At 48.3% G+C, this 138,411-nt stretch overlaps 3 protein-coding genes across 5 annotated transcripts in view; 2 read left to right on the plus strand and 1 right to left on the minus strand.

Annotated features, from left to right (window-relative positions):
* Window positions 1-9,977: 9,977 nt before the first annotated feature.
* On the plus strand, window positions 9,978-48,193 carry ANTXRL (ANTXR like). Of its 3 annotated transcripts, none has more exons than XM_073878673.1 (16): window positions 9,978-10,527; window positions 22,645-22,716; window positions 24,031-24,102; window positions 27,870-27,951; window positions 28,054-28,087; window positions 29,127-29,206; window positions 29,283-29,351; window positions 29,685-29,765; window positions 29,860-29,920; window positions 35,609-35,707; window positions 36,966-37,035; window positions 37,595-37,685; window positions 39,292-39,471; window positions 41,795-41,878; window positions 42,797-42,874; window positions 47,718-48,193. In XM_073878673.1, exons 1-16 carry the CDS (start codon window positions 10,187-10,189, stop codon window positions 47,943-47,945), a joined length of 1,722 nt encoding a protein of 573 aa, XP_073734774.1. In that variant the 5' UTR covers window positions 9,978-10,186; the 3' UTR covers window positions 47,946-48,193. The 3 variants fall into 3 exon arrangements, with proteins under 3 accessions (XP_073734774.1, XP_073734775.1, XP_073734776.1); XM_073878674.1 differs by having other exon boundaries at window positions 37,595-37,673; XM_073878675.1 differs by lacking the exon at window positions 24,031-24,102.
* A 10,248-nt stretch (window positions 48,194-58,441) lies between these two features.
* On the plus strand, window positions 58,442-75,276 carry ANXA8L1 (annexin A8 like 1). The gene is made up of 12 exons (XM_025881129.2): window positions 58,442-58,613; window positions 63,260-63,350; window positions 64,210-64,304; window positions 65,624-65,737; window positions 66,465-66,555; window positions 67,310-67,389; window positions 67,890-67,949; window positions 68,482-68,575; window positions 68,793-68,888; window positions 70,624-70,682; window positions 71,821-71,943; window positions 74,487-75,276. Exons 1-12 carry the CDS (start codon window positions 58,593-58,595, stop codon window positions 74,544-74,546), a joined length of 984 nt encoding a protein of 327 aa, XP_025736914.1. The 5' UTR covers window positions 58,442-58,592; the 3' UTR covers window positions 74,547-75,276.
* Window positions 75,277-121,191: 45,915 nt separating this feature from the next.
* The window catches only part of LOC112830541 (neuropeptide Y receptor type 4-2), a 22,849-nt gene continuing 5,629 nt past the window's right edge, over window positions 121,192-138,411 (minus strand). Inside the window, exon 2 of the mRNA XM_025880421.2 lies at window positions 121,192-122,359. Within this exon, the coding sequence (XP_025736206.1) occupies window positions 121,192-122,319 (1,128 nt within the window). The 5' untranslated portion in view covers window positions 122,320-122,359. The remainder of the gene's footprint in view (window positions 122,360-138,411) is intronic.

Genomic DNA, 138,411 nt, shown 5'->3' on the forward strand with positions numbered 1-138,411 from the left:
AGAGCAATCTACACATTCAATGCAATCCCCATCAAAATACCATCCACTTTTTTCAAAGAAATGGAACAAATAATCCTAAAATTTGTATGGAACCAGAAGAGACCCCGAATAGCCAGAGGAATACTGAAAAAGAAAAGCAAAGCTGGCGGCATCACAATTCCGGACTTCCAGCTCTATTACAAAGCTGTCATCATCAAGACAGTATGGTACTGGCACAAAAACAGACACATAGATCAATGGAACAGAATCGAGAGCCCAGAAATGGACCCTCAACTCTATGGTCAACTTATTTTTGACAAAGCGGGAAAGAATGTCCAATGGCAAAAAGACAGTCTCTTCAACAAATGGTGTTGGGAAAATTGGACAGCCACATGCAGAAGAATGAAACTGGACCATTTCCTTACACCTCACACAAAAATAGACTCCAAATGGTTGAAAGACCTAAACGTGAGACAGGAGTCCATCCAAATCCTAAAGGAGAACACAGGTAGCAACCTTTTCGACCTTAGCCGCAGCAACTTCTTCCTAGAAACATCGCCAAAGGCACGGGAAGCCAGGGCAAAAATGAACTATTGGGATTTCATCAAGATAAAAAGCTTTTGCACAGCAAAAAAACAGTCCACAAAACCAAAAGACAACCGACAGAATGGGAGAAAATATTTGCAAACGACATATCAGATAAAGGGCTAGTATCCAAAATCTATAAAGAACTTATCAAACTCAACACCCAAAGAACAAATAATCCAATCAAGAAATGGGCAGAAGACATGAACAGACATTTCTCCAAAGAAGACATCCAAATGGCCAACAGGCACATGAAAAAGTGCTCAACATCACTCGGCATCAGGGAAATCCAAATCAAAACCTCAATGAGATACCACCTCACACCCGTCAGAATGGCTAAAATTAACAAGTCAGGGAACGACAGATGTTGGCGGGGATGTGGAGAAAGGGGAACCCTCCTACACTGTTGGTGGGAATGCAAGCTGGTGCAACCCCTCTGGAAAACAGTATGGAGGTTCCTCAAACAGTTGAAATTAGAGCTACTGTTCGATCCAGCAATTGCACTACTGGGTATTTACCACAAAGATACAAATATAGGGACCCGAAGGGGTACGTGTACCCCAATGTTTATAGCAGCAATGTCTACAATAGCCAAACTGTGGAAAGAGCCAAGATGCCCATCGACAGATGAATGGATAAAGAAGAGGTGGTATATATACACAATGGAATATTATGCAGCCATCAAAAGGAATGAGATCTTGCCATTTGCAACGACGTGGATGGAACTGGAGGGTGTTATGCTGAGTGAAATAAGTCAATCAGAGAAAGACATGTATCACATGACCTCACTGATATGAGGAATTCTTAATCTCAGGAAACAAACTGAGTGTTACTGGAGTGGTTGGGGGTGGGAGGGATGGGATGGCTGGGTGATAGACATTGGGGAGGGTATGTGCTACGGTGAGCGGTGTGAATTGTGCAAGACTGTTGAATCACAGATCTGTACTTCTGAAACAAATAACGCAACATATTTTAAGAAAAAAGGAAAAGAAGAAGATAACAGGAGAGGAAGAAAAGGGGAGTATGTCAGAGGGGGAGACGAACCATGAGAGATGATGGACTCTGAAAAACAAACTGAGGGTTCTAGAGGGTAGGGGGGTGGGGGGATGGGTTAGCCTGGTGATGGGTATTGAGGAGGGCACGTTCTGCATGGAGCACTGGGTGTTATGAACAAACAATGAATCATGGAACACTGCATCAAAAACTAATGATGTAATATATGGTGATTAACATAACAATAAAAAAAATTCAAAAAAAAATAAAAAAAAGAAATCAATGTGCAGAAATCTGTTGCATTTCTATACACTAATAATGAAGCAACAGAAAGAGAAATTAAGAAAACACTCCCCATTTACAATTGCACCAAAAATATAAGATACCTAGGAATAAACCAAAGATGTGAAAGAACTGTACTCTGAAAACTATAAAACACTGATGAAAGAAATTCAAGACAACACAAAAAATGGAAAGACATTCCATGCTCATGGATTGGAAGAACAAATATTGTTAAAATGTCTATACTACCCAAAACAATCTACAGATTTAAAGCAATCCTTATCAAAATACCAACAGCATTCTTCACAGAACTAGAATAAACAATTCTAAAATAAATATGGAACCAGAAAAGACCCTGAATAGCCAAAACAATCATCAAAAAGAAAAGCAAAGCTGGAAACGTCACAATTCTGGACTTCAAGTTTTATTACAAAACTCTAGTAATGAAAACAGTATGGTACTGGCACAGAAATAGACACATAGATCAATAGAACAGAATAGAAAACCCAGAAATGAACCCATAATGATATGGTCAATTACGACAAAGCAGGAAAGAATATCCAATGAGAAAAAAACCGTCTCTTCAACAAATGATGTTGAAAAAACTGGTCAGCTACATGCAAAATAATGAAACTGGACCACTTTCTTACACCATACACAGAACTAAACTCAAAGTGGATTAAAGACCTAAATGTGAAACCTGAAAGCATAAAAATCCTTGAAGAAAGCTCAGGCAGTAATGTCTCTGACATCAGTCATAGCAACATTTTTCTAGATATGTCTCCTGAGGCAAGGGAAATAAAAGCAAAAATAAACTATAGAGACTACATCAAAATAGAAACCTTCTGCACAGCAAAGGAAACAACAAAATTAAAAGGCAACTTATGGGATAGGAAAAGATATTCGCAAATGACATATTCAACAAAAGGTTAGTATCCAAAATATATAAAGAACTTATAAACTCAATACCAAAAAAACAAATAATCCAGTTAAAAAATGGGCAGAAGATATGAACAGACATTTATCCAAAGAAGGCACACAGATGGCCAACAGACACATGAAAAGATGTTCAATAGCACTCACTACAAATGCAAATGCAAATCAAAACTACAGTGATAGCTCACCTTATACCTATCAGAATGGCTAAAATCAAAAACACAAGAATCAAGTGTTGATGAGGATGTGGAGAGACAGCAACCCTCTTGCACTGCTAGTGGGAATGCAAACTACTGTAGTGGCCTCAAAAGGTTAACCTTTTAACCTCAAAAGGTTAAAAATAGAGCTATCCTATGACCCACAATTGCACTACTGGGTATTTACCCCAAAGATACAAAAAAGTGATCCAAAGGGGTACCTGCACCCCAATGTTCATAGCAGCAATGTCCACAATAGTCAAACTATGGAAAGAGCCCAGATGTCCATCAACAGATGAATGGCTAAAGAAGATGTGGTATATATACACAATGGAATACTACTCAACCATCAAAAAAATGAAATCTTTCCATTTGCAATGAAGTGGATGGAACTAGAGGGTATTATGCTAAGCAAAATAAGTCAATCAGAGAAAGACAATTATATGATCTCACTAGTATGTGGAATTTAAGAAAAAAACAGAGGATCATAGGGGAAGAGAGGGAAAAGTAAAACAAGATGAAATCAGAGAGAAAGACAAACCATAAGAGACTCTTAATCATAGGAAACAAATGAGGGTTGCTGGAGGGGAGAGGTGTGGGGGGATGGGGTAGATGGGAAATGGACATTAAGGAGGGCACATGATATATAATGAGCACTGGGTGTTATATAAGACTGATGAATCACTGACCTCTACCTCTGAAATCAATAATACATTATATGTTAATTAACTGGATTTAAATTTTAAAAAACTACAGTGAGATATCACCTTGCACCTGTCAGAATGGCTAAAATCAAAAACACAAGAATCAAGTACTGATGAGGATGTGGAGAGACAGGAACCGTCTTGCACTGTTAGTAGGAATGCAAACCAGTAACCACTGTGGAAAACAGTATGGAGTTTCCTCAAAATGTCAAAAATAGAACTAGCCTACAATCCAGTAATTCCACTACTAGGTATTTACCTAAAAAAAATACAAAAAAAAACTAATTCAAAGGGATACATACACCCCTATGTTTAGGAGCATTATTTACAATAGCCAAGATATGGAAGCAGCCCAAGTGCCCATCAATAGATGAATGGATAAAGAAGATGTGGTGTAAGTATACAATGGAGAATTATTCAGCCACTAAAAATAATGAAATCTGGCCATTTGCAATAACATGGATGGATTTAAAGAGCATAATGCTAAGCAAAATAAATCAGTCAGAGAAAGACAAATACCCTATGATTTCACTCATGTATGTAATTTAAGAAACAAACAACATTAGAATAATTGGGATCCCAGAAGAAGAAGAAAGAGAGAGGGGGACAGAAGGCATATTGGAGCAAATTATAGCAGAGAACTTCCCTAATGTAGGGAAGGAAACAGGCATCAAAATCCAGGAGGCACAGAGAAGCCCTCTCAAAATCAATAAAAATAGGTCAACACCCCGCCATCTAATAGTAAAACTTACGAGTCTCAGAGACAAAGAGAAAATCTTGAAAGCAGCTCGGGAGAAGAGATATGTAACCTATAATGGTGGAAATATTAGATTGGCAACAGACCTATCCACAGAGACCTGGCAGGCCAGAAAGGACTGGCATGATCTATTCAGAGCAATAAATGAGAAAAAATATGCAGCCAAGAATACTATATCCAGCTAGGCTCTCATTGAAAATAGAAGGAGAGATAAAAAGCTTCCAGAACAAACAAAAACTAAAGGAATTTGCAAACACGAAACCAGCCCTCCAAGAAATATTGAAAGGAGTCCTCTAAGCAAAGAGAGAGCCTAAAAGCAGCATAGATCAGAAAGGAACACAGACAATATACAGTAACAGTCACCTTACAGGCAATACAATGGCACTAAATTCATATCTTTCAATAGTTACCCTGAATGTACATGGGCTCAATGTCCCAATCAAAAGACACAGGCTATCAGATTGGATAAAAAAACAAGACCCATCGATATGCTGTCTGCAAGAGACTCATTTTAGACCCAAAGACACCTGCACATTGAAAGTGAGGGGGTGGAAAACCATTTACCATGCTAATGGACACCAAAAGAAAACTGGGGTGGCAATCCTTATATCAGACAAATTAGATTTTAAAACAAAGAGTAATAAGAGATGAGGAAGGACACTATATCCTACTGAAAGGGTCTATCCAACAAGAAGATCTAACAATTGTAAATACCTATGCCCCTAACATGGGAGCAGCCAATTATATAAGGCAATTAATAACAAAAGCAAAGAAACACATTGACAACAATACAATAATAGTGGGGGACTTTAACACCCCCCTGACTGAAATGGACAGATCATCGAAGCAAAAAATCAACAAGGAAATAAAGACTTTAAATGAAACACTGGACCAAATGGACTTCACAGACATATGCAGAACATTCCATCCCAAAGCAACGGAATACACATTCTTCTCTAGTGCCCATGGAACATTCTCCAGAATTGATCACATCCTAGGTCACAAATCAGGTCTCAACCGGTAGCAAAAGACTGGGATTACTCCCTGCATATTTTCAGACCACAATGCTTTGAAACTAGAACTCAATCACAAGAGGAACATCGGAAAGAACTCAAATACATGGAGGCTAAAGAGCATCGTACTAAAGAATGAATGGGTCAACCAGGAAATTAAAGAAGAATTTAAAAAATTCATGGAACCCAATGAAAATGAAAACACAACTGTTCAAAATCTTTGGAATGCAGCAAAGGCAGTCCTAAGAGGAAAGTAGATAGCAATACAAGCCTTTCTCAAGAAACAAGAGAGGTCTCAAATACACAACCTCACCCGACACTTAAAGGAGCTAGAGAAAAAACAGCAAATAAAGCCTAAATCCAGCAAGAGAAGAGAAATAATAAAGATCAGAGCAGAAATCAATGAAATAGAAACCAAAAGAACAGTAGAACAGATCAACGAAACTAGGAGCTGGTTCTTTGAAAGAATTAACAAGATTGAGAAACCCCTGGCCAGATTTATCGAAAAGAAAAGAGAAATGACCCAAATCAACAAAATCATGAATGAAAGAGGAGAGATCACAACCAACACCAAAGAAATACAAACAATTATAAGAACATGTTATGAGCAACTCTATGCCAGCAAATTAGATAACCTGGAAGAAATGGGTGCATTCCTAGAGATGTATCAACTACCAAAATTGAACCAGGAAGAAATAGAAAACCTGAACAGACCTATAACCACTAAGGAAACTGAAGCAGTCATCAAAAATCTCCCAACAAACAAAAGTCCAGGGCCAGATGGCTTCCCAGGGGAATTCTACCAAACATTTCAAGAAGAATTAATACCTATTCTCCTGAAACTGTTCCAAAAAATAGAAATGGAAGGAAAACTTCCAAACTCATTTTATGAGGCCACCATTACCTTGATCTCCAAACCAAAGACCCCATCAAAAAGGAGAATTACAGACCAATATCCTTGATGAACATGGATGCAAAAATTCTCACCAAAATACTAGCCAATAGGATCCAACAGGAACATTAAAAGGATTATTTACCATGACCAAGTGGGATTTATCCCTGGGCTGCAAGGTTGGTTCAACATCCACAAATCAATCAATGTGATACAATATATTAACAAAAGAAAGAACAAGAATCATATGATCCACTCAATAGATGCAGAAAAAGCATTTGACAAATACAGCATCCTTCGTGATCAAAACTCTTCAGAGTATAGGGATAGAGGGTACATATCTCAATATCATAAAAGCCATCTATGAAAAACCTACAGCAAATATCATTCTCAATGGGGAAAAGCTGAGAGCTTTCCCCCTAAGGTCAGGAACGCGGCAGGGATGTCCACTATCACCACTGTTATTCAACATAGTATTAGAAGTCCTAGCCACAGCAATCAGACAAGAAAAAGAAATCAAAGACATCCAAGTCGACAAAGAGGAAGTCAAACTCACTCTTTGCAGACGATATGATACTTTATGTGGAAAACTCAAAAGACTCCACTCCAAAACTGCTAGAACTCATACAGGAATTCAGTAAAGTGGCAGGATAGAAAATCAATGCATAGAAATCAGTGGCATTCCTATACACCAACAACAAGACAGAAGAGAGAGAAATTAAGGAGTCAATCCCATTTACAATTGCACCCAAAACCATAAGATACCTAGGAATAAATCTAACCAAAGAGGCAAAGGATCTGTATTCAGAAAACTAGAAAATACTCATGAAAGAAATTGAGGAAGACACAAAGAAATTGCACTACTGGGTATTTACCCCAAAGATACAAATGTAGGGATCCGAAGGGGTATGTGCACCCCAATGTTTGTAGCAGCAATGTCCACAATAGCCAAACTGTGGAAAGAGCCAAGATGTCCATTGACAGATGAATGGATAAAGAAGAAGTGGTATATATACACAATGGAATATTATGCAGCCATCAAAAGGAATGAGATCTTGCCATTTGCAAGGACGTGGATGGAACTGCAGGGTGGTATGCTGAGTAAAATAAGTCAATCAGAGAAAGACATGTATCATATGACCTCACTGGTATGAGGAATTCTTAATCTCAGGAAACAACCTGAGGGTTGCTGGAGTGGTGGGTGGTGGGAGGGATGGGGTGGCTGGGTGATAGGCATTGAGGAGGGTATGTGCTACGGTGAGCGCTGTGAATTGTGCATGTCTGTTGAGCACAGATCTGTACCTCTGAAATAATGCAATATATGTTAAGAAAAAAAGAAGAAGAAGAAGATAGCAGGAGGGGAAGAATGAAAGGGAGTAAATTGGAGGGGGAGATGAACCATGAGAGACGATGGACTCTGAAAAACAAACTGAGGGTTCTAGAGGGGAGGGGGGGAGGGGGATGGGTTGGCCTGGTGATGGATGTAAAGAGGGCACGTTCTACGTGGAGCACTGGGTGTTATGCACAAACAATGAATCATGGAACACTACATCAAAAACTAATGATGTAGTGTATGGTTATTAACATAACAATAAAAAATTTAAAAACTAATGATGTAATGTATGGTGATTAATATAACAATAAAAAATTTAACGAAGTAAAAAAAAATTCTGATTCAAAGGTGTACAAGCACCGTGATGTTTATAGCAGCATTATCAACAATAGCCATACTATGGAGAGAGTCCCAAAGTCCGTGTGCTGATGAATGGATAAAGGTGATGTGGGAGATATATATACAATGGAATAAGAATGCAATCTTACCATTGGCAAGGTTGTGAATGAATCCACGGTGGATTAAGCTAAGCAAAATCAGTAAGGAAAGACAAATACCCTATGACTTCACCATATGTGGAATTTCAGAAAGAAAACAGATGAACATAGTGCGGGGGTGGGGGACAGACTCAATCTTAGAGCACAAACCAAGGCCCAGGTGGAGAGATGGCAGATCACTTTCTTCTGTGCCACTGGCCTCACCCAACACACTCACTCACTCATCGTCTGTCCCTGTCCCTCCAGTTCACACTCCTCAGAGTAGCCAGGCTGAGACATTTCTTCGTGCTTCTTTCTTTGCATGTGTGTGAAGTTGCAAAACTTAGATGATGGAAATGACGGGTCATCAGAACATCTGTTACTCTTTTATTTCCTGCTCTCCTTTCAATCAGTGAAGTGAATCGGATCTGCTACTGGAAAGGGTTATCTGTGTGTTTTTCTTTCCTCTTTTAATTAAACAATGGGAAAACAATCTTCCAAAATATTAAAAGAATCCCTTGTGGGTGTTCAAAAAAAATGCCATTTACATTAACAGCAAAAATGTAAGGTATTTAGGGAAGGCACTTGACAAAAAACATCAAGATCTTCATAGGGAAATTTATATGCAAGGCACTGGAAAAGGTATAAATAAATGGAAACATTGCCAGGTTTGCTGATATTGGGAGTCCAGATAGCAGATTCAAATTGACCAAAGTGTATCTATGCATTTAATGTTACTGTAATCAAGTATTAAGAAGTTTGGGAAACTTTTCATAAGTTCAGGCAACTAAAACAAATGGCCAATGGCCAAACTGAATTTGAAATTGGACAAGTTGAAAGTATAGCCCATAGCAGTACTGTTCTCAGAGGCTGCAATGTGTAGTTATCTAGAATCAATTTAGAAAAATCACAAGCCTGGGGCACCTGGGTGGCTCAGTCGGTTAACCGTCTGCCTTGGGCTCAGGTCATGATCTCAGGGTCCTGGGATCGAGCCCCATGTCGGGCTCCCTGCTCAGCGGGGAGCCTGCTTCTCCCCTCCCCCTCTACTGCTCCCCCTATTTGTGCTTGCACTCTCTCTCTCTCTCTCTCTCTCTCTCTCAAGTAAATAAAAAAAAAAATCACAAGCCTGTGATCTACATGAAAAGTAAGAGGTCCAAAGAAAAAGAACAAGAAGAAGATCTAAAATTTATATGAAATTTATATAGTAGTGCTTCTCAAATTTATATGAAAGAACAAATGGGTTTTCCATGTTCTTCCATGAAGCACAGACAAGCCATCCCCAGTCAGGCCTCTCTGCATTTCTGATCCACAGAACCTGTTCATGTAGGAAATGGTTTTTGTTTTATGTCACTAATTTTGGGGTGGTTTGTTACACAGCAGTAGATAACCAGAATGTCCTCATTCATAAAGGACTTTGGAATGCTTATACAAACCTTCTAGACCTTCTAGATCTTTCCATGTCCATGGGTGGCCTCAGTGTTCACACCAATGACCATTATTGTACTCTAGTCTCCCAGTTCCTGGACCTCCTCACCCACAGGGATGTCCTCATCTAAGCCACCTCAGCTGCCTGCTTTGAGTTATAAAAAAGCAGGATCTTGAGGATTTTAACGGCCACCTGTGAGGGTTTAAGATAAGGGACAGTGGCAGCCAAAGGGATAATGGTAGCCTCATCTTACCACTCCCCCGACCCCGGCCAAAGATCCCAGGACTCCTGCCTGGGGTTGTCCACAGGCAGGACACTGAGCAGAGCTGCAGGTCACAAAGTCACCATGCCAACCCTCCTGTCCATCATAACAAGGCCTTCTGCCCCGGGGGTGCGGGGGAAGGGCCACGCAGGTAGTAGGGCCATCGCCCCAGAGCCAGCCACTTGCTTCTTCCGCCCAAAGGGCAGGTAGCAGGTGGAGGCTTGAAGTGCGTCTTCGGAAAGGGCTGGAGAGGCGGAGGCCTCCTTGGCACGGGAGGAGTCCAAGGAGGCAGCTGCTTGAGTTTACCTGAAGTGACCAGCATCCAGCAGCGCCGCAAGGGCGGCCCAGAAAATGGGGAGCCGCAGCCTGGGCTTGCCATGCCCCGCACTTTTCCTGCTGCTGGTGCTGCGGCCTCCACTGCTGAGAGCCGGAAGCTTCCTGCAGACCGTCCAGAGCTCAGAAATGTATGACTTTGATCTGGACACTGACCTGGACCCAGAAATATATGACACCGGTCTGCAGACCGTCCAGAATCCAGGCAATCAGAACACGAATAACCAACACCACCACCTCCGCCCACCTGAGAAAGTCCCCCAGCCCAACAGCAACACGAGCCACAATTCCCAGGAGACCCTGGCAGAAGAGTCGAAAAACTGCAGAGGCGAATTTGATCTTTACTTCCTCTTGGACAAGTGAGTGGCCCTCCTGCCCTACCCAGCCCCCCAAGGGCAGAGTGGTCCCTGAGGTCAATATGGGCAAGACGCGCCCAAAGGGGATTCCAGCTTCCGAGAGGGGAGGGGAGGGGGGAGTCTTGGTCCGACCCAAGGAACCTCGGCAGCTTCCTTGTTCCTGAGACAGAAGGAATGACCCCAAAATTTGTTCTCTGGGACTTTTCCTTTTGGAAAGGAGAAAAGGCCACTATAGGGTTTCTGGCTGGCTCTCAGTCCCTCCTCTGACATGGCCCAGATCTGTGACCTGCATGCCTCTTAAACAGCTGGAGGGGCAAGTGATTGCTAGAAGCTCCTTCTCAGCAGTTGTTAGAAGCTCGCTGGGTTTCAATTTCTGTCTGTGTGGTTTTTTGCTTGTGTTGCTTTTCACCTACGTGGATTCTGTTTTTACTGGGCACCAGAGAGATTTCCCTGTTGTTTCTGTTGGGCATTCCTGGAGTGTCACTGCTTAGAAAGTCCTTTGCTTTCCTGCCAAGACTTTTGCTTCTTTCTTCAACCACTTGGAGACCACATTCCGGATTGTGTTCACTTCCAGAACAGCTAGGTCTGACTGGGTATTGTTCTGGGAAGCTGGGCTGTGAATTAGGCACCCTGTGGCCCTCAGAGAAAGAAAGGGGGTGGATCTTCATGCTCGGAGAAATTGGAGACATTGCCTTGTTTGCATTTCCAACTTATGGGGTTGAGAATAAACTTTACTGGGTCAATAATATCAGTGGTATGACTCAATAGTATCACTGAAGCACGTTTTGGTTTCCAAAACCCTTCCACTGCACTTCCATCATCCTCAAAACCACCCTGGGATGTAGAGTAGGGAAGACATTTGCACTTGCTATCTCCTGGGAAAGGGGTGGGATCTGGAGGTTGGATGAAGTAGCCCCCAGTCTGGTGGGGTTGACAGGACTCAGGCTTCCTCTGTGCCCAGATTATAGCATCCCAGGCTGTACTGCCTCTGATTCCTCTCATTCTCCATGGATGCTGATGACTGGGGGAGCGTTGGGGGGGGGAGGTGTGCCCAGTCACCAGCTTCTAAACAAAGCCAACAGAGCTGAGAGGCACTCTAACCACTCTGCCCACTGGAATAAGTCCCTCCTCACTGTCTGGTGGAGGGACTTCTGAATTGCCCTGAGCAGGTCTTGTCTCAATGATATTGGCACAGCCCAGGGGGATGGTGATTTCTCTCTTAGGCATTAGGGTTGGGGGGTAGGAAGACTCTTTGTTGGGAGATTTTTTATTATTGATTCAATTTCTTTGCTAGTTATGGGTTTGTTCAGGTTTTCTATTTCTTCCTGTTTCAGTTTGGGTAGTTTATATGTTTCTAGGAATTTATCCATTTCTTCCAGATTGTCTAATTTGTTGGCATATAAATGCTCATAATATTCTCTTACAATTGTTTGTATTTCTTCGGTGTTGGTTGTGATCCCTCCTCTTTCATTCATGATTTTTTTTTAATTTTTTATTGTTATGTTAATCACCATATATTACATACATTCATGATTTTATTTATGTTGGTCCTTTTCTTTTTCCTAAGTCCGGCTAGGGGTTTATCGATCTTGTTAATTCTTTCAAAGAACCAGCTCCTAGTTTCGTTGATCTGTTCTTTTATATATATTTCTATATCATTGATTTCTGCTCTAATCTTTATTATTTCTATTATTTCTCTTCTCCTGCTGGATTTAGGCTTTATATGCTCTTCTTTTTCCATCTTCTAGGTGTAAGGTTAGGTCTTGTATTTGAGACTTCTCTTGCCATGTTGCTATATACTACCCTCTTAGGACCACCTTTGCTGTATCCCAAAGGTTTTAAACTGTCGTGTTTTCATTGTCATTTGCTTCTGTGTATTTTTTTTTAATTTCTTGGTTGAACCATTTATTCTACAGTAGAACATTCTTTAACCTCCATGTATTTGTGATCCTTCCAAATTTTTTCTGGTGGTTGACTTCAAGTTTATAGCATTGTGATTTGAAAATATGCAGGAATTAATCCCAGTCTCTTGGTACTGGCTGACACCTGATTTGTGACCTAGTATGTGATCTCTTCTGGAGAATGTGCACTCGAGAAGAATGTGTATTCTGCTGCTTTAGGATGAAATGCTCTGAATACATCTGTGAAGCCCATCTAGTCCAGTGTATTCTGCTTTGACGATCTGTCCATTTCTGTGGGTGGGGTGTTAAAGTCCTCTAATATTATTGTATTATTATCAATAAGTTTCTTTAATTTTGTTATTAACTGGTTTGTATATTTGGCTGCTCCCAAGTTAGGGGCATAAATATTTACAACTGTTAGATCTTCTTATTAGATAGACCCCTTTATTATGATATAGTGTCCTTCTTCATCTCTTATTACAGTCTTTGTTTTAAAATCTAGTTTATCTGATGTAAGGATGGCTATCCCAGCTTTCTTTTCATGTCCATTAGCATGATAAATTGTTCTCCACCTCCTCACTTTCAATCTGGAGGTATCCTTGGGTCTAAAATGAGTCTCTTGTAAGCAGCATATCAATGTGTCTGTTGTGTTTTTTTTTTAATCCATTCTGATACCCTTTGTCTTTTGATTGGAGCATTTAGCCCATTTATATTCAGAGTAATTATTGAAAGATATGAATTTAGTGCCATTGCTGTTCCTGGTAATTGTCTCTGTTCCTTTCTGGTCTTTGCTACTTTTGGGCTCTCTCTCTCTCTTTGTTATTTTTGGGCTCATAGGATCCCTTTTATATTTCTTGCAGGGCTGGTTTAGTGTTCACACATTCCTTTAGTTTTTATTTTGGTTTTATTTGTCCTGGAAACTCATTATCTCTCCATCTATTCTGAATGACAGCCTTGCTGGATAAAGTATTCTTGGCTGCATACTTTTCAATTTAGCATGTTGAATATATCATGCCAGTCCTTTCTGGCCTGCCAGGTCTCTGTGGACAGGTCTGCTGCCAACCTTATGTGTCTGCCCTTGTAGGCTCAGGATCTCTTTTCCCCAGCTGTTTTCAGGATTTTCTCTTTATCTTTGAAATTTGCAAGTTTGACCTGTTTTTATTGATTTTGAGAGAGGTTCTCTGTGCCTCCTAGACCTGAATGCCTGTTTCCTTCCCCAGATTAGAGAATTTCTCAGCTATAACATGTTCAAATAAACCTTCTGTCCCTTTCTCCCTCTCCTCATCTTCTGTGACCCCTATTATCCAGATATTATTTTGCTTTATGTAATCACTGAGTTCTCTAAGTCTCTCTTTGTGATCTAATAGGTTTTTTCCTCTCTTTTTTTTCAGTTTCCTTGTTTCCCATCATGTTATGTTATCTATCTATATCACTGATTCTTTCTTCTGCTTCATTCATCCTCGTTTTTATATTCTCCACTTGGGACTGCATTTTGGTAATAGCATTTTTAATTTTGGCCTGACCAGATTTTAGTTCTTTTATTTCTACAGTAAGGGATTCCTTAGGGTCTTCTATGCTTTTTTCAAGCCTAGCTAGTATCTTTAGAATCGTTTTAAATTCTAGTTCAGACATCTTACTTATATCTGTATTGATTAAATCCCTGACAGTGAGTACTACCTCCTGTTCTTACTTTTGGGGTGAATGTCTCCAAAAGAAAGAAAGAGAAAAAACAACAACAACAATTTAAAAAGACAAAACAAACAAACAAAAGACAAAAACAAAACAAACAAAAAAACAAACCTGATCCCCCCTGTGTTTTAGTCTGCTTGTTAAAGGAAACTAGATCCATTTACATTGACATGGATGGAACTGGAGGGTATTATGCTAAGTGAAATAAGTCAATCAAAGAAACACAATTATATGGTTTCACTCATATATGGAATATAAGGAATAGTGCAGAGGACAATAGGGGTTGAGGGGGGTGGAAACTGAATGGGAAGAAATCAGAGAGGGAGACAAACCGTATGAGACTCTTGACTCTGGGAAACAAACTGAGGGTTGCAGAAAGGGAGGTGGGTAGGGGGATGGGGTAACTGGGTGATGGGCATTAAGGAGGGCATGTGATGTGATGAGCACTGGGTGTTATACTGAACTGATGAATCATTGAATATTATATCAAAACCCAATGATGTACTATATCTTGGTTAATTGAATTTAAATTAAAGAAAATAAAAATAAAAATAAAAAATAGAAAAAAACAAAAAATGGGTAGAAGGCATAAACAGACACTTTTCAAAAGGAGACATACAAATGGCTAACAGACACATGAAAAAATGTTCATCATCATTAGCCATCAGGGCAATTCAAATCAAAACCACTTTAAGATACCACCTTACACCAGTCAGAATGGCAAAAATTGACAAGGCAAGAAAAAACAAATGTTGGAGAGGTTGTGGAGAAAGGGGAACCCTCTTACACTGTAGATGGGAATGCAAGTTGGTACAGCCACTTTGGAAAACAGTGTGGAGGTGCCTCAAAAAATTAAAAATAGAGCTACGCTATGACCCAGCAATTGTACTCCTGGGTATTTGCCCCAAAGACACAGATGGAGTGAAAAGAAGGGGCCCCTGCACCCCAATGTTCATAGCAGCAATGTCTGCAATAGCCAAACTGTGGAAAGAGCCAACATGCCCTTCAACAGATGAATGGATAAAGAAGATGTGGTCCATATATACAATGGAATATTACTCAGCCATCAGAAAGGATGAATACCCAACTTTTACATCAACATGGTTGGGACTGGAGGAGATTATGCTAAGTGAAATAAGTCAAGCAGAGAAAGTCAATTATCCTGTGGTTTCACTTTTTGTGGAACATAAGGAATAGCATAGAGGACATTAGGAGAAGGAAGGGAAAAAGGAAGGGGGGGAAATCGGAGGGGGAGATGAACCATGAGAGACTATGGACTCTGAGAAACAAACTGAGGGCTTTAGAGGGGAAGGGGATGAGGGGATGGATTAGCCCAGTGATGGGTATTAAGGAGGACACATATTGTATGGAGCACTGGGTGTTATACACAAACAATGAATCATGGAACACTACATCAATAACTAATGATTTACTGTATGGTGACTAACATAACATAATAAAATAAAATTTAAATAAAAGTAAAAGAAACTAGATCCAAAAATAAGAGAGAAAGACTTCACTTTATATTTAAAGTAAAATACAATGAAAGGAAACAAAAAATAAATATGTATACAACATAAACATATAAATAAAAAATTTTAAACAATTTAAAAAATCAGAAAATAACTGAAAAAAATAATACTGAAAGACTAAAGAATAAAAATACCAGGAATGTTGTATACTGTTTTCCCCAAGAGCTGAAGTTTTGCAGCCCTCTATGATCAGTAAACTTGGTGCAAGACAGTTGTTTGTGCTGGTCTTCTAGGGGAGAGGCCCGTTGTACTGATTCTCAGGGGCACTTGCCCTGGTGGAAATGCACCTCCAGTGTGCAGGGAGTTAGGGCTTGGTGTAAGCAGCTCTGGACTCCACTCTGTGGTGCTGTTTTCCTCCCAGAAGGCTTTCAGCACTGATTGGCCCTGCTCTCTAGCCCCAGAGCTGAAACTTCGCTGCCCACACTCTTCAGTGAACCCTCAAAGAAAAGTAGTCAATCACTCTAGTCTCCCTGGTTTCCTTCACAACTCTGTTCACCCAGCCTGTGACTGAGCATTTTTATTTCAGGCACATGACTGAGTTTCAAAACTCCAAATTTTTCGGACTTCTCTAGCTCAGATTCATGCTATTCCTCTCCAAGGGGGGAGGGAGGGTCTTGTCTCACTTTTGCCTTTTGCTGGACCCCTCCCAGGAAAGCAGTCACACTGTGCAATGGTTTGCAGTTTAAGGCATCACAGAGCAGAAACCCAGAACCTAGACTCGCTGTTCTCAGCCAGCTTCCTCGCTCCAATGCCTGGGAACTCTGCCACACTCAGGCACCCTTGTTCTTCCTGTGACCCTGGGAATCCTGAGATCACATTGTCACACCTGGGATTCCACCCCACTTTGCAAACTGAGCACCTTTAAGCCAGGGACATACCCCTCTGTAACACGCTTCTAGAAGTTCTGATTTTACACTCCACTGCTTATAAGACTTTGCGGTAGCCTCCTTAAACAGGCTCCTCCCCATGCAGTATCCTCAGCTATTTCACCCTGGATTCAAGTCTCTGCACCTCCTACCTTCCAAAAGATGGTCACTCTTCTTGTAGATTTGCAGCATTTCTTTTCTCAGATCTTCGATTGACTTTTCAGATGTTTAGAATGATTAGACAAGGTGTATTTGAGGAACCAGACAAACTTAGGATCGCCTACTCTGCCACCATCTTCTTTTTGTATATTTTCTTTGGAGAAATGCCTATTGAAGTTCTTTGCCAATTTTTGAATTGAGTTAGTTAGTTTTTATTGTTGAGTTGTAGGAATTCCTTATGTGCTCTAGATATCAATCCCTTTTCAGATATATGATTTGCCAATATTCTCTCTCAATCTGTGGGTTATCTTTTCCTTTTTTTATAGTATCCTTTGCATAAAAGTTTTTAATTTTGATGTTCGGTTTATCTATTTTTTTCTTTTATTGCTTGTGTTTTGGGTGTGATATCCAAAATACCATTACCAAATCCAACATCATGAAGCTTTTCCTCTGTATTTTCTTCTAAAAGTTTAATATTTTTAGCTCTTACATTTAGGTTTTTTATTCATTTGAATTAATTTTTGTATATGGCATAAGGTAAGAGCCCAACTACATTATTTTGCATGTAAACATCCAGTTTTCCCAACACTATTTGTGGAAAATAGTGTTCTTGCCCACATTGAATGTTTTTGGCATCCTTGTTAAAAAATTAATTGAAATATACGAGGGTTTATTTCTGTGCTCATTATTCTATTCCATTAGTCTATATGTCTGTCTTTATGCCAGTACTATACTATTTTGGTTATTGTAGCTTTGTAATAAATTTTGAAACCAGAAAATATGAGTCCACAAACTTTGTTTTTATTCAAGACTTTTTTTAAGATTTATTTATTTAAGAATGAGAGAGAGGGCATGTACGTGGATGCACACAAGCTCAAACAGGGGAAGGGAAGTGGAATAGAATCTCAAACAGACTCCCTGCTAAGGGCAGTGCCTGCAGGGCTTGATCCCACAACCCTGAGATCATGACCTGAGCCGAAATCAAGAGCTAGGCATTTAACAACCCAAGCCACCCAGTCACCCCAAGATTATTTTTAACTATTTTAGGTCTCTTAAGAGTCTATATGAATTTTAGGATGGAATGTTCAGTTTCTGCAAAAAAAAAATTGTTGAGATTTTGAGAAAGATTGCATTGAACCTATAGATAGCCTTGGCTACTATTGCCAGCTTTAGGATATTAAGTCTTCCAGTCCATGAATATGTGATGTCCTTCCAATGATTTGTGTCTTTAAATTTCTTTCAGCCATGTATTGTAGTTTTCAATGTACTAGTCTTCTGCCTCTTTGGTTAAATTTATTCATAAGTATTTTCTTCTGTTTGATAATACTGTAAATGGATTTGTTTTCATAATTTCCTTTTTGTAATCTTCATTGTTAGTGTATATCAAAATGTAACTGATTTTATAAGTTAATTCTGTATTCTGCACCTTGCTGATTTCTTTTATTAGTCAAATTTTTTTGTGTGTGGAATCTATGGAGTTTTTTACATGTAAGATCATATCGTCCAAGAACAGAGACAGTTTTACATCTTCCTTTTCAATTTGGATGCCTTTATTTCTTTTCCTTGACTAATTGATCTGGCTAGAACTTCCAATACTCCATCAAACTGAAATGATGAAACTGGGCATTTTTGTATTACTTTTGATCTTAGGAAAGCTTTTAGTCTTTCACCATTGATATGTTAGCTGTGGGTTTTTCATATATGGCCCTTTTTATGTTTATCAATAGAACTTTTCTCTATTCCTAAGGGGAACCCTCCCACACTGTTGGTGGGAATGCAAGCTGGTGCAACCCCTCTGGAAAACAGTATGGAGGTTCCTCAAACAGTTGAAAATAGAGCTACCATATGATCCAGCAATTGCACTACTGGGTATTTACCACAAGGATACGGGTGTGGGGATCTGAAGGGGTACGTGCACCCCAATGTTTATAGCAGCAATGTCCACAATAGCCAAACTGTGGAAAGAGCCAAGATGCCCATCGACAGATGAATGGATAAAGAAGATGTGGTCTATATACACAATGGAATATTATGCAGCCATCCAAAGGAATGAGATCTTACCATTTGCAATGACGTGGCTGGAACTGGAGGGTGTTATGCTGAGTGAAATAAGTCAATCAGAGAAAGACATGTATCATATGACCTCACTGATATGAGGAATTCTTAATCTCAGGAAACAAACTGAGGGTTGCTGGAGTGGTGGGGGGTGGGAGGGATTGGGTGGCTGGGTGATAGACATTGGGGAGGGTATGTGCTATGGTGAGCGCTGTGAATTGTGCAAGACTGTTGAATCACAGATCTGTACTTCTGAAACAAATAATATAACATATGTTAAGAAACAAAAGAAGAAGAAGATAGCAGGAGGGGAAGAATGAAGGGAGGGAAATCGGAGGGGGAGACGAACCATGAGAGACAATGGACTCTGAAAGACAAACTGAGGGTTCTAGAGGGGAGGGGGGTGGGGGGATGGGTTAGCCTGGTGATGGGTATTAAAGAGGGCACATTCTGCATGGAGCACTGGGTGTTATGCACAAACAATGAATCATGGAACACTACATCAAAAACGAATGATGTAATATATGGTGATTAACATAACAATAAAAAAATTTTTTAATTAAAAAAAGAGATAACTGAAAAAAAAGAACTTTTCTCTATTCTTAAAAAGAGTGTTTTTATAAAGGAAGTATGTTGATTTTATCAAATGCTTTTTCTACATCAATTGGAATGATCATGTAGTTTGTTTTTTTGATCTATTGTCTATTCTATTCTATTCTGTTAATTACATTGTTTGATTTTTGCATTGAACCCTGTTTCCATTGTGGAAATAAATCCTATTTGGCCATAGAATATAAATCTTTTAATATGCTGCTAAATTCAGTTTGCTAGATTTTTTTGTTGAGGATTTTTGCATCCATATCCATATGGGATATTGATCTGTACTTGTAGTATTAGTCTGGCTTTGATATCGGAGTAATGCAGGTCTCATAGAACGAGTTTGGAAGTGTTCTTCAATTTTTTGGAAGAGTTTGGGAGGGATTGGTATTAACTCTTCATTAAATGTTTGGTCACATTAACCTATGAAACCATCCGGTCCCAGGATTTTCTCTTTTGGGAAATTTGTGATTACTGATTCAATCTCTTTACTAGGTATATTCAGGTCCATAGGTCTATTCAGGTTTTATGCTTCTTCATGCTTCAGTTTTGACAGCTTGTATGTTTCTAGGAATTTATCCATTTGCTCTAGGTTATCTAATTTTTTGATATGTAATTATTCAGAGTAGTTTCTTATGATTCTATGTATTTCTATAGTACCAGTTGCAATATCTCCTCTTTCTTTTTAATTTAAATTAAATTAATTTATTTCAGCATTAATTTATTTTGTTTCTTCTGCTAACTTTGGGCTTCATCTCATCTTTTTTTTCTAGTTCCTTGACATGTAAAGTAAGATATTTTATTTGATATTTTGCTAATTCCTTAATATTTGCATTTCTCATTATACACTTTTCTCAGAACTGCTTCTACAGCATTCTGTAGGTTTTGCTATTTGTTTCCATTTCCATTAGTTTTAAGGGTTTTTTCTCCCATTTGGTTCTTTTTCCCATTCTCATCTTCTTTGACCCATTAGTCATGCAAAAGTATGTTTAATTTCCACATATATGTGGATTTTCCAGATTTCCTCTTGTTTTTTTTATTCCATATTGTTGGAAAAGATAGCTGCTATGGTTTAAATTTTCTTAAATTTGATAAGACTTGTTTTGTGTCCCATCATAGGATCTATCCTGGAGAATAATCTATGTGGACTTGAAAAGGATGTGCATTCTGCAACAGTTGGACAAAATGTTCTATATATGTCTTTTAAGTCCACTTGGCCATAGTATGGCTCAATTCCAAAGTTTCCTTGTTGCTTTTCTGTCTAGATGATCTATCCATTACTGGAATTAGGGTATTGAAGTTGCCTGCTATTATTGTGTTGTTATCTTTTTTCCCTTCAGATCTGTTAGTATTGCTTAATATATTTAGGTGCTCAGATGTTGGGTATGTATATATTTATGATTTTTGTATTGTCTTGATGTATTGACCCTTTTATCATTATATACTAACTTTCTTTTTTTAAGATTTTATTTATTTGACAGAGACACAGCGAGAGAGGGAACACAAGCAGGGGGAGTGGGAGAGGGAGAAGCAGGCTCCCCGCTGAGGAGGGAGCCCAATGAGGGGCTTGATCTCAGGACCCTGGGATCACGACTTGAGCTGAAGGCAGACACTTGATGACTGAGCCACCCAGGCACCCCTATATAATAACTTTCTTTGATTCTGTTACTGTTTTTGGCTTAAAGTCTATTTTGTCTGATATAACTATAATTTTTTTAGTTTCCACTTGCATGGAATATCTTCAGTCCCTTCACATTGAACCTACATGTGTCTTTAAAGCTGAATGAGTCTCTGGTAGGCAGCAATTAGCTGGGTCTTGTTTTTTGTTTTTTTTTTTAATCTGTCATTTTGCAGAGTTTTCTTCTGGTATTATGATGCTGTTTCTAATACCATGCTAGTACTGATGCTGTTTTTTGCTGTTTGAGATTTCCTCATTTTCTATTGACTTCTTATTATGAGGGAAGAAAATTTAGCTTTCTTACAGCTCAGGTTCCCTACATGATTTTCCCCATTCTTTCCACTCTCCCAGCATAGTTATATCACTAGGGGGTTTTGGCCTCAAGCTTCAATGATGGAGATGTCTTCAAATGTCTGTTGATCATCTTCATTCTTATTAAGAGTGAGACACTAGAACATGATTGGAGCCCTGTGTACTGGAAGCCCACATAGTTGCTCTTCCATATTGCCTCCTTCCTAGGGACCTGTAGTCCCTGCAGTATTTTCCACTGCCCAGGAGCACTCATGTTGGTCTAAAGGTTTCTAGAGTCTAAACCTTTCTTCAAACTCATCACAAACTGGAAACTTCCCCAGAGCAAGTGCATGAGTTGAAGATTCTTGTTTCCTGTAAATCTTCTTTGGAAGATCCTCTTCACTCAGGGGAAAAACAAGAGAGAAAAGTAATGAGAAGGAGAGTGGATAGGGTTTCCATTAATTAAGGAAGTTGTCTTGCACTTTAGCATGGAAGCTTCTGAAAGAAAGTCTGCATTGTGGGTTGGTTGTCAGAGTCTTGTACTTTCCTATTCAACAGTTGTCTTACTCAGCCAGAGTCACCCTGATCTGCCTAGTGCAATGGGTAGAACATGGGTTTTGAAGCTAGATCTGGGTTCAGATCCATATTCACTACTGATATTGTGGCAAATGCCATGACCTGTGAGTCTCATCTGTAAAATGGGAATATGGTTGATATCATATAGGGTTGTTCTGGAATTGGAAATTATGCATGTAAAGTGCCTGGTATATACTTGCTCCATGAATGATAATCCTGACATCATTAGAAACCACCCACTGATAGTTTTAGATATAGTCTAGAGGAGGCAGAAGGAATGATATAAAGGAAAAGCCAGGAGCATTTTGTTGAGATGTGGTGCCAGAGAGCTCTGCCTCCCCACCCAATCACACACACCTTCAAGGGGCAGGGGAGGAGCAGACATCTGGGAGACAATGGGCAACTAGGAGAGCCAATAAATCAGAATCACCGGAAGCTTTACCAACCAATGCATCTTCCCTCATTTCTTGTCCAACAGCCCCACCTAGCATGACCAAACATCCTGGTTTGCCACCAGAAGTCCCTCATCCTTGGAAGTTCCTCAGTCCCAAGCACAGAGGTCTCATTAGACAACCTTCCCACAACTCACACTGATGAATGTCACCACCAGGGTGACCTACTGAGGTCACTGAGGGTGTGTGGCAGGCTTTGGCTATGTTGAGGAGAATAAGGGTGAGGAGCTTGCTAAAGGGCCTGCAGGAAGGCAGATAAGGCAGTAACTATTCCTACACAACAGATGTGACTCATCTCTCTGACTCATGTTTCTTCATTTTCAGGTCGGGCAGTGTGAACAACAACTGGATGGACATTCACAACATGGTGGAAGATTTGGTCAATAAGTTTGATAAGTATGGCTTCTCTGTGTTAGTAGGGTGTTTTCTTTTGCCAGACACAGTACAGAGCTGTTTAGACTCAGTGGGCATGGAAGTCCCTCCAGTCAGGAACACAGAGCCCAGAGTGAAGTTCTGAAGCAAGAAAGGACAGATCACAGTGATTCCAAGGTTCTCAGCAACTTCACTTGGCTCCTGCCTAAGAGTCAGGCCATATTGTTGGGGACACAGTAATATGCCCTGAGGACCCAATAGATTAGGAAACAGGCAAACCAGTAACACAGTAATTAAACACCTGATTAAAAGGTGTAAGGGGCCAAAAGAAAAAGACAAAGGACTTATGTGACAAGCTTAAGAAAAGGGGAAGAATTTTAATTCAAGGATAGCTTCCCAGAAGATGTGGCAATATTAACTAGGCTCTGATAGATGAGAAAGACAGGGTAACAGGAACCATCAAGGAAACTTCTTATGGAGTGAGTGGTCTGTTTGGCTGCAGAGTAGGATTACCTCAAGGGAGGGCTAGGTGATGAGGCTGGACATGTCAGCTTGGAGCCAAGGCCATAATAACTCATAGTGCCAGGGCATGGGGCCTAGATTCTGTGCTGTGAAAAATAGGGAGCTACAGATGATTCTTGTTTAAGGGTCTGACATGATCAAGGTTCTGTGTCAAGAAGAAAAGTCTGACAGAAATGGGTAAAATGAGTGGAAACAAGAGCCAAGAGCAGTAGGGAGCTCAGCTAGGAACAGATGGTACCAATTTAGCCAAGGATAATGAGGGTCAGCGGACCAGAAGACCATGGTCAGGAGCAGGAAAGGGAGGGATATAGATGAATGGCTGCCAAGAGGGAAAATAATTTCTTTGAGAAGAGGAGAGATGAGGTGGGGAAGACAGGTAAGGAAAGAAGGGCAATGAAGTTCCAAAGAATGTTAAAGAAGAGAGGCCAGGTGGGAGACCCTCCTGCAGGAGTGTGCAGATGTTTCTCTATCTCCTTGTGCATGCAGCTGTCTGTGTGAGTGTCTGTGTGTGTGTGCACCCACATGCACATGCACATAAGAGAGAGAGACAGAGAGACAGACAAACACTACTGGGGTGTTGTGAGTGTAAGGATGGATCGAGATGCCATTCTGACACACTCTTCCAGAAAGGCCAGGCATCTTACAGCCCTCTGAATTCCTTACTAAAGTTATGGGAAGTTCTGGGGTTTGGGAAATGGGCCCCAAAGGAGAAGAATTGGGGTGGGGGCAGGGAAACTGTCATGTACCCACTCCCTGGCTGCTCAATGGCATCATTTTGAGCCTGAGACTTCTCACAAGCACATGCTTCCTCTCCAGCCCAAATCTGCGGGTGTCCTTCATCACCTTCTCCACAGATGGCCACACCCTCATGAAACTCACATCAGACAGGTAAGTGACATTTTGGCCTCCAAGGCAGGCCCAGTAGGTGAGACTGCAGAAAGAGCCAGGGAGCAACGGGTTCCCTGAGACCACAGTGGGAAGCCCACTAGAGTGCAGGCTGGGCAGGCCTGGGCTCCCCTCATTGCACTCTGACTCCCAGCTCTGGCCACCCAACCCTCTCCTACCCCTGGCTGCCCTGACATTGGCCGCCCTATGCTACTAGATCTTCTCCCCCCACCCACCCCCAGCCCAAGACCTGCCTTTCACCTGTCCTGAGTCCTTGTTTCGGCATTCTTCCCTGTTCTTAGAACAGGCTGGCTGTGAGGACTCCCAAGACTGTAGGGAACAGGTGTGTGGTTCCTTTTACAAACAGTGACCTGCATTAAGGATCTGTTATCACGTGTCACTCTCAGCCCTGGGTCAGTGGGGATGCCAGTGAAACTAAGCCATAACCAGGGAGGAAAGGATGAGTAGCACCAAATTATTGATGGTCTCAGCCAAGGGGATCCTGCTCCCATGGTGGGTCTGAGACAGGGGAGCCCATAAGTGGGATCCTGAACATTGGGCCTGAGGAAGGCATGACATGCCCAAATCCTAGGTGGGCCATGGTGGGCCCAACAATTTGCCCAAAAGCCTGAAAGTAGGCAGTTATGGAGCTTCTGAGTAGCTGGCTAAGGAAATTAAGATTCTTGAAGGCAAAAATGACTAGAACTCAACTCAGAGAGAGTTAAGCAGCGAAGAGAGGTTGAACATCCTTAGGACTGGATGGGCCCCGGAATTTGAGACATAGAGCTGCCATTCAGGACCATGGAGAGAAGCCAGGAGCGGCAGAGTGAGCAAGAACGGCCAGCCTGCAGGGGAGGGGTGTCATGGTGTCAGTGCATGGAGACAGCACTCTCATGCCTGACTCCAGGACAAGCAGGGAGGGGGCTGGTTGCTCCAAGCACTAGTGGAGGCACGGATTTGTGCATATGTGTGGTTATGTGTTTAGGACAGAGAGACCTGAGTGCATATGAGGTGGAAGGAAGCAAGTCCATTGGGGGTGACGCTGGCAGGTGGCAGAGAGATGCAAGGCTGCTGGGCAGGGGGCTCTGGTGGAGGAGCTCCCCTTGGGGAGGGGAAGACCTCTGCCTTCTCCAAGGTGGGAGTCTCGGGGCCCAGTTGTGAGAAGCTGTGTGGGGGCTCAGGGAGGGCCTCCCGGGTGTCTCTGGACAGGGAACATAATGACATCTTCCACAAGCGAGGGTTCAGGAGTGGGAGTGGTACCCAGGGGAGTGGAAAAGATGTGGAATTGGGGATGGGGCAAGATGTGCAGCCGGGAAGAGAGCTCATACTCATATCAGGGCCCTAAGGCTACCAGCTCCTGAGAAACCCACAGTATCTTGATTGGAGCTGGGCTCAGCCCAGGCCTGGGCGTTCCCAAACGTGCCCCACTGCCTAGGAGTTGAGGAGGCCTCTGGCCAAGAGCCCAGGTGGGCCCTGGCATGCAGAGAGAATCAAGGAGGAGACAGTGTTATCTGATACACATGTGACTCTGGAGGGTCTACAGAGAATGTGGGACCAAGGCTAGGACCTTACTTGGTGCTTTCTGAGCCCTTTCTGCTAAGATCGAGTAGGCTGAGGAGACACAGTCCAAGAGGGGTTTGTTCTGGATGCTGGAGAAGCCAGATGGCACAGGGGCTAGGAACACCCCAGGGGTGTTGGCCAGGAGGGTGACAACAGGGAAGAGATGGAGGACTCCAAGGAGTTGAGACGGGTATTAAAGAGGAAGAGAGACTGCTAGGGGACAAGGAGTCTGTTGTCCCTTCCATGGACAGAGCTGGGAGTAGGACTGGAGGGGCAGCACTCCCTGGAGGGAGCCTATCGGGCCAGAACAATGCCTGGCCTGGGGGCTCCTGGGCCAGACACTGGGAAGAGCTGAGAGATCCCCCATACTTGGGGTGCCATCGCAAAATACAAATCTTCCAGTGTGTGATGAGAGAGGAGGAGACAGTGCTTCTTGGACGAGCAGTGCCTGGTTTGGCCTCCACTGGCCACGGGTCCCAGGCCTCTCCTCCTGGGCTGGGCTGGGCTGGGTTGAGCTGGACTGAACCCGGGGCTCTCAGGTCTCCCCCACAGCAACATCTCCACTACCCACAGTGAAAAGCCTTCTCAGAGTCCACGCTTTCCTAGCTTGACTGTGCCAGCTCAGCTCGTCACATGGGATTGGCCTGAACCTAAGCCCCCAGCCCCTCTTGTGTCCCAGTCCCACCCCTGAAATCTGCCTTCACAGCGGCTGTCTGGCCACATACCCGTGGTAGCCAGAGGATCACTGCTCGTCCACCTGCATGAACAGTCCTCAGGGTCACTTCCCCAGCCTTTGGCCTTTTTCTTCAGGAGCACATGAACTCAGGAGCCCTAGCGCTCTCATGAAGCAGCTTGCTAGTTCCTTTAGCACCAGTCCAGAAGGGGAATAAGTTTGGGGGGACCGAGTCAACCTCAGGGGTCTGTGGCAGGGGAGGATGGGACAGGGCAGGAGTATCAATCAGCAGGATGACCTTTTCCAAACTCAGCTTCACCTGTTGGAGGATAGTGTGCCTTCCCAGGGGATGCGTTAGCTTCTAGCAGCCCTGCCAGTCACATTGTGAGTGGGGATTCACAGTGGTACATCCATGGGTGTGCCCCATGTTCACCGTGGATGGTCAAGGCAGGGCCTTGGGGCCCTGAGACAGTGACGAGTGCAGAGAAAGCCGAGCCATACCCATGGGACCAGCAAAGCAGCATCTCCCACCCTATGCTCACCCGATGGGGGACAGAGGAAGCCTGAGCAAGGCCTGTCAATATCAAGGACAGTGGGCAGAAGGTCATGACCAGACTACTTGACTTGTGTCCTGTCTCAGCCAGACAGGTCTACACAGTGCACAGTGGTTCCAGGATGGCTTGGGGCTGCTTTATTTTGCTTTTCTTTCTTTTTTTTTTTTTCTATTTTTTTTTGAAGTGTAGCTGACACACAAAGTTGTATTGGTTTTAGATGTATAACATAGTGATTTGACTATTCTATATGTTATGCTATGCCTACCACAAGGGTAGCTACCATTTATCACCATACAACATTATTACAATATCATTGACTATATTCCTTATACTGTGCCTTTCAGCCCTGTGACTTTTTCATTCCATAACTGGAAGCTTGTATCTCTCACTCCCCTTCACCCATTTCACCCCTCCCTCCAAGCCCCTCCCCTCAGACAACCATCGGATAGTCCTCTGTATTTATGAATCTATTCCTGTTCTTTCTTTATTTGCATCTTTGTTTTGTTTTTTGACTTCACATATAAGTAAAATCATGTAGTGTTTATCTTTCTATCTGACTTAATCATTTAGTATAATATCTTCTAGTTCCATCCATGTTCTTGGAAACGTCAAGATCTCATGTTTTTTTTATGGCTGATAATATTCTACTGAATACATAGACCAAACTTCTTTATCCGTTAATCTATCATTGGACACTTGAGTTGCTTCCATATCTTGACTTTTGTAAATAATGCTGCAGTGACCATGAGGGTGCAGATATCTCTTTGAATTAGTGTTCTCATTTTCTTTGGGTAAATACCCCATTGTGGAATTACTGGATCATATGGTAATTCTATTTTTAATTTTTTGAGGAATGTCCATACTATTTCCCGGCGTGGCTGCACCAGTTTGCATTCCCACCAACACTGCACGAGAGTTAGCTTGGGGCTCTTTTGAATAGTCCACACCTCATACCACCACAACCCCTTTTCTGATTTTTTCAGAAATGAAATACGTGAGAGTCTTGCTGAACTCCAGAATATAGTGCCTTCTGGAGCCACAAACATGCAGGAAGGATTTAAAAAGGTACTGAATCTAGAGCTCTGAGGACTTCTCCTTTATGGGGTTCTTAGAGTATTCCTGGGTCCTCTCACTGCCCTCCCCCAACATTCCTTCATTTCCTTGCAGGCAAATGAGCAGATTAAACAAGCAAACACTCGAGGTAAGCTGCGTGGTGACTTCACTGTGGGCAGGTGTGGGGACAGAGCCAGGTCTGAGCCTCAGGGAAATCTAGTGCAGACCCTCATTGGCCCCTTCCTAGCATGGACTCTTGGAGCAAGGTGCTGACCTCTCTGGGCCACGGGTCCCTCTGTGCAGTGAGGATGAAACCACCCCCAGTGATGTGTCTCGGAACAACATGGGGCCATGCATGGACCTTCTAGGTTCTTGGTAACTGAGAGGTGCTTGACCTACACTTGGGCTGCCTGAACAAGAAAACAGAAAAGCCTGGGGACCTAGAGCAGACAAGATTCCATTTTCAGGAAAAAGTGCTGGATTTCCCCCTTGCAGCCCACTTTGTCTCCATCACATTTCTGGCCCTGGCTCCTTTCCCTTCTGTTCCTTCCCTTTGGCTGATGTCATCCTGTGCCTGTGTCTCCAGCACTGGAAAAGACTGTGCTCTGCCCACAACCATGTTCGTCTAGACTGTAGGGCTGCAGCACTTGCCAGGAAGGAAGCGTGGGCCTGGTGGGGAAAGGCACTGAGCTGGGCATGGGATCTGCAGCCCGAGAGTCTCTACCTCGCCTCCTGGACCCCTGGGCCCGCAGATAGAGCAGGACTTTCTGCAGGCGCTGCCCTGAGCCAGAGCCAGGCTTTCCACTGTGCTGTGGGACATCTGGTACAGTCGAGTCTGGCAGTCCGACCCTTTGCTCGTCTGAAAGGCTGACGCTTGTCCAGCGAAGTAGCTGGAGTTACCTTTCAGGGCAAATGTTGTACATCTGGTCATAGTGACAGTTCGGTAGGAAGGGCCAGAGCAGGGCTCAGGGCTGTCGTCTGTAATGTGGGTCCTGGCTAAGGCCCCTTCTCCCTCCAGGGCTGGGCTGCTAGCCCTCCAGGCACCCCTGATGGTGGATGCTCGGGTCGGGGTGCCTCCCCTCATGAGGAGGGAGTGTGGGGAGCAGTGCTGTGGTTCCAGCAGCCTGCAGAGAGTCAGTCACTCTGGGTGCCTTTACTGATCAGACCACTGCATGCTTCTTCTGCAGAAAAAAAGACTCCCAGCATTATTTTCGCTCTGACCGATGGAACTCTGCTGCCACAGCCCTATGGAAAGACCAAGTCGGAAGTGAGTCCCGTCCACTGTTACCAGTATTTTGCTCCACATATTTGGTGATTTATACTCAACACTTTCATTCTCTTAGGCTGAAAAGGCTCAGAAACTGGGGGCAATTGTTTTCTGCATTGGTGTAAAAGACTATATGAAAAACCAGGTAATTCCGAACAGGTAACATGGTGCCAACCTGTAAGCCTAAATGGGAAAAGCTTTCCCAGGGTTGCCTGAGATTGCTCCTCTAACCACCCCCACCCAGTGTCTGGACAGCAGATAGCCACTGCAGAAATGACGCTTGTCAGTTGTATAAAACCTGCCGCGGGAGGTGCAGGTGGAAGGGCTTTCCCTTCCCTAAGGGTGGGCTGCTGGCCAATGCCAAGGCCTGGACCTTGGAGTCCAACATGGCATGAGGGAAGAGACTGTCTCCTGGGATGGGGACTTCTGTGTCCTTAACCCTTGGCCATGGGCCCAAGGTACATCCTCTGTCTTGTAGCTGTTGGACATTGCAGACAGCCCAGATCACGTGTTTGGAGTGGACGATGGATTTAAGGGTCTACGAAACATCATAGGAAAAGTGAGTGAGGGATGAAAGAAAGGGGTTGGGGTGACTTCTCACCACAGCTGCCTGTTCCCTGTCGCTCACCTGCCCATCCCCCTCTCTATTCCAGCTCGTGGCTAAGTCTTGTATGGATATTACAAAAGTGGAGCCTTCCTCTTTCTGTGCGGGAGGTAAGAGCTGGAGTCACTGCTGTAAACACTGGGGTGTGTGTTGTACGCGCTGTGCGTGTGGTGTGTGCGGTGTGAGCATGGTGTGAGTTTCAGTGTGTCGTGTGTGCATGGGGTAGTGTAGAGAAATGTACACTGGGTATAGAAGTAAGTATATCTTTTTGTGAGGTGTGCATGCCAGGGATTGTGGGACAGGTATGCATGTGATTCTGCTTTTTTGGTTTTTGACATAATAATATACATATGCTTCTCTACATAAGTTTAAGATGTTACCATGATTTCACATACGCATGTAGCAAAACGATTACCACAATAAGTTTAATGTGATAACTTTTTTAAACCTTAAAAGCAAAAGTTTAATATGTAACAAGAAAAAATATATTTAAAAACCTTCAACAGAACACTGTAAAATGAAATCCGAGAACATATAAAAAGAACAGTACCTCGAGACTAATTAGCCCTACAATACAAGTGTGATTCAGTATTTAAAATATCAGTGTAACTTACCGCATCAGCAACGTGTAGAAGAGAAACATGATTATCTCCATGGATGACTAAAGCATTGGACACAGTTCAATGGCCAGCGTCATACTAGGAACATAGCCAGACAAAAGGCACCCATACAAATACAGCTGACATCAGAAGTAGACTCTTGTCCTGCTTCTGGTTTAAAGCACCGAGCCGTGTGGCCAACCTGACAGCTTCATCTCTCTGATTATGCCCCCTGGACACGCACAGGCCATGGTGTCGCAACAGCATGTCAAACTGCAGGTGCAGATGTCAGTCATCGTGCCTCCCCCACGGCGGCCAGGCCGGGCTTACAGGTGCCTGCCACACACCCGCTGACAGCTTCACTCAGCATTTCCTGCTCTGACCTTTTCAGTTGTTGCCCTCTTGAGGAAGCTGCCACAATGTGACAATCACTTGGAGGCCAAGCTCAAGGCAGGAACCTGGACCCCAAATGAAATAGAAGGATGCATTTCATCAGGCTGTCATTCGAAATAAATCAGTGGGTCAGGGAGCCTTGGGAAGCAGATAGGGGATGAGCATGAGATTGGGCCTTTTCAGCCGCTCGGGGTGCTCTCCAGGGTGAGGCAGAGGCCTCTGCTGGCCTTCCTGCCTCTCTGCCTAAGCTCCAGCCCATCCTCTGCTCAGTGCCCTTGGGCCCTGTCTTAGTGCGACTGAGTGTGTGTTCGGTGTTAGTGTGACTTGTGTGAGTGTCTGGTCCTTGCATGGTGAGTAAATCCTAGGGCCAGAGCACCTAGAAAAGCACACAGGGGTGAGCATGAGTCTCACAGCCCCTTCACCTCTGTGGCTCAGGCTGGCCTCTTCTGCACAGCCTCTGCCCGAGGGCCCGAGGGCCCAGAGCAGGCCCCTGCCCGAACCCCAGCCTGGCCTGCGAGCGTGAGGCCCCTAGCCCCCAACAGGGCTGGCCAGGTCTTCCCTCAGCTCTAAGGCTGGGGGGAGGGGGAGAAGGCACTGGACTTCCTGCAAGCCCCTCCCTTTCCAGGGTCCAGCCCTCCTCTCCTTTGAGGCCTCACTCCCAGGAGTCTCCCTCTTGCCCCTTCCCTGGTTCACTGGCCCCTCTGGATTCCCACAGCCCTTGGTCTGTCCCTCTCGTTAGCCACCTGTCACTTTGTATGTGCCATGACTTCGGCTTGGCTCTGTCACGGTTTATTTTTGTCATTCTGTTTGTTTGGGTTTTTTTTTTTTTTCTGCTGCTGCTTCTTTTTTTTTAATATTTTCCCAGCCTTTTGTGAAGGAAATTCTCAAACCTACAGCAAAGTAGAACAACCGTACAATGAATAGCCTTGTCTCCACTACCTGGATTTTGCAGTTAATATTTAGTATCTGACCATGGTTTTTATCGTTCATCTATCTAGGGCACTTGCTCTTGCTCTCTCCTTCTCTCTCCATCAATCCATCATATTTCTGTTACATTTCAAAGTAAATTATAGACATCTCAAGACCTTCATTCTGTATATGTTGACTAGGGACCAACTTTTGCTAAGAATTCTTTTCAGAAATACAGTCAACTTAAGTGTATTATTACACGAGTTCAGAAAAATGAACGCAACACATGTGTGACCTCAACCTCTCTGTAGACACAGAGCATTACAGTATACCCTCTAAAATCTCCTCAATCCCTTGACAGACAAAAGTTGCCTCAGGGACCTGAACAAGGTTAATGTTCTGATTTTCTTTCCATAGCCTAGTTTGCTGTGCAAAAACATCTCTTAGTGGACTCAGGTGGTATGAACACTGTGTTTGGTTGATACACTAGGCTCGGTGGTTTGGAGATTCATCCCTCCTGTGTGTGTGCTGGGTGGACTTGGATTTTTGTGTCAGGGAGGATGGCTGGAGGGGGCACCTTGTCATTCTTTTTCCTGTCTGTGACTGGCCCAGAGAGAGTGTCTACGAGAAGCCCGACAGACAGGGCACATCCGTGGTGGCACATAGTAGCACCCAGGGCAAAGGAGGGCTTTCCTCAGAGATCCAGTGAGCAGGTCCTGCAAGATGGCCAGGAGACTCGCTGTGTGCAGAGGGCAGGGCAGGCTGTGTGGGGCAGGAGGACCCAAAGGGGGAAGGCAGGACCCACAGTGCAGTGCAGAGACACCTTTACCACCAGTTTAGGTAGCTGCTGTCCATCCACAATGATCAAGTTCCCCTTTCATCCCATCCTCTGTCTGCCAGAGATATCTACCACAGACAGTCCATCGTATATATATATACATAGCTATTTAACTATGTTTTTCAAGGATGTTTTACATTAATGAGATCATGCAGTCATAACGTTTTCCAACCATGAGCACATATTCCATTCTACACATGGAGGAAATTTCTTTCACTCGTCTCCCTGGTCAATATTCTGGTTGTTCCTAACATGTGGCTACAGCAGGCTGTGAGCACCGTGAGGCTCACTCTCTGTGAGCATGGGTCAGGATTCCCTGGGTCAATCCCAGAAGTAGAATTACAGCATGAAGAGGACACACAGGTGAAACGTTCATCAGTAGAGTCGAATTTCTCCCAAGGAGGCTGTGCCGAGCAGCAGGTGGTGTTCCCAGAGCCCGACCCTCCCTAGCGCGGTCACTTCCACTCATGTGCCCTTGTCGGTCTCATGGTCAGTGGGTGGCCCTTCCTCACTGCTGGCTTCCTCCTGGCCTTCTCGGGAAGCTGCCTGCCTTTCCAGCTCCTCTCTCTGGAGCCCTGGGAGACCTACTGTACAACTTCTCCTCCAGAAGGAAAGTTCTCCATCCAGAAGGACCGGTCTCTCTGCCGGGGGCTGCGGGTCCTCGTGCCGCCTGACTGCTGCAATGCAGTGGCCTCTCTGTAGGAAATGCAGCTCCCACAAGCTGCTGTTAGTCTGTCCTTGGCTTCATTTCCTTCCTGTGCTTGTTACTGTTGGAGGAATTGGGTGAGGGGTGTTGGAGCAGAGGGAGCAGCTACTGGACAGAGCAAAATCCTTTAACTCCATGTCTCTTCTGCTCAAAAATCTGAAACCATCACCCTGCTTTCCACTTCCTGAGTCTTGCCAAAGTGACAGGACCCTCTGAGAGCGGCAGTGCCTGGGGACAGAGATGGCACTGCTACAGGGGTGGAGTGATGACTGAGGAGGGCCCCGAGGGCTGCGATGCACACCTCGTGGGAAGCAGGGCATCCAAGCAGGACAGTGTGCAAGATTCCCGAGGAGTGCAGGCCCTGTGAGGTCCCGGGCTGTCAGGCAGCCCTGCCCTCAGCAGCTGCCCTACATCCTGGGCAACAGGGTGATAGCTGCCCAGAATGAAGAGAAGAGCAGAGGGGGCAGAAGTGAGACCTGCCTCAGTCACATGAGGTCAGATCCTAGCCCTGTACCTGCCGGGGCTCCGAGGAAAGCCACCTGCCATCTCTTAGCCTCAGCTTCCCTCTGTAACTTAGGGAGTAATGCCAGTGCACACATGTTGGGAGGTTAGGGAAAGTGTAGAGCAGCCCACAGTATATGCTCAGTTAGTGGGGAGTGTCCTTTTGGATGAACACTGGTGTTACATGCCTTGGCCTGGCACAGATTTTCCCACTTCAGTTTCCTTCTGCCCGTTTGCTAGTGGCAGGAAGACTCTACTCACTGTTTTTGCCTCCTCTGGAGCCTGATCTCCCCCACATGCAGCCAGCTGAATTTTCCCTTCTCTGCCTGTATCTAATAACAATGTGGGTTATGAGTTTACAGTTCTGCCTTGCAAGGAAATACTTCTTTGCAATAAAATCCTAGAATGTAAATTGCAAATGACACTTCCGTGAGACTGAGGGACAGCAGCTCTGCTCAGGGTGACCCTAGCTGCACTGGCAAAGGGTTCACAGGAGACAAGCACAAGTGCTCCTTCCAGGCCAATCTTGGAACTCTGTGTCATGGCGGGAAGGGTCCTTAGAGAGTGTGAACAGTGAGCAGGCAGCCTGGCACAATCAAGTTCAAAGCATCATTGTGGCATTTGGCTACTGTGTGTGGGAGAGGACATGTCACTTAGAGACAAGAAGCCAGCCCTGAGTGGGCCAATTCCATCAGGGGCTGTCAGGGGCCAGGCTGGTGCCATAGCAGGAGGGGTGAGTCAGGCCAAGCCAAGGATGATTGGCTGCAGGGGAGGGTGTACTGGAGTAAGGCAGGTGCTGGCCTGGGGTGCAGCCCCAATCTGAGCAAAGCAGTGGCCCATGGCCAACCAGTGGTTGACATGCAGAAATACAAACCCGCTAATGCCAGCTGTTCCTGTTTTCCAAGAAAGCTAGTGATCTGAATTACTAGGGAAAATGTGCAGGCTTTACAATGTTAACTCTCATTTTTGGAAAATACTTGAAAGCCTAAAAGCCCACATCCGCAGGCCAGCATCAGGCCATGGGTCTAGAATCTATTTTCTTCAAAGCAGAGCATTTACAGACACTGCCCTGATTAATGAGAGCTTCAGGGAGACTGGAAGAAGGAGGAATCAGGACAGCCTGGTCCCAGGTTCTGCTAGTGTGAAGAATTATACCTAGAGAGTAAATTGAGCTAGGGCAAACTGAACTTCAGGAAGGGGAATTAGCCCGGCTGAGACAGGAGGCAGTGGTGGAGGCTAATGACCTTGGGCTTGCAGCTGAAGACCTGCATGTTACCCTGGTGAACTCCCAGGGGGCCGGGCCCACAAGCTGCCCTCTTTGTAACCCCCGGTGTTTGCTTCAGAGGCCAAGAAGCACCAGGGGAGCCCCAGCAACTTGTTGAGGCTCTCAGACCTTAACCTGTCTCCACACTGATAGAGGAAGTGTTTGCTGAACCCCACGTAGATTGGTTGTAGTCCATGAAGCCTCAGGAGGAGGCAGGGTAAAAGCAATCAACTGTAGACTTCCAGAACCACATTTAAGACAGGACTTCTCCTTCCCTGGGGCATTCTTCTCTACAGGGTCACAGAACCATAGGATATGTAGAGCAAGAGACGGGGGCCTTTAATGGGCTCCAAATGTCAGGAGTGGAGGTGAGAGGCCCCCCAAGACCCTAAGGCTCCGCTGACACTCAAAGTGGACCCTTGGTGACACTGGGTGAGGATCTGGCCCAGGGAGATCACACATCTTGGTTTCGACATGTTTGCTTCCTCATAGGAATCCCTAAGAATTCCATTTTGGGGGTGACCTGCCATGGAAGACAGAGGTGCCCCAGCCCCGCCTCACATAGTCCTTTGAATGTTGCCTTTGCAGAAAACTACGAATTGAATGTTACTGGAACAGGCTTTAATAACGCAAGGAACAAAAACGAAGTTATCTGTAGATTCATCTTCAGCGAAAATAAATTCTTCGGTAAGTAGCCCCATTGGTGCCTCCAAGTGACAAACTCCCCACCTCAGGCTGCCTTCCCCTCAGCCAGCCAAGCCTTCAAAGCCCTTGCTGACATTGCACTGTGGACACTGTGAGGATAGATCCGTGTGGACAAGGGGAAGGAGGGAGCTGGCTGGGAAGTTGGGAAGTCATCAACCCCCAAAGCACCAGAGCCTCTTGGAGCAGGGCTTTACCCCTAACGGCTCTGGGTGCTGGGTCTGCCCCAGAGCTGCATTCCCCATCCCTTGGCTCAACACTCACTTGTCTTGAGCCACAAGGACCTGAATCCCCAGAGACTGCTGGTAGAAACGAGGCAGTCCTGGGGCTCTGAGTCTGGGCCAGGTGCGTTGGTATCTTCCTGGAAGGGTATGTGCACCTAGGATGGAGAGAGGGTGCCACCTGCCAGACCCAGGCCCTGGGATCCTGGCATAGGCACATGTCACATGTGTGACTTTCACCAAATGAGGATTCTGTTCTCCGCCTCTCTGTTCTCTACTGTAAAATGGGGCTAATATGATAGTTGAGCTAACTAAGCCATATTGCCTATGCAAGCCAATATTTGGGAAACACTCGGGCTCAGGTGTACCTCCATATGTCCGAGTGGCCTGAGGAAGCGCACGGGTGGGCAGGCAGATGTGCCCTCAGTGCTGAGGTGGGTGTGATCCTCCCCAGAGCTCTGGGGGACAGGAGGACTTTCTGTGTCCTCCTCGGCGCTCCCAGTTAGCCCCCTGATGCCATCATTTGACCTAATTATGTTCAGTGTATGTTCAGTGACATCTTCTTCCAGGGCCATCTGGTCAACCTAGAACTACCTCCAGCCAACGTATCACTGCAGGATGAATGTTTCAGTCCCCTAAGGGAAATGGTGTCTCTAAAGGTCAGGACAGGCCTGATCTAAGCATCTGCCCCTTCCCTTCCACTCTCTGTGCTTCTTGTTGCTTCTTGTTGTCTCAGCACTTCTCACTCTCTGCATTTATTTTGTTCTTTGTTAGTTAGTTCTTTGTCTGTCTCCCGCCAGTCCCCCAAATGTAAGGCCCTTGGGAGCTGGGACTCAGCCTGCCTTTTCCATTCCAACCAGAGCATTGCACAGGGCCTGGTGCGTGGTAAGGGCTCAGAGGAAGGTGGGCAAAGAGAAGCTGGTGTCTGCCAGAGTGTTAGCTCTCTTTGCCGAGGGCCGGCAGAAAGAGAGATGGATGGACGGACATGCCATTGGCAGCATTCTCTTGTGATTTTCCCTTAGATAAAAAAGCCGCCTCTGTGGAGGACACCACCATGATGTGCCCGGGAGAAACGATAGATAATCCAGATCAGTAAGTGCCCAGGTCAGGGGCCACATGTACAGTTTTGCCACTGTGAAGTATATAGAATGTGGGATGCCACCTCTACTGGGGAAGCACATTTCTCTCCCAGAAGGCTCAGGGCATTCTCTACACTTGACCTTGTTGGTGGTCACACGAGATGCTCACGGATCTGCTGTGGCAGGGTCTCTGCTGAGGAGGGAGGATACTGGAGATGATGATTCCAGGAATGATACCTTTGCTCCAGACAGCTGTTGAGAGCTAAGCCAACACGGTCTATAAACGGAGAGGAATCAGGTGACCCCAAGCCACCCCGCTGGAAACTTAGCCATGACCATGAGGGCATCTGAACTCACGTAAGGCTCCTCATGCCTGGTCAGCCTTCACTGCAGAGGTTGACCTCAAGTGCTTAGGGGAGCCCCCCGAACCCGTGCCGTGTGCTCACCAGTGGCCCCAAGGTGTGACGAGCAAATCATTACAATGAGAGGAGCCATGGGCTGTGGTTTGAGCTGAGTGGAAGAACTGTGCCTATCTGGGCTGGTGGTCACTTTCCACAATTTCTGTGCTTTAGGGTGGTCTTCATTGAAGTTAGCCTGAATAATGGCATCAACTTCATCAGCAACGGTGCTAACATCACCAGCAAGAACTGTGTGAGTGCCAGGGTAAGGCTGCAGCCTCCCTCCTGGGTTGTCCACAGCATTTGCACTGAAGGAGTCACACCCAGGGAGGCAAGATGTGGGGGACAGGGTGCCGAGGGCCTGAGCAAGTGGCTCCTGCAGACAGGCAGCTGGGGCAGCTTCTCACAGCCAGCTTGGGGCCCTCAGCCCTTCATTGGCAAGCCGTCCCCACACTCAGGCTTCTGAGGTGCCCTGGGAGTGCTTCCACAAGATCCCCTGCGGTGCAGCCACCTGTCCAGGCCCTGCAGAAGTTCTGCTCTCTGTGTGAACCAAGTGTCATTGGAGGCACATGAAAGGGGACAATTAGCTCTGAGCAGACTCCAGAAATGGTGCTGAGCCTATGACACCTGCCTACCCACTCACCACCTCCCCTGGCCCACGTCTAGTGGTGGGGAGCTCAGGGCTCCATCCTGCATTCCAGCTGGGCAACTGGGAGAGGCTGGGGGGCTGTGTTCTAAGAGCCAGAGTCCAGGACCTCTGGGACACTGGGACACTCCAAATCCAGGTCCCGGACACAGGGCCTCTGGTGGGTGGGACCAGGTGTGTTTCCACTGTATGGATGCAGTTGCTGGTATAGCTGAACCCACACACGCCCATCACTGGCCCCGAGACCCAGCCCACATGAAGAACCCCGCTGTCATTTTGCAGAGAGCATCAGCCTCCCCTCTGCCTCTGCTGCTTTCTCACGCTCCTCAGCTGTCCCTCTCTGCTAACTCTTCCTGACCTCTGAAGGACCTTGCTCCCTGCAGTGGGTGGGGAAGCGGGCAGGGCTGTGGGGAGAACCTGGGGCTCAACTCAGGGACAGGCAGCTCAACGACAGGTGGGAAAGAAGGTTCTGCTCCCAGGTGCCCCTTCCTCAGAGCTCCGTGTCACCTGGACACCTGGCACAGGGCAGCATGAGATGGGCGACAGTGAGCGTCAGGATGTGGAAGACAGCTGCCTGGGAGGAGGGAAAACTGTGCCTAATTGCCACCACCCTAGTGCCCAGTCCCAGCCTGGGAGGGTTCCAGCAGTGCTGACAGTCCTCCGACTGTGTCTTCACTTATGCCCGGACATGCACTCCTGGATCAGCAGACTGATCTCACCCATTTGCCCACCAGGAGTCCCACCAACTGACAGCCCAGCCTCAGCAGACACATGTCAGAAAGACCTCAGAAGGAGCCACACCACCGTGGGCCCTGAGCCTGCCTCCCCCTTCAGCTGCTTTGTCTCCTGGACACAGATCCTCACCCCACTCCCTCCCCTGCCTCTGGGAAAGCAGATCACTTGGCTTAGGGCAGGGCTGTGCAGCGTGTCAGCTGAGGCATGCAGTGAGGACTGGCTTGTGCCACGATGGGGATTCCACTCCCTTGTCAGGGCTCTAGGACAGAGCCTGTGAGCAGGGCTAGTGTGTGCTCTGTGGCCCCGGGCTCCACAGTGGCTCTCTGGTTACTGTCCCTGTCCCCCAGCCCCTCAGTGCTCCCTAGAGGTGGGGAAATCTGAGGTCCATGGGAGCAGGGAGATGGGGAGGCCTCGTGTGGGGTACTAGGGTGTCCTCCCAGTGAGAGGTCATGCATGCCCACCCCAGCTCTGACACGTGTGCTTTCTGTAGAATGCGCCAGAAGAGACTCCAGTTCCCGTTCCAGCTGTTTCTCCACCAACCGAGCCTCCCCCACCACCTAGCAAAACATACCTTCCAGATATCAACCCTCTCTGCTTGGCTTTGCTCCTCCCAGCCCTGTTCTTAATCCTGTCTACTATCTGGTGCATCTGGCGATGTTGCTCCAGAAGGGTAAGTAACATCTTGAACATAGTCCCATTTCCTGCGACCATGCCAACAACTTGAGGGACTCAGCCTCCCAGCCTCACCCCATGATTCTGCCTGTGGGCAGGTTCCCATCAGCAACCAGGTCTTTGCATGAGCAAACAGAAGCACAGCCTGCCTTGTATTCCCGGGCAGATTCAGCCTGTGTCTGAGGGACCGCCTGTCTCACACGTGTCTCTGGAGGTGACCTAAGAGCTGCCCTGGCCGCTGGGGAGAAGCCACCAGGCTGCCAGGCTTCTGGAAGGCTCAAGGAGACCAAGCACCAGAAGAGGCCTCTGGTGCTGAGGGAAGAAGGAGGGCCCTGCAAGAGGCACTGAGGGCTCCAAGGGAGAATCCTGCTGGCTGGGAGGATCCCTGACCTCTGGGGCAGCTGAGCCTTGGACACCAACAAGGATCTCTGCCCTCGTCCAGTGGGTCCGGCCTTCCTTCCTCAGCCATTACTCAGGGCCAGGGCATGCTGGGCCCCATGCTGGCCACAGAGGGACAGGAATGGAGCTGCCACCAGCCTTGCCCTCAGGAGCTCACAGTCTGGTGTCTGGTCTGGATTGGTACCTGGGGGTGGAGGGTAAATGTCACCTTCATAGGGTGTGGCAAGGAGAGCCCTAGCAAAGGACAGACACTGGCCCCGGGGGAGGCAGGAGGGCAGATGCACTGGCTGCTGGGTTTGCAAGGGCCCGGGCCAGAGCTGGTGAAGGAAGAGGAGATGGCAGAGGTAGGAAAGGACAGAGCAAAGCTGCAGGACACAAGCAGGTTCCATTGCTGTGGAGGGGGAGCTATGAGGACAGAAAGTGGGGGTGGGCGCTGCCATCGCACAGGAGGGGCCAGAGAGGGCTAGGGGCACTTGGGAGGTAAGGGGTAGGAGGAAGGGAGGTGGGGCGAGTGCTTCTGTCTTCGTGGGCTGGAAGGGCTGCTGACGAACACTACCAGCTGGGGTGCCTCTGCCAGGGACCAGGCAGCCTAGTCCGGCTGTCTCCCAGTGCACCCTCCAGGGACGTCCGATCCCCTTTGATAACCCAGGAGCCTGAGGCTCAGGGCAGTGCAGCTGGTTGGCCAGAGACCCATGGGCAGTGGGGCTGGTAGACTGACACCCAAAGCCCACGTTCTGTCCAGCTGCTGCTGAGTAGGGTCCCCTCCTGTCTGCATGGTGGAGCCTGCAACTTCCATGCCACTCTAGCCCGTGTTCATGTCTCTTTAACATTCTAGACTAACAAGGAGCCACCGCCAGTGAAGAAAATAGAAAGGGTAAGTCATGATTTTGGTCCTGATGCGGTCAGCATGCCCGATGCCCACATTGAACTTCACACAAAAGGGCCCCTGCTGCCTACGGGATATTTGTACTCCCAGCCCCAGCATCTCCCAACTAGCTGGGCTGAGAGAGCTGGCAGAAAGAAGAGGGTAACCGAGGGACGGGGAGGGGCCTCGGGAGGACTTGGGACCCAAACACCCTTCCCAAGTATGCAGCTCTGCTGATCCAGGGCCTTTGCCACCAAATTAGCAACTCGAGGTAGCCTGTTTCAGCAAGCGCTCTGATCCTTACTAAAATATAGGGACTTTGGGTCAATTTCCAAAGGAATGTTTGAGAGACTCAGGTGAACTTTTAGAAAAAGAGCCTTAGATTTCAAAATTTGGTCCACTGCCCAGGCTCTGATGTATGTTGGGCTGCATATCATTGCTCTCCATCCCTGTCCCCTGGCAGGACCAGGGGCTTGGCTGGAGTTGGGGATGTTGGAGGGTGTCTTAACTGGCATTGAGCTGTGAGGCAGGCCCAGCCCAGGTGAGCACAGAGAGCCAGGGTCAGGGGAGCAGGCTGTGGATCCCCCAGGGTGGGGGCCCAAGCCAGGTCCCAGAAGAAGGAGTTATAGTGGGGACTCGGTGTCCTGAACAGGGGTACCTGAGCCTGAGGGCTGGTAGGAAGCAGGCCTCACTGCCCGGGGCTGTGCAGGGACTAGGTGCAGTGCCGCCTGCTGAGAATGGATCTGCCAGAGTCAGGTGAGTGCAGCCCTGTCCCCTGCAAATGCTCCCAACGCAGACAGCCCTCCTGTGCACTGCACAGCCCCATGACCGGGCTTCTCCATTAAGGGCCAGTAAAGCCATTTCTGCAAACCAAAGGAGTTTGCTTGTTTTCACATGGAGAACCCTGTCATGATGCAGGGTGCTCCTCATTTGTCCTTGAAAACTCCCTTGTGTCCTTTTGAGTGGCCAGTGCTTGACAGGTGCTGGAGCAATAGATGTCATGTGTCTGCACCAAAGAGCTGCCAGACGAAGGAGCAAATTTGCTTTCCCTTCCTAGGAGCCGGTGAGGAAATGCATACAGCCGTGCCCAACAATGATTGTCCCCTGTGGGTGCCAAGATGGCGGGATAAGACGGATAGAGGTGAGAGGCACCTTGGGGAGGGTGCTGTGGCCTCCAGGCTGGGCTGAGGAAGAAAAGGGAGCAGCCCGTTCATGGACCCTATGAACCGTGGCATTCGGGGAGATGACGTTTATGGAAGGCGACATTGATCCCTTGGCACTGGAGAAAAAACAAAGGGCATCTCGATCCCCGGGCCCAGGAGAGAGCAAAAAGTGAGGGCACCTGCCACCACCACCACCACGCGGGGCCCAGCACTAGGGTCTCCCCCTTGGCACAGGCCCAGGTTTGCAGAAGCTGGTGGCTGGCTATAGCCCCAGGCTCTCTCAGAGCTGGTCAGCAGCTCCAGCAATGGCTTCAGTCTCACCCGCCAGCAGGTGGATGAGGAAACACAAGCTCAATCATAAACAGGTTCCTGTGGGTCAGAAACAACATTTTTACAGGAAAATTCTGAGCAAGGTTTGTTCACTATTAAAAGTATCCAGAAACGCCGGTGGCTCCTACGAGCCTTGCATGAGTCCGCTCAGCAGAGTGAGGGACTGAGCTAACTCCATTGTCCTTGGGGCCCAGTGACATGGAGGGACCAGGGCCTCATGGAGGAGGAGGCCCGAAGGAAATGTCCTTACCCCAGGATGCGCTAGGCCCCACCCAGGGAGGGAGCTCCCAACCCTGCAGGGGTGGGTGTGAGGACAGGGATGAGGAGGCCCCAGGCAGCACATCGAGAGGAAGACATGTTCCAGATTCCAAAGCAATCTGCAGTGACACTCCTGCCCTCAAACCACAAGGCCACCAGGCCCCTGCCCCCGGTAGAGGCTGCAGTGCTACCTCAGTGTGGTCCTGGGAACACAGCCCTCTGGGACCATCTCAAGCCAGAGAGGACTCTACCCCTCTCGAGGTGACCTCCACGCCTAGAGCTTCCTCACAGCCACTTCTGCTTTTCAGGGCAAACTGGATACCCTGTGTGACTTTGTTCAAACCTGCAACCAGGTGCCATTGATGTGGTGTCAGCCTAGGAACAAGGTAAGCAGGGGCACAGGGATGCTCCCCATGGGCAAGGAGGTCTTTGCTCTTTGCACTTGACAGTTGCACTCAGGGACTGTGGGTCAGAGATTGTGTCTAGGAATCTGCCAGGGAGGATGCCAAGACATGGAGACGTGGTGCTCATGAGCCTCCCAGGCTGACTCTGGGCATGATGCCTGCATTTTCATGCATGTCCTCTCCAGAATAACAGGAAACTTTCTTATGACCCAGGGCCTCCAAACTTAAGTCAAAGAAGCTGTAGAGGGAGGCCAGCCAGAGAGTTCTCCTGGCCCCTATCCATCCTCCCTCCCTATTGAGTGCCCCTGCCGTGGGTCTGCTGGCTGCCCCCATCCACTGAGACTCTCCTAGGTGGACTTATGCATTGTGGGGCACTGAGAGCGCCTACACCTCTGCCAGGCTCCTGCCATGCCGGCTCTGGAGTTGGCCCAGTCCTCTCTGGAGCCAGGAGGGGCCCTGTTTGTGTGCCAATGGCAAATAACCATCCAAGAGGTCAGGAAAGGAATGGAGGCCACCCGGAGAGCAAGTTCGGCACCCAGGGCTGTCTGAAGTCAATCCGCTCATCCTGAGCAGAGCTGGGAGCCCATAACTAGGCCCTGTGGGAGGGGGCTCCCTTCCAACTCCTCTGTCCCCTCCCATCTGACTTTGTCCCTCCATCCATCCTCCTGGAGTCCCGAGTGTTGGTGGGCCCCCAGGACTGTGGTAGGTGCAGGGTTCTGGCACCTTCTCTTTAAGCCTTCAGTGCACTGGTCCCAGGCCTTAATCAACCAGGAACCAAAGGGTCTGAGTGTCACTGGGACCTGCGTCTCTGCACACCAACTCAGTCCCAAGTCCAGTCCTGAGTGTGCAGCCCCAGACCCCCAGCCTAGGCTGCTTGGGGTCGGTAATGGGCGTGGCCTGGTGCTTCCATGTAGGAAAGCAGATCCTTTAAATGTTTGTAAAATGCCTGAGACTCTGTTCACCCCCTCCCCCCACCTTTAAATCCCCAGAGGACTTTTTCTAAAAACGTTGACTTCTAGACCAGCTCTCCCTATACACAGATACAAAATGACACAGCAAGACTCAGTCTAGTTTCTTAATCTTGAGCCAAACCCTGGCTCCCCTCTGAGATCCTGAGTCTCTTCCTTTGTTGCCTTATCCCAGGGCAGCCCACTAGTTCACAGATGGTGGTACTGCTAGATCCACCAGGAAAATCAGGCCACCTTACCTTCCCCCGCTGCAGGTGCTGCCCACTGTCCTAGAACTGTGTCCCAGTGCGTGTAATCTGCATGTCCCCCTCGAGAGGCTTTGTGCACAGCAGCTCCTTTCCTTCTCACAGCCACCTCACCAGAGACCGCACCTGCCATTTACACAGAGCCCCCAGACGGCCAGACACTGTCCTAAGGGTTTTATACAACTAACACCTCCATGGGGGAAAAAGCCGAGGCCACACAGTTAAGTCACCTGCCCAGACTGGCCCAGGCGTGAAGCTCTAGGGCCAGCACCAAAAGCCCAGTGCCTCGCTGTCATATGACTGCCCCTCTATCCTGCAAGGTGGTCACTTCTCTGCATGTCACAGCTGTGGGAACTGAGCCTCTGAATTTAGTGATGGACTCAATGTGACAGGGTTGTGGAGGGGTATGACAGGGCAATGAATGACCCCGGGGGAGGCTCACATCCAAGTCCATGCTCTGACCCGTGTACCATACTGTCAGGGTGATAGGGAAACATGTGGAATGTATTTCTGTTCACAGTGCAGTGCGTTAGACGTGCAAACAGTTGTGAATGTCAATATCTTACCTTCCTAACACGCTGATTATAGACCTCGGGCATGTTTGCTGGGAAAGAGTTTCTCCAGAGAACAATTAGAGCTGGATACAGATGGGCCTTATGATACATTAATGGTCACAGAGCTCCTGAGCCTTTGACCCTACCTATGGAGGGAGTGCCACCAGGGAGGGGTGTGTGACAAAGCTGGGACACGGCTTCACTCCTCCAGGAAGGCTGAATTTGACAGCCGACTATCAAGCCAGTGAACTTTGGGAAGGTCTCAGATGATAACTCTGGGATTATGACGGCAGCTGGCTCCCCAGCGTTCTGCAACCCTCCCTCCCCCGACCCAGAACTCACACAATCTCTCTCTCTCACACACACACACAGAGGCATGCCCAAGCACGGGCAAGGACATGCGCGCACACGCACACATTCCTCGTGAAGCAGCAGGAAATGCAGTAATGGAGCCAATACTGCAAAGCACTGGAGATTAGGGCTAGCAAGCCACCACTGGCCAGCAGATTCAAGGTTAGTCCCTTCACTGGGCAGCCTGGAGATGATGGAAGAAGGGATTGGTCACTGGCTTCGATCATCAAATAGTAGGAAGGCAGAGAGGAAGGAGACGCCCCTCAGCCCCCAGACCCCCCCACTCACCCCTTGACACTTGCACCACAGATTCAGGGTCTCTGTGTCCCTCCAGGGTCCCCCGCCACATGGGACCCCTCGCTCCTCCCAGCAACCCATGGCAGATCCAGCCTGCAGCTCCCAGGGACAGGCTCAGGCATTGGGGGGAGGATGGGCCTCAGCACATGTGCCCCACAGTCATCTCTTGACCAAATCAGAGGGCTCCCACAGCGGCTGCTCGGTCTAGAATAATCTATTTGCGTTCTGGAGTAAATAAGCAGAAATAAAGAAACTAGAAATAAAGATAAAAGATTCCAGTCTATTCTCGAGAGCAACACATCCATGTACCTGTACCACACAAGTATATTGACCTGTAATGAAACCACAGACTTTTACCCAGTGCTAGAAAAGAAGATTTGAGAACATAAAAACCTAGACCCCATTGTCAACTCCTCCCAGAGGAACTCATGGGCTTAGTTCTCCTTTAGAGGAATTGTAACAAACATGTTTAGGGAAAACTGATTTTAAGTTCACACACAAACACACACACACACACACACACACACACACGCACGCACACAAAAAGAAAACAGTTAAGAATAGTTTAGGAGTTTTTGATGTGATCCTGGGGCAGGGATGGTGAGGGTCCTGCCAGTTGACCAAGGCCCTCCCCATGGGCCTGAGACAGACTGACCACAGTATTGAGAAGAGACGCACTGCAGTGTTGGAATTCAGCTCGGGAATGTGGTGTGACAAAGGTGGCATTTGAGAATGGGTGGGTCTGGATGTGTGAAAAGGAGAGGCGGGGCGGGGGGGTATAGCGTAGGGTTCAGGAACTCTTAGAGGGCACAGCTTAGGGTTGCCTGGGTCCGTGCAGGGCAGCTTGGCACCACGCCAGGAGCCTGGTGCTGGCGAGCACACCTGGCAGTGGGAGGCACAGGTCAAAGTAGGAGATGGGGGGATCTCCTCAGAGATGATCCTGTGCAGCCTGGACTAGGAGTGTGCAGAGCCAGGTGACCATGGGAACAGACATAGTCGGGTAGGCCTAAAAGGGAGCCTGAGGGCCTGGATGGTCCATGGGTGCACAGGAAGGTGAGAATGGACAGGTGACCGGAGACACAGGTGGCTCAGGACAGGGTCTGACCCTGGCCAAGTAGACCCTGAGGCTGGGCCTGGTGACCTGGAGGCTGGAGAGACCTGGGGAGAAGGAGGCAGGGAAGGTGAGCAGGGATAATATGGGGAGCCAGCTGGAGGGTGGCCGCAGAACGCATGCCTGGGCTGTGGGTCTGGAGGTGAGAATGGCCAGCTAGGGAGCAGAGATCATAAAAGGGATTGCTAAATAAATGATCAAAGAACTTGCTATGTGCAGAGAGTTCAAGATTCTATTCAGAGTGGTCATTGTGGGTGGTTGGAAACAAGCAACTTCTATTTCTTCATGCATGTTTGTCTGTATTGTCTGGGTTCTCTGCAATGGGAAAGTGTTACTTTTATGATCAGGGAAAGCAAAAATACTTATCTATGAAAGATGAAATATTAACTTGATGGACACTAAGGTGATGTTACATAGAATGTGGCCCACAGAGTGACAGTTTACAAAGTATGTCCGCCAGGGAAAGTCACCGAGAGGAATCCTTGCCCATCTCTGGGCTCGGCTCCACTCTGCACAGAGGGGTGCAGGTTCCCAAGTGCGTATTTTCCGAAAGTTTCATTGGCTCAACATCCTTGTGGGTGTGAAAAAGGACAAGGTCAGGCTCCAGGTGTCCTGGGTTCCTTAAGAACATACTTAGAGGGGCGCCTGGGTGGCTCAGTTGGTTAAGCGGCTGCCTTCGGCTCAGGTCGTGATCCCAGGGTCCTGGGATGGAGCCCCGCGTCAGGCTCCCTTCTCAGCAGGGAGCCTGCTTCTTCCTCTCCCTCTGCCTGCCTCTCTGCCTACTTGTGCTCTCTCTCTCTCTCTCTCTCTAATAAATAAATAAATAAATCTTTAAAAAAAAAAAAAGAACATACTTAGAAATCCAAGGGGTCTTAGGGGTTTTAGGTATGTTGTTTTTCTAATGTGGCTACATTAGGAGGGAAAAACCAAGGTCATTCTAAGGGGTTCGTAAGGATTTTTAAAATTAGAGTGGTGATGATGACAGTCTCAGTAAGAGAAAGCAGCAGTCGGCTCCCATTTTGACTCTCAGGAACTCAAGGTAACCCTTTGAATGAATGAATGACAGGTTCACAGAAGCCCCAAGTCTGCCCACTACATGGAGCACCTTTGGGGACTGAAGGGGTTTTCTGGAGACCAGCAGGCCCCCACAGATCCAGCAGGGCGATCAGTGGGGTTCTGGGCAACAGGAAAAGCACGGGCTTAAGTAGAGAAGGTGTTCGGCAGGCCCAGCAGCTGGAGAAACCACAGCTTTCGGCTCCGGTGGTTCCTCAGCTACTGTCTCTCTTCTCTTCCCTACAGGGTCGGTTCTTCAACTTCACCCTAGTGAAGTCCCCCTGCAGGCAGTTGCCCTGCTGCCCAAAGATCTGCCTTCCACCCACCCAGACATGCTTCCCCCTCAACAGCTGCTGCTCACAGTACCAACACTCTCCACCCATGTGCTCCCGGGTCCCCTCCAGGATGCTGCCGCTGGTCTCTCCCCCGACCCGAGCAGTCTGCGGAACCACTTTGTCACTCCCGTCCCCATAGCCCAGCCTCTAAGGCACCAAAACCCCAAGATTATTAAGAGCCCTTTGTGCACTGAATTAGACATATGTATCGAGTCTTGGTTTACAGTCAAAGGAGGTGGAATCTGTCGCTGATCAGCAAGCGAGTTGGTTACCTGGAGAACATCACTCCACTGTGTGAGACATACAGTCTATGCTGCTCCTGCCAGGACAAAGCACCCTGGTGTCTTCTGGATGCAGACATGGATGCCTCCCACCTCCCACAGCCAGCTCTTCATCTGTCACCAAGGGCTGCGACGCCTGGGGTTTTGGCCAAATTCTGCTCCTTGAAAAAAGTCCCAAATGTCTCTGAAATATGGATATGATACTGTGTCTCGTTCCCTAACTTTATGCAGAGAGAAAGACTAGAGTCTCTCCCCTCCTTCACTCCACATTCTTGGTTTTCATAGTTTGGTTACCCACCTTTTGCATGTGTCCTAGAAAGAGGCAAACACCCCTAAAGCTCACCAAGCTGCCAGGGCAACTTCTCTTTCCAGACACCCCAAATGGTCCCTAAGCCCAGAACTTTAGAGGATCCTCTCCATTCCCCTCGAGAATGTAAACCCTCCCGATTTGCCGTTAGCTGTTGGCAGGACCATAACCAGTCATCTCCAACCCACACTGATAGGAAATTAAAGTCCTTTCCACCTTCAGCCTCATATCCTTGAATGTCCTAATTATGCTTTTCAGTGGAATTTCTGTAAGACAAACATAGCCAAAAATATGTCAGGTTTGGGTTTTTAATCTGTATGAATTAAAGTGGCTGGTTAGTGATGACCATCATTTTAAAAAAAAAATAAAAGGTTTTCCTGGTGTGGCCTGTGTATACGTATGTGGAGATTGTTTGCAGTGTAACTCTCCAAAGCATTTGTATCTGGAGCTGCTCTTTCTCGTGAACCCCTTCCCCACCTCCCCATCCTGTCACGGCTTGGGCCCCAGATCTGTTTCCCGCCACCAGCCAGGATGGGAGCCGTGAGAGAGAACATCCCCTGCCCCATCGTGGGCCCTTTGCACGTCCGCCAGCACAACAGTCTCACAAGCTGTTTATAATAGAGCTTTTCCTGGCACAAAATGCCAGGCACACGGTGTCTCAGAGAAATAAGCCAACTCGAAATGGAGGAAGTAGAAGAGGAGGCTTAACCCTGTGGCACAGGACTCGGTAGTTCCACTGGGGCCCAGTTCCACGACCCGTTCCAGAGCAACTATATAGGTGCTTGAAAGAGAACAAGCAACTGCTCCATGACGTCCCTCATGGAATGTGAGGCCCTAGTCAATGTTTTGGTTCGCTCTGGTGTTACAAGAGTGAAAACCACGGGCAGTGTAAACACAGAGCGTGGTAAGGAGGGGCGCCAGATGCCTGGCTAGCAGGTGGCCCCTCCCCTGTGTGGCCCCGTGGGGAAGGGTCCAGACAGGTAGGTCACGGATGCCTGTGCAGTGTGGGATGAGTTCCACTGGTTCTTCACTGAGCCGCTGGTGCCTACGGGTCATGCACAAATGGGCCAAGAGCTCATGATACCAAGAAAAGTGTGTGAAACATTTTTTTATTGGACATAAAGGGAGTTAAAACAACATGAAAGTGTATAGAGAGATTTCATCTCTTCTCAAGAAGTGGAGTATTTTGTCTGTAACTGGTGAAAGCATGACCCCGGCCTGAGAGGTCCAAGGACACTTTTCTGAAACTAGCTCCGTGCTCTGACGTTATATCCATGTAGAAGGTGGTGCCTGTCTCAGAGCCTCTATGACCTTGTGTGGAGAAGGGTATGGTCCTGACTGAAACCAACATGCCTGTTCGTTAACGGACACTGAGAGCCTTCTTACTTTTAGCCAATATATATGAAGTAGGGCTCATCACTCCTTCCTCATCCCTGAGCTGAGGAGGGAAGTAGGCATGGACATCTGAGAGGAACATTGGCCTGCCCCGGCCCCCCCGCAGCCACTGACCCTTGCCTTTCTTCCGGTGCTGACAATATCAGGAGGCAGCAGGAAAAGCGAGTCTCTTTGGAGACCCCTTCCCGGGCCCACACTCCCACCCTGTCGTCCCAGGTTCTAGCTCAGCAGATCTTCTGGCTTGTCATCAGCCGGGAGCTCCTCGCCTTCTCAAAGGGGAAAGGGGCATAGCCCACCACTGACAGCTGACTTGCAGTTCACCTGTCTCCGCCTCCTGCCCGAGGTTTTTGGGCAGGGCAGGACATTTTTAGAAAATAAGTCTGACATCTGATCTGTCCTGAGCTGAAAGGTGTACAAGGGGGAATATACTGGGCAATGCTTACTCCTTACCTTAGACATTTTCCGAGTGCCTCTTGGTGTCACGTGAAGTGGCCCCTATAGACACAGAGTGGACCTCCGAACCTGGGCCGACGCGTGTGCTTCTGGAAGCCAGGAGCCTCCCTCAGACCCCACCCGGCTCAGCCACAGACCTCCTTCATGAGCGTGCAAGCCGCAGTGCACACACGCCCGCCTCCATGTTGGAGGTGCACACGTAACAACTCCTCTCCTGTCCTTGTCCGTGCAGCGGGCCCGGGATGTCAAGGCAGGCAGGGTGGCAGAAAGAAACTTTATTTCTCAAGCACTGTCTGGTGCTTCTCGCTGTGCTGTGCTCGGTGATCTGCTCCCAGGGTAAAGTAGTCTACAGAAACATCCACTCAGTTCCCTTGCTCTCCCTGTTTCCCATTCCACACTCTAAGCAGGTCGCCACGCCCTTGGTACGGCCTGTTTGCAGTGGGAAACAAGTGGTCTGAGGTCCATCTGTCTTCCACCTTGTGTCAAGACAGCAGCTCCTGAGGGGCGGTGCCTAGTGTCTCAGAGAGAGGGAGTAGAGTGGAGAAGGAGTGAGGACAAAGGCCTGGGGCCATTGCCACCTGCCAGAGGGGAGGCTGGGTGGTGAGGGGCCCCGGGACCCAGCCTCGCCAGCGCCACCAGGACAGAAGGCTGGCACTGGATGCCTTGGCGACAGCCATGCAGGGCCTCCTGCAGGACAGAACTTTGGCCCAGTGCTGGAGGAGGAGGGGCCCTCGGAGGATATGACATCTGCACTCTTCAATATGAAGAATTCTAGCATGAAATTGTGAATCTTTCAGATGAACCACAAAGCTCACAAAAATTTCAGAGACCACTTCAGAGTGTGCCCTCCGCTTGTTCACGTCCCCTGTCAATGGAGGAATTTCCATGGAAAAGTTGGAGACATCCTGCCAGAAGGGCCCTCCCTGCAGGAGACCACAGCCTGACCGCACACCAGACAGCAGCAGAAGAGAACGACACCAGCTGTGGGTCCGGACCTGTGGTCAGAGAGGCAGCCAGGCCGCGGCGGGAGCAGGCCCTGGAACGCCCGTGGGAACAACGCCTTCTCTTTCAGGCTCTCCTGCGAACGTGGCCTCCTCTGGGCCTTGTGGTCTCTGGGCTCTGTCCCTCCCATGCTCTCGTCCCCGTCTCCTCCTCCCTGTGCACTTAGCTGCCCAAAGGTCCCCAGTGTCCCGTTGCCGGTCCTCTGCTCAGGTTGACTGGCTGCTCTCCAGTGTCGCATGGATGCGGGAAGGATGTGCATGTGGGCACATGGCTGCTGTGAGGCCCAGCATGGGGTGTGGGAGCAGGGTGGAGGGTGTGACCACGGGCTGGGCAGGTGCCTCCAACGTTGTCTGCCACATGCTGGGCAGCCTGATCCATCTGTCCCTCAACGAGTGGCGCCCTCGTTGCCCTACATCCTTTCTCCCACTTTCTTTGTCTTCCTGATGCCCTAAGAAGCTGAGCCATGTGAGCAAGTAAGAGCCCCTTGGGGTCTGCTCTCACCTGCCCTCGGCACCCGCCCCTTCTCTTAGGGTCGCATGCCTGCCTACTGCCTCTGACCTACAGCCCAGGCCTGTGCCAGCCGGGGGAGGGGGGGCTGGGCTTGCGCAGTGGGGAGAGACAGAGAAGTCTGGTCCCTCGCGCGCAGTCTGGGCTCAGTTAGCCGCAGACGGGACGTGCAGGGCGTCTCCAATCCAGCGGACCCTGCACGGGCTGCCATAACAAGGTGCCAGAGACTCTGCGGCTTAAACAGCAGAAATTCATTTTCTTACAATTCTGGAGGCTAGAAGTCCAAGACCAAGGTGTCTGCAGGTCTCATTCTTGCTGAGGCCTCTCTCCTTGGTCAGTAAATGGCCATCTCCTCCTGTGCCTTCACAGGCCTCTACTTTGTGTGTGTTCGTGTCCCCATCCCCTGTTTAAGGACACCAGTCATATTGGAACAGAGCCCACCCTAGTGACCTCATTTAATTTTATTATCTCTTTAAAGACCCTATCTCCAAATAATCACATTCCGAGGTACTAGGGGATTAGGGCATCCACAGATTAATTTGGCAAGGACACAATTCAGCCCATAACAGCCATTTACCAACTGATATTGTCAGGAGTCCCTTTTCAAGTGGTGGGTTCTGGAGGACATGGGGGATCCTGTGAAAAGATCCGTAGTTAAGGACAAGCTGGGTGACCACAGGCAAGTCACTCTCCCCTCTGTAGAGACGACAGCTATGTGGAGATTGAGCGTGATGATGTGCGTAGTGCCCTGCACTCACACCACAGTGAGGGCTCCCACGTGGCAGGTCCTGCATGACAGCTCCCTGGGAATTTGAGGCAATGCTGGGTCGGGACCCAATTACTCAGGTCAGACAGTAAGATCGGGGAGGGACCTTGGGGACTCATCATCTCCTTTGACGAATGAAGAGCTGAAGAAGAGTGTGTTGGTGCCTCGACATTCTGGGGGCCCCTGCCCCATGTTCATGACCCTTGTGGAAATTCTGGGGCTCCAACGACATATAGAATGCCCAGTGTTGCAGCCTGCGAGCCCAAAAGTCACCTGGGATTCTCAAATCCAAAAATGCAATTTCTTGTAACTAGAAATCCTGAACATTTTTTTCTTTCCCGCTACCCATGGGCGGTGGACATCCCTGGGAAGCAAACTCTGGCTCAGGGAGCAAATGGTTGGTGGTGAGAGGTGCTGGCCACACAGACAGGAGGCCATAAAGGAGAAGAAGGTTAGGGGCAGGGGCCCTGCCTTCGGTGGGCCGGGGCCGGGAACACCCTCCAAGATGGGCTGGGGCTCAATCAGCGCAAGTCCCCTGGGGGCTCAGGGGACAGAAGGCACAGGAGGTGATGTGCATTTCCTGCAGTGACCCCTCCCCAGGGGCCTTCCTGCCTTGTAGCCTCGGGCATTAGGAGCTCAGCCGCCTCATTGAGGATGGGCATGAGGATAACGGGAGGTCAGTGTGATGTGGTAGATTGTTCCAGGAGATGGCGCTCAGAGCTTACATTTGTTTACTAGTCCCATTAAACCGTCAGTGTTAGAGAGCCGTAGAACAAATACGGAGACTTCTGTGTCACCACTTAGTTAATTGCATGTCCATTAGGTGTCACTTTCTGTCACACCGTCAATGGTGACACTGTTTTTCCCTTTTCTGGAGACTGCTGATATTTCTTTAAAACCTGGAGAAATGGGAGAGTACTTGGCAGGGGGCGGGGGGGGGGGACCCTGCAGTGCCCTAAACCCTCAGCATGCACTTTTCCAGCCCACAGGCCTCCCACATGGCCTCCTGTTCTAAGAGCAGACTCCCAGCTGGGGCGGTTAGGTCTCTGCCAGTGGCCTGCTCCAGCCCCTGTGCCGGAGCCCAGTGGGCCCCAGTGCATGGGTCCTGCTCACTGTCAAGGACTCAGGGAAGAGCCCTGCCACTCTGCTGTGCCACTCTCTGCCCTCTACCCCAGCCATCCCTCTCTTTCCCTTTGGCTATAGACCTCATACTCGGCTGACACAGCCAGGCAGCCCAACGCCTGCTGTTATCCCAGCGAACCTTGACCTCCGTGGGATGTCCCTTCCAATGTCATGACCTCTTATCTTTGACCTCTCAGCCTCCACCTCCCTGCACTGCAAGCCACCTGCCTACCCCTGACCGCACCCTGAACATTGTGATCCACTGACCGCACAATTAAGACACCTGCCTCTCGCCAACACCGCGTACACATCCAGTTTATTGACTTAATACTCCCACCCCATTGTTTTTTAACCCCATCAGGACCTCCCACCCATAGTCATTCCCATTTTCTTTCCATCACAGGCCCCAGGGCCCAGCCCCTAGGTCAATCTCACTCCAATATGCTGCTCTTCCCTGGCCCCATTTCTTTGTGTCACACGCTCAGGGTAACACCTCTGAGTCAACTGGATGAAACCAATTGTTTGCCTTTCTTGTGCCTGTCCTGGGCTACTGAACGCCACTGGGGGAAAACATACAGCTCTGCCAGGCTGGTGCCCTCCGAAGTTAATGCCCACCCATCTCCACTGAAGCCTCAGTGCTTCACAAATTCCAGCTAAAAAATAAGAAAAGCCATTTTCTAGTTGCCAGAAATGTAAGAAGAAGAGGAGGAGGAAGAAGAAGAAGAAACTTGACCAGATGAGTTGAGAGGTGAAGTCTCAGCTCTCAGGCACGCAGAGAGCTGGATCTGCTTCCTTTTATGTCAGAGCTGCTGAGGGCAATGCTCCCCATGAAACAGGACAAAAATCCTCATCCCCAGCCCCAGCCAGGACACAGAGGAGGGCCACGTGCCCCAAGCTCCAGTGGGAGATGAGGGTCCCAAGTCAGCAGTGTGGTATGCGTGGTGTGGGAAACCTGAGCTGAGAAGCTAGCATTAAAGTCCGTCTGGACCTAACAGAATCTCCAGCTTCCAGCAAAACCAAACATGACCTTGTCCCTCTGGGATGCCTCCCCCAACCAGAGTACTGGGGGTTCTCATGGAAAACATTTCCTGCTAAAGAGGAGCTCAAGGGGGGAAAAAAATCCTAGGTATCTAGCCAAGGAAAGCCAGCAGATAAAAGAGACAAACTCAGGGCCCAGAAAGTAGAGATAATAGAGCAACCTAAAAGGGAAATTAAAATAAGAGTGTGTGAAATGTTCAAACAAAATAAAGGAATAAAAACTATAAGACAAGAACAACTAATTATGAAAATGGCAGAGTTTAAAGACGATCAAAGTTTTAAAGTGGCACTAAATTAGAAATCTAATATGACTGGGCATAATTGAAGAGAAAAAAATGGACTAAATCAAGAGACAGATCTGCAGATGCCGTCCCTGTTGACTGAGATGGAAACCAGAAGCGGGAAATTAATAAACGAGGAAAGAATGAGAAGCTACAGCCATGGCAGCTCATTCTTTTATCCCCAGTGGTCAAAGAATAAAACAAAGGCGCTGGAGCTCAAACACACAAAGGAACAAAGCCACATTTGCTGACTCACCAGGCCAGAGAGCAGATACCAGGAGAGAAACCCACTGAGTGGTCTGCTAAGAGGGAGAGTCGGCAGACTCTCTAGAAGATTCTGGAAGGACTGGTGGGGCTGATCAAGGGTGGAGAACTAGCGCTCTGGATGGGACAGAATGAGTTCCTGGGTCTGTACACAACTGGTTAAAACAAGCTCTGTGTTCCTGGACCAGCGGTGTCTTCACTCAGGCCTAACCCATCAGGGTGACTCCAAGTCCATGATCAATACTCAAGATAGATACCAGCCATAGGTTAATGTTTATCCCAATGACGATTTCAAACCTCTGCCTACCTCTGACCTCACTACTTCACCCCACACTCAGCACCTGCAATTGCCTCCGGACAAAAACAACCTGAGAGCACATGGAAGGAATGCCCTCTCTTTTCTGATATGCCCCCATTCCCAGCCCATTTCCCTTAAATGTCACAACAGAGGGTTTGGGTTTTCCTTCCTAACTAATGTCAGAGTCTCTGCTTATGCCCTGACTCCCATTCCCCACCTGCTTCTCATGGAACTGGTGTCCCTGTTCTGTTCTCTCTCCTGCATCTTCACTCCTTCTCTGCACCCCAAGAGCCTTTAGATACATCTAATCCCCTCCTTCCTTAAAAACGCCTTCCTTGGCCCACACACCTTTCCAGAGAAGGCCACCCTCTGCTTGTGTTGCCTTCATACCAGCCCCATGGCTCCCATGGCCTCCATGCCCACGCGGTACCCTCCCACACCCACTCTCAGCTGAGTGGGAGTACAGCAGCTCCCATCACCCTTTGTGCCATGAGTGAAATATGCAGCTGGGGATCTTGGCAGCCCACAGGAAGATCATAACATTGCTCAAGAGAAGTCTAGCTCAGCCTGGCTAGGTACGCAGCACCCCCAGGCACTGGGCCAGCTTCTGCCAGCCTTGTGGCTGGGTGCGGTCTTCACACTGTCTGCCCAGGCTGTGGGAAGGACAGGCTACCATGATTTCCCCCAGGAGGAGCTTGCACAGAGTATTCAGATAGGCACCCCAGGGGGTGCCTAGCTGTCTGTTCTGTCTGACCCCCAGGCCAGAGCTCACTCATCAGGGCTCAAGGAGCAGCATGGTTTCAGACACCCTCTTCTTGCCAGACTCAGCGTCACCACGAGCCATCTCTGGCCAGGTAATCCAGAGATAGGTGTCACTGCGTATGGCATGGAAGCCCACATCCAGGGCCAGTGAGCTGCCCACATCTACCCAGGAGTGAGGAAAGGCCATTCAGGAGGGGGAAATAGGCACAAGGGCAGAATGTGGGTACAAGTGGGCAGGTGAGAGGCTCCAGAATTGGCATGAGGACAGGGTCCTCATAATGGGGGACCCAGTGGATGATCCAGGGATAGGGCTGCTGAGCCCAGGGATCCTGCAGGGGCAGGTGGGGGTCTTCGGGCTTTTGTCTCTGGAGTGGGAGGTGCCCAAGTGATTCCAAAGGGCAGCCAAGTTTCAGAACCACTGACAAGGAGGGGGAAGAACAGAGGGCCTAAGAAGGAGTCCTGGGGGCCAGTTAGGGAGGTAATAATAAGACTAAAATGGATGGCAAAGGGTGCAGGATATCCCAGAAGGGAAGCAAGAGATGGGCTTGGGAAAGAAGGTGAGGTTCTGGCTGCTGGAGAGGTCAGAAAAGAGCCTGAGAAGAGAGCACAAGCACTGTTGGGGCCTGGTCTCCTCTGGTGACCTCCTCGGTCACTGTGCACCGTAGACCCTCAGAGGGCCAGGTCTCTTCTGCACCAATCTCTGTGGCCTGTCCTGGTCTCAGGGCCCGGCATGGCTCTCCGGGCTCTGCTCAGGGCCCACCAGGCTAGTCCTATCTAAGGTCATCCTCATAACTAGACTTTGACCACAGCCTCCTGGAGGGTACCTACTTCCCAGACACACTCATGGCATGGTGCGGGCACCTCCCAACGTGCACATGGCCATGGGCAGCTGAAGTCCCAAGAAGCTCCACCAAAAAGGGCACCTTGCTTCTGACCCAAGGACTGCCAAGGAAGATGGGGAGTCCGGGCCCCCAAAGGCAGGAGTAGGCCCTCTCTCAGTCCGCGTGACCAGAGGCAGGCCGAAATCTTCCTCCTCTGATGGCATCCCACGGGGCTATATAGTAGTGATCCCTAGGCCTCTGGCCACTCTGGGTGGTGGCTGTCCTCCCCCCACCAACCCCAGCCTATGCAGGCCGGCCCAGCTGTCCCCACCCACCCCAGCCCACACTTCCAGAAAGAACAGCCTGGAGACATTGTGTGTATAGAGCAAAGAGTGTTGGACTCAGGGTCAGGGAACCAGAGGATTTTGCATCAAGGGACAACTCGTATCTGTTACTCTGAAAGGTCTCCTTGACTATAAAACCATCACACCACCCGGGGGGCTGGTTTTCACTCAGAGGCCAAGGCGTCCCTGAAGCCCTGGGGGTGCCTCCCCAGGAGGGAGGGGCCTCGGGTGGTCCCTGAGGCACTGGCGTTTACCCTGAAGGGCGGGTTAAGAGTTGGCTAGAGAGAGTGTGCTGCAGAATATTCTAGTCAGGGGACCCAGGGAGGGCAAACTGCAGACAGGAAAAAATTAACTTCTTCCCTGGGGAGCTGGCTCCCTCCCTCGGCTGGCAGCCGTGGCGTCCTGCGGGACCCCGCACAGAGCAGGCGCACGGCGGGTCAGGGAGAGCTGGTGGGTGACCACTGTGCTTCTCACGAGCAGTGGGACTTGTGCAAATTATCTGAGCGCTGGAGCCTGTTTCTTCCTGCAGTCCACGGAACTCACACTTGCTTCGTAGGGTTGAGGCAAAGAATAAAGGGGACAGAAGGTACACAGTGATTAAAGAAGCCTCCAGACTTAAGAGATACCCCAATAAAGGGAAGCTGCTCGTACTTATGTCCTTTGCCGAGCTCCCCACCGCATCGTTAGTGGTGTAGAACCCGCACAATAAAAGAAAGGGAGACGTGGTGTCCTTCCTTTTTTTTCTATAGATCAGGTCCAGCAACGACGGTCTGAAACTCCAGCCGCGTTTACTAAGTGAGGCCGTCAAAGGTTGGGACTCAGAATTTCCAGTCTACATAACAGCCACAGCCCAGACGTTTGGCAGTGAGTGGCAGAATTCCACAAGCAGGCTCCAGGCGGTGCCTGGGTGCGGCCAGGGAGCCCCAGGAGGGACCCAGAGGCAGGCGGAACCCAGAGGGGAAGGGGTGGGGCCAGGGGCGGCGCTGGGTGGGGCCTGGGGCCCCTGCTTTTGCCACCACACCCAACACCCAACCCCAAAGACCTGGCCTGCTCCTGTGGGAGCCAGTCCTGTGGAATCTCAGAGTAGAGGGAAGGCTGATCGGTAGATCTTCATCTCCCTGGGAAGAGGCGACCGGGAGAACAAGATGGCCTGGTGGAAAGCCTGGGTAAGTGGGGAGCAAGCAGAGGGTAGGGTTCCTGCAGGGTTTGGGTGGAGAGAGGTCTGCTCAATCAACAGTCACGCTGTCTGCTGGCCAAGCACCAGGCTGCCCACTGAGGAGGCAAGAGAGAAGAAACTGCCCCAGCCCTAGAGATGCTCATGACTAGGACAGACAGATAAAGGAACCTTTTTTTTTCCTTTTTAAGATTTTTTTATTTATTCATTTGAGAGACAGAAAGACAGAGAGAGCACAAGCAGGGGGAAGGGCAGAGGGAGAGGGAGAAGCAGACTCCCCTGCTGTGCAGGGAGCCCGACACGGGGCTCGATCCCAGGACCTGGAGATCATGACCTGAGCCGAACACAGACACTTAACCATCTGAGCCACCCAGGCGCCCTCAGATAAAGGAACCTTGAAATGCACTGAGGGAAGCTGAGGGGTTGGGGGAACCCAGAGGAAGAGCCACTGCAGGGAGGTGTTAGGCTGCTCGAAGCTAGAGGGTATCATGTTTGAGCGAGATGTGCATGTGTGTAGTATGTGTGCACATGTGTGTGTTTGAAGAGAATCAGGCAGATGATTCCTTGCAGAGGGAACAGTATGTGCAAAGGCCCAGAAGGGTGGGAAGCTTGGCTTCGGAGAGTAGTTCCTCATGGCTTTAGGGCCATGGGTGGAAGGGCAGAGGAATGGGGGGAGATAGACCTAGAGGAGCAGGCAGGGCAGGTCCTAAAAAGCCTCACATGGCAGGCTAAGGGGCTTGGGTTTTACCTCAAGGAGCAGTGGGGAGCCACTGAAGGTCTTTTAGCTGGTGAGCAACATGATCAAATCGGCTGATGTTGGAGGCTTCATCAATGCCCACACCTTAGGGCATGGGAGGGCAGGCAGTCCTCCAGGAATCCATGGTGTTTGTTTGTCAAGATTGAGGAGAGAGGAGAGAAGGCAAGAGAGCCTGGCCTACAGGGGCCTCAAGGGTCTGGAATCTATGCTTTACAGAGTGATGGGGACTGAGACGGGGAAGACAGCCCAGCCTATCCCCCAGCCTCCCACCTCACTGCTGAATGAACAGATTCCTGGGAGTGTTCCGTCTGGGTTTGAGTCAGAGGCCATCTTGTGCTAAGGAGGCACAAGGAGGCTCAGCAGATGCCCAAGGTTGCCACACTAGCAAGTGGTAGAGTCTGGGTTAGAATCTGAGCAGCCCAATTCCAGAGTCCAAACTGTGGGCCTTGGCTGCCCGCAGCCCACAGGAGAGCTGGCTTGGGGCAGTAAGATCACAGGCACGGCCCGCCTGTGGCTGGCTCAGGACCAGATGTCCTCTGGGCCCCCAGTTGGACCAGGACCAGGACTCGTGCGAGGGTGTGAAAGATCAGCTAGAAGGGCCCCGTCTGCGCCTCTCTTACAGAAATGAAGTTCTGTCTCCTGGGTTCCCCCAGGGCAGCCTGGTGACAGGGGAAGCCAAAGGTGTGGTGTCCCCAGAACAGAGCTCTTACTGACAGAGTCATAGGCAAGACTGAGTCACCTTCTCAGTGCAAATGTTCCTGTCTGGACAAGCCCACTCCGGGCATGGGGCCCGGGCAGATTCTCTAACAGCGAGGCCTTTCAGATAGGAAGATCTGGAGCCCTACCCCCCCCCGCTGATATTCAGGGGTCTGATTCCAGATAATTGTACTTTTTATCCCCTAAAACCATGGAGTGGGAAGAGAGGCTGAGGTTCCTCGGTGCCTCAAAATCACAACCCCCCCAGGGAGTGGGTTGACAACCATTCCCCCCGGAGCCAACCCTGGACCTGCTGAATGGGCTGCTCCCAGTGACTCAGTCCTGTGGTCTGGCCCGTCCCTGCTGCACAGTGCCGCGTGGCGGCTTGGGGGGCAGTGAGACAGCCCCTCACAGGTGGTTCCCAGAGCTCACACTGCTGGACCATCTGCTTTCCTGTGGGCAAGGCTTCCTTCAGTGCAGAGTGCCAGGAAAGTTCACTGTCCCGGATAGGTTGAGTCATCAGTAGAGTGGGGGGAAGTAGAGAGAGCTCAGCTTCTGAGTCAGGCTGTGGGTCAAGAGCTAGTGCCCCCCCTTACTAGCTATGTTGCCTTGACAAGCCCTCTGAGCCCAGCTCCTTTGCCTGTAAAATGGGGCATTCATGGTTTGGAGAAGTCAAGGAGTGTGAGCATTACACTTCTGGCCCCTGAAACCTCTTAACACAGAGGACTGGCACAAAGGAGCCACTCAAATGGCTAAGGGTAGTAAGACCAGCTCAGACTCCCCAAACAAGGGACACTGTGTATGCGTGCACCCAACTGGACCACCTCTGGGACCACACAGGCTCTTCTGGAGGGAATTTGCACAAAGGATTATTTCTAATACTTCTTGCTGAGAAACACAGTGCTAAAAAATGAGATAGGAAATTTTCGTTTGAAATTCAAGCAAAAGAAATAGAAAAACTTTTCACCTCTTACTCAAAAGCAATATCCCTACAGATAGCCCCACAGATGGTAATCGGCCATGTATTTTCAGGATCTAATCAGGGCTTGAAGGATGCGTGGATGGATGGATGGATGGATGGATAGATATAGTGATTAAATGGATGGATGGAAGGGTAGTTAGATGGATGTGTGGATGGATAGAAGGAGGAACATGGTGATAAAACGAATGAATAAATGGATGGATAGGTGGAAGAGTGGATGTGGCCATTGAGTGTCTGGGTGGAGAATGGATGAATAGATGAGTGAATGAGTGGGTTGGTGGGTGGGTAGGTGGGAAAGTAGATGAGTGGATTAGGGCAGACAGAAGAAGTAGGTGAATAGGTGCATGGGACACCAAACACGATGGAACTAAACTCCTTTCCACTGAGGAATCTCTGAGTCTTCTTCAAATTCAATGCCTATCTTCAAGCTCCCTCCACTCCTCTACTATCCTTCTCCCAAAAACACATACTTAAGAAAGATCATCCGTTTTCATCTGAGAAATTCTACAAGGCACAAGTCTAAAGAGCCCTCAGGCAAACCCTGGATTACAGAGACTTGGCTCAGGTCAAGGGCCCACGTATTTTGGTTATTGTGTTTATTCCACAATTTTCAGAGCATCATGCAGTTCTTTCTAAACCTAACCTTCTGTCCTCCATGAGCCTGTGGACTTGCAAAGGCCCTAGGCTATCAGGATGCTCAGCCGGGTGCCCTGGCTCTCTACCTTCTTGTGACTTCTCAGAAAGAAGGCAGCTTGAGCTCAAACCATGCCTCTCTTCCCAGCCTTGTCTACACACTCTCAAAGCAGCACATTCAGCTCCATGAAGCCTGTCCTTACTCGCTCATTGTCCTTGTGGTTTGGGGGTAGGTGGTTCTTTCCCACTGACGGCACTGCTTGTCGATGGTGCTGGAGGGAGCTCAGGGGTGGGGGTGGGCAGGGCCTGCTGCTTGCCCTCAGATGACACTAGCTGGGAGAGGCCTGGCCTGATCCAGAGCCCACACCCCAGGGCGGGCGCAGGGGCAGGAGAGGTTTTGTGGCTTCTGTGGTTCTCGCTGAGGCCAGCCTATGAATCAAAAAGCCATTCTGTGGAGGTGACATAACAGTCCCACAGAGCCCAGAGGGGAACCAGCAACCCCTCACAGCCAGGCCAGGCAGGCTGTGGTCTCTCAGGGTACCCTCACTTAATGGTAGCTTCCCTACACAGCTGACTCCTCTGAATGGCTAGCCTGAGTCACAGACCCCCCAGGGGATTTGATGCAGCCTGCCAAACCCCAAGTAAGCTACCTCCCATAGGACATACTGCCCTTCATGTTCCTTTGTACCCCCTGTACTCACACCATGCGGTGCCCCCACCCCTCTTCCTCCTAAGCTCCCGTTACTCCAGGTAAACCTCCCCCCAGCCTCGAAAATCTCATCACAAAAGATCCAAGAATAGGTCTGTCAAGAAGGCTGAGGCAGGGAAAACTGCAGGCCCCTTCTGAAGACAGCCAGGTGGCCAGGAGAGCACAGTCGTGCTCATTATTGTACCTTGTTACCCCAATAAAACCACTGCAGGTCCTCTCTCGGGCCAGCTCCCCACCTAGGACTTCCTCCCAGTTCTTCCCTCCTCCTGACACCAAAGGCTGGGTGGCGGCCCTGAAAGTGGCCACAGTGTCAGCCACTTTCCAGAGTCGGCGAACCCCAACTCTGCAGGACTGGCGCTGGTGCTGAAGGCTGAGATTCCTCTCTCAGGATGGCCCTGGATGCTGACCAGCCTGGCCCTGCCTCACCCTCCTCAAGAGGCCTCTCCTTCCTCCTTGAGGGCCGAGCTGACAGGACAGGCCTCCCCTTAGCCAAGGCAGCTAAAGGGCACATGGGGCCTCCACCCCCACCCCCCAGGCTTCCACAGCCCCGACATGAGAGAGCTGTATGGCAACTTGGTGCCAAGTGGACCAAGGTGCCCCTTCCTCAACACATATCTGCTGGTAACTGTCATATCCAGAAGCTGCAGACCCCCTCGGGCCTCCCTTCATCCAAGATGGACGGTCAGGGAGAGCCATGCCAAGCAGGGGCAGGAGGGGCAGGAGCCTCAGCCGCCGGCCTGCAGGGGCTGAGCTGGTGCTCACTCTGCAAGGCAGGCTGCACGATGGGCTGGTGATCTGGTCTGCCCCCTGTGCCCCCATCCCCGGCCTTCCCAATTTGAACAAGCCTGCGTTCTTTTGCAGATGGAACAGGAGGGGGTTACAGTGAAGGGCAGCCCCCACTTTAATCCAGACCCCGACGCAGAGACCCTCTACAAAGCCATGAAGGGGATCGGTAAGTGGATGTCTGCAGACCTTCCCCCGGAGCACTGGGACTCTCTGGGGTCTGTCCGCTCTGCTTAAGACCGCGAGACTCACAGCTCCGGAGGGGGCAGCCAGGGAACACCATGCTCCCGAGACAGACTCCCAGCCCACACCAGCCCCTCCCCAACCCAGGAATGGTCTACGTCCCCCCCGCCCACGGCTGGAGAAGAGGGAGGGTGGCTGTGCCTCCCTGACCTCCCTGAGTCATGGGGTTGAGAAGGGGACGCCATCAGCTGTGCGTGCCTGTGCACCCTTGCGTAGGCAACTTTACCCCACTTGTCCGAGCTTTCGTACTCACAGAATGGCCTCAGGAACTCTGGACCTGTGTGTCACTGTGAATTCTGGATGGGATGAGTTTGGGAGTTCTGCGGGGCTGAACTGGGCCCCCGCTCTGCTTGGGCTGGGCACAGGCAGCCTCCTTCCGGTCTCCAAGATGCACATTCCTGAAGCCAGCCAGGGCTTGCCGTCCTTTCTAGATGAACCTTGGCAGCATGTTCATGCCCTCTACTTCATGTGATATCTCTGCTGTTACCTCCACTTCCCAAAGGAGAGAGCAGATACTCTGGGCAATGAGGCTGCTGGGCCAGGACTCAGATTCAGTTTTCTGGGCCCTCGGTCCTGACTCGCCCCCACTGCCACCAGCACGAGAGAGGACCAAAGGCCCCGGGGGATGTCCAGAGCAGATCAGATGATCAGAGGGTCCTCAGATTCTACCACTCTGAGACTGGCCTTAGGCAGCACCCCACTGCTTGGCCACCAAGCAGCTGCTCTCCCTCCTCCTCAGCTCCCTTAGGGGACAGTGGGAGTGCTCACACTGTGCACCCCTGTAGGGACCAACGAGCAGGCCATCATCGATGTGCTCACGAAGAGAAGCAACACCCAGCGGCAGCAAATCGCCAAGTCCTTCAAGGCGCAATTTGGCAAGGTAAAAGGGGAACAGGAGGCTTTCCTTGGGGGGCTAGGGGTACTGCTGCAGCCAGAGACAGCCTGGGAGGCAGCTTCGTTCTGGACAAGGCCCGTGTCTAGAGGCCAGCTTCTGAAAGCGTGGGGCATATAGGGCATACTGATACTAAAAATATTCTTAATTGTTTATCTGAAGTTAAAATTTCTCAAGCCATCCTGTGTTTTATCTGGTTACGTTACTTAGGGCTCCCCACAGCCCTGGCTTGGCGGCAAGACTTCTGCGGTCCACTCCACCCCTCCGCCCCCGTCTCTCTCACCAAGCTCCTTTACCTTGGCTCCATGGTCCCATCCTTGAGCTGCGTCCCTGCCTCTGCACTTTGCTCACCCTGTTCCCAGAGCCTGGGATGCTCTCTTCCCCCACGGGCAGAGGTGCCGGCCAGGCTCTGTTCCATCCTGTGGCATGGAGCACTCTCTTCATGGCAGAGCTTCTGTGTCTGGGCCTGCTCCCCTCTGCCTCGAGGGAGCTCCAGGGGCATGGAGCACACACGCTGGACCCTTTTCTCTCTTCCCTCCCTCCAGCACCCCGGGATAGAGCCAGGCATTGGGTGTACAACCTAAACACGGGAACAAAGGCACACATAGCCGCGGCTGCCAGAAGCCTCTGTCACCGCGTGATGTGCGCTGCGCTTTTCTTTTTTCTTTTCTTTTCTTTTTTTTTAATTTCTTTCTCTTAATCTTCACACCTGTGCATTATTCTCTACATTCAGCATTAGGGGAAATTGATGTTCTAAGAGTAAGCTCTAAGAGTAAGTGCCCAAGATCCCAGAGCCTGTAAGCAACAAGGTTGGGATTTAAACCCAGGTCTGACAAGGCCCTTGGTCCTTTGCTGTGCTGTGCAGATCAGCAGTGTGTGGCCTTGTGGCTTCTTGTGGAGACTAGCGCCCTTAGAAGGAGGCACGCATGAGATAGATTCCTTAATTCATTCCTGCATTTATTGAGTGCCCACGGGCTATGACAGGATTCGATGGTGAGCAACGACAAACATGTATTCCGGGCTTATACTGTGCCCAGCGCTGCCATGAGAGTGGAGTCGAGCCACACACATCTCTGCACCAGTCCCCTAAGAAATGGTATAACACAGGAGTATCGCTGTCTCCATTTCATAGGTAAGGATAATGATGCTCAGAGAGGCTACGTTGCTGGCCCAAGAAACCCCAGCACCAGCTCCTGGTAGAGCCCACAGGAGTCCCGCCAGAGCCTCCAGGACAGGTTGCCGCCCAGTTGCCTGCACTCAGGGCAGCACAACGTCCAGATCGTTGCACTTCCTTCTTCTTGCATTAGGATCTCACCGAGACCTTGCAGTCAGAGCTGAGTGGCAAGTTCGAGAGGCTCATCATTGCCCTCATGTACCCACCATATAAATATGAAGCCAAGGAGCTGCACGATGCCATGAAGGTAACTAAGCGGGTGGGGTAGGAGAGGATTGGGTGGGGTCGCTGCGGGGGACGCCTTCCTCAAGAGAGCCTGGCACTGGGACCTCCGAGCTCCCCTTGAGCCACTCTCTGGAATGGCCCAGCCCGGGGAGCCTGCAGCATGCTGACCAGGCGGGCCTCCTTCAGCCATCATGCGGCCACGAGGAAGCCAGAATCAGCACTCCTCAGGACAGCGCCAGACCAGGTGTGCAGGAACAACAGAACAACATCTGCAGTCTCTGCCTGGTCCCTTGGATCTCCTATGACCCCCATTGCTCCTTGAGCACTCGCAGAGAATAAGGAGGGAGTCAGGGTCCAGCAACTCTAATTATCTCCATTGAAAAGACACCCACTGGGTGTGCATGCCTGGCATTTCCCATCTGTTCTCTCTAATCCACCTTTGGGGTGGGCTGGCTCTTTATCCCCGAGAACTTACGAGGGCCCCTAGGCTCGGCAAAGTGGAGTGACGTGCTGGGGACCACCTAGCACAGAGGGCAGAGTTGAGACAGAACTCTGCGATGGCCTCACCTGCCCACAGGATCCGCCCCTGGAGACAAACACAGGCGACTTCCCCCAGTAACACCCCCCAGCAGAGGCCCCCAGCAGAGGGGGAGAGGGTACTGACCGGCTCTTCCGGAGGCTCTTCCTCTCGCCTCTTGACGGAAGAGCCCAGGCAGAGCTCTCCAGCAGACAGAGGTTTTTGTCTACAGGGCTTGGGGACCAAAGAGGGTGTCATCATTGAAATCCTGGCTTCTCGGACCAAGATCCAGCTGCGGGAGATAATGAAGGCATATGAGGAGGGTAAGGGAGGGCGCAGGGCCTAGACATAAAGGCTCACTTGGGAATGGCCACGAGCTTTGGCAGACTGGTAGGGGATGAGGGACAAGCAGTACACTGGGCCTCACTAGAAAAGACCCTTTCTGGGCCTTTCTACATATGCGTGCTGAGCACCCTAGTGTGTGCCCAGTCCTGGGCCTGATGGTCTCTAAGCCCCCTGAAGCCCACAGGCTGCTGGGGAAAGGGACATGTATCGCTAAACTCTCTGCCCCTCGAGGGCCTGGCAGCACTGTGGGTCCCGGGCTGTGTCAGTCCTGGATGGGTCTGGCTCCTTCCTGGCCAGGCACACGCTGACCCTGGGGACCGTGCAGGGCCCTGTTGCAGTGGGGGCTGTGGACCACAGGCCAGCTATCATGGAGCCTACGGGATGCAAGGCAAGCAGAGGCCAGCCTGGCCTCCATGTGGTCTGCCTGGCAGGCAATCTGCCTGAAGGTTCTGGCTTTGCCAAACCACAGATAAAGCAGAGCTCGTTAGGCAGCCCCCAGCAGGGCTCTCTGGCCTGACCTATCCCTGCACTTCGAGCCAGGTTGGCAGTCTGTGTTGTTTCCTCATTCTGAATGACCGCCAGGTGGTGGAGCCTCTGCCATTCAGACACCTGGGCAGTGCGTCCACTCCGCTGACTAGTCCTGACCAGAAGGCTTTAACAGGGAGAAGTGTGGGAAGTGGGGCAGGGAGGAGGAAAGTGGATCTGTGTCTCACGGTACTGTTTCCCCTGCAGACTATGGGTCCAGCCTGGAAGAAGACATCCAAGCAGACACCAGCGGCTATCTGGAGAGGATCCTGGTGTGCCTCCTGCAGGTATCAGAGCCCAGGCTCCTGGGAGCCCCTTGCCTGAGGGACCCGAACAGCTGGGCTCCAGGGAGCAATTCTTGGGGAGAGCTGCTGGGGTGGAGTGGGGTCAGGGCCTGGGTAGTGCCCCAGTGGCCTGGGTTTCTTGGATACCTCTCCCCTGGGCTGGAGGATTCTCACACCCACACGTCCCTGACACGGCCACATGGGGGCACCCCAGAATCGGGAGGAGAGTGCCCCATCACTTAGCAGGTCCTACACACCACACCCCATGCCTGGCACTCCGCTTACCTTAGCTCACTGAATCCCCCAGCTCCCTACGAGGCCGCCCTTACTACTCTCATTTTATAGATGACAAAATCAGGCCCTGGAGAGGGTAATTAGCCTGCTAACGTCCCCATGGCCAAAACGCCGTCGAGCACCGCCTGCCCTCCTGCCCAGCTCTCCCTGCTGCCCCAGCTGTTCTGCTGGGATAGCCTGCCTCACACAGCCACCCCTTCTCTTCCTAGGGCAGCAGGGATGATGTGAGTGGCTTTGTGGACCCAGCACAGGCCATCCAAGATGCACAGGTGAGGCTACGTACATACACCCTTGGCAGCTTCCGCCCTGTGGGCCACCTGCCCCATCCTCTGGGGGCTAATGCCTGGAAGCCTCACCCAGCCCCTCTGTCCAGGCGTGCTTTCTTTGACACTAGGCTTGGCTGAGACCCAGATCAGCTCTCTGCAGACCTTTCCCCTCTGGTGTTCCAGAAGGAAAGTGAAAATGTTGGGGAGACTCAGGAACAGGAAGGGGAGTGACTTGGGAGGGGTCCACTGAAGCTCTGTCCTAGCAAGAACAGCCCACGAGCCTGGGGACCAGATGGGACTCTACGGATCACTATAGTTCGGTCTGTTGGCAGAGTGCTTGGAGATGTCCAGCGGCAGAGCAAAGTCCCGGGGGTGGCAGGAGAGTTCCCAGAGCAGCGCCTGGCCTAGTATCCAGAAGGGGTTTAACCTCTCAGGGATAGGAAGAGAGGAGAATGCTGACCTGGTGGGTGGATGGGGGCTGACCCTCACCTCCTTGCTCTCCTTCACTGGCTTCTTGCGGCTGCCCCAATGCTAGGATCTGTACGCAGCAGGGGAGAAGATTCATGGGACCGACGAGATGAAATTCATCACCATCCTGTGCACACGCAGTGCCACGCACCTGATGAGAGGTACCGGGGAGGGAGGAGGCACTGTCCTTCACACGGGCCATCCAGTGTGCATCCTTGCCTGGTCATGATGCTGGGAAGAGAGCCAGGGAGACTTGGACCTTCCTGACAACCAAGTGGAGGTCAGGGGGGACACATTGATGTGCAGTCTCAGATCTGAGACACTGGGGGCATCACACTGAGATCTATATATCCCTTAAGAGAAGACGTCTCTCTACAGTGTTTGAGGAATATGAGAAAATCGCCAGCAAGAGCATTGAGGATAGCATCAAGAGTGAGACCCACGGCTCCCTGGAGGAGGCCATGCTCACAGTGGGTAAGAGATGGGGCTTGGTGCTCAGACACACAGGTGTCCGCAGCCACGGGGCCCAGCAAGGGGGCAGTTCCCTGGGGCGGCAATAGCAAGCGACTGGGTCCCTACGTCCGCCTTCAAGGGACCCCTCCCCCTCCAGGCCACACACACACACACACACACACACACACACACACACACACACACGTACCCTTCAGCCCAGGACACCGGGACTATCCTACCCTCGTGTCTTCAGTATGCCGTGCCCTGCCCCCATAATCCCTGCGCTGTGTGAGTGTGTGAGCATGAGTGTGAGCATGGCACATGTGAGAATATGTGAGTATGTGAGTGTGTGGGCACATTTGCAGGATTATGCCTGACCCAGAGCCTGTGCTCATCCATAGCAGCCACACAGGGAACATTCTGGTTCTGATTATAAAGCCCTAAAGAAAGTCTCCTGTCTTGACCTTAGCCAGGGGCCTGGTCTCTGCCTCAGTTGTTCATTGAAGAAATGATGATGTATAGTTGGAGTCCAAACTCAGTGACTGATGGTCTGACACTGGGGAGCACTGAGAACCTTCCCTCAAGCACGACGTCAGGTCTACTTAGGAGGACCTGTTCCAGACCACGTCTTGGGGCACAGAACTGAGGTCACAGTGAGGAGAGTCATTGTGCAGTGAGGAGCTGAGGCCCAGGGGCAGAGGGACTTTTCCTCTCCTCCTTCCCATGATGGAGCCAAGGTCAGGGCCCTAGGGCTAGGGCACTCATCTCCACAACAGGCTGTCCCCATTCTGTGCCGGGCAGCCAGGGGAGCTCCACAACATGTCCGGGGCCTTCAGAGTGGACTGGGACATCTGACCATCCCCACCAGGCTGTGACTGCTGTGATAAAAACCAGTCTATGTTGGAGCAGCTCAGCATACCCCCTGCTCCAATCTCAGCAAATCAGCCCCTGCATTGAGTTTGAACAACCTCCTAAATAAATCATCAGGCAGGGAAAAGCAAAGGTGTACAGTGCCTCCTGTACTGGGCACTTCCTATTCACTTCTCCTTGAAGACTCCCACCATTCACTCCATAGACAAGGACAGTGCAAAGCAGGAAGGTCAAAGAATGAAGTCACACCATGCTATCAGGGGAGAGTCGAACACCTGCCTCCTTCACGCAAAGCCCACGCTCTTTCTGCTGCCCTGAGCTAAAGTGCCAAGCTCCCTGACCCAGATGCCAAATCTCTGAAGCAGCATCCATGAAAGCAAACAGGGGCCCACTCTCTGGGCCAGATGTCCCTGGGTGCCCTAGTGCTCCAGGGCTGGGCCCCATTGTCACGTGAAAATTCAAATGCAGGGACCTTCCTGATAAGTGAGGAGTAAAGTGGACACCCCGAGGCCAGTGGTCACCATGACTATGGCTCCTCTGTGGAGCTGAGTGGCTGGATTCCTGGCAAAGCTGGCTCTGGGGTGTAAGAGTCCAGGGGCTGTGCTAGAAGGAGCCATGCTCAGAGGGGCCAGCCTCACATTTACGCATCACCCTCTGCCGGCCCACTCTGTGCCTTTGGACCTGTGCCCAGTGCCCCAGGCTTCCTTCCCTGTCGCACCCCACCCAACGCCAAGCCTCTCATTTTGGAACTAGGCAACACATAAATAAATAGGCCAAGAACTGCATAATGCTCACGCTTAAGATCCAAGGCAAGACATAAATAAATACACATGTATACAATGTCACCTACAACATCTAGTGTTAACAGAGCTTTCCTGTTTGCCAGTGAAATGCACCCGGAACCTGCACAGCTACTTCGCAGAGCGACTTTACTACGCCTTGAAGGTAACTCTTCTGTCTTTGGTGCCCCCTGTTCTCAGCCCTCCTCAGCACCAGCTGCCAAGCCAAGTGCTCAGAGCCACCACTGCCTTTGACACTTGTGTCTTCTCTAATTCCAGCCTCTTGTGAACAGAATGCTAGAGCTCTCCAAGGGTAAAATAAGTCTGGGGAAGGGAAGCCACAGCTCCTGGGGGCTGAAATGGAGCAGGTTTTTTCACGGGTGTGCATTGCACCGACCTCTTATAACAATCCCATGAGACCCGTGTCATAACTGCCGCCCTAGAGATGGTGAAGCAAAGTCTTGTGGTCAAGGTCACCCAGCTGGTGACTGGCAGAGTCTCCATTTGAACCCAAGCCAGGCCAGCTGTACTTTTGATCCCACTGTGTGAACTCCTCGAGAGAGCACAGGTCAATGCTGCCAGGAAGTCAAGGCACCCTTTGAATGGACGTTCAGACAGAGATGGCTACACGTGGCACTCAACTTCCGTGTGCCTGCCAGGGATGCCGAGCTGGCTTTGTCTTTGTCCAATGCTGCACTGGGCATTCAAATAGACGTCCCAGCCATTTGTACTGGGTGGAGTTTCTGGCACCTGGAAGCCAGAAACTGGAAGATAATCAGAGGGATTCCCTGAGCCTGAAGTCAGTGCCCACCTTCTGTGCGCTGACACCACTGGAAGTTAGAACCCCAAGTTCTCTGGCCAGAAAGTGAGAGAGGGCGTGGGGTTTCCTTGGCCATTGGCACCATCCGACAGGAGACTAGTCCAAGATGAAAGTAGGCAGGAAGGTCCTGCTTGAGAATTGGCCAGGTAAGCTGAATTTCCTGATGCTGTTCCTCTAGGAAGAAGGCTTACTCCTAGAGCAGTGAGTGTTCTGTGTCTAGAATATGATGTGGCAAACCAAACACACACAGCACTTTGGGGCATTTGGCTCCCAATAAAGACAGACATGTGGGCGGTGAGGGAGAAGAGATGAAGGGAACGGAAACCCTGAGTCACCACAGCACCCCTCCCAGTACTTCGCCACCTGAAGCTGAGGCTCATTCCCACATCTCCATCCCCCTGTGAAAGCCCCCTGGCCCTAGAGCACAGATTTGTCCATCATCACAGAGGTGGGCAGTGAATGTTGATTGCTGTGTCTTGTCCAGGGAGCAGGGACGCGCGATGGGACCCTGATAAGAAACATCGTTTCAAGGAGTGAGATTGACTTAAATCTTATCAAGTGTCAGTTCACAAAGATGTACGGCAAGACCCTCAGCAGCATGATCATGGTAAGTCAGTGGTTCCCAAATCTATCCCCAGTTTGAAGCAGAGGCATTACTGGGAGACCTGGATGCTGGGACCGGAGTCCTACATCACATGTGTCCCTCCCTTCCCGGTGGGGGTCACACCCGTGCATTCATGGCCATACAGTGTGTATAGAGATCAGCAAGGGGGTTGGTGCGGCTAGGGCCCGAAGGGGGCTTGGGCAGGCGCACAGAGACCAGACCATGGAGGCCCCTGTACTTGGCGCCCAGAGTTGGCTTTGCATTTGAGTTATGGTTGCCCCTTTGGAAATGACACAACAAACTTTGCCAAGGAGACCATATCTGAATGTCAAGGATGGTAAATAGTTCAGTAGGAATCAGGCAGCTGCCTTCAAAATCCAGACTGAAGTAGTCCTAGCAGCATGATTTTAAGGAGATAAATCAGATGGGCTCCAGTGGGTTACCTACCCAGATGCCAGTCAATGAACATTCTGGAGCTGAGAAAATGCACCATCGCACCATCACACCGCCATAATGGTGAGAGTAATAGCTCTTCTAGAAATTAAGGCAAATGAGGTCTTGACCATTTCATCAAGAGAAATCAAACCTCGAGAAGTATATCCCCAAGTCTTCATTGGCTCTTAAGTCAAGTCTCTAGTTATTCTACAAATATCTGTTGTCAGCCACACTTTCCAAGACACACATAGCTCACAATATGTTAAAAAGACATTTCTATTTTAAGATGTTTCAGAAAGGGGCCATAGGTAGGTGGGGATGAGGGACGGTGGAATTATTCTTCACTTTGTTTTTGGCTTTCCAGCCAGTCTTGTCAAAAGACAAGAGGGCTACCCATAGACCAGCCCAGGCTGTTGATGGCTTTGCCAACATCCAATCCCGGCAGAGTGTTAGGAATTTTTTCTCCCATCCATAATTTCTGTGGCATCAGGAAGACTCCTCTACCTTCTCACCATCATGATTAGATTGAGCCAGAGTCAGACTTGAGAGGAACAACCACACTGATCAAAAAGGATCACTTTGACCCATCCAGGGTGTAGACTTCACAGTGGAGAAAGCCTTAGCAGGCTAATTAGCACATGATCAATATAATATTGATCAATCAATAATAGAGTCCCCTGTCTAGACATACAAGAAGCCCACCCTCTATAGGTTTTGCCTATGATTTTTGTTTAAGAAAACTGAGTTGGAATTGTGCCTCAGGTGGTCAAATTTTTTTTTAGTATAGACCACTCTCTGTAGATGTCATCAAAGCAAAAATGATTTCCAACAGTGATACCAGCATTAAAAACTCCTGCATAGAAATTAATAGGAAAATTTATAAAAACACCATGCATAACTTTAGACCCATGCATTTAAAAAGATAGACAAAATGAATACAGTTTTCTAAAATCACAAAACAACACAAAAACAAAAATACCTTATTATAAACATTGTGTTGAAGAAAGAAAGAAAAGAAAAAAAGAGAAAGAAGGAAAAGAAAAAAAGAGAAAGAAGGAAAAGAAGGAAGGAAGGCATGGAATTTAAAATGTGGCTAAAAATCTACCAGGAGATTTCAGGCCCAAATGATTGTACAAGCAAATTTGACTAAAAGTTAAGGACCAGGGGATTCCCATGAGGTGTAACTGCTGCATCGAGTAGGACAGTAGAACTAGCCCAGTGCTCTCACTTGCCAAGGGGCCTTAATGAATAGTGTCTCCTTGCTCCCCTTCTCCCCAAGCACATAAAGAAGGAATTGGGTGATATGCCCTCCTCTGTTTCCCTTGGCTCTGTGTGTAGATCTCGGACCAGCCAGACCTACCAGGACCTGCCTAATAGCTAAGGGGGCCTGGTAGACCACAGAAACGGGGTTCAGCCATTGGTCATGTGGGGTCAATCCTATTGGGAGACAGACATCGCCTGACCCCTTCGTGAGCCAGCTGCTGTGCAGGCAAGCCCACGCTTCTCCTGCTATTTATCCCTCACCATATCTCAGCAAGGCTCGTATCAGCATGAACGTCATTTGATAGATGAGAAGGAGTCTCAGGGTGGTGACAGGACTCATCCCAGCCACAGGGTTAGTGTGTGACAGAGCTGTGGTCCAGGTTCTGCGTGGACCCAAAGCCTGGGCTCTCCCCACTGCACCCCCTGCCTCCAGGTGTGGCACTGGGCACCCTGCTTTCTGCCTCGGTTCCCTGATCTGCAGCAGTAGGTGTTGAGTAAATGATGGGTCATGACGAATAAACGAATGGTTGGGCACTTTGGGGTCCTGAATGGAATATGGGGAAGAGCCCTGGGGCAGCCAATCGAAATGCCTTCCTTGCTCCAGAGCAGAGCTGTGTCTGCAATTCATTTCCTACATTAAGCTCCCCTGTAGTTAGTAAGAGAATCAAAAGGAGATACAACGAAGTATCCTGAGATGACAAACAAGAAAAGACAGGTGACACAGTGTGGGCCTGCGTCATAGGAACCACACAGAGATGTGCCAGGCCTCTCCCCAAGGAGCACAACTCCTAGTAATAACCACAGCTGACAAATACCCCTTGTGACTCCCCTGTCCCTCCTGTCCTCAGGGAGACACCAGTGGCGACTACAAGAACGCCCTGCTGAACCTGGTGGGCAGCGACTCCTGAAGGTTCAGGAAAGAGCAAAGGCCAAGAAGCTGGAGCCACCAGGCCCTGCCTGCTCAACCTTGGCCATGGATTGGGGGGTGGGGGGGGGACCAAACTTGCCTTTCAGTCTTCTATCTCCCAGCTTCCGGTACTTTCAGGTCAGTTCCGGGTGTGAGCACAGGGCCAATCTTAGCATAATCTGGCCTAACAAACACCTCGGCACGAAGGGGCTGTTTCTTCCTCCCGACCCAGGCGTTTTCCCAAGCTCAACTGGTCACAGAGCCTCCTGGGCCCGGCTAACACAGATACCGACCCCATCTACTAAATCAGGTCTGCAGAGAAGAGACCAGAGAATAAGGAATTTTAATAAGCATCTCAGCTGATGAGCCTCCTGAAAGGCCACCAGTGAGCTAGGAGAGCCCATATGTTTCAGAGCACACACATGTGAGCAGCTGAGAGAGAAACACATGCATTTGGGCCCACTGGGATGCCACTAACATTTGTTCATCTAAACACGTTAGGCTACAGGCAGAATGAACATTCTCTCCCTGTCTAACTAACAGAGAAAGCTGCAAATCAATGTCCCGACCCAAGGGCACTGTGATCTAAGGGGCCCAGACTTATCCAGTCCTTGCTCAGAGGAGCTGTTCTTTCCTTTCCTGACACAAGTGTGGAGCATCTCTTATTCTGACCCGATGCCAAGATACAGAGACGCCTCTGCTGTGCTTTTCAGAATAATAAAGACTGTACATTCGAATCTAAGTGCCTTTGTATTTTTAGCAGTGACCAGAGTAGGACCAACTTAATTTGTCAGTGTTCATAAAAGAAATGTGATTATAAAAAGCTTTTTTTGGGGGGGGATGAATCCAACCTGAGCACACAGGTAGGCATTTCCCCACGGGGACACGCTGAGCAGACTATGCCCGCTGTCGCCCTGGGGACAACTCGAGTAAATGAGGATGCTTCCTATCACCTAAATCCTGATCTCTCAGAGGTGGGGGGTGGGGAGTTTTAAAAGGCTTCTGCTCCTATTTCAACCTGTGGCTTTCCTCGCTTCCATGGCATCCACCCAGGGGGGTCCAGCTGTCCTCGGCTGCCTCCAGGGATGGGGAATCCCAGCCTCCCTGGATAGCCCCGTCTTCTTCCAACAGGAGTGATAAGCAGAAATCTTCCTTTAACTGAGCCAAACCCGGCCCCACACAGCCCTCTGCTCTCGACTCCCCATCTAGGACCACAGTGCCTATCCCTTCCTATCCTCCCTGCCTATCTGAAGACGACCCACAGATTCCACTAAGACATTTTCTGTCAAAGCTAAACATCCCCAGTCCTTTCAACTGTCCCTCCTGGAGCCTGGTTTGGGGCCATATCCTCTGAACATGTTCTAGCTTGCAAACTCCCTTTTAAAGTATGACCCCAAGGAGCCAGGGATATCCGAGAGATGGGACAGCAGGGCCTTTGCGCTCACGCAGATGAGAGGTAGATCCGGCTCTGCCCTGTGCTGGCCATGTGACTCTGACCTAGTCACATCCTCTCTTCCTCTGAGCTCAGTTCCCTCACCTTTAAATGCAGGAATGCAGTCCTCCTTACTTGTTGCATTTCAAACCACCCGAAAGCTGGTATAAAACCATCATTTTACAATGGTCATGGGTTCTGCAGGTCAGGAATTCAGCCAGGGCCCGGGGGCAGATAACTCAGCTCTTCCCAGCCAGTCTGGGGACTCAATGGGGAAGACTCAAAGGTTTGGCGGAACTCTAGGGCAGGATCAGGAAATCATCTGGAGGCTTCTTTCACTCACCGGGCTGGAAGGCTAGGCTCAGCTGGAACTGTCCCCTAGCGCTCCTACGTGCAGCATCTCTGGTAGCAGAGGGTAGTGGGGCTCCTTACATGGCAGATGAGTGCTGCATTGCCTTCTGGGATACACCTCAAGAGTCACACAGATCACGATCACCATGCCCTATCGGTCAAAGACATCACAGGCCAGCCCAGCTTCAAGGGAAGGAGACACAGTCCCCGGCTGTCCATGGGAAGAAGGTCAAAGAATTAGGGGCCATTGTCTTAAATCATCAACAAGTAGTTTAAGTAATTGAACAAGGGGTGCAGCACCCCCGAGCCTGAGAACGCCACTGTGGGTGGGGCCGAAGCAGGGTCCCAGAGGCCCCGGCAGCATCCTTAGGGCTACCAGTGTGGTCCCAGGCCAGGCTCTCAGGTGGTCCTAATTCTTTATTTTTTTTTTTTAATTCAAGTCCTGCTCTGAACTTTCTTTCAGTGCTGAGTCATCGAGTCACCTTCTGCCTTTAGAAAAGACTTAGAGGATTTCTCTGCCCTGCAATCCCTTTGGAATGACCGTTCTCTGGGCACAGGATTGTCTTGAGGCCCACCCTAAAACTAGCCTGATGTGGCCACACAGGAGCCTCAGGAAAAGTTGCAGCCAAAGAGACAGCTCGGGAAACTCTGTTGTGTCCAACTATGTGCCCTGCAGGGGAATCTGTTTTAGCGGAAATGTGCAGTTCATCCATCATTCCGGAAGGAGAGAATGGAGCTCCGTCTGGCCCCATAGGGCAGAAGCAGGTCTCCTGAGATTAGAGGGATGCTCTCTCCCCCTGGGGTCACAGCTAGAGCAGCATGGGTGGTCGTGTGGCATCCCCATGAAGTGGCTCCTGTCTAGCTGAGGGCGTTCACCAGCTGGGTGTTACCAGTTGGCTCTCATGGAGGCTTGGGGAGAGGTGTTGGTTGGCAAAGGGACTTAGCCAGGACACTGAACGTGTCCTCGGCACTTCCAAATCATTTTTGCTAGAATAACCTTATGGGCTTCTCTGATAAAACAGACACGGTCCCAAGGTACTTTTACAATTGCTCTAGGATTTTTTTCTTTTTCTTTTTCTTTTTCTTTTTCATGCATCTGTGTCCTTAAAGATAATTTGGGGTCTGCTCAATTTGATTTCAGCAAAAGAGAAAAATGAGAAGCTGGGAGCTCCCCGCTTGTGGCCTTGCCATAGGTCTATAACGAAAGCTGTGGTTTCCAAACTCTGTACCAGAGATTATATACTCATAAACTCCCCCTCTATCCTCAAATCCAAGGTGCCTCATCCTTGGACGCTAGACCTGCTCTCTTCCTTAGCAATGCCGGCTGGTAGGGGAGGAGGACCTGATCCAGTCCACTGAGTTCAGGGTTTGTCCTACGGCATGACTGAAGACATAACTTTCATTCAGTGCAGGATTCTGGGAGCTATCCAATGGCTTTTCATAAATTCCTTTTCCGCTTAAACTATCCAGAGTGGATGCTCTTGTGAGCAACTCAAAAGTCTATTACAAAGAATCCATGCCCTTACAACATCAGAGGATAATGACTTACTTGTGGGTCTCCCTCAAAAAAAGCTGGGAGCCCAGGAGAGCAGGAACCTGGTTTTATTCATTCCTGAACATTCAGTGCCTATCGTATAGCAGGTACCTGATGAATATTTTTGAATGAACAAAACCAAACAAGATGACAGGCTTTGGGGATGGAAAACCATCTTGCCAGGGCACCTGAGCCCATCCTTCATCATCTCTGATTCTGAGAAGACGCTGGCCTCTTGGACTCTTGAAAGAGGGAAGCTTACTCAGCCAGCCCTAATGAAAATAGTCCTGAAAATATCTAAGGGGGCAGGCAGCTTCTCCCCACTCCTACTTGGCACAGGCCCTATTTCAGATTAAACACTGTGTGACGAACAAGCCCAGCAGGATCCGTCCCTGCCTGAGCCCCTTTGGACCACCAGTCCAGTGGGGAGTGCAGACAAGACCAGAACCAGACCCGTGTCCACAAGCATCGCTTTGTGCCGCCGGAGGACGAGGACTAGCATATGGGGCTTGGCTTCTTTCAGGTTTACCCTTGAGCGGGGGAAGGGTCACCTTACTGAGGATCAAATACTTGGGCAAAATCAGGATCATCTCAGCAAAGAAGTAAAGGGGGGAACGGATTTGTCCTTAACACCCATCCTACACTTCTGTTACCACGGTCGTGCATTGCACCTGCTGCCAGGGAGGGGCTAACCAGGGAAGGCTTTGTAAGGAAGGTAATGTTTGAGCAGAGTCTTGAAGGATGACTTGGTACTTATCAGGTAGACTAGACAGGGGAGAACAATTCAGGCCGAGGGAGGAATGCAAACACAGCAGGGCATCTGGTCTCCAGCAGATTACAGGAATGGTATGTTCGGGCCTCCTGAGGTGGGAGAGTCAAAGATAAAAGTACTGTCAGGAAGCAAGTCAGGGCAAACTCCAACTATCAGACTGAGAAGCTCAAAGTATTTCCAGGGACAATGGGAGCTTTTAAAGAGTCAGGCAGGTGAGCATCTGGGAGTGGTCTGGGGAAGATTCCTGACAACACCACAGAAGAGGAGTTTGCCTGCATGAGTCTGGAGGTAGGGAGCCCAGCGCTGAGGCTGGTTCAGCAACCTTCCAGCCTAGTCCTCTGTGGTCCTGAGGCGATTTCCCTAGGAGGAGGCTGGCCTTGGCCACTTCTTGTCCTGGTTTGGGGCCATCTTTTACATAGTTTTGATGTAGCCCCAGGCCACCCTATTTTTGACTCTGTAGCAAGGAGCAAGGCTGACTACTACAGCTCCCACTTTAGCACGTTCATCGCTGAACTAGCTCAGTGGGCCCTGGGCCTGTGTGTGGGGGTCCAGGGACTTTCGTGGCCCTATGTAGGTGTCCAAGTTCCCCCCATGGGTTTGGGCCAAAGTTGCCCAATGCCCCAGTGGCCTGTGACCACCTTTGCTCCTCTCCCAGCCCCTTCCTGGCCGTTGGGCTATGATCTAGTACCATTCTGGGGCCACCCCCTTGGAGGGAACACACTGGCTGGCCCTTCCACATCACGGGTGAAGGCACTGCTCTGGCCTCCTCCCCGCCTCCCCCATGTGACCATATATGACTTAGAAAGCCCCCCGCTGCCGCTGGAGAGCCAATACCCCTTGCTGCAGGGACCCAGCACCGCATCCAGGCGGCCAGCAGCACCAAGCTGGCTGAGAAACCTGCTCACACAGTGCCCTCTTGTGGCTGCAAGGCTAACTGTCAGCCTAGGGCCTGACACCTGCTGCCCAGCAAAGAGGGCTTCAGGGGCCCTGGAGGAGGAACCCTAGCCCTCCTCACCGCTGGGCGGGGGATGTCCGTGTTTTCTTGTACGCTAGCTCTAGAGTGCTGCATGCACTCAGCTTGCTCCAATTAGGTTGCAAACACACTTACCTGGGGGCTCCTGTATGGCTCAGTCGGTTAAGCGTCTGCCTTCGGCTCAGGTCCTGATCTCAGGGTCCTGGGATCGAGTCCTGCTTCGGGTTACCCGCTCAGCAGGGAGCCTGCTTCTCCCTCTGCCTCTGTCCCTCCCCCCGCTTGTGCTCCCTCTCAAATAAATAAATAAAATCTTAAAACACACACACGCACGCTTACCTGTACTGACACTCAGTGAGTCATTGCTACACCCCTTTGAACCATTTTGTTCCCTGGGGAGTGACCTGCCTAAGGCCACCTGACTGGACACTACCAAGCTACACCCTGAGTTCCAACGCCTAAATGCTGTTCCTACTGACTCTCCTACACGTTTTCCTCTAATTCGTTATTTTTTTAATATTAAATGTAACATCCACATCTGGTTAAAAAAATTCAGAAGTAGATCAAAGATATACACTTAAAAGCTTATAGAATAGAACAGAATATCTTAACCACCTTTGGATTGGAAAACATTCCTTCGATAAGATGCAGAAAGCAGAAACTCCAATGTAAATCACTGATAAATTAGACCTTATCAAAACTTTAAATTTCACCAGTAAGAAAATTAATAGACAAGTCAATGACTAGAGGAAGGATTCACAAAATATACCAAATAAGGGATTTAATGCCAGAATATTTAAGAATTCTTACAAGTCTCGGTCAAAAATGAATAAGTTCTGGGGATCTCATGTACAGCATAATGATTATAATTGATAATACTGTATTATATACTTGCAAGTTGCTAAGATAGTGGATCTTAATGTTCTCACCACAAGAAAGAACTGGTAATGATGTGATGTGTTAGCTAATCCTATGGTGGTCATCATTTTGCAATATATAAGAGTATCAGGTCAACATGTTGTTCACCTTGAACTTAATGTTATATGCCAGTTACATCTCAAAGCTGAGGAAAAAGATTTTTTACAATTCAATAATAAAAAGCCCAGTTAAAAAATGGACAAAAGACTTGAGCAAACATTTCCACAAAGAAATATATACAAATGGCCAATATGCACAAGAAAACGGCATGCTTATTAAAAATTTCAAATAGGGGGGCGCCTGGGTGGCTCAGTCCGTTAAGTGTCTGCCTTCAGCTCGGGTCATGGTCTCGGGGTCCTGAGAACGAGCAGCATATCAGGCTCTCTGCTCAGCAACGAGTCTGCTTCTCCCTCCCCCTCTGTGACCTCTCTCACTCTCAGTCTTTCTCAAATAAATAAGTAAAATCTTTTAAAAAATTCAAATAGGCCCATCTATTTTGCTGTGAGAAAGTAAATGATGTAAAAGCTTTAGAAAAAAGTTCAGTCGGGGCACCTGGGTGGCTCAGTGGGTTGAGCGTCAGACGCTTGATTTCCCTCAGATCGTGATCTCAGGGTCGTGGGATTGAGCCCCCACCGCCCCTCACCGCCAGCTCTGCGCTCAGCGTGGAGCCTGCTTGCAATTCTCTCTCTCCCTCTGCCCTTCTCCCTGCTTGTGCTCTCCCTCTATCTCTCTCTAAAATAAATAAATAAAATCTTTTTTTAAAAAAAAGAAAAAGGTTTCGTCATTTCCCATAAATTTAAACATATGCCATACTGTGTGATCCAGCAATTCCATTCTTGGGTTTTTGTCCAAAAGAAGTGAAAACTCCTCTTACAAAAAGATTTACATGGCTATGTTCCTAGAAGCTTTATTCATAAAAGACAAAATGAGAAACAATCCAAACATCTATCAACAGGAAAATGAATAAATAAATTGTGGTGTATCCAGGCAAGGAAATGTTAGCGGGCAATTAAAAAGGAAATTAGCTATTGATGTCCATTACAACACAGAAGAATCTCAGCTACTTGTTCCTGAACAAAAGAAGCCAAACATAAAGGAGCATATAGTGCATGATTCCATTTATATGAAAACTAATCTACAGTGAAAGAAATCAGACTAGTACTTGCCCTGAGATTTGGGGGTGGGTTGAAGGGGCGGAGATAAACTGGAAAGGACACAGAGGAACTTTCTGGGGTATTAGAAATATTTTAAATCTTATAAAGGTAGGGGATCCAGGCAGGTGTGAATTTGCCAAAATATATCAAATTGTAAAACCTAAGAATTGTGCATTTCACTGTATGTAAATTACCCATCAACAGAAATAATACAGATAAAGCTGCTATGAACATTTGTGTGCAGATTTTTGTGTGGACTTACATTAATGTCTCTGATAAATGCCCAGGAATGTGGATGCTGAGTGACACAGTAAATGCAAGTCTTTGCTCAATGGACATTTAGGGTGTTTTTGGTCTTTTGTTATTGGAAATAATACTATAATAAACGTTCTTGTAAGAATGTCATCTTAACAATATCGAGTCTTCAAATCCATGAATATAGGATATCTTTCTATTTATTTAGGTCTTCTTTAATTTATTTTAATAGTGTCATGTAGTTTTTAATATGTAAGTTTTGTATTTCTTTTATGAAATTTACTTCTAAGCATTTTTTGATGCTGTTAAAAATGGAATCGTATTCTTAATTTTATATCTGGATTGTTTGTTGCTAGTGTATACAAATACAATTACATTTTTTATATTGATTTTGTATCTTCAAACTTGCTAAACTCATTTATCAGTTCTAATAGTTTTTTTGTGAATTCCTTAGATCATATCATCTGTGAATATAGCTTTACTTCTTCCTCTACAATCTGGATGTAAATTATTTCTTTTTATTTATTCACTTACTTATTTACTTATTTGCATAATTGTCCTGTCTTGGACCTCTAGCGCCATGTTGAACAGAACTGGTGAGAGTAGATTTCCTTGCCTTCTTCCTGGTCTTAGAAGGAAAGCATTCAAACTGAGGGTTGCTGGAGTGGTGGGGGGTGGGAGGGACGGGGTGTCTGGGTGATAGACATTGGGGAGGGTATATGCTATGGTGAGCACTGTGAATTGTGCAAGACTGTTGAATCACAGATCTGTACCTCTGAAACAAATAATGCAATATATGTTAAAAAAAAAAAAAAAGAAGAAGAAGAAGAAGAAGAAGAAGAAGATAGCAGGAGGGGAAGAATGGGGGAAGAAATTGGAGGGGGAGACGAACCATGAGAGACGATGGACTCTGAAAAACAAACCGAGGGTTCTAGAGGGGAGGGGGGTGGGGGGATGGGTTAGCCTGGTGATGGGTATTAAGGAGGGCACGTTCTGCGTAGAGCACTGGGCGTTATAGGCAAACAATGAATCATGGAACACTACATCAAAAAAAAAAAAATAAGGTGAATCACTGAACTTGATACACTATATGTTAATTAATTGAATTAAAATAAAATAAGATAAAAAATAAGGTGAATAATGGGAATAACATAGTCAAAGACTTTTTGACTGCTTTAAGTAATCATAATTGATGGAAGTGGTATTGTTATTCTGAAACTGTTGTTTGTGTAATGTAGCATGGAGCAAATAAAATATTATGCGGCAAAAAAAAAAAAAAGAAAGCATTCAGTCTTTCACCATTAAGTTGGATATGGTTTTTCATACATACCCTTTTTCAGGTTTCAGAAGCTCCCCTCTATTTCTAGTTTGTTGAGTGTTTTTATCATAGAAGGGTACTGGACTTTGTCAAGTATTTTTTCTGCATCTATTGAGATTATGTGGTTTTGTCCTTTAACAGCAATTTCAATGTCAAGTACTTTTTCTGCATCTATTGAGATGATGTGGTTTTGTCCTTTAACAGCAATTTCAATGTCTGGGCTTCCCCTGTGGCAGTTTCTAATGACTACTATTTTTTCCTGTGAATAGGCCATTTGTTACTGTTTCCTTGCATCTCTCATAATTTTTTTCTTGAAAATTGACATTTTAAATAGTATAATGTGACAACTCTGGACAAGAAACCTCTTTCAGGGTTCGTCTTGTTATTGCTGCTGACACATTTTCTGTTTGTTTCTTTGTTTGTTCAGTGATTTTTGCTGGACCAATTATCTAAATTCTATATTCTTTGTCACTTTTGGTTACTGATTCTTTTCTTGGTTAGTTTAGTGGTCACCTAATGATTGGACAGAGACTTTCTTTAGTACCTGAACCACTAAGTCCCCCAACTTTTGCTATGAAAGTGTGTGCGTGTGTGTGTGTGTGTGTGTGTGTGTGTATTGAGGTATGTCTTCAACATGCCAGCAAGCAATTTACAACTCTGTCTCGTCTTTACTTCCTGCTTGCTCAGAGCCTCAAGGTCAGTGATAGGTTAAGCCCTATACAGGTCTTTCTTGGGCATGTGTACAACCCAGCTCATGCATGTGGCCTCCTAAAATTCCAGGAATATGCCAGAGCTTTTCCAAGTCCCTATGAATATTTCATTCACCTGTTTTTCATTTTAAGTGTTTTGATCAGCCTCTTGTTAGCCCCAACTGGTATTGCTACCCCCAGACTGCTGATTGTTTTTGACAAATGCCCTCAGGATAGGGCTGTTTGCACAGAGCAAGCACTGAGCCATGTCAAATAAAGATAATCCCTAAGAAGGGAACTTTTCCAGGGAACTGTCAAATCAAATAGTGATAATTCTCTGGGAATGGGGTTTTATGGAAAGCTCCAAACCCATTCTGTCCTCTCCAGTGATTGCCAGGCTGCTGGTTTTCCCTACCATGGCTGTGAGAATTTTGGTTTGCAAATGCACCATGGACCTTAAAAGGAGGAGGGGAGTAAGGCAAGTTAAAACACCATAAAGCTTGACAGCTCTTACCACAACTCATCCATTTTTCTTGAATCAATTATACCCAGGTAGTTGAAAGCCTTTGGTTAATTTCAGAGCTCTGAAAAAGTTGACTTTGACAATTTTCATCAGTGTTCTCCTTGCTTTTATGAAGATATATATTTTCAGAGGTCATTATTCTGCCATTTTGGAATGGCTTTTCTTGGTCTGAGTTTTTGTGTGGTCTTTCAGTTTGGGTTTTTGGTGTGTTTTTTTAGCCTGGATTTTGGAGGGATGGCTTTTCACTACCTAACCTTGGAATTTTTTTCTTTGAAGTCAAACATTCATTTATTAGTATCTTTTTCAGTGTTGACCACTCTGAATCAATTTTCCTTCCAGCCAATAAATTCAAGTCTACTTTTGTTTCAGGAAAGTTGTTTTGAATTTGGACCTTAATATTTGTTTTTCTATTCCATAGTTCAGGTCTCACTAACCAAGGAACAGAATGTCCTCCTCTCTTTTGAATGGCTTCTGCCTTCTACTACTGAAGGTTACCTGTATACCACTTGCCGTTCAAAACAAGGGCTCTCTGTGGAGACTTCTCTGTATCCAACACAAAATTTAGAGACCCATCTGTGCTTCCACACCAATGATATTTATAATAGTAATCATTGTTATAAGGTAAGCATCTGATGTTCCAAAATCTGATGTCATTTAATGACCACAACTACCTGGTGAGATCAGTATTATCTTCATTTTACATTTGAAGATACAGTGGCTCAGAGCATTTGATAACTAGTCCACTGCCACCCAGCAGTTAAGTGTCAGGAGCAGGGTGTGTATTGGGGAACATCCAACCCAAAGTCCACGCTCTTCAACAAGATGGCATAGTGATACTTCCATCTGTCTCGACCAGGGCACCAACCATTGATCTGGGAACCCTTGGCAGCTCATCATCTCTGCTACACTGTGAACAAGTTGAGGGCCAGGCCTATTTATCTTATTTAACAGGGCCCCTCTCAGAGCTTAGAAGGATTCAGTGCAAAGATAGCAAACAATGTGACGCCCATGCCCCTTCTCGCCCTCTGGCAGGCCTGGAAGGCTTTGCTAATTGAACATGGCATTCTTCCCCTCTGTGCTCAGTTAGGTCAGAATCCTTCTAGACCCAGTTTTTAGAGCAGCCACTACCAATCTATTGGAGCTGACATGCAGGTTGAAAGATATCCCTTATCTAAATAGTTCATTGAATGAGGCTGAACTGGAGGTGGGGGTGGGGGGGGGGGGGGGGGGGAATGTAGCAGTTCATAAAATGAGGAGGCTGAGCCCATGGAACAAATGTAGTCCATCAGAAATTTCCAGGGAAAAAAAATCCTCAATAGTCCTAGAATTGGGGAGGTGAGTATGAATCTCAGAAACATCCAGAAACTTCTGGTTACGGCCTGATGCCAAGTCATGGAGCCTTTAGCTAATAGCACATTTGGACTTTTGTATGAGTGTAACTGCCTACACCTCTTTGGGTCTGCTTTCTGTGTTGTTAAAACCCTCATGTCTGATTTCCCAACAGTCTCTGCTTTAACATGTGGTGCCAATAAGTAATCCACACGGCCTCATGCAAATGGCTGTCTGGTGGGTGGGTTTCGAAAATACCCAGGACCTCGGAGACTATGTGGGATTAAGATAAATGCCTCTAATCACTGACAGCCTGGGATTGTCCTGAGTGTCCCAGTCCCAGGGAGCAAGGAGAGCCTGGCCCCTCGAGCTCTGATTCCAATACCTGAGGCTTCTGTGAGGATGGGGAGAGCAGCCCAGGCCCCTGACGGGAGGGGCAGAAGTCCACCCTGCAGACCTCAGGGAGCCTTCAGCTGGGAAAAATGGATGGCTGGGGGCTGTGGAAGGCAGTGAGGGATAAGAAATGATGCAACCCTTAACACTAATTGGATTCTGGGTTTCCGTAGAGTGTGCTATCACTGCTTACAAATGTGGCCTAGCCGCTGAATTGAGTTATCAACTAAGCAGATTCCTGAGTCACGGATCATCCTGTCCTCCGCAACGTGATTAAAGACTGAATGACTGCTCAGGAAGATCGCAGCTGTGGGCTTGGAGGAATGGCTTTTTCTGCTAAAGCTTGAGAAAAAAAGAGGTTAACAAAGAGAATCCTAGGTCTGGCCGTGTTTCTCACTAACCCCAAAAGCAGGTGTGTGTGTGTGTGTGTGTGTGCGCGTGTGTGCACGTGTGTGCACGTGTGTGCATGCAGGATCATATAATCAGGGGGGTAGGGGAAAGCTGATTCCCTCTATACCTTCCCCACCTCCAGGTGTACAAAGAGTGTACTTTGAGTATAAGTAAGTAGGAAGGAGCACATCTCCACACCTCAGCATTCATGCAATTAGCAAAGTGCAGCAGAGTGCCCACAGTGGCCAAGGCCCTGAACTCAGACATCGTGTCCCAAACAAGGGGATGAAAAGAAGGGAAGCAACCACTCACGGAGGCCTTGCCACGTGCCAGGCACGTGTAGTTTCCCAGTGTGTTGTGAGTATGTGAGGTCCGTGCCACACACGTCCCTCGCTCCCACATTCCATGAAATTACATCCTTAGTGATGCATTCCTTTGCACCCCTATACGTTCGCTGGGAGGGAAAACAACCACAATAATGGAAAGAGCACCGGAGGACTCCTTGGGAGATGACCCCAGGTCAGCTGTGTGACCTTAGGCAAATCACTCACCCCCTCTGTACCTGTTTCCTCCTTCCTAGAATAAGGGGTGGTGTTCATAAGTTCTCCTTTACAATCTGACTTCTCCCCAGTCAACATGTCTCACTCTTGAGCCCACTGGAAGAGAACCAGGAGAAGTCCAGGGGGTGGGGAGGGGTGACTTATTCCTTTGAAGGCTGAGGCTGGAGGCCTGTATGAGGCCCTTAACCTTCTCCACTGGGGCCACACACCCTACTGCCATAGTTTCTGCCCCAGCTCAGACCCTGGGCCCAACGGGTAGACCTAATGAGGAGGGCAAAGCAAAGAAGGACAGCCCATTAGCCCTGCTATGACCAGCAGGTGGCCTTAGGTAAGTAACTTCACTTGTCTGAGCCTCCGCTTCCTCTTCCTCACTCTTCCACAGAGACCACTCTTCATTGCCTTTTCCTTTTTCTTTTTTAAGATTTATTTATTTATTTTGAAAGAGATAGTACACATGTGCATGCCTGAGGTTGGGGGTGGGGGGGCGGGGAAGGGGCAGAGGGAGAGAAGCTCAAACAGACTCCCCACTGAGCATGGAGCCCAACGCAGGGCTATCCTTTGACCCCAAGATCATGACCTGAGCCCAAATCAAGATGCTCAACAGACTGAGCCACCCAGGTGCCCCTCATTTCCTTTTCTAAAGTCTAACCTAACCTTACGATCGTTATTTACTCTCCATCTCTTGGTTTTTCTCTTCAGGGAAGTTACTACATTTTGTACTTGTCTGTGTATTAGGGGAGGGGATGTCTGTCCCCACCTGGAATGTGAGCCTCATAAGAGAGGCGCTTTGCCTGTCATTCATGTTTAATGTCCAATGCCCACCACAAAGAAGCTCGTCGTGTGTTTCCAATACTTACAATAATATAACAGCAATAACAACGTACTAGTTTTGCCCTCTCCCATCCTGACCCCCATACCTAGATGTCACTTTCAGAAGAGAACTAATTCCTGGCTTGGACCCACCCAGGCTGGCAGGGGCACCAGGCGATAGTGACCCTGTGACTCTGGACTCTGGCCTATGGCTCTTGTGCCAGCCTGGCCTTTCTCCTGGGCCACGTGCCAGCAGCCTGGGTATATTCCCAGACAGGGCCCTGTCTTCTTGGGCACAGCCCTCCCACACCAACCCTTCCAACCCCCACCAGGCCAGCCCGAAACCAACACAGGCAGAAGCTTCCAGGCCCACCTCTGCTGCCCTGCTGGGTCTCAGGAAGACTTTCCGACAGTGCCTGCTCTTTTCAAGCACCTTGGTGGGAGGCTGGGGAGGTCCCAGCTGGCTCTCTTAGGCCTTCACCCGAGGACTACCTCACTCTCCCTCACTCCCATCAGCATGCGTCAGGCCGACCTGGAGGCTTAAGGCTTTAGTAACTCAGGAGTTGCAACAGGAGAGCTAAATGGAATGTCTCCACTCCCAAAAAAGGGGTGTGATCCTCATTCTCTATAACTCAGCACCTTACCTTCTCTCTCCCCTTCCCTTTGCCAGTAAGACAAAGGCACTTCTAGTGCAAGTATCCCTCATTCCTTCCGCACGGTGGGCTGGGTTTCCTCACAGCCTCAAAGTCAAAGGGAGGAGAGTATTACAAGAATCCCCCCCTTTAAGTGCACACAACAACCCATATTTGAGAAAAAGAGTTAAATAAAGGGCAGCAACCAACTAACCAGAATCTCTTGGCCATTCTGATCCTAGAGGTTTTAGCAGTTAAAGGACCTTAGAGCATTTGAGGATCAGAGTGGGCAATAAACTTGACTGAAGTCACACAGCCAGAAGGCAACAGAGCCAGGATGTCACCTGCCGGTCCCCCAGAAGCCTTTCCTGCTGTACCTACTTACCAGCCAGTTGCTGAGGGTTCTGTGGGATCAGTCCAGCTGAAGGTGTGTTCAGCAAACTGATCATTGTGGCACAATGCCCCGCCTCTGGTGTGGCAAGCACCTCGGCGAACCCGGCCCCCACCATCCTCCTGAGAACACCGCGGGGCTGTTTCATTCGCGATCAGCCCAGAATGCAGAGCCTTTTGGCTTTTCCAGGGCCTGTAAAAATGTTTGAGGCATGGGAAACTATTGGGAGCTCTGAAATACTTAAATGAAACTGCGAAAAATATCTTATTAATGAAATGTCTTACAATATGTGGCATTATGTTAACTCGTGAACTTGTTTTATAGTAGTTATATATGTTACATATAACTTCTCTCATTATATATAAACTGCATTTAATGATGTTGGATGTAATGGTTTTATGGGGTGGGTAGGGCTTCCCAAAGACAGTGTGTAGTGGCCAGTAACTTTCTTACAATGGCCTTAACCCACTCATTTGCTCTCAGCTCAGCCACCAGGAAGCTGTCCTCTCCAAAGGGGGACATAGCTCCTTTCCTAGGACATTCCTTGATACCAAAAGTGGCTAAGTCAGACCTGTTTCAGAAGCCAGTGAAAAAGGCCTGTGGTCACCCCACAGGGCTGAGCTGCACCCTCCCAGCCCTCAGCTTCCAACCAGGGTGCAAGCATGTAGGTAACGAGAGTCCTTTTTGAGCTGCTCTGTGCCAGGCCTTGAACCCGACTCCTCACACATCCGTCTTGTTCATCTTCCTGCAACACCATGCGCTGCCCAGGAGGACGCTGGGGCTCAGTGTGATCACACACTCACCCAGGCCACACAGCGAGCAGTGCTAGCTCTTGACTCACCAGGTCTGCCCAGAGCCAAAGTCCAGGCTCTTCCTACTGTCTGTCTTTAAAAGGGCCCTTGGAGCTTTCCATTCCTTTAATCCTTCGCTTCTTGTTTTTCTGAAGACATCAATGAAATTGAAGCTTATAAATTCAAAATGGAAGAAAAACCCATAAGGCAGAAGCAAAAGGAGAGGAAGGCCATTAATAAATGAGAGAGTCCAACAGAGTTCTGGAAGACAGAACGTTCACAAAGTGTGGGGAGAAGGAATAGAGGAGGGTCTGCAGCGCCAAATGTATTATTGAGGATCCGAGGGGAGGTGGGAGAGGCTATTTTCAGACAGTCAACAGGCCTGACAGCAGCTGCAAACAGGCAGGGTTTCAACACTTCCCTGGAAGTGGTAAAATGTGGAGACTAATTGACTTTGATAAGACATGCAAGTGCACTGTAATGTCCAGAGCAACCACTGTGAAATCTGTACAAAGAGATATACTCTTAAACATGATAAATGAATCACGATGGAATCCTAAACAGTGTTCAAGTAACCCACGAGAAGACCCCCCAAAAAAGAGAAACAGACGAAACCTAGGAAACAAACATAAAGCAAATAGCAAGATGGCAGATTTAATCCCTAACATATCAGTAATTGCCCTAATGTAAATGGTCTGACTGCAGCAAGCATGAAGAGAGATTGGCAGAGCAGATTTAAACAACACTCTATGCTGTTTACAAAAAATCTCACTTCAAATTCAAGGACAGAGGCAGGTTGAAAATAAAATGATGGAACAAGATACACAATGTATACATTAATTTTTAAAAATTAGGTGTGGCTCATTAATGTCTAATAAAGAAAAATTACTAGAAACAAAAAGGAGCATTCTAAAATGATAAAAGGATCCATTCAGGAGGAAGATATAACGATCTTTTATGTATACACACCAAACAACAAAGCCTCCAAAAACATGAAACAAAAACTGATGAAGCTGAAAGGAAAAGTACACAAACACAAAATTATAGTTGAGGACTTCAGCATCTGTCTCAGAAACTCAAAGAACTGCTACCCAGAAAATCAGCAAGGATACAGAAGATCCGAACACCACAATCCATCAACGGGATTTAATGGACGTATATAGAACAATCCATCCAACAATAGCAAAATACAATTTTTTCATGTGTCCCTGGACTGTCCACCAAGATGGACCATTTCCTGGGCCATAAAACAAACAACAACAAATTTAGAGGAATTAAAATCTTAGAGTGTGTTCTCTAACCACAATGGAATCAAATGAGAAATCAAAAACAAAGACAACAGGAAAATCTTTAAGCACTTGGGGACTAGACAACGCACTTCTAAATAATCCCATAGGTGAAAGAGGAAGTCTCTAAAGAAATTTTAAAAATACACAGAACTGAAAGGAAATTAAAATACAACATATCAAGATATCAAAAAACATAGATTACAGCATATCTTAAACAGTACCAAGGGGGAAATGTATAGCACTAAACATTTACATTAGAAATGAAGGAAGTTCTCAGCTCAAAAATCTAAGTTCCTACCTCAAGAACATAGAAAAAGAAGATAAAATAAGCCCATAGCAAGCAGAAAGAAGGAAATAAAAATGAACCAGGAGATGCCAGTACAGACCCTATAACCATTTAAAATATCAACAACTTGACACTCATAAATGCGAAGCTTAGAACAAATAGACCAATTCCTCAAAAATCAGAAACTATAAAAACTAAGTCAACTTGTAATAAACAATCTGAATAGCCTTATAACAATTAAACACATTTGATTAAAAATTAAAAAGCTCCAGTAAAATAAATCTCCAGCCCTAGAAGTTTTTCCCTGAGTGCTCTATCAAACATTCAAAGAAAAATTAATATTGATTTCACACAATCTTTTCCAAGACATAGAAGAAGAGGGAACACCTTAACTCATTTTATAAAGCCTGTATTACTCAGATACAAACCAGACAAAGACAAAAAGAAAAAGAAACAGCATGTTAATATCTCTTCTGAACTTACACCCCAAAATCCTCAACAAGACATCAGCAAATCCAATCCAACAATGTGTAAAAAGAATTAGACACCACAGCCAAGTAGGGTTTATTCTAGGTATGGGAAAGCAAGTTTAACATTTGAAAATCCACTGATGATAACCACCACATCAGCAGGCCAAAGAAGAAAAATCGTTAAGATCATACAAACTGATGCAAAAAGAGCATTTTTTAAAAAACCCACACACATTTATAATAAAAGCTCTAAGCAAGTTAGGAATACAGGAACTAACTCAAATTGATAAAGTGCATCTACAAAAAGCTATAACTAACATCATATTTAATGGCCCAACAGAATATTTTCCTCTTAGGGCGCCTGGGTGGCTCAGTTGGTTAAGCAACTGCTTTCGGCTCAGGTCATGATCCTGGAGTCCCAGGATCGAGTCCCACATCGGGCTCCCTGCTCAGCAGGGAGTCTGCTTCTCCCTCTGACCCCACCCCCCTTAGGCTCTCTCTCTCTCTCTCTCTTACTCTTTCTCTCTCAAATAAATAAATAAAATCTTTAAAAAAAAAAAGAATATTTTCCTCTTAGACTAAGAACAAAACAAAGATGTCCACTCTCAGCACTGTACTAGAAATCTTATGACCGCAATAACTCGGGGAAGAAAAGAAACACAGATTGGAAGGGAGGAAATAAAACTGTTTCTATCTCAGATAACATGACTGTCTATGTAGAAAATCTCAAAGAACCTAAAAAACAAATAAAAACAAACAGAAAAACCCTCCCAGAACTAATAAGAAATTTTGGCAAGATTATAGGATATAAAATCAACCCAAACATCAATCTCAAAACTCAACAATAAAAAAAAAACTCAGTTAAAAGTGACAAAAGATTTGGACAGACGAGAAGGCATACAGAGGGCAAATAAGTACATGAAAAGGTACTCAACTTCATTAGTCATTAGGGAAAAGCAAGTTAAAATCATGTGGTTTCAATGTCTAAAATTTAAAAATCTGATACTGCTGCTGGTAAGGATGTAGGGCAACTGGAGCTCTCCTATATTGTTAGTAGGAATGCAAAATGGTACAGTCATTCTGGAAAATGGTTTTCAGTTTCTTATAAAATTTAACATATACTTACCGTATGACTCAGAAATTCCCCTCCTAGATATTCACCATGCAGGAATAAAACTTTCATTCATCTGTGTACAAATGATTAGAGAAGATGATTATGGTTGATCCATAATTGACAAAAACTAGAAACCCTCCCCCGCAACATCCTTCCAGCAGGTACGTGGATAAGCTGTGGCACGTCTGTACATGCAATTCTACTCAGTTAGAAATGAATGAACAACTGATACATGAAACAACATGGATGAATCTCAAAGGCATTACGCCAAGTGAAAGAAGCCATCTCAAAAAGTTACATACTGTATGCTCCCATTTATATGACAATCTAAAAAAAGGCAAAACTATAGGGACAGGGAATAAATCAGTTGTTGCTTGGGAGAGGTTCAGCAGACAAAGGGGCAGCACAAGGGAACTTCTGGGTGATGAAAGTGTTCCATGTCCCAGTTGTGGTGCTTTAAAACTCATAGAACTGTAACTACCCCAAAAGTGAATTTTATTGTCTGTAACTAAAATGAATTCTAAACCACGACTGACTCTGGACTCCAGGAAACAAACTGAGGGTTACAGAAGGGAGGGGTGTGGGGGGATGGAGTGACCGGGTGATGGGTATTAAAGAGGGCACATGTTGGGATTTGCACTGGGTGTTATACACAACTAATGAATTGTTGGACACTACAACAAAAACTTATGATGTGCTTATATGCTGGCTAACTGAACATAATAAAAAAATAAAAAATAAAATAAAAAAATAAATAGAAAGTTAATCATATGCCTTCTGATGCAATGCAAAATTCATAGAACATCTATGAAGAAAAAAAGGTTAAATATACACCTGCCATATGCTCTAATCATTTCATTCCTAGGTATTTTCCCAAGAGAGATGAAACTGTATGTCCACATAACTGGAACAATTCAACATCCATCAAGAGCTTTTGCCTTACATGGAGTACTCTCAATTTAAAAAATTAAAAAATATTCATATAATGGAACACTACTCAGCCATAAAAAAAGAATGTACATGCAACTACATGGATGAATAAATCTCAAAATAATCACGCTTAGTTAAAAAACAAGAAGACCAGAAAAACAGGCATACATATAGTATGATTCCATTTATAAATGTCTATAAGCTTCTAAAAAATCCCTGTTGATAGGGGTGGGGAAAGGGGTAAGAATAGATTATAACTGGGCACAAGGACACTTTGGGGGGAAATGGATATATCTTCATTTTTTTTTACTTTGGTGATGGTTTTATGGGTGTATATCTATGCTAACATTCATCAAATTATACACTTTCAACATGTGCCATTTATTGTATATCAATTTTATACCCAATGAGCTGTTTAAATTTAAAAACAAAAGGAAAAGTAAATGCGTACTTAATGGGGGTTGAGATATGAAATTTCATTTAAAATGTGAAATCTGGTAGGCAGAATAATGGCCCCAAGTTGGTGTCAGAGAACCAGAGATTTGGTGTTGATATTGCAGAACCAGAGAATTGATTGATGTTGGAAAAGACACCATACATTAGATGTCAGAAGCGGTGTCAGAAGGAACATCACAATGGCAAAGGGAAATTAAGGTAGCATATAGAATTAGGTTGCCTAATGAACTGGCTTTAAAATAGAAAGAGCATCCTGGATGGTCTAGGTGGATCCAGTGTAATCCCGACGGTCCTTGAATGGGAAAGTTGGAGGCAGAAGAGGAGGTGAGAGTGATACCATGTTAGAAGGACCCCCCTCACTGCTGCTAGTGGTGGACATGGAGGGAGAAGTCCTTAAACCAAGGGAACAGGCAGTCTCCAGAAGCTGGAAATGGCAAAAACCAGATTCTCCACTAGAACTTCCAGAAGGAACATAGCCCTGCGGGCACTTTAGACTTTAGCCCAGGGAGACCCACTTCGGACATCTGACCTCCAGAACTGTAAAATGTGTAATGTCGTAAGCCACTACGTTTATAGTAATTTGTTACAGCAGCCGGGGGAAAATAACGCAGGGAGCAGAGTTGCTGATTCTCATTTCATCTTATACATGATGGGGTATTTGTTATGCCGTGATTAGCGCTGTAGTAGTCAGAAAGCTAATACAACTGATTGAAGCTAATAATGAAATGTTCAGGCTCTTGTAGCCGTGAAGGTCAAGAGGTGAACTAGACTCCAGGAGAGATGGACCAGCAGTCTTTGGAATCATCAGAACTCATCTCTCTGCCAGTAGCTGCGTCTCTCACCACTGCTGACCTCTGGGTTGGTCTTCTCAGGCAGGATCTCTGTATGTGGTGGCCCAGAGGGACAATACCAGTGGGAATGGTCCATTTCCCTGCTGGAGGTAACCCCAGAGAAGAAGAAAGCAGTTTTAGTAGTGAAAGTAAGGGGGGGAGGATTCTTTTCTTCTAACTAATTTTTTAAATTCCCATATAACTGATGTACAGTGTGATATTATTTTTGGGTATACAAAGGAGTGATTCAACAATTCTATACATGACTCAGTGCTCATCACAGTGAGTGTCCTCTTAACCCTCATCACCTGTTTCCCCCATCCCCCCACTCACCCCCCCTCTGGTAACCATCAGTTTGTTCTCTATAGTGAAGAGTCTGTTTTTTTGGTTTGTCTCTTTTTTTTTTCTTTGTTTTGTTTCTTAAATTCCACATATGAGTGAAATCATACGGTGTTTGTCTTTGACTGACTTATTTTACTTTACATTATACCTTCTGGATTCTTAACGGCCTGCATCAGGGAACATGCACAGGGTTCAGGCAGTTGCCATGGCTGGGGAGGTGAGGTGAACTTGATGGGCCAGCTGGGAGCACGCTCGCACACACTCCATGTTCACACGCACCCCACGCTCGCACGCACCCCTGGGAGAGAAGGGAAGAGTCCTTCCCAAAAGAAAGAAGGGTGGGTACACTGTTGGTGGGAATGCAAGCTGGTGCAGCCCCTCTGGAAAACAGTACGGAGGTTCCTCAAACAGTGGAAAATAGAGCTACCATACGATCCAGCAATTGCACTACTGGGTATTTACCACAAAGATACAAATGTAGGGATCTGAAGGGGTACGTGCACCCCGATGTTTATAGCAGCAATGTCCACAATAGCCAAACTGTGGAAAGAGCCAAGATGTCCATCGACAGATGAATGGATAAAGAAGATGTGGTATATATACACAATGGAATATTATGCAGCCATCCAAAGGAATGAGATCTTTCCATTTGCAACGACGTGGATGGAACTGGAGGCTGTTATGCTGAGTGAAATAAGTCAATCAGAGAAAGACATGTATCATATGACCTCACTGATACGAGGAATTCTTAATCTCAGGAAACAAACTGAGGGTTGCTGGAGTGGTGGGGGGTGGGAGGGATGGGGTGGCTGGGTGATAGACATTGGGGAGGGTATGTGCTATGGTGAGCGCTGTGAATTGTACAAGACTGTTGAATCACAGATCTGTACCTCTGAAACAAATAATGCAACATATGTTAAGAAAAAAGAAAAAGAAGAAGATAGCAGGAGGGGAAGAATGAAGGGGAGTAAGTCAGAGGGGGAGACGAACCATGAGAGACGATGGACTCTGAAAAACAAACTGAGGGTTCTAGAGGGGAGGGGGGTGGGGGGATGGGTTAGCCTGGTGATGGGTATTAAAGAGGGCACATTCTGCGTGGAGCACTGGGTGTTATGCACAAACAATGAATCATGGAACACTGCATCAAAAACTAATGATGTAGGGTGCCTGGGTGGCTCAGTCGTTAAGCCTCTGCCTTCAGCTCAGGTCATGATCCCAGGGTCCTGGGATCGAGTCCCATATCGGGCTCCCTGCTCGGCAGGAAGCCTGCTTCTCCCTCTTCCACTCCCCCTGCTTGTGTTCCTGCTCTCGTGCTCTCTCTCTCTCTCTCTCTGTCAAATAAATAAATAAAATCTTAAAAAAAAAGAACTAATGATGTAATGTATGGTGATTAACATAACAATAAAAAAAGAAAGAAGGGTGGGAAGTATGGGACCAGGCCAAAACCACCTGCCATGGTCCATTACCCTGACTGAGGTTGACAAAAATGCAGAATCAAGGTATAGTTACACAGTGTAAAGTTATAAAACTAAATAAAGAAGAAGAAATAAAAGTAATTGTAGAAGAAGAAGAAATAAAATTGAAGAAGAAATAATAATAATTGTGGGAAAACTATGAAACCTTGGGATAAGGAAGGGAGGAAAGAAAGGCATATACATGGAGCAATTTCTCATTTTCCATTGTAGGGGATCCATAAGCTTTCTACAGACAGTAAGTCAAGAACTAAGAGTATATGTACATGCTATTTAGAGTTATGGAGGTGCCCACCGGAAGTACTAAAAAATGGAATATTTAAAAGAAGTTTGCTGGAGAGTGAGGGTGGAAACTGCTTTCCTTCATCATAAACACTTCTCCCCTGTTTGATTTGTCCCTATTTGTAGGCATTGCACCAATGGCCAGACACGGTGATAGCAAAAGATTTTTAAATATGTGGACGAACGACCCAAGCTTTGAAAAGGATTTGATCAGAATCTAGTATGGTGAACTCCATTTGGGATGAAATTTTAGAATCATAAGGAAAAATGTATAATTTAGAATGATCTTTATTAATATTTGAGTTGTGCTTTTTTAAATTTTATTTTATTATGTTATGTTAGTCACCATACAATACATCATTAGTTTTTGATGTTGTGATCCACACTTCATTGTTTTCGTATAACACCCAGTGCTCCATACAGTATGTGCCCCCCTTAATACCCATCACTAGGCTTACCCCTCCCCCCGCCTCCCTCCCCTCTAACACCCTGAGTTTGTTTCTCAGATTCCATAGTCTCTCATGGTTCATCTCTCCCTCCGATTTCCCCCCCTTCCTTCTCCTAATGTCCTCCATGCTTTTTAAGAAGGAAATTACCTTATTTCTTATTTACTTGGATGAACCTCTAGGAGTTTGACCTGTTATATCACAGGCCAATAAAAAAAAATTGATGATCCAAGTCTGGAAAAAGAAAAAACCCTCACCTGCTTTAATTTTTAAAAACCAATCACAAATAGATGAGTGAATGGACTTCTTGTCATCCCCTTCTCTCCAGGAGACAGGAAGATGCCTTAATTCTCACACGAAGAATTGCCCCTCCCGTGTTATGCTGAGTGAAATAAGTCAATCAGAGAAAGACATGTATCATATGACCTCACTGATATGAGGAATTCTTAATCTCAGGAAACAAACTGAGTGTTGCTGGAGTGGTGGGGGTTGGGAGGGATGGGGTGGCTGGGTGATGGACATTGGGGAGGGTATGTGCTATGGTGAGCGCTGTGAATTGTGCAAGACTGTTGAATCACAGATCTGTACCTCTGAAACAAATAATGCAACATATGTTAAGAAAAAAAAGAAGAAGAAGATAGCAGGAGGGGAAGAATGAAGGGGAGTAAGTCGGAGGGGGAGACGAACCATGATAGACGATGGGCTCTGAAAAACAAACTGAGGGTTCTAGAGGGTAGGGGGGTGGGGGGATGGGTTAGCCTGGTGATGGGTATTAAAGAGGGCACATTCCGCGTGGAGCACTGGGTGTTATGCACAAACAATGAATCATGGAACACTACATCAAAAACTAATGATGTAATGTATGGTGATTAACATAACAATAAAAATTATTTAAAAAATAAATAAATCTCTAAAAAATAAGAAGGTAAAAAAATAAGAATTGCCCCTCCCCATTTATCAGCTTCCCAGGTATATGGCTCATCTGCCTCCAGTGTCTGTCCAGAACACTGACCATACCTGTCCATTCTTCAGTCCCTGCCAGCTCTGGGCCCAGGGGATGTCTGGAAGCCACCTCAGCAGCTGACCAGGATCCCATTTGCCTTTGCTTCTCTGGGGCCTGACCTGGTGCTCAGACTCTTGGCCTAGATCCCCTCCACTCGCCCAGAATCTAGGTCTGGCTTCCTCATACCTGAATCTCTTATTGACTCATAGGTCACAGTTTCCTGAAGCCCCAAGGTCATTTAGGTCCCAGAGGTTATCTGCATTCCTTCTTCATCAGCCAAGCTTCCAGATAGCCTTGAGCACCTGCAGTGACAAGGACACCATCCCTCCCTGGTGGCTGCTCCTTCTCCAAGTAAGTCAATAATCATTGCCAGGCTTCCATTCAACCCAAGAGGCAGCAGTAAGACCAAAATGTGGAAGCCACTGAGGCGGAACTTGGCTTGCCCTGTGTGCTGACCCTGAGGCAATGAAACCACAGCCCTAGGAGGCTCATACACCATGACCCAGGCTTGATGCTGACTTCCAGTTCCCCTCTGGGTCCCCGTTCATTCACACAGGGCTTTTGGACTAGACATTCAGAGTGTCAACTCTCCATCCTCTTCCAGGGCCCAGGTCATTTACTTTACTGATGCTGGGTGCCATATAGAGCCATAGTTGATCCCACCCAGGTAATCTTTGTCACCATCCCAAAGGCAAGCCTCTGGCCACCCACCCATCTCCCTCTCTCCCTCCGTCCTGCTTGGGCACTCCTCTCTGCCAAGCTCTTCCCCCATGGCTAACTCCAAGTCCTTGTCACTGTACCCTTGGGAGCCCCATTCCAGAGCAAACAAACCCTCCGTCATCAGCCTCTTTGCAAAGCTGCCTCCCTCCTGGGACCCTCTGAGGATGCGTGCCCTCTGAGGGTGGAGAGATCCTCTGAGGATGCGTGCCCTCAGTCAGGGGTTCTCACTCTCCCACATCCAACTGGGTCAAGGATGGAGTGGTGCCCAGAGACTTCCCCACTCTCCTCTGTCCTTCTGAGGAATCATCTGCTCTCTGAGGGCTGGGAGAGACAGCCTCCCGTGAGCTCCCCACTCCCAGGTCCTCCCAGGTCACCCTGTGCTCTCCACCTGAGGACGGCCAGTGCCTATGGGGACAGCCTCTCCCATGTTCTGCTGGGAAGCTCCTGGACTTCCCTGGCTTCATGCCAGGCTCCCTAACCAGGAGCCCCTCTTTTGTTTCAGCTACGGTCCCTCCCCTTGGAGGACCCTTCCCCCCATGGGAAACCTCAATCAAAAGTGGATTTAGCATCTAAATTATTTGGAGTCATAGCAGGAAGTGGAATTCATCCCAGATGGTTCAAATCCTGACACTTTAATGACAATACTCCAAAAGAAACGTGGGCAGGGTGCAGAGAACAAGTAAGGGACTTGGAGAACAGGGGGGCAACAGCTGTAGGGTACTCTTACCACCCATGGGGCTGAAGAGACAAAGAGACAACAGAGCTCCCACTGCCAGGAAAGCTGGAGGTATGGAGGGGGGCCGCCGGCTGGAGTGGGGTCTTGGAGGGACAAAGCCCTGACCAGTCTCTCTTGCTATCCTTTCACCCTCCAACCAGAGCTTCCCACTAGCTGAACCCAACCTATGTCCTGGAAGAAAACCCTGGCGAGGCAGCCTGAGGAGGTCTGGTTCCCAGGCCAAATGGGCCAGTGAAAGACAGCAGGAGGTGGAACAAGGTTTGGGTAGACAGGTGGGAACAAAAGGGAAATAGCAGAAACCAGGGCCATCGAAACCATTCTCGGGGTCCAACTCCCTTGTTTCACCAATGGAGGACTGGAGCTGGGAAAGGTGGGCTGCATGGACTCCTAGTTGCACAGAGTTTGTGGCAAGGCTGAGCCCAAACCCTGGGTCATCACGTCCCCTGCTGCCTGTCACATGACCAAGTCCATGACTCCAGTCCTCCCTCCTATGTAGTCTTTTGAAGTGTTTCTGCACTAAAAATAATTTTTAAACCATTTTAATCCGGTACATTGCTTTGAATCCCTTCCCCAACAGGAAATATACTGGCTGGCTGGTGGGAGGCTTGGCAGCTGGCCTTGAACTCCCTTGACCTCCCCACGCCCAGGCTGAGGTTTTCCATCGAGTGCTGTTGTCTGAGCCCAAGCTCAACAGTGGGGCTGGGATTGAACAATCATAACCCTTCTAGTTATTGCTCTGTAGCCAGCAGCTGGATTAATATTCAGAGAGGATGGGAGGAGAAATCTAATTGAATTCAAAACATAATAAATTGAAGCCAACTCATTCGATTTATGGCAGTGTCTTCTGGCATCTTTTAATTTTGCGTCACATTCATTTGGAGCCAATCAAATTAGGACGCTCATTAGCGGCTGAGGTGGGCGAGGCTGGAGCCACGCTCCCGGCTCCCAGCGGTAATGAGATCTGCGCAGCAGAATAATTCGGGAGTCAGTTTGGGGGTGGGGGATGGGAGGCCACAAGGGCACACTGGTCACTGACTCAATATCAGGAAAACTGACTTGGGGCGGGGGCAAGTGTGGACTCCAGAGCTGGCTACTTGCTTACAGGATGGCCTTGGCCTTCACCTTCCACAGCTTCGCCTCCTCCTTGGGATAAGAACATCGGCACCTACCTCTGAAGGCTGAGCATGAAATGAGCTCAAGATGTAATAAACATCTCCTCCTGCAGTCCTCAGACTCTGACCTCTGCTCTCTCCTCCCACCGTGCCCCAAGGAGCACCGTCGATGGGCTCCCTTGGTGCCTGATTTTTGCACACGGGCCTCTGGCTTCGGTGACCATACTGAATTCACCCCGCCTCTCAAGGGGAGCTCTGTCAAAGATTTTGTGGCCATCTTTAACTTTCCACAAGGACACATGACTTAAAGCAATCTTGTTGGCTTGTCTAACTGGGAAGCCCACCACCAGGATTTTGAGGTACAGTTGAGCCCCGGAATTCAAGGCATAAAAGGTATCAGAGTTCTTTTCCTCCCTGCCTCTCTGTGGTGTGCAGAGACAATGATTGAGATGCCACCTTTGGACGAGGAGTCCTCAGCTTTGGACGGCCATGTGGGCCAGACCCTGGCCTAGCACAAGGAAGAATGGTGGGGTCAAGCGAGGGGGGGGGGGTGTTTCTGCCCTGTGCTATGGATGGAAAGAGCAGTCCCTTCATAGAAGGTGAAACCCAGAGTCTTCAATCTAGGTGACCATAAGCCCTGCTTTGCTGGGGACAGTCCTGATATAATGTCTTTTGTCCCAGTATGATTATCAATAAAATCCTGTAGTGGGTTGAGTTTATGTCCCCCAAAAAGTTGTGCCCATGCCCTTACTTCTGTAACCTGTAAGTGTGACCTTATTTGGAAAAAAAGGTCTTTGAAGATGTCATTAAGGATCTCAAGATGAGATCATCCTGGATTATGCAGTGGGCTCTAAATCCATTGACAAGGGCCCTCATAAGAGAGAGAAGAGAAGATGCAGACACAAAGGAAAAGGCCATGTGAGGATGGAGGCAGAGATTGGAGGCATGCAGCCACAAGCCAAAGAATGCCTGCAGCCACCAGAAGCGGGAAGAGTAAACGAAGAATTCCTCCTAGAGCCTTTGGAGAAGACAGCCCTGCCAGCCCTTTGTTTGTAGACTTCCGGCCTCCAGAACTGTGAGAGAATAAATATCTATTGTTTTAAGTTGTAGTAATTCATTTTATAAGCCCTAGGAAACTCATACAAATCCCCTTTTATTTTCCAAAGTACCTCAATTTCGCATAATTTCATTATGTTCTCCCCCCTACACACACACACACACACACACACACACACACACACACTCCAGAGGGAGTCTGGGGAGAGGGAACATGAAGCAGGTCTCCTAGGCCTGTGCCCGTCTTACACGCAGGACCAGAGGCTCAAGGGGGTTGCTGGAGAGTAGCAGGGCACCAGCCCAGGTCACCAGCACAGGATATGGGCAGGAACAAAAGAATATGTGTCTGACTCACACTTTCTGATTTCAAAACTCACTATAAAGCTACAATAACCAAAACAGTGGGATACTAGCATAAAGATAGACATAGAGACCAATGGAATAGAAGTGACAATATCCAGAAATAAACCCATGCTTCTGTGGCCAATTGATTTTGACAAGGCTGCCATGTCCATTCACTGAGGAAAGAACAATCTTTCAACCAATGGTGCTGGGACAATTTGATTTCCACATGCAAAAGAGTGAAACTGGAACCCTACCTCCTACAATATACAGACATTAACTCAAAGTGTATCAAAGACCTAAATGTTAAGAGCCGAGACTATAAAACTCTTAGAAGAAAATATAGGGGAAAATCTTTATGACCTTGGATTTGGCAATGGATTCTTAGATATGACACCAAATGCAAAAGAAAAAAAAAAAAAAAAAAGGTATGAATAAACATTCTTCATCAAAATGTAAAAACCTTGGAGAATCAAAGGACATTATTGATAAAGTAACAAAGCCTATAGGATGGAAGAAAATATTTGCAAATCATGTATATGAAGGTTCAATACCCAGAATGTATAAAGAATCCTAAAACCCAACAACAAAGAGATAAAACCAAATTTTAAAATGACCAAGAGACTTGCATAGGTATTTCTTCAAAGAAATTATATACAAATAGCCAATAAGCATGCGAAAAGATGCTCAACATCTTCAGTCATTAGGGAAATGTAAATCAAAACCACGATGAAACGCCACTTCACATCTATTAAAATGGCCATAATTTTTTAAATGGAAAATAACAAGGGTTGGTGAGGTTGTAGAAGAAATTGGAACCCTCATACATCGCCATCGAGAATATAAAACGATGCAGCCGCTTTGGAAAAGAGTTTGGTGTCTCCTCAAGAAGGCCAACGGAGAATTACCACATGACCCAGCAATTCCACTTCTGGGTGTATATCCAAAAGGACTGAAAACATATACGGCAATGTTCGCTACAGCCCTAGTCATGATAACTAGGTGTGGAAACAACCCAAATGTCCATCAACAGCTAAACAGATACACAAATGTGGCACATACATACGATGGAAGAGTATTCAGCCATAAAAAGGAATAAAGTTTTGGGGCGCCTGGGTGGCTCCGTCAGTTAAGCATCCGACTCTTGATTTCGGGATCATGGGATCGAGCCCTGTATAAGGCTCTGCGCTCAGCGGGGAGTCTGCTTGGGATTCTCTCTCAGTCCTCCTCGCCCTCTGCCCCTCCCCCACACTCTCTCTCTTTTTAAAAAAAAAAGGAATGAAGTTTTTATACGTGCTTACCACATGGATGAACCTTGAAAACATTATGTTAGGTGAAATAAACCAGACACAAGCAGGCAAATATTGCATGACTCCACTTATATGAAATATCTAAAATAGGTACACTCATAGAGATAGAAAGTAGAGATCACCAGGGGCTGGGTGGAGAGCGGAATGGGGAGTTAGTGTTTAATGGGCTACAGAGTCTGGGATGATGAAAAAATTGGAGAATAGTGGTGATGACTGCTCAACAATATGAATGTAGTTAATGCCATTGAGCTGTACACTGAAAAATGGTTAAAATGGCAAATTATATGTATAAAACCAAAATAAAAATAAATAAAAACAAAGAATATGTATGAGAGGAATATGTCATGCAGTCTTCAGGCACCTAGCTGATTTCAGCAGCTAGTTGAATTCTTGGGGTCTTATCCTCAGAGACCCAACTGACAGGCATCCTTAGCCCATCCTTGGCCTGACAGCCCTGAAATCCCTCTCTTCTGAAAAAGGAAAGGAAGTCCAGGGCACAGAGAGACTCGTGAATATTCATAAGCTAGTATCAATGGCCTGCTCACTGAAAACACTGTTCCTCTGCACACCACCAGACCCTAAAGCTGATAAAATCCATGAATCTGCAGCAAGAGTCTGCAGCAAGGACATGTCCACAGCCCAAGGCACCGCGTTCCGCATCCACGATGTGCCTCCCTGGGGACAGTTGCTGAGACACCAGCGAAGGGTGGGGTGTGGAGACTTTGGAAAGATGGTTATAGCTGTGCCAGGAAATTCAAGGAGCCACCGAGGGGGGAACAGAGGGCTCGAGGCAGTTCTGGACCTCCCAAAGGGAGTGACACGAAAGCTGTCCACGGCAGGTTAGTTGGGGATGGGGAGAGTGCAAGGGATGAAAATCATTCCAGGCAGAGGGAATCGTGTATTCAAAATCCGGGGGGCAGGAGGGAGCATGGAGTGTTTAGGGAAGAGAGAAGCCCACGTGGAGCTGGAATGGGGGTGGGGGAGACAGAAACCCAGGCGAGAAGAGATGGGGGAGAAGGGTCCCTAGCTATCAGGAGATCTGGTGGGACCTCCCCGCCCAGCCTTTCCAGGACTCAGATGGCAGCAGAGTTCAAAGGCCAGCATGCGGTTGGGGAGGAGCTGTGATGAATGAGGTGCCCATGGAAAAAGAACGTCTACCGCAGAAGCTTCAGGCCAGGCACTGTCGCCCACGAGAGGCCTCCAGCCCTTGCCAAATTGAAAGGACAAGGCTCGGGGTTACAAGTGGCCTGGTGGACTGCCTTAGAGTAAGCAGTCGCATTTACACGGGAGACAAGTACAGATGCCGGGGCTGCTCACACAGCAGAGCAGGGCCCTGAGCCCACACCCAAAGCCCTCCCTTCCCACTGTACCAAGCTGCATCCCACGTCTCATTCTGTGGTTCAAGTGCAATTCAAGAAGAGACGGCAAGGCTGGGGGACCTGCTTCTAACCCAGGCAGCCAACCTGCTGGACACTTACGGAGAGAAATCAACTGCCGTCTCCCCACCCCTAGCCCCACCGTGACCCCCCAGGAGCTGCGTCATAGTGGTGCCACCAGCCTCAGTGACCAGGCTCAGAGGGAAACACAAGGAGGCTGAGACAGCCCATTCCTGGCCCTCCCTCTCTTCCCACTTCCTAGCCCATGAACAGCCCTGGCCTTCCACCAAGAGGCTGGCAGGGCCCCGGAGGCATAGTTCCCTTCTTTCCTTTCTGACACAGTCCTGGAGTTTCTCCTTGGGGGCTTTTGATCCCACAGCCTCCACACAAACCTCTTCGAGGCAGAAAGCACTTTGCTTCACTGTGCCCACCTCGGCCTCATATGGACAGCACGTTGCTCATCACACATGTGAGGAAATCATGCTCAGAAGTCCCAGCTTGCTCTGCTCCTCCCCGGGAGGCAAGCTCAGACATGACATCTCAAGGAAGCAAGGTGGTGTGAGGGGCTCCACATGGTCAGGGGAGCCTCAGGTGTCCTCTCAGCTGACCTCCAAATGGCCACGGGGCTTCGGGCCGCTCCATGCTACTGGGTCTGTTTCCTCATCTGTAATGGGAGAGTCGTAACCCAGCCAGATCCCAAGCCCTAACTCTCTGAGCTCAAACAACCCCCGATCTCCAGTCCAGGGCCAGCGAAAACTGGGAACCCTTAAATGACACCAAGCAAACCCAGTGGAGTTTTTCTGGGTCCCGGGGGTGCCCTGACACTTTACTTGGCATCGCCTTATACCAGAATATGCAGAACAGCTGGATGGTTCAGCAGGAAGGACTTGAGAATGCCTGTCACAGGTGAGGCTATGGCCCGGGACAGGGTCAACGGCCGCCTGGCTCCCCACTCCGGGTTGTCTCTGCTGTGCCCCCTTTGCTTCCTGCGTCCTGTATTCTTAGCAGCGTCTTAGTGACAGAGAGCTAACAGAGCCAGCCTCCTGCAAACTTGATGTCGTCTCTCCGGAGATAACAGACCATTCAGGCAGACTCTGACACTTCCGACTGAGGCAGGGGAGTCCATAGCAACGGCAGGACAACTTTGCTCTGGGAGATAGTAGGGCCAGCGGCTGAGTGAAGAGCGCTCCAGCCTTTTGTCAAAAGGCATGTATTTCTGATCTCTTAACCAGGCCTGGATGTTTGGAGACAAGATGGAATATAAGCAGGAGTCCTCGGGACTCGATCAGCAAGTGTGCTATGGGAGGCAAGTGGGCCTGCCACCAGACGACACCAGACAGAACACCTGTCCCCTCAGGACCAAGGCGTCTGCTACAAGACTTTGGACTTGTCCCAGGCGCTACTGGAGAAGGTGAATCAGCACGGCCTTGTTGGAAACTAGTGTCGCAAACATATCGGAAGCTTCCAAATGGGCACATCCTGTTTGCCCTTCATTTTGCTTTTAGGTAGCTCTCCTACAGGAATTGTTAGAACCAGGTTCTCCTGACAGAAAAGCAGAACCCAAGAGACCTTCATGAACAGTCTTTTTGACCCAGGCACGAAGACTTCTAAAAGTAGCTTTTTCTGATGATAAATGCAATGGCTGCTTATTGTAGAAACCTTGGAAAATGTGAAAAATATAAAGAGAACGAAAAAAAATATCACTACAATCCCGTAATCACTGTAGTTTTTCCTTCCGGGGCTATGGTTTGGGTTTCTTCTATGAATGCATAAGTGCACTTAACAAATAGTGGGAAGTATACTCTATGGTTTAACATCCCGATTTTAAAATATTTAACAGATCACGAACATCCTCAATGCTCCTTAAAAAGTCTCCCCTAGCAGCCAGTAGCCATCATACCACATGTTATTTAGCCTTTTCTGATCATTGGACGTTTGCTTGTTCCCTACATACGATATAGTACACAGAAAGGCCTTTTCGTACATAAATCTTACCATCAAATATAGGTTTCCCTTACAAGCTCTGAATTCCTTCAGGCCGCCTTATGCACATTTGCAGTCCTACCTTCCTTGGCCCCAGGGCCCGGAACATGCCAAGGCATTTAATGATGTTGACTGAATGATCCTCATTCACTGATGACTCCCACAGAGTCCATTCCTTCTCACTGTTAAGTGAGAGAATACATGCGTCTGGCACGCACCCGCTAAAGAACGTGTTAGCTTCAACGAACCTGACAGGGATCATTGAAATGCTCAGAGCAACACAGGGGAGACTGATAAAAACAGATGGGTCTATTTTTTTTAATTGAAGTATAGTTGACCCATGATATCAGTTTCAGGTGTACAACATAGTGATCCAACAAGTATATACATTACAAAATGCTCACCGCAATAAAATGTAGTTACCATCTGTCACCAAAGTTATTACCATGTTATTGATTCTCCTCTCTGTGCTGTACTTTCATCCCTGTGACTTATTATTTTTCCCCGTGACTTATTTATCACCGGAAGTTTGTGCCTTCTGTGCCATCCCTTCCCCTATTTTGCCCATCACCCTAATCCCCCTTCCCTTTGGCAACCATTTATGAGACGGTCTTGCTTTTCTGTTGTGACTATTGTTGTTTGTTTCCTCATTTTGTTTTTTAGATTACACATATAAATGAAATCATATGATATTTGTCTTTCTCTGTCTTATTTCACATAGCAAAATACACTCCAGGTCCATTAAAAAAATTAAATTAATTAAATACATTAACAAAGAATAGAAAAGAAGAATGTTATAAAAGACTCTAGGATAAGTTAATTTTAAAAATCTGTGTGAATAAATAAATAGAATTCAAAAGGGAATATGGATATAAACTAAAATGTGAACGGTCATTATGGTTTAGTTTTCTTTTGGTGTATCTGTATTTCCTAATTTTTGTTTAAATTAGACAAAGTTAAATTTGGTTTTTGTTTAAAAATAAAATATAAATCATTTGTATAGCATTTGTTTCAAGAAAAAGTAACTTACAAAAAAAGAAACCAGAGGGGTCTGGGCACATGGCTGCTTGGAGCGGGGTGCAGCGGCTGACATCTCGTCCACCACCTCTGTTTGTTAAGTATTCCTAAAAACCAAATATTTCTAAGACAAATGTCTGTTTACCCCTGTCTGCATAAGGAAGTTTCCATATTTACACAGGAACACATGCATTTGTTAATTGGTCTCTGTTGATATATACAAATGTTGTAGACTCCTGTGTCAACAGTTCTGCCTGGGGAAAAGTGAAGGAAATGTGATCAGCTGATAAAGTACGGAGTCCAAGATCAAGAACTTGCTTCCATCATGCCCAAGGAAATTACAAGGAATAGTTGCTCTGCCGAGGTTCCTTTCTCTCTTCTCTCTCTCTCTCTTTATTAATTTATATTATAGTGTCCTGCTTACTTAAATACAAAAAATAGACAGGCCCCTAGACCCCAAAGCCCAGTTTAAATGCTCTGTATGGAGAGTTGCTTTGTGCATACTGGAGCTGGAGATGACTGTAGCCTCGATTAGCTGCACTCTAGGGGGAAAGAGTTGCCATCCCAGCAATTCCTGATCTCCTCCCTGAGGCCTAGCTTACCTCTGAACTTCCAGGATCATTTGTCTGTTCTTCATGGGGCATTTACTCAAGGCCAGGCATTACATTGGCTATCCAGGAGATGAAAGCAGTCCCTTTGCTTGAAGGGGCTACAGCCAGGCGGAAAGCAGAGAGACACCCTTTCTTCTGTCCAGTTCTAAGACTCTTCAAGTGGACAGCTGAGACACTGCAAGGTATTCTGGGCATACAGACAATGAGACAAGGCAGCTGGGGAAAGTTTTCAAAGAGAGTAAACTTAGACAGTGTGCAGGGATTCAACATCAATCTGGGCAAAGTGTGGCATGTTTGAGGAGAAGAAAATAAGGAGTCTGATGGACTGGAGCAGAGGATGGGTCGGTGGGTGGGTGAAGGTTAGAACAGAGAATGAAAAGGCCAGCTAGAGGTGGACCACAAATGGCCCAAGGGCCATGTAAAAGCACTGGGACTCCATCCTATAGATGGTGGGAACTACCAAATGATAAAGTCAAGGTCAAATTTGTGACTAGAGTAAGATGAAACCACTGGACAGCAAGACTGAACATGGAGATACCATTGAAGGAGGTTCTTGCAATAGTCCAAAGGAACAGAAATGAATCAGATGCCCTGGGTATTTACTCCAAAGATACAAATGTAGTAATCCAAAGGGGCACCTGCACCCCAATGTTTATAGCAGCAATGTTGACAATAGCCAAACCATGGAAAGAGCCCGGATGTCCACTGACAGATGAATGGATAAAGAAGATGTGGTATATATATACAATGGAATATTTTGCAGCCATCAAAAAAAAAAAATGAAATCTCGCCATTTGCAACAACATGGATGGAACTAGAGGGTATTATGCTAAGCAAAATAAGTCAATCAGAGAAATACAATTATCATACGGTCTCACTGTTACGTGGAATTTGAGAAACAAAGTAGAGGATCATAGGGGAAGAGAGGAAAACAATGAAACAAGACGAAACCAGAGAGGGAGACAAACCATAAGAGACTCTTAATCACAGGAAACAAACTGAGGGTTGCTGAAGTGGTGGGGGGTGGGGGAATGGGGTGGCTGGGTGATGGACACTGGGAAGGGTGTGTGCTATGGCGAGCGCTGTGAATTGTGTAAGATGATGAATCACAGACCTGTACCCCTGAAACAAATAATACATTATATGTTAATAGTTTAAAAAAAAAAACTAACAAAAACATTTTTTAAGACAAATAGTCTAACAAGTAAGTAGTACACAAATAAACTACTCATATAAAGGGTAATAAGTCCATGACAAAAATGCCTTTTAAGTGTAGAGGTATAAGATAGGTAAAATCATGGAATATACATTTAATAAACTTATTCACTGTGAAAAAAAGAAAAAGAAATGAATCAGAGGCTAGGATGTAGGCAATCAGATGGTTGGTGGTAGGGAATGCAAGACAAGGGTTTGTTTGTTTTGGCCTTGCACTTCAGGTGTGTGTGGGATGCGGAGTAGCAAGGAGATGAAGTTTGGGGAGGTGTAATTTAGGAACAGTCAACTTCTAAGGAGCAGCTGAAGCCAAGGGAGCACAATGCAATTGCTCATGGGAAGTATGTCAGGTGGGACACAAAAGCCATAGCGGAACCAGGAAAAGCCTGACATTTGAGGGACAGAGGCACCTGAGAAGGACTGGGCAGAGTTAGGGGAACAAGGCTGGGGTCCTGTCATGGAAGCTAACAGTGGGGGGGGTTTCAGGGATGTGATATCAAGAACAAAATGCTACAGAGATCAAGTAGGGTAAGGACCCAAACGTGTGGCGATGAACATGCCATCTGGGATTTTATGCACAGAAACTTCAGCAGCTGTGGATATAAAACACCCATCAGTTGAGAAGCAAGGAGAAGGTGAGACAGTGGAGGCCATGAGTATAGAATATTCTCAGAGGAACTTGGCTTTGGAGGGAAGAAGATCCATGAAACAGCTTGGCAAAGTCCTGGGAGGAATTGTTCCAATATGACGCCTCACAGAGTTTATAGGTTGGAATGACAGAGCCTGTAGACAGAGTCTGGGGATGACTTAGAAGGTGCCAAGCTAGAAGACTAGAGAGCTATGACACCATTAATTATGGGCTAAACTTTCCCCAAAGGGATAATCCTCACATGCTTTGGATCTGTCACCGTCCCACAGGCTCAGATACTTTGACACTTGCCAGTCCCGAGCTTCGGGCCGGTTCAGACGAGGCTGGAGGGAGGAGGAGGCTCCAAGGCTGCCGGAGAAGCTGCCTGGCAAGGCTCAGGCACTGACATTCTGAGTCCCAGGAGGGTCACAGAATGTAGTGCTGGCCGCAAGCCCACGTGCTAGTGTCTGGCATGGCAAAAGCTGGTGGTAGTGTGACATGGGCGTCTCCGACCCCACTCATCTCACATTCTTTCTCAATAGTTTGGACATTTATGGCTCGTTATCCAGCACCACATGCCCACCAGTGCTCGGTAATAATTCAGATTGATGATGCTGTTGTCTGGCTTTTAATAGCCAACTACACAGCCTTGACGTGGCTAACGCTAACTTAAATGACTGAATGAACTCACCGAGCCATGGAATCGAATCGAGCTCTGGCCTGGGTATGCCGGACCCAAAAAAAAAAAAAAAAAAAAAAAAAATCAGTACAGTCCTCATGATAATGAGGCTATGAATGTACCCAAGAGTCAGGCAACTCCCAGCAGGTACTGAGAATCCTGCCCATCGGTCCTGATGCTGGCGTTGGCCTCATTGCATGGAGAAGTCGGAGGGCTAAGGAAATTACTTTATTTCCCACAAGATAGAGAAATCATGGACTCCTCTAAAAGAGCACAGAATCCAGAAAATATTCTAGTCCCAACGCCCCCATTTGACTGATATGGAAACTGACACTCAGTGTTAGCAACCTCCAGACCTTTCTTAGTGAGCTGGTAACACGGAATCCACAATGCGAAGACAGCTACCATGATGTGACAGGGCTTCTGTGACACCCGGTCGCCCCTCTGGGCAGCAAACTATACCGTGTGTGGCTCGGAACTGGACACAGAGCCCTGTGACTTCTCGGCCGGGGGAGGCCTGAGGGTGAAGCAGGTGGACGCAACAGTACAGACCCCTACCCTCGAGATGCCCGTACACAGCCTCATCACCCTCCCCCGTGCTCGCGTTTGTCAGGACTCAGTGTTTATGAGCGAGAGCGGCCTCCCTTTAGCAAACTAAACCAAAAAGCTATGGAAATGGCCTCAGGGCCCCAACTCCTTATGCAAACAAGGGAAAATTACCTGGCAGCCCACGCACTGCCTGCTGGAGCAGGGTTCAGTTGGGGAAACCCACAGAGATAAGCTCAGGAACAAATGTGTTGACCCATTCCAGGGCAGTGCATAGGGTTCTAGCTAGCTGATGTCAGACTCCAGGAAAGGGACCCCAAACCTCAGGCTTTTATGATTAGGGAAGCACCAGCCCTCTCCTGGTGGGATCAGGACTTGGGGTCTGATCATGGTGTGATGTGGCAGAACTCTGGTCATCCGCCCTGCTCTTCTAGCTCAGCATTCCTAGTTGGGGAGCACCAGCCTCACTCTCAGGATTCAGCTGGAGCCAGCCTCCTGGGAGCTCTGCAAGAGACCAGCCCCTCTGTGAGGCCAACCTACAGAGAAGAGCTAAACCAGAAATGAGCTGAGTACATTAGTTATCACTCCCCTGACCCTTCTCCTCACTGCAGTCAAAGGCAGCTTTTCTAACCTCCAACCCAACCATGGTACCCCTGCTAAAATGCCTTAGTGTCCTCCCCTCACCAGCCTGATATAGTCAAACCACTCAGCGGGGGATGCAAGCCTTCTGCACGGGAACTCACCTTTCCATCCAGCCTTGCCCTCAACACCCCCCTCCGCAAACACACCGGATCTGCTACCTCCTGCGGTTGATCACTACTGATTTCAGTCTTTTCCATCCTGCCTGCCTGTGAACTTAGAGGCACATCCTCCCAAAGGCCCTCCTGGAGAATGACTGGCCCATCCTCCCCCGTGCCCTGACTCTATGATGGCACTCATGGCACAAGGTACTTGTTTTTATACTTACCCTTCTGAAGGTGTCTCAATCATGCCATCCGCAGAGAAGGTGCCAATGAACCAAGATGAAATGCACCGGCTGCAAACGCCTCTCTCCAAAACTCTGGCTCCAGGCTTTTCTGCCCTGTCCATAGCCATAAACCCCTGATTTCATAGATGGTGAAACACCCACCACCTTATATAAACAGTGTTATATTTAACTGTTTTAAAGCTATGTACTGGAAAAAAAAAGGGGGTGCAGGCCATTACCTCTGAATTTTTAAACATACTGATGAGAGATCTCAGTATTCCTTCCACCAGGATGTGACTGAGGTCCCACGGCCAATTAGCAGCACAATCTGACAGTGCCCAGGAACCCGGGGAAAAGACTGGTGTGCACACCTGCCCAGGTGTGATACAAGTCTCCCACTTGCCCCAGGTATGTGGGTTGAAGAAATGGGTCTGTAAAAGAAAAAGTAGGAAAAGGAGGTCTCTTTTGGGGAAATCCTTTCTGGTACCACACCACCCCCATACTCCCCCACACCTTAAAGTCAAAAAACCCAGAAGGGGCTGCAAGTGACGTTTACAAGGTGGCAACAGGCTGCTGGCCATCACAAGGCACACTATCTTGGCGGCGGCGGGTGGGGGGCAGATAAGGCTATCGCAGGGTTTTCGCCAGTGAGGTGAAGTTCTTTGTTCTGAATGCGTGCCCTACTTTCAGTATGGTTTCCTTGGCAGTCAAGAGAAAGACTAACCAAATGCCCATTAACAGCTTTATGAATGAAAGGAAATGTATTTTAAGAGAGCTTTGTGCTGATACACAATTGCACTGATAAACTTTTCAAAGTCTGACGGGAATCAATTTCAAATAAATGGTGACATTTAAACAACTAGAAACCTCAAAGGTCATGAGTACACAGCCACATTCACAAGAACCCTCCCGCTCTATGGTTCATTGGCAAGTTCACTCTGCAGAGGCCTTCTCAGCTGCCCAGAGTAGGAAGTGCTGGGTTGCTGTCAGGGAGGAAAGCATCCTAATCTGCTCTGCAAACCCCTTCCCACTGTCTTCTCAAGACCTAGGGGCCCCAGGCTGGTCTATGTCTATGTATTTGCAGCAGCCTTGAAAAACATACCAGAACCTTGAAGACAAAGGTCAAGCCAAGAGCTCTGTCACCAAAGGATGTCTGTCCAAGTCAGCATGACCCACTTTAAGACAGATATGATAGCTGTGTTCATTCCTCCACCATTAGACCTTCCCTCCACGCACTGTGGGAACCAAAGGTTTCTTCACTGAGAGCTTCCAGATCTTTTCAGCCTTTTCTCAGGCATTATTGTATTCCTACAAAGCAGTAAGTCACAGTAACAACTCCCAACTTCCAGCCAAGAAGTTTGACCTTAAAGCTGTCCTTCGTTCTCTAAAGAACTGAAGCCACAGAACAACTTACCTGGTGAGGATAACTTGCCTGATGTCATAACTTGCCAGGCTCAGCTCTGGGAAATAGCCCCTGTGTCTGACTGATGCTGCCCTGTCCACCAGACCTCCTTGCTGGGCACTGTCCCACCCCATGTCCTAGGACCCCAGCTTGTTCGTTTCACCTCAGTGTCCTATCACCAGATGCAGTTCCAGGTGACTGGGGTAACTTTTCTTCCCGCCTTCAGTCTCACCTTCTGTACTAGCCTGCTAGGGTTGCCATAACAAACTGGGTGGTTTCAATAACAGAAATGTATTATCTCAATGTTCTGGAGGCTAGGAGTCCAAAATCAAGGTATCAGCAGGGTTGGTTCCTTTGAAGGCTGTGAGAAATACTGTGTCCATGCCTTTCCCCTAGCTTCTGATGGTTTGCTGGCAATCTTTGACCTTCCTTGGCTTGTAGAAGCATCACCCAGACCTCTTCCTTCAACTTCCCCGTGTGTGTGTGTCTCTGGATCCAAATTTCTTCCTTTTATAAGGATACCAACCATATTGGATTAGGGGTCCACCCTCCTCCAGCCTGGCCTCATCTCAACTAATTATATCTACAATGCCCCTATTTCCAAATAAAGTCACATTCTGAAGTACTGGGGGTTAAAACTTCAACATATGAATTTGGGGGTGGGGGAGACACAATTCGCCATCCCGCCTCCAGCTCTGCCCCACCTCAGAAGCTGCTTACACCCGCCTTCAGATCCTCTAGTCTTCTCCTGCTGCTTGGACCAGTGGTCACTGCAGCATCCAGCTCTGCAGGGCTCTGACCAACTTCCTGCAGGTGCGACCTGATATCGCCTCATCTTACACTCTCACAGCACATCTTCTCACCTCTCCCCGGAGCTGCTCTATTCACGTAAAGGTGTGTTCAAGGTCTATGAATGCACAACTCCATGGGGAAACACTTTGGCAAGTAAAATACAGAGATTAATGGTTAAATTCTTATTTCTCTCTCCCTCCAGACTGTCCTGAGAGTTATACAAAAGATCGAGTAACCAGCTGCCTTTGGAATACAGCCAGTTCAATAACACATCTTTGAATTGGCTCTCTCTCCTTCCCGGTCTCATTTTCCATGTCCTCACTTTGTTCCTTGGGATTGCATTCTCCAATAAAGGAAAAGCCCATAAGCCTCTGCCTCAGCTTCTGCTTTAGGGGAACCCAGGTCAATTCAGCTACACCGATCTCTCTAAACGTAACCTGACCATGCCATTCCCCTGCTTAAAACCCTTTATGGTCTCCATTACCCATAAAGTTCAAACTGTCTAGCTAAGAGTTGGAAGGTCATCTGGTTAACCTTCTTCCCTGCTGTAACAGTCCAAGTCATGGACTCCAGAATCCATCAGATTGGGTTTCAAATCTGGCTCTTTTTGAAAATTTGGATGAAGTTTTTTTTTGCCCCTCCACCCATTTCTTCATCTATCCACTCTGAGGGTTGAGGAGAGGCAATGTCTCTAGAGTGTCTAGCACAGTGTTTAGAACTCTTAAGTACATAGTAGCCAGTGTCAATACAGATGAAGAATCAGAAACCAAGACGCAGAGGGGACCTCTCAGGGTCACAGAGTCAGCTAGCAAATACAACAAGCTGTTGCTACTGGTACTACACCAGGTACCAAAATCCTACAAAACCAAATGCCTGAGCTCCACAAATAAGAAGTTAAAGTATCACTCCCCACTGATTAACTACAAAAATTTTTTAAATGTATTCACTCTACAGATACTTCTTCTGCACCACCCATATGCAGACACTCTTCTAAGAACCAGACAGTGAATGAAACATACAAGGTCCCTGCCTTCATGGGGTTTACATTCCTAATGGGGAAGTAAGACACTCATCAATGGAACAATAAATGTGTGCAAGCATGTCATAGGGTGCTAAGTCCTATAGCATAAAGTAGGCATGCAGGGTGAGAAGGTTGTATTTTCATAGCGTGGCTGAGGAAACAATCTTCTGATAAAGGTTCACTTAAGGTGAAGGGAGCAAGGGGGTGAAAATGTTGATATCAGAGGGTAGCAGCAAGAGTAGGAAGTACAATGGACTGAGATAGGAGCAATTTTCAAGTGTTCAAGAGACAGCAGGGAGGCCAGGGCTGCTGAAGTGGGTGAGAGAGGGGAAGGGTGGTAGCAAGTGAGGTCAGAGACAAGCAGATGGACAACTCAGGTAGACTATGGACTATGAATTTGGCTCTGAGAGTGACAGAAAGCCAGTAAAGAGTTTTGAACAGAGGTGTTCAAAGGATCGCTCTGCCTGAGCGAGAGCAGAAACAAGGCCACCTCAATCATCTTGGTAGAGATGTTGATGGCTTGGACCAGGTGGCAAAGCCAGGGGAGGTGAGAAGTGGTCATTCCCAATACATTTTGAAGGCAGAGCTTACAGAACTCACTGGTGGACTGGATGTGGGCTGTGAATGGAAAGTTGATCCTAAGACTATGACCCAAGCAAATGAAATGAAAGAGTTGCCATTTAATGAAGGGGGGCGGGAAACTGAGGGAGAAGAGAGGAGGCAACAAATCAGGAGTCTGCTTTTGAACATGCCAAGTTTGATTCCGTCAACACAAAGCAGGGGCTGGATATACAAATCTGAGAGCAGAGAGAAGTGCAGACTGGCGATTCACATTTGGGGGCATTAGACACTGAAACATTTGGTGGTATTGAAAGCCAGGAGACTGGGTGAGCCCACCTAGGGAATTAGAGGTGGGCCCTCATGTCTTCCTGGGGACGTGCCAATATTCTAAGGGTAGGGAGACCAGAATCCAAGAAGGAATCTGAGAAGGACTGCCCAGAAGAACCATGAGTGTGGTGTCCTGAAAAAGCCACATGCAGAAAGAGATCCAAGGAGAAGGGATGGGCCAACTGCCAAATGCTGCTAATTGGTCACAAAAGATGAAACTAAGACCTGACCGTGGGATCTGGCAACCTGGGGGTTACTGGTAACCTTGGCAAGAGCTGTTTGGATGCACAGGTGAGTACAAAAGAGCATGGGAGGAGAAGAAGCAGAGACGCCAAGATAAGACAAGCCTTAGGAGGAGTTCTGTGTAAAGGAGAGCCCAGAACGGAGGATGCTGGGGTGACATTCAGGAGGTGAGCAGGGACAGGATCTAGTGAACAACGGAGGTCTGCTCGTTAATGGTAACCCCTCAACCGTGGCCGAGCTACAGGAAAACAAGCACTAGCCACAGAGCACAAACCATTCCAGTCTCTGGAAATCAGTTTAGCAGTGCACATCATGAGCCTTGAAAAATGTCCACGCCCTTTGACCCATTAATTCCACTTATGGAACTCTCTCCTAAGGAAATAATTCCAAATACAGAAAAAGTTCTCTGCAGGCGCCTGGCTGACTCAGTCAGTAGAGCATGCGACTTTTGATCTCTAGGCCATGAGTTCAAGCCCCACATTGGGTGTGGAACCAACTTAAAATATTTTTTAAAAATATTTTTTAAAAAATGAAAAATTAGAAAAAGTTTTCTGCGTAGAAGTTCATCACAGAACTACACATAATAGGTCTAGAAACCTCTAAATATGCCACAACAGATGATGATTAAGAATTCAGGATGGATCTAGTCATTGGACTATAAACTCCATGAGAATAGGGACAATGTCTATTTTATTTACCACTGCATTCTCCAGCACCTACCATGTGTCTGACATATCTGTTGAATGATTAAAAATTCTTAGAAGGTCCAGCAAAAAAAGATACTTAAAAATATTTTAATATTAGACATAAATATGCAGACACTTACAGTATGATCTCAACCATGTTTTTCTAATAAAACTAACACTATGTACACAGAAACTAAAGAAATGACTCCCAAAAACTGTAAACACTAAGTATGGTTGGGTGACAGAACAATGATTTCCTTTTTCATTTTGTTGTTGCCTATTTTGTGTATGTTCAAGAATGAACATGATTAACTTTTATAACGGGGAAAAAAACAAGCCAATGTCATTTCTGGGAAAAGGAAGTGCTGGAGTGAGGCAGGATTTACGTTCCCACCTCCAGGCCTGGGTCATGCTTTGCTCCCTCTACGGGTCCCCAGGTGGTCTTTGTGGGTGGGCAGCTCCAGTTCCAGCCCCAGTGCTCCTCAGAAGATGGGCTCCTCCCACTACAGTCAAGGACATGCCCATGAGCTGGGACTCAGGAGCTAGAGCTATTTGCTGAATCCATAATCAGCCGTCAAAAATGATAGACAGCATCATGGAAAACCGATGACGATAGTTTTAAGTGAAATCGAGCAGGATACAGAGGGGCACATTCACTAAGAATGTAACTGCACAAACTGTTCATTCAGTAAATATTTATTGAAGGAATGAAAAGGCGTCACATGAATTATGTCCACATGCAGAGATGAGACAAACAACCAGAACCAAACAACCTACCTTTTCAGCAATAGCATTGTAAAGCCTAATCTCCAGAACTAGGATTCCTAGAGCTCTCTTCGAGATCCCAGAGTGGGTGTCCTCAGGGCTCGCCGACTGGCTCCAGGCTGCAGGGCACTCTGTTTCTAGAGCAGAGCCTCTCACACTTGAATGTGTACACCATTAACTTGGAGATTTTGATCAAATGAGGATTCTGATTCAGTAGGTCTCAAGTGGGAATAGAGATCCTGCATGTCTACCAAGCTCCAAGTGGTACTGAGGCTGCTGGTCTTCTGACCATACTTTCAGCAGCAAGATCCCAGGGTGCTGGGGAACCAGACAACTCCAAGGGGCATTAGGAACTGGGAGCAGGAGACAGCCATCCGGGCAGGTTGTGTCCACCCAAGCAAGGCGAGGGGAGCACAGAAGATGCTCAATGAAGCTTTGACCCACTACCCCAATTCTTAATGCCAAGCACCTTCGCCAGATGCCCAGCCCTGTCCCCCTGCCCTCAAGGGTGTGGGCACCCTAAAGTATCCTTGTCCCTAAGCATCCCCACTGAGATGGGCAATGAGGCATAGACTCCAGGCCATTGCACAGGCTCTGGCCGGGCCTGAGGCCCCCAAATTCTTTGGGAAGCTTGGTCAATGACATCACGCTGGGATGAGCCCCAGGGTCTGGGCTTTGCTGGCAGGTGCTTAGCTGGAGCTGCCAGCAGCAGATGGCACCAGAGGGCCAGCACAAGTTGCGCCCGATAGAGTGGCTCAAAATCTATCCCAAAAGCCAAGGTAAAGGTCACCAAAGGAACAGAATGAACACGGTGACCAAAAGCTGGGACAAAACAAACAGCTCCAGGAAGGGAGCTGGTGGCTCAAAGAGCGCTTGCCTTGGGTGTCGGCTGCACAAGTTCTTGGTCAGGGGCCAGGTCAGAGAGACAGTCAGACGTGGCTGTTCAACCTCCTGCCACTTGGCCCTCTGCCAGATGTCCTGTGAACAGCAGTCCTAGTAGCCTCCCAGTGAGACTCCCCGGGGGCTCTGGGCACCTGAATACCCTGCCCCAGGAGGCCATGGTGGGTCTAGCCAGTGCCCACTCTGCCCCAGGGTGGGTTAGGTCTGAACAGGCAAGAGCCAGACCTGGGCCTCCCATCAAAAGTGGCCCAGAGGCAATCTTGACCTGTCTGTCTAGTCCACAAAAAGATAAAGCCTTGGATCTGGGTCGGCAGCCAGAAGACTGGGGCATGACCTCCATGGGTGAGATATTCATATTCATTGTAGCCCTTTCTCCATTTTCCCTGGTGGGCTGGAGGAAGGGGGACCCCTACTTCTGTCAGCCAGTGTCCCATTCAGCCAAACGAAAGAACCCCCTGCCCCTACCCCTACTGAAGGCTTGGCAAGGCTTTGGAACAACAGTGCCCATAACCTAGAGCAAGTCAGCTTAGAGGTCAGAGTGCTATTGGCCTTGGCAGTGGGTTAACGCTGGGGCGGGTCACAGATTTCCTGGCCTGCTGCCTTGTCAAGAGAAGTCCTGCAGGCTAGGAAGCAGGGGTAGGAGCATGGCTGCAGCAGCTGAGCCCTTCCCATGCTGGACCGTGGCGCAGGGCGTCTGTGCTCAGCTGAGCACTCAGCAGGGGCACGTCTGCCATCAGCCTAACTTGCTGGAGCCCTCTCCCTGCGCCAGGGCCTGTCCTTGGTATGGAGGACCAGCTCTAAGACAATGCAGATGTCCCCCTCAAGGCGCTTGTCAAGGGGAGATACTTGCAGGCTTGTTTCCACCAGAGGTGGCAAAGGCAGTGAAAGTGAAAGATGGGCCAGGATGTGACTCCTGGGGCTCCCGCTGCTCAGGCTGGACTTTTCCTCCTACAGAGGAGCACGAGGACCCAAGATGACCAGGATCCATGCTCTGCAATACAATATGCCCATCATATAACAGTAATCCCTCTACCTTCCCTTCACAGACTTCTGTACCCCTCACAAAGTCTGTCAGCCAACGTCAGCTCTCCCAGAAGTGAGGGGTTGACCATGGGCCAGAGCTCCTTCCCTCAGCCCACAGTGACCTCACAGTCTCGCTGGCAGAGGTGAAAGCCTTGGGTTCCCAGGCTGAGCATCTGTTTGTGAATTACCAGAATGAACTCTGCCTGCTACAAGCATCTCTGCTTCTGGCACCTGCTCAGGCTGCAAGGCATGCTGTGACCTGCGGAATCCAGACTCAGATTTCTCCCAGGAACAAATGGCTGGACCACTGAATGTCAGGCTTCACAAGGCAAATGGGTGCAAAAATAGGCTCTCACCAGCCTCTCTGGGTTCCAGAAAGCCAGTAGTGATGGACTGCCACCAGAATGCCAGTAAAAAATGCTAGTAATGATGCAATTGGCCCACTTAGCTAAATGGTGGAGCCTGGTAATGAACAGGGCGGGGGAAGCTTTAGACAGGGCTAAATGGGGTTAGACCTGCCGCTGAGCCTCAGAGACGCTTTGGAGACCTCCGTGTGCACTGTGGACAGGGGCAGATGCTCGGACTCTTCCACATGGGCACTCTGCTGACATGTCAGCACCAGGGTCTTGACCTCCTTCTTGAAGTTGGTGTTGAGAAAGCCATAGATGAAAGGGTTGACACAGGTAGAGGCCATGGCAAGCAGGTGGCACACCAAGAAGATGAGGTTGCCATAACAGATGGGGATGGCCTCATGGTACCAGTCCTCGAGGCTGTTGAACACATGCAGGGGCAGCCAGAGCACAGCGAAGGCACCCACCATGGCCACAAGGATCGCATTGATCCGCTTCATCTGCCACGCCCTTGAGCTGTAGGTGCCCTTTCGGAACACCTGCTTCCGCTTCCGCAGATGCCGGTAGATGCGCACATAGCAGACCAGGATGAAGGCCAACGGCACGCAGTACTGGAAGAGCAGCAGGGAGGTGGTGTAGACAATGCGGTAGTGGTGCAGCGGCCATGACTCAGTACAGACCACCTTATCTGCCAGAAACTCCACAGCCTTGGAGTGGTTCCTGTGAAAGACTTTCTCTAGGACACTGTTGACCAGGAAGGGCAGGGAGAGGAAGCAGGCAATGAGCCAGATGACCACAATCCCCAGGTAGGCCTGGGAGACACTGGGCTTCCAGCCTGTCGGGTTGATGATGAGCTGATGCCTCTCCAGGGCCACAAGGACAAGCGAAAGGATGGAGACTGTCACCGACATACACTGGATGAAGGCAGACATCTTGCAAAGGGCCTCCCCAAAGACCCAGTAGTCCATAAGGGTGTAAATGGCTGTGAGCGGCTGGCAGATGAGGCACATGAGGAAGTCAGAGAAAGCCAGGTTGGCAATGAGCAGGTTGGTCACATTGGCCTTCTCCTTCTGCCTAGTGGTCACGCATATGAGGCAGAGGTTGCCCAGGACCCCCACAATAGTCTCGATGCTATAAGAGGTGACAATGAAGACCATCAGGTCTACAGAATCTTGGCAGTGGTCCGAGAAGTTGTACGGGATGCTTCTTGACCTGCTCTTGTTTTGACCCTGAGGGGATCCTGGGAGCACCAAGGCCAGGAAGTGCGAGATGTTCATGGTGCAGGTGAGAAGATTCTGGAAGATTCAGTGACGATGCCTACAAAGCAAACAGACCAACGGTACTCAGGGATCCTGCCTCCTGTGTGGAATCCAGGGAGAGGTGGGAGCCACATAGAGAGGTTCATGGCTTCTGCCATCCCAAGGCTGCTGGGACCTGGAGGACCTGAGACTCAGAGATGTAAAGCAACTTGCCCATGGTCACACAGCTTATCAGTCAAAGAGCTCAGATGCGAATCCTAGTCTGATGCCAGAACTTGTCATACACATTCCCTTTGACCTCAGGCTTCCAGGCTGTTTTAATGATAAAGAGACTAGAGTTTTATACGCAGAGTGCAAAGACAGAACTGTTTAGGGAGTATGGGCAGAAATCCCCTTGTCACGTTTTATCCAAATAGAGACAGCGGCAAATGCCATTGTGTGCTCAGGTCCTTCCACAGAGCCCTCTGCCCTTGAGGATAAAACCAAACCTCGGAGCTCAACACCCAGTACACCCTCCTGGTCTCAGGCCCTACCTGCCCTGGCAGCCTTGTTTCTCAGGCGACACACGGCAGAGTTGAAGACTGCCATGGATGCAAAGACTGGGTCATCGGCACACCAGGTCTCTCCTCCTGCCCATCATGCTGCACACGTGCAGGGCCAAGGTTACGGGCTGCCCACTCACTGCGCTGCCCATGCTCAAGTCACCTGAACTAGCTTGCAGATCCCAAGCACACCAGCCTAGTCCACACCTCCCTGCCCTGGCGCGGCTTATCTCTTTTCCCCTGCTGTCTCCTCAACACAAGGGACCCTCTGCTAAGACCAAATCGGAATTTCGACTCTAGAATCTCCAGGTGGTAATGCCAGTGACAGATACTCTGACTCAGAGAGCTCCCAGATCTTTCCACACACCACTGTGATTCACCTTCGTCATGGGGTCTCTAGCTGTCATTAATCCCCCAGGGCAGTTCCCAACCCTCAGGAAGCATCGGAACCCGTCCAGGGGCATGTTGAAAGCGCAGACTCCAGAGCCCCTCGCGAGGAGATGCAGTGAAGTGAGTCTGGGATGAGGCCCAGGCACCTGTATCTTAACAGGTGGCCCAGATGATTCTCATGCGCAGGAGGCAGGAGGATTTTTCTGGCACCATAGTCTTCTGGCAGAAAGGACTGTTTGGAATAGAACCTGACAAAATGAAATACAGCAAGGCCAAATGCAAGGCCCAGGATGTGAGTCCAAAAGCAGCCAAAGCTGCACAAAACAGTGGTGGGTGCACTGTGCCCAGAAGCAGCCAATGGGAGAGACACCCCAGGCTCTGGCTGGCTGACCATCAACCAGCGCTGGGTCAATGGCAGGAGTAATGCCAGAGGCTCCAAACTAGCCAAGGACAGCATGATCAGAGCAGAGTTCGTGGGTGGGGAGGGCTCCAGAAAGTCCTCACGTCTTCATTCACTCAATAAACATGTGCCGAGCCCCATGCTAGAAACAAGGGTGAGGATGACATACCACCATGTCCCTCCCAGACCACAGAACTGCCCCCAGGAACACAGGTGAGCCTCAAGGCCATATCGCCATCGCCATGGCCAAAGCCAGTATGAATGCAATGCCCGTGAGCTGGGAGATCGGAGAGGAAACAGGAAGATGAAAGAAGATGTGACATTGAGGCGTGGCCCCAAAGCTGAAGAGGTGCCAGCCAGCCAGTGGACCAGATAGAGGAAGGAATTCAAGGTGCAGGCAACAGCATGTGCAAAGATAGGGAGGCAGGGAAGAGCAGAGCCTCCTCAGAGAACAGCAGGCCGTTCAGAACAACCGGAGCCCCGCGTAGGTGGAAGGCAGTGGTAAACGATGAGACTGGAAAGGTGGGCCAGAGCAGGAATGCTGGCCAACAAGCCCACGTCCATCCTAGAAAGATCATTGGGGATGTAAAAAATAGACTGAGGAAGAGGTCCAGGACAGAAGGAAAGGGAGGGCTGAAGAAGACAGCACTGGGGTTCTGCCTGGCTTGCAGGCCCCTTCTTAGAGAAAGTCATAAAGAGCTAACACAAGGGATGGGCATGTATGGCCCGGGACACCCACACCTTTCACTGCTGACTAGACCACACGAATGCCTGAACGCAAATCAGCCGATTCCAGCAGCTGGTGGGAACAGGCCGACGAGAGAAGTGCTGGGACTGGGAGAGCAGCAAGGCAGGAAAGCAAGCATGGGGACGGGACCAGAAAGGGAATGGAACTGTCAGCGGCCTCTGCATGTTTCTGCAGAGGCTGAGAGGGGCGCATCAGGAGGAGACTCCGTGAGCGCCCACCCCAGAAAGGCCCTCTCGCACTCCAGGGTCAAGGTGGCAGTGACTCAAATCCAAGAGCCCCAGGTCAGCAGAAAAGCTGGATTTCTTTCATGGAACATGCTGAGAGGTGGGGGTCTCCAGAACAGAGGCTCTCTTGGGGGAGGTGCTCCTGAGCAGAATCAAGTAAAGAAGAAGATAGGACTTAGATGCCACCAGAACCTCGAGAGGCTATCATGATCCAGCCACAACTCCACCAACTGGGACTTAAGAGTTCAGGGTGAAGAATGGTCCAAGTGAGACCACGTGGTTGAAAGGAGTGGGTCACCTTGCTGCTGGCAGGGGAAGGGGGGCTTCTCACTCAAGAGCAGGCTGTAGCCCTGTCTCCCCAGTTGTTTGGGGGCCCCTGGGGTCAAGAACAGTATGCTTTGCTGCAGAGAACCAACACTGGCATCTGGAAAAACAGTAGAGAAACATCAGGATCCCAGGGAGGCCAGCAGGCCATGTGCTTGTCCTGGGTTCAAATTCCAGCCCTGCCGCCTAGATGGGGGGTGGGGGTGGGGGGAGCAATTCTTATCTCACAGGAGGGCCTGGTTCCCTCCTAGGTCAGGGGATGAAAGGGGGACAAAAAGACTCTGAGAAGTAGAACCCTAGAGCTCGCCCTCCCATAGACTCTTTCAGGTTCAGTCTCCATCTTAGTTCCTCGGACAAATAACACAATTCAATGGACCAGGTCCTGTTCAGGAACCCTCTCTGCCACCTCCTGGGAAGCTGAGCTGCCCATTTGGCAACAAGAACAGCCTGGCACAGAGCAGGTGCTCATCGAACGTCAGTTTCCTTCTCTTCCCACGCACCGCCCCCAACTCCCCCCGAGGGGACCTCACTCTCTTCCACCACGAGTAATTGGCCACAGTGATCATACAAACCCATGCCCAGGTCTCTGAGTGCACCTAGCTCCAGCTTTGACCCAAAGCTTCTTTAGGAAGTCCTGCAGGAGGGCACAGAGCCGGGAGCGATCACCTTACTCTAATCCTTTGCCCAGCGCCCGGCCTCCAAAGGGCACCAGCCCTGTTGCAGAGCGCTCCTGCTCTGAGCCCAGCCCCACAGTGGAGTACCCGTCTCTATCCAGGGCTGGAAAGGGCCACACTCCACTGCTTGCCTGTCAGAGCCTAAGACTATGCTGTCCACAGGCCAGTGACTAGCCCGAGAGACATTCATGACAGGCCTCACGCTGCCCCTCACTCACACCGCCCCATCTATAGATGAGACCCCAGGATTCTGAGGGACACAGAGGCTGTCAGCCCGCATGTAGACAGATAAGACTCTGTTTTGAGATTGGTCCCATGGACATCCCAGGAGACGCCCAAACAGCCCGAGAGGCTGCACCTGGGGAGGGACAGGATCTGCCCATCTGCCCAGGGGAGCCCGGGTGGGAGTTTGGAAGGGCAGGCAGGAGAGGGCCTGAGGGAGCCCAGTCTTAGAGGGGAGAGCCCGAGGAGGGAGGGGCTTGCCTCACCCTGGAGAACACACGCATTCCTGGGGAGACAGAGGGCAGAAGGGACATCAGCTGTCCCTGAGCTTTGGGCACCCGATACCCCACTGAGCATTCATCCACACCACAACCCTGCGGGGAAGGCATTACTAGGCTGAACCACATGAAATTGCCAGTATCCAACCATTGTTGCCCTGCAAACACGGCAAATTCATGTGGTTCAATCTCCTATCTGTTCCATTTTCAAGAGGGGGACGCTGAGACCCAGTTAGAGGAAGGGACCTGACTGATGTCCCACAGCTAGTAAGTGACGGGGTTTAAATCGCCAGCAGTCTGACTCAGAAATCCCTGCACTGGGACCTACCAGACAGATTCTGAAAAGGGAAGTGGAGCCCATGCTTAAGCAAGACACAAGCTAACATGTGGGAACGAAGGGGCAGAGGCAGGGTTGGAGATGAATATCCAAGGTTCCTGACAAAGCCTCACGGAGCCCAGGGTCTCAGTGAGCGCCCCAGGGTGCTGGGAGGTGGCTCAGCCAAATGAGAAGGTACCCCAGGGGCCTCTGTTGGTCAGGTGGAGTGCTTTGGCCCTTGGTCCCAGCATGCTGGCTCCCCTGTGGCGCCAAGGACCACCCAGCCCCTTCAGGTCCTCGTCCTTCCCAAGCAGACCTGGACTGGGGGTCCCCAATGTAATGACACTCTTAGATTTGCCTCCTTACTGACACAATCTGGAACCTCAGAAGCCTCCCCCACAGTGACAGAGCACAGCCCCACCCCATCCCTGGAGGAGACACAAGCTTGAAGGGCTATGACTGAGCAAGGACCCATACCTTCCAAGGGTCAGTCCCTTGCAGCCTCCAGGGGACCACATCCGCTCCCCAGGGTTGCTGAGCTGGGGCCACGGTGACCACTTCAGACCTTTCTGGGAGACTGCGCCCCCTCCCCCCAGCAGAGGACCTCATACCAAGACTGTCCCTGTCCCTCACTCCCCACTGCATACCTCAGAGATGCCCAGGGAGGAGGACCAGAGCTCAGATCCTCCAGGTACACCCCAGGGGTGGTGATTGGGGTAAGGGGAGTAGGGGATCACTGGACGAGGGCAGTAAAATGGTGACTCCGGATTTAGTTTCCAGGAGGCTGTCAAGACAAGGCGGGAACATCGGAACCTCGGGGAGAGGTCTCCCCCCTCGCCTGCGTTCCCCATCAGTCAGAGGAAAACTAAGAACGAATACAAATAACATCAATTTCCCGTGAAGTAAGAATGGAAAAGGACGTCTATTTTGTTTCCTGAAATTTCAGCAGGCAGCTCCTGGTCTCCTAAGGCCGCAGGCGCCCACTTTCCATGCGCCCCTCACTTCTCTCCTCGCAGCCCACAGGGTGAGCTCGGTAGCGGGCCATCCACGTTTCAGGTGAGGACACTGCGGGAGCCCGAGTCCACACGAGCGGCTGGGGGCTTCCCCCCGCCCCGACTCTACCCCCCCCCCCCCCCCCCCCCCCGCCCCCCCCCCCCAGCCGTGTGGCTCCGAGCCCTGGACTCATCTGAAGCCCACCCTGCGCCCCCTCCGCAGGCGCCCGGCGGCAGGCGGCGCGCGCGGCTTCCCGGAGGACACCTGGCACCTGGGCCCCGGGCCCCTGAGCCCCCTGCACCCACGGGGCCCGTCGCGGGGCCCGCGCCCGCCTACCCGCTCCGGCGGCCCCGGCGCTCTCTGCGTGCGGAGCCCAGCGGCCCTGCCTGTCCGCCCGCTGGCCGCCTCGGTTCCCTCCTGCGCCGCCCGCCGCTCCCGCGCGAGCCCAGTCTGCCCGCCCACGAGGACGGCTGCTCCGGGAACCGCGCCCGCGAGCCCCACCGCCCGCCCTGCCGCGCCGGCCCCGCACGCGGGCCTCTCCCCACCCAGCGCCCGCGCCCGCCCCGGCCCCGCACGCCACAGACTGGGACTGCGCTGCTCTCCCTGCCTGGGCCTCGGTGTCCTCATCCGTGAAATGGGCCTTTTGGAAACTGGTTCTCGAATACTAATTGCAGGCCTCCTATGAGCCTGGCTCTCCTGCTGGGCACACACCGCTGAACAAGACAGAGTCCCTGTCCTGTGTCATCCTGGAGTTCCCGGTCCTGGGAGGGAGACAGACAAACAAGGGACAAGTAAATGAGTTTCCTCAGAATGGGGAAATAGGTCAGCTCTAGATGGGTGGTCCAGGCAGAGGGCACAACAAGGGCACAGGCCCTGAGGCTGGAGGCGTTTGGCCCCTGGAGAGAACGGGAGGCAGTGTCGCTGGAGAATGTAAGCAAGGAGACTTCCAGAGGCACGGGTGGGACAGTCAGGAGGGACTTAGAGGTGCTGGAAGGGCCTCCAAGGTTGTTGTAATGAGAATTAACAGAGAAAGCACTTCTCCATCAGAGCCCAGGCGACACAGGACTTGGCCGGAATGGAACAGGATTTGTTTACAAGGGCTACTCCGGTTTTAAATACACTAACTTGTCATTTTCTTCCCCGAGGAGGCCACACAGTAAAATTGAGTGTGTGCTTGGAGGACCTCCTGAGAGTACCAGATCTGCTTCAAGAGAACGTCCTAAATTTGGGACAGGCTCTCCTATAATATGACTCACACCTCCCAGCCGCTCCTCCCACACACATACCAGGTAACCCCAGAGATACCATTCATCTATGGAAATGGCCCTGGGGCTGTGAGCAGTGGCCCTTTCTAGAATGGCACCTGCCATTTATGGCATGTGCGGACTCTACAAACATGACCTTATTTGATCATCACAACATCTCCAAGAGGCAGGCATTTTTATTCCTACTTTACTGATGAAGCCAAGAGAGATTCCAAGATCGAGCAACTGCCCCAAAGTCACTCGGCTAAGAAACACTCAGATCTGGCCTGCCAAACCCATGCCTCTGGTCACAAGGGCTTTCCAGTGACCCTCCTGCTAGGATGCATTTCTGCAGCCCTCCATGCTCAATGGCAGAGGCAGGTGGCGCCCCAGCATCCTTGTCTCCCCATTCCCCATCTCGAGGGCACCAGTCTTTCCTCTGCCCCCCAAAGCCCAGCATGGGTCCACACACAGAGGCAGCATCCAACAAAGGAAGGAAGGTATGCGTTTAATGGGACCTAATCATAATTGTGGCTTCTTGGAGTCTAAAGTGGAGAATATTTCCTATCCAGAAACCACTCACCTGGCAGGGAGCTTTATAGACACCTGCTCTCTGTGCAGGCAAGAGCTCAGATGCTGTGTTGGCCTGGGCTGCCTGTAGGGTCTGAGGCCTTGCTGGGGAGCTCTTCCAGGCAGGCCGCCCCATGTACACATTTGAGAAGCACTGCCCGGGGCTCAGGAGTCTGAGCCCTAACCCCCGTGGGTCAGAGAACAGCCAAGCAGCTGAGACAGCAGGGAAAATTCAGGCAGCCAAGCGTTGGCTCCTCTCCAGCCAGTGAACGGAGCACCTGCTCTTACTCCCTCCTCATGCCCACCTGGTGAAGTGCAATCATCCCCTTTCTCAGTGAAAAAACTGAGACCCAAAGAAGTAGAATGACTTGTCTCAGTCATCCAAATCGTAGACGGCCAGCCTGGGGTCTGAAGGCAGTCTGAGCTCCTTCCCCAGCCCTGTAGTGCCCCTGAGAGGGGGAGGGAGCGCCTCACCGCAGAATCCCTAGTTAAACCAACACTACGGGAGCAGGCTGTCAGACTCTCTGCCTCTGCTGGGGAAGGAAACAGCACCCTCTGGCGGCAGCAGATCTGGGCACCCAGCATAGCAGGAGCATCGGGAGCTCCCCCCAAGAAAGCAGAGGCCACAAGCAAGAAACTGGGCACTGTACTTCCCCTCTCGTGGGAGTCTGGGGCCAGGGCCCCAGTCTGAGAGTGCCTGCCAGCCAGGCAGGCTACATTCTGCAGTCTCTGGGGAAGGGGCTCAGGAGGGTTCTTCCCGCACCGTAAAAGTGGCTGGCTTTTTGTCTGACCTCCTAGACATTGAGCCTACTTAACAGCCTAGTGATGGACCTCACTTCCCACCCCCTTAGGCATGTTCTATGTGAATCACCTTGGAGCTAAATGCAAGCACTAATCCCTCAGGCATGGTCAGCCCTCCATAGCTTGCAGTTTGATCCCTTGGTCCACTACAAGGTCTCTCCTTGGGCTAACGAGGAAGCTGAGGGTCAGGAAGGAGGGATACACCCCAACCACCCTCTTGCCGGCAATGTGCTGAGATTAGAAGAAATCAGGCCTGTTACTGTCACCACCTTAAGAACCAGTATGGTGAGTGGTCAAGAGCTGGGTGCAGGGGCCAACTCTCCAAGCCTCAAATTCTCTTCTGTAAAATGGAGCTAATAATAAAATCCACCTCGAGGGCTGTTGTAAGCAGAAATGAGATGAGATGCAAAAGGCTCCTAGCACAGGAAACATGCCCTCAAGATCTATTGCCCCCCGGACCCCCTGTGCTCCTCCACCCCCCTGAGTGCCACCCCTCCCCCCAAAAGCTAATGAGCAGGCTCCAGCAATTCTAGTTTGAAACCTCTCCAGACCCACACTCCCACCTGAACTAGTCCAACATGGTGCTAACGGGCCCCAGGCTCCATCATGGTGAGTTTCTCAAGTCAGTCTGTTTCTCCTTAAACCCTTCTAAGGTGTCTCCCCCCAGACTCCTTCCCCACTCAAACTCTACATTTTAGGGAATATCATTGCATTTCACTAACCATTTCATTGACCATTTTCATATCCAGGTCTGGGTAGATGTTGCTTCCACAGCCTGGATTCATTGAGCTCATTCTCCACTTGGAAAACTCCTACTCATTCTTGGAGACCAAGCCCATATAACCAACCCTCTGTGAAAAGTCCCTGCCATTTCACCCCACCACACACTCATTCTAAAGGGAGGCTGGCGAGTGTGTCCCCCACACGGAGAGCTCCCGGGCACCTGTCCTGACTTGTTCCTGGAAGAGCCATAGCAAAAGGAAGCCATGTTAGCTATCCAGGAAAATCAGCTTCTTTTCCCATTCCTATGAACAGAGAATCAAAGAATCCCATACATTTAGAAAATCAACAGCACAAAGGAGATAGGTCAGGATAAATAAACAAAATAACTGACCCCACATAAAATTGAAGTAACTCAGGGACTAGAAATGAACTTTAGGAGACCAGCCATGTTCATTAATCCTCAGAAAGATTAAAGAAGTTACTGTATTTGTAAAATGAGGGCAGATTGCTAGGAAAAGAGAGACCTAGAAAGCAAGAAAAAACGCCTCAATATTAAATATATGATTGCTAAAGTTGAAAAACATTTTATTGGAAGGGATGGGGGTGGGGACAAAGTAGGGAAATGTCCCATCAAGTGGAGCCAAAACACAAAAAGATGGAAAACCTAAGAGCAGAAACAAAAGACATAGATGATTAATGCAAATAATCCATTATCCAATTAATAAACATTCCAGGAAGGGAGAGCCAAGAAAATGAAAGGTAGCATATCCATTATAGACTCAGCAGGAAATAGAATTCACCCCCAGAGAGTCAAATGAAGAGACATTAACTGTAAGGTAACATGTGGAGGAATGGGCAGGAGTAAGGGGAAAGACAGTAAATGGTGGGGCACCCAGAGATTGGCAGGGCAGTTACCACCCTACAGCTAAAGGAGTGAGGGGGAAAAAATCATATCATCAGAGCCAGGGGACTGTGGAGGAAGGGCCACCCAATGAGCTGTTCGGGTCTGGAGGCATGCCACTGTTGCCAGAGACTCAGCACTGAAACAGAGGAAAGTAGGAAAGAAGTATACCAGGTTCTCTCCATCCACTTCCAGTCTCCTGTGGGTTCTTGCCATTGACCAAAGCCACCTGGAATCGAACCAGCAAAGAATCATCCAGCCTCTCTGGGTGTAAAAAAGGCCAGAACAATGGCGGAGAATGGATCTGGGTGGAGTGTAAAAAAGTACCCAGCACAAGGAATTCTCAATAATAAAAGAAACTTTCCCAGAGATGTAGATTGAAAAGATCTACTGGGTGCTGCTCAAAATAAAAATTTCTGAAGCACTTATGCTGTTGCTCTTCCATTCCCTTCCTTTCTGAATATCCATATCCATATCCAGAATTAGTTCCAAATACCTCCATGGTGCAGGGAACAATATAGTCCAAAAGCCATTAGGTAGAGCTGAGCAAGATGGTGTCCCATGAAGGTGAGGCCAGGGTTAGGGAGACTGGTGGCCAGGAACAGGGAGTTGGAGCCCAAGTTGAGTGAGAAGATGTTCCCACAAGGGGCAAGCCAGCGGGTGTTGGAACCCAGCGGAGGAGGAGTACATCTGCACAGGATAGGGTAGCAACCCCAGCAGTCCAGCACGTCAGAGCCAAGTACAAGGAGAATGGCATCCCATGGTGGTGGGGGGCGGGGGGCCGGCATAGCGTGTCAGAACAGGACAAAGACAGTGTCCATGTGAGGAGGCAGGGAGTTGGCAGCCCAACACAGGGTGTTAGAGCTCAAATACAATGAAGAGGGTATCTGTGTGAGAGAGGAGGACAGCCAAGGTGGGGAGCCAGAACCAGAGTAGAGAGAGGTCCTGGTGGAAGGGAGTTCTGCTATGGAAGACACTCCACGCATGGGAACCAACCAAGTAAAGCAAGTATATTAAAGATAATTGGAGCCAGTTTTCTCACCAATGGAGAAGGTAGTTACAAACACAGAGGGGGGGAAAAAAACCAGAATGAGCCCTGTGGTTTTAAATCAGAATTGAAGGTATTGTGTAAACTTAGGGTTTTCAATGGACACACGGTCCCCCACTTACAATGGTTCGACTCAAACAGTTTTTCAGCTTTATGAGAGTGTGAAAGCCATACACATTCAGTAGAAACAGTTCTTTGAATTCTGCATTTTTATCTTTTCCTGGGCTAGCAATATGTGGTACCATACTCTCTCGTCATACTGGGCGGTGGGCAGCTCCCAGTCAGCCGCACAATCACAAGGCTGAACAACTGATATCCATACAACGATTCTGTTTTCATGTTCAGTACAGCATTCAATAAATTACATAATATTCATCACTTTATTATAAAATGGGCTTTGCGTTAGATGATTTTGCCTAACTGTAGATTAATGAAAGTGTTCTGAGCACGTGTAAGTTAAGCTTAGCTAAGCTATCATGTTCGTTGGGTTAGGTGTATTAAATGCACGTTCAATTTACATTACTTTTAAAGCACAACAGGCTTATCAGGACATAACCCCATTGTAAGTTAAGGAAGATCTGTATATAAATAAATTTGAATGCAATTGTGAGATACACACACACACACACGCATCTCTTTACTCTGTCCACTGAGAGAGCCTTGGGGTAGTGACACTAATAACAATGAGTACTCCTAGCACCCATACTTGGCTTCTAAATGCCACTTTCCATTAAAAGAATCCAAGGGACAGGGAACATACAAGATGAGCCTGAAAGATCTTTGGAGGCTAGAAAACAACAGAGTGCTCTAAGAACAATGGAGCATGTTAAAAAGACCTGGAATCCAGCTGGAAGGATCTCTTACTGGCCAAATCTGGAACAATGTGAGTATTAAAATAAATTATGGTAGTAATAGATACTAGCACCTTGAATAAAATAGTAACCTGTGAGTCCACTCCAATATAAATAATTGAATGCAAAGTGAAAGTTTGAGGAACAACAGGATATTTACATGGCTTTAGTGTACCTCACCGTAAAATAGTTATTAATTACAAAGAGAAAATTAGTTACTTTTCAGTGGAGACGCCTGGAAGTCACCACGCTAATCAACATGATCAGAGCAACGACCATCACTAACACTACAAAGTGAAATCACATACCCATAATAGGAAGCAAGAAGAACACATCATTGCTTCTGTCATATTTCTGCCAAAGGTGCATAAAAATGAACCCAACGCCAAGGAAACATCAGACTAGCCCAAAGTGAGGGACATGCTACCAATACCTGGCCTGTAGTCTTAGAACATGTCAAGGCCATGAAAGTCAAGGAAAGACAGGAGAACTGTTTCAGAATAAAGGAGACCAGACTCATGAGAACTAAACCTAAGCATCCTGGGACCACTGGTAAATAGAACCTAGGGGTGAGAGGGTAGTTAGTTATATATCAGTGCTAATCGCCTGAATCATGATGGTTGTGTTTTTGGGTAAGCAGAAGAATGTCCTTCTCTACAAGAAATAAACAATAAAACTACTCTTTGGGGAAATGAGCATCTTGTTGCAGCTTACTCTCGAATGGTTCAGAAATCTTTTTAAATGTTCTCTATACTCACTTGTAACTTTTCTGTAAGTTTAAGATTGTTTATATATTTTTAAATAATAATAAGATTTTTCACCTTCATGGAATAAAACAGAAATAAAAGTTGAAAGTTGCAACCTCTAGAAATAATCAGGGTGGGGGGGTGTCAACATCATTTATCTAAGCAATAGGAATATAGCCCATTTCTTTCTATTAAAGAAGAATAATTACAATTACTAAGAAAAGAATAAATAAAAGAAATGAAATAGCATCCACAGCACAGAGCATAAAGAAGCTTGGTAACAACAACCCCAGCCTCAGTGTCCTCATCTGTAAAATGGAGCCAAGACTGGTTCAAGCTCATGACAAGCTGGTGAAGATGCAAAGGTTGAAAGGATCAGGATGCATTTGAAGTCTTTTTCAAAGCCACATGAAAGGGAGACATGAAGGAGAGACCTCCAGGCCAGACAGCCCCTAAGGGTCTGGTCTTCCACAAAGCTCTCCAAGTGGCAGGCACATCTGCTGTGGGAGGCGGCTCCCCAGACCCTGAAGGATCACTTGTTCTTTGTTTGCCTTTGTTCCTTACTGAGGCCATAAAGAGGCTGGGCTATAAAATAACCTCCTCTCTGGCCACAGGAAAGGAAGATAAGGGAAGTCATCTGGCAGCCAACACCTTTCCTGCCTCCCCACCCTAGACAGCTGGCCTTTCCCTGGCTCCCTGCCCCAGCCTTTCTCCAAGTGAAACTAGACTTCGAGTGCCTTTTCCCTGCCCCTCCTTACCAAGGCTTCACTCCTTCTCTACTCCACCTACGGCAATACAAAACATGTCCTCCAGCCACAGAGAAAGGAGGAAGAGGGCACAGTTGCCACCTGCCACTAAAACTCCATTTCTCCAGTACAGTCTATGATCTTGAAGCTGACCAGCTGAGGACAGCATTTTCCCTCCTTAGCAGAGAGTAAGAAAAAGACAAGGACAAAAGGGCATCATTCACCTAGAGACCTGTAGTCGCTGTCTTCTGCTACCCCAGTGCATCACCTGCCTCTCTATGGAAGACAAAGGAGAAATACCAAAGCAGTCCAGCCTACACTGTTTTTATCCCCTGCCTTCTGGGACCTTCTGGGACCTCCTGGGATGCATTCAAACAGTCCATAGTCAAACAAACCATAGTCCAATAGGGTTTTTTTTTTATTTTATTATGTTATGTTAGTCACCATATATTACATCATTAGTTTTCAATGTAGTGTCCCATGATTCATTGTTTGTGTATAACACCCAGTGCTCCATGCAATACGTGCCCTCCTTAATACCCATCACCGGGCTAACCCATCCCCCCACACTGCTCCCCTCTAACACCCTCAGTTTCTTTCTCAGGGTCCATAGTCTGTCATGGTTCCTCTCCCTCTCCGATTTCCCCCCTTCATTTTTCACTTCCTACTATTTTTTTTAACATATAATGTATTATTTGTTTCAGGGGTACAGGTCTGTGATTCATAGGTCTTACAAAATTTACAGCACTCACCATAGCACGTACCCTCCCCAATGTCCATCACCCAGCCACCCCATCCCTCCCACCCCCAACCACTCCAGCAACCCTCAGTTTGTTTACTGAGATTAAGAATTCCTAATATCAGACATACAAACAATTATAAGAACGTATTATAAGCAACTCTACGCCAGCAAATTAGATAACCTGGAAGAAATGGATGCATTCCTAGAGATGTATCAACTACCAAAACTGAACCAGGAAGAAATAGAAAACCTGAACAGACCTATAACCACTAAGGAAATTGAAGCAGTCATCAAAAATATCCCAACAAACAAAAGCCCAGGGCCAGATGGCTTCCCAGGGGAATTCTACCAAACATTTAAAGATGAATTAATACCTATTCTCCTGAAACTGTTCCAAAAAATAGAAATGGAAGGAAAACTTCCAAACTCATTTTATGAGGCCACCATTACCTTGATCCCCAAACCAGACAAAGACCCCATCAAAAAGGAGAATTACGGACCAAATTCCTTGATGAACATGGATGCAAAAATTCTCACCAAAATACTAGCCAATAGGATCCAACAGTACATTAAAAGGATTATTCACCACGACCAAGTGGGATTTATCCCTGGGCTGCAAGGCTGGTTCAACATCCACAAATCAATCAACGTGTTACAATATATTAACAAAAGAAAAAACAAGAATCATATGATCCTCTCAACAGATGCAGAAAAAGCATTTGACAAAGTACAGCACTCTTTCTTGATCAAAACTTTTCAGAGTATAGGGATAGAGGGTACATACCTCAATATCATAAAAGCCATCTATGAAAAACCTACAGCGAATATCATTCTCAATGGGGAAAAGCTGAGAGCTTTCCAAATCGGCAAAGAGGAAGTCAAACTCTCACTCTTTGCAGATGATATGATACTTTATGTGGAAAACCCAAAAGACTCCACCCCAAAACTGCTAGAACTCATACAGGAATTAAGTAAAGTGGCAGGATATAAAATCAATGTGCAGAAATCAGTGGCATTCCTATACACCAACAACAAGACAGAAGGGAGACAAATGAAGGAGTCGATCCCATTTACAATTGCACCCAAAACCATAAGATACCTAGGAATAAATCTAACCAAAGAGGCAAGGATCTGTACTCAGAAAACTATAAAATACTCATGAAAGAAATTGAGGAAGACACAAAGAAATGGAAAAATGTTCCATGCTCATGGATTGGAAGAACAAACATTGTGAAGATGTCAATGCTACCTACAGCAATCTACACATTCAATGCAATCCCTATTAAAATACCATCCACTTTTTTCAAAGAAATGGAACAAATAATCCTAAAATTTGTATGGAACCAGAAGAGACCCCGAATAGCCAGAGGAATGTTGAAAAAGAAAAGCAAAGCTGGTGGCATCACAATTCCGGACTGCCAGCTCTATTACAAGACTGTCATCATCAAGACGGCATGGTACTGGCACAAAAACAGACACATCGATCAATGGAACAGAATAGAGAGCCCAGAAATGTCCCCTCAACTCTTTGGTCAACTAATCTTTGACAAAGCAAGAAAGAAAGTCCAATGGAAAAAAGACAGTCTCTTCAACAAATGGTGTTGGGAAAATTGGACAGCCACATGCAGAAGAATGGAACTGGACCATTTCCTTACACCACACACAAAAATAGACTCCAAATGGTTGAAAGACCTAAATGTGAGACAGGAGTCCATCAAAATCCTAAAGGAGAACCCAGGCAGCAACCTCTCGACCTCAGCCACAGCAACTTCTTCCTAGAAACATCCTCAAAGGCAAGGGAAGCAAGGGCAAAAATGAACTAGTGGGATTTCATCAAGATAAAAAGCTTTTGCACAGCAAAAGAAACAGTCCACAAAACCAAAAGACAACCGACAGAATGGGAGAAAATATTTGCAAATGACATATCAGATAAAGGGCTAGTATCCAAAATCTATAAAGAACTTATCAAACTCAACACCCAAAGAACAAATAATCCAATCAAAAAATGGGCAGAAGACATGAACAGACATCTTTCCAAAGAAGACATCCAATGGCCAACAGACACATGAAAAAGTGCTCCACATCGCTGAGCATCAGGGAAATCCAAATCAACACCTCAATGAGATACCACCTCACACCAGTCAGAATGCCTGAAATTAACAAGTCAGGAAACGACAGATGTTGGCGGGGATGCGGAGAAAGGGGAACCCTCCTACACTGTTGGTGCGAATGCAAGCTGGTGCAACCACTCTGGAGGTTCCTCAAACAGTTGAAAATAGAGCTACCCTACGATCCAGCAATTGCACTACTGGGTATTTGCCACAAAGATACAAATGTAGGGATCCGAAGGGGTACATGCACCCCAATGTTTATAGCAGCAATGTCCACAATAGCCAAACTGTGGAAAGAGCCAAGATGCCCATCGACAGATGAATGGATAAAGAAGAGGTGGTATATATACACAATGGAATATTATGCAGCCATCAAAAGGAATGAGATCTTGCCATTTGCAATGACGTGGATGGAACTGGAGGGTGTTATGCTGAGTGAAATAAGTCAATCAGAGAAAGACATGTATCCTATGACCTCACTGATATGAGGAATTCTTAATCTCAGGAAACAAACTG

The sequence above is a fragment of the Callorhinus ursinus genome, unplaced genomic scaffold (genome assembly GCF_003265705.2).
Source record: "Callorhinus ursinus isolate GAN/ISIS: 27379988/994484 unplaced genomic scaffold, GSC_fseal_2.0 scaffold31, whole genome shotgun sequence".
In the NCBI taxonomy this organism is placed as follows: domain Eukaryota; kingdom Metazoa; phylum Chordata; class Mammalia; order Carnivora; family Otariidae; genus Callorhinus; species Callorhinus ursinus.

Bases quoted from the DNA above. Each gene is read 5' to 3' on its own strand.
- ANXA8L1 (XM_025881129.2), top strand. From the start codon at position 58,593: ATGGCCTGGTGGAAAGCCTGG. The intron at 64,305-65,623 runs GTAAAAGGGGAA...TTCTTGCATTAG, and splicing joins TCAAGGCGCAATTTGGCAAG to GATCTCACCGAGACCTTGCA. The intron at 67,390-67,889 runs GTATCAGAGCCC...TTCTCTTCCTAG, and splicing joins TCCTGGTGTGCCTCCTGCAG to GGCAGCAGGGATGATGTGAG.
- ANTXRL (XM_073878673.1), top strand. From the start codon at position 10,187: ATGGGGAGCCGCAGCCTGGGCTTGCCATGCCCCGCACTTTTCCTGCTG. The intron at 28,088-29,126 runs GTAAGCTGCGTG...CTTCTTCTGCAG, and splicing joins TAAACAAGCAAACACTCGAG to AAAAAAAGACTCCCAGCATT. The intron at 42,875-47,717 runs GTAAGCAGGGGC...TCTTCCCTACAG, and splicing joins GGTGTCAGCCTAGGAACAAG to GGTCGGTTCTTCAACTTCAC.